General features: G+C 43.5%; 1 protein-coding gene and 1 long non-coding RNA gene across 20 annotated transcripts; one reads left to right on the forward strand and one right to left on the reverse strand.

The window, feature by feature from the left end:
- The first annotated feature begins 20,609 nt into the window (after positions 1 to 20,609).
- TFAP2B (transcription factor AP-2 beta) lies at positions 20,610 to 97,427 on the forward strand. Of its 19 annotated transcripts, none has more exons than XM_078377756.1 (11): positions 20,610 to 20,752; positions 22,063 to 22,199; positions 27,141 to 27,599; positions 36,706 to 36,766; positions 47,645 to 47,707; positions 56,839 to 57,058; positions 59,958 to 60,005; positions 61,700 to 61,818; positions 67,298 to 67,439; positions 82,238 to 82,497; positions 93,198 to 93,370. In XM_078377756.1, the coding sequence occupies exons 2-11, from the start codon at positions 22,119 to 22,121 to the stop codon at positions 93,239 to 93,241; spliced, it is 1,497 nt and encodes a 498-aa protein (XP_078233882.1). In that variant the 5' UTR covers positions 20,610 to 20,752; positions 22,063 to 22,118; the 3' UTR covers positions 93,242 to 93,370. The 19 variants fall into 19 exon arrangements, 18 of the variants coding, with proteins under 18 accessions (XP_078233882.1, XP_078233895.1, XP_078233896.1 ...); XR_013537506.1 differs by lacking the exon at positions 20,610 to 20,752 and adding an exon at positions 84,597 to 85,400 and having other exon boundaries at positions 20,948 to 22,199; XM_078377769.1 differs by lacking the exons at positions 20,610 to 20,752; positions 93,198 to 93,370 and adding exons at positions 84,597 to 84,659; positions 97,284 to 97,427 and having other exon boundaries at positions 20,948 to 22,199.
- On the reverse strand, positions 86,745 to 94,510 carry LOC140708409 (uncharacterized). The gene is made up of 2 exons (XR_012088576.2): positions 94,421 to 94,510; positions 86,745 to 93,333 (listed from the first exon to the last, which is right to left on the reverse strand). It is a non-coding gene; the product is annotated as an uncharacterized LOC140708409 (long non-coding RNA).
- Positions 97,428 to 144,179: the final 46,752 nt, after the last annotated feature.

Here is a 144,179-nt window from a genome sequence, read left to right on the forward strand (position 1 = left end):
TGGCATCCTGTGTTTTACCTGCCATCTTGAAACCCCACCACCTCATGCAGCCTTGAGTTACTTTTAAAATTATATATATATATATATGTACAGTAATTGATCAAACCATAAAACCTTTTTTGCTCTGTAGAATAACAAATCAGAAAGGGCTGCCAATTCGTCCCAATGAATTTCTTTTAACCTTCAGAGAGGGAACTTTGCTGCTCCAATAGTTTACATTAAAAGGGGCAAGAGGAGAGGGTGGTATGGAAAGTTAAGCCCACTGGAGTTGTCCTGGAAGTGTCATTTAATGCCCTTTGTCCTCTTGGTGGTGTCAACAAACTCTGTAGAAGTGCAGTCTGGGAGGATGGGAAGGGCAGGTCACACATCAGACAAAGGTCAGATGTCAGTTTCTTGAACTGAGAGTAATTTTAACCAATTATTTTTTCTTTTGTATGATGGATTCTGTTCTGTACAGCAGTTGTTGTGATTGTACTTAAAAAATGTGAGTGAGCACTTGGTCACAAGCAAGGCAAATGCCCTTGTTTCTTCCCTCTCCCTCCATTTCAATGAGACAAGTTATAATTTGGTGGTGAAGCGCATCCTTCTTGAGTCTTCTGTTTCTTAGATGACTTGTCCATTAGGCATACGTCTCTCAAGATGATGATGATGATGATGATGATGACCACATTTAAGTGAACATGTCACGGCAATAAAATCTATGTTGGTTTATGCACATGGAAATAGCTTTAGTCTCTGAGATTTCTGAACTGCAATAGCAAGCACAAAACAGAGTAGCTGCCCTTCTCTTTTCCAAAAGAAAGGACTTGCTCTCAACTACTCCCAAGAAGTCCCAAAAAGTCCCTGAACAAGGCTAGCTTTCCCCATGACTGTAGCCCCATTTCCCTGTTGAACTTCTGCCACATAGGATGGCCAGAGAGTAGAAGTTCCTAAATGGGCCATGGCGAGAAAAAAAAAGGTTGAGAATGGCTGCTTTGTATGGCTATACTTGGTGAAATTCCCTTTTCTGCCCATTTATGCCCTCTGTAGCTGGCATAGATAGGCAGAAAGGGGAATCTCACCAAGTATAGTCTTGCAAAGCAGCCATTCTCAATCTTTTTTTTTTTTTTTTTTTTTTTTGGCTATGGCCCATTTAGGAGCTCTTCTCATGTCCCAGGACCCACTATCAAACAAGGATACAACACAAATACTTATATTTCAGAAACATCTCACATGTTTTAATCTCTGCCCCACCTCAAATATGCCAGGGATGCCACCAGGGAGCCCTTTCAGAATGGCTGATATAAAGCACACCAGCTGAAACTGCTTCTTCTACGTACCTATCAAACAAGCAAGCAAGCAAGCAATAAATCACCACAAGAGATGAAAACATTGTGGCACCTTAAAGACTAAGTGTTACATCGAAATGTGAACTTCCGTGGATCATGTCCACTTCCTCAGACATTAGAGTGAAATGATATGATGATCATATTTATACACGGCCCCACAAGCAGATAAAACTAGAGATAATGGACAAAATGGCAAGCGATTCTGCTGTGCTTTTGTTTTGTTTCTTGTCTGATATGGTTGCGCAGACTGATATCGCTACTTCTTTGAATCCCACCTACCTGTTATAGATGCAACGGTCCTGACTTCCTTCATATCTGGCCACCCTACTATCACCAAAGGTTAAATGCACCAAAGGCAAACATATAAAAGCTAAAAACTACACCTGCAGAAAGCTTGCTGCCTATTGCAATGTGTGTTTAGTCAGAAGCCCCACTGAGCTCAAGGAGGCTTACTGCTAAGTAAATCATACACAGACATGTCTTACAAAATGTCCTTACAGATGAACTTTTAGGAGATGTCACTTCGACTACTTCAGCCAAAGGCACCTTCTCAACACAGGGAACCATATTTTCTACAACACCATCACAGGGCTGCTGGTATGAGGACCAAACTAGACACAACAAACTCAATCCATGATCCAATTCTCTGATTTTTATTTATTTATTTAAAAGTAAGATTTTTTTTCCAAGGGTGGTACTAGTAGGAGATTTTATGTCTGAGCTGCGTTATTAAAAATCAGTTAACTTGTACCATTTTGGTCTCCATATGCAAAGGGTGGCAATTTTGTGTGCCTTTAATAGGAGGAAGAGAAGAAGGAGGAAGGGGGAAAGGAAGAAGAGAGAGGCAGATTCCTACTTCTGGAAAACTGATGGATGGTAAGAGTTCCATTTGCCTTCCCTTCAGACAAAATGTTGTATCCAGAGGTCTCTGTCAAACACCATGAACGTTAGGCTCAGTCTAGAGTTATGCTTATTACTAATTATCTCAGGATAACATTTCTGCAGTTCATGTCAGCTGCTGAGCAATGCATTGGAAATCCTGAACTATCAGCGAACAGCAAGCTACATATCACATCGTGTTCCATAGTGCTTCCAAATGAGACTTTTATGCTCACAGATAAGCCAGGGAATAGTGTGATGGAGTTGTAGTAGTATGGGATATGTAGTCAGAGAAATGTAAGATGGAGTCAGACAGGTTCTGTATGAAGATAATTTGAGAGACATTGGAATGTGTTTTTCTAAGCGCTTTGAGAATGTTTTTCTGAAGATCGATACAGCATGGTTCGAGATAGAGCTGAAGATCGAATCAAGGGGCCCGTGGAAGACTCAACATTCTGAGCTAATTGGAGAAGTGATAAAACACCTGGACTTTCATGGGAATTAAGGGAGGACGAAGGTGTTACAACCCCTTGAGGCTAATTGGTTAACAGCCAGAATTGTCAATATGAAAGGGAGGAGTTAGAGAGTATAGAAAATGGATGATGGGTTATGTGAGAGAAAGGGAGATCCAGTTTTGTTCTGGGATTCGATTCCATAATGATGGGAGAGAAAGGAACTTGATTGAGAGAGGATGTAAGTAAAGAGAAAGAAAGAGGTGGGGCTAGCCCACCGTTAATAGTGTTTATTATTTTAATGGCAAATTTTATTTAACTGTAATGATCTCTGAATATGTTCTTTATGCTAAAGTTGTGCAGTATAAATTGATTCTATGAAACTTATATTTCTAATAAAAATTAATTACTGTATAAAAATCCTTACGAAAGGACTGGTCTCTCGAACAGCAGGGTCTGGCTGAATCCAGGAGGTGGAGAGGGCCACAAACTAGCTGTCTTTAAGAGTCCTACCTAACTGAGCTGTTGTGAGTTCTAAGGAATCACAAAGCCCATGTGCCTATACTTGCAAAGTACTGGGTAAAAGTAAGGTCAGACTTGTTCAAAGGGCTTACGCTATGCACTGCTGAGGTCTTGGGACTTGCCCCAGTGCAAAGGTGGTAGGTAAGTGGCTCTTGAACTCTCTGACCAAATGCTAAGTGCTCCTTAGGGAGACTAGAGCATCACAAATGGAACTGGCAACTTTTCAACTAATGGTAGTTATGCCTTTAACAGTAGGCTGGGTACAGACATTTGCAGGTGTTCATGGGCGTTTCCATTTGGTGGAAAGCTCTAAAGCAGGGTAGGCCATGTTTCAGATCCATGACAATCCCTCTTTTAGGAACAGAGTGATAAGTCACTTTTATATGTTACCCTCAGCGCAGATTCTGGAAAAAGAAAAAGGAGAAGGGTTACAATGTCCTCATTTTTCCTTATGCCCTGTCAACATGCAAAACATACCAGGAAAAAAGAGTTGCATAAAGAGTACTTCCATGCCCAATATATTCTAAAAGAAAGCTGTAGACACAGGAGACAAACAGGGGAACACATGCAAGAGTATCTACAAGTGATTTGGGGGAGCCGACTCATGGATACGGCATAATCCCCAGCATTCTCCTCCCCCATGTGACCCTTTTTGAGGTGAGCAGGGAGACCATCCTGAGTCCACCTCTCCAAGGGTCCCCATGACTCTGAGGGAGTGAGGCAAGCTGGACCCTACAGGAGAGTTACCCGCTTGTGCCCCTACCTTCTTGATTTCCTGCATTCTGCTGCCAGAAGAGGGGCTTGTTTCTCTTCCTCCACTAGCCATGCCCATCAGCCACAATGACATTCTGCACTCCCCCCCCCCCTTGCAGATCTATGAGGAAAATCTCTTGCCTATGCAGAGCCTGAACATGATGGTGTTAATCTGGGGACAGCTTTGCTATAGTTCATCTGGGTGTGCAAACGCTAACGCTAATTTGTTGTAACTGTTAATAATGTGTTTGGAACATGTTCATTTTGAAAAGACAACAGTTTAGGGACAACTAATTAATTTTATTGGGTTATGGCTCATCTCGGGGCCTCTGTCTCTCTTTTTCCCTGCATTGTTCAACTGGAGAATATTTGATATCAACCTGAGTCCCCTCAAAAAACTATACCCAGTGCTACAGCCATTAAAAAATTTACCTTTTCTGCTAGCCTATGGTTGATGCTTGTGCGCAAGGGATAAAGGGGGAACTTGTCCCCCAGAATCTTATATTCATTATGTTATTGTACACAGACAGGTGCACTGCATTGTAAATTTTAAGCTCTGCATAAAATTTGTAGTAACAAAGCCAGCAGGCAGCTTCACTTCCCATTGTGAAATATTCCTTCAGACGGCCTTTTTAGGATCTCTCTGAACCACTATGGTCCAAGGCCCCATACAGTTGAATATCTCCATCAGTCTACAGCAGTGAGTTGGCCCCAGTGGTCCAGCAAGAGAACAAACAAATAAACAAGTCATCTTGTGAAACTACAAGTGAAACTGTTGACCCCATTTGACTCCTCCGAGCCTCAGCTTCTTTGATCTAATGTTTTCTGACTGTTCTATTAGATATTGCCCTCCTGAATATATTTATAATGGAAGAAAGCATATAAATGCTTAAAATAAGAAAACAGAAATAATACCTCAACTAATCTGCCATTCCTGTGTTGTGTACCATACAATGTGAACGGCTCTATGGCATGTACTGACATTAATTGAATGGATTTGGAGAATTTGCAACATGCTGCTTAGCAACAGCCGAAGTAGCTCAGAGTACAGCTGTTTCTAAAATCCATTGACCATAGAAGCAAAAAGAAAAAAGAAAAGTCCTAATACCTCATTATACACTTTTCTATAACTATTGTCTCAAGTGCTTTCCTGTTTCAGTGCTAACTACCTGAAGACAACTGAGGCTGCAACTACATGGTCAAACACTGTGAAATTTGCTCCACTTATAAACATGAGTGAATCTGTAGGTGTTGTTTTTATAATGATGTAAAGGCTGATTTCAATCGGTCCAGCCCTTTTTGCTCCCAAAGTGACTTTTCTCTGCTACCGGTGGGCTTCTACTTTTTCAAGCTGGAATTATTCAAATGTGGTTAGTTGTAATGCCTCCTGTAAAGATGTCTGTAGGTGGTATTTCCAGTCAGGGCATGATGTTCAGGACAAGTATCATAGCACTTTTATGAGTACCATATGGTTTGTGAGAATATTAATACAGGGGTTTAGAAACAGTTCAGGTGTTAACACAACAGCATTTAGGGCAAAAGAAGGATCACAGTTTTAATCAACTCTATTACATGATCTCCCAATTAAAAGGGTGCATGAACTGTGACTGCCGTACTCCCAATGCAGGAAATTCCCCAACTTAGAGCACAGATGCAGCTTCCCTGTTCACTTTGCATCGTCTTCTACGTAAGTGAGCTTTGTCCTCACCAGCTCTTTCCCAGCCCTCCCTCACTGTCATCTGTGAACAAAAGCAGGGAGGGTTGTCACCTGCTTTGCAATGCCTGAGGCCACTTGTCATGCACAACAGCTTGCTTTAATGTTTCATATGCAGCAGCACCCAGGTTCTGCAATAAAGAAAGCTTCTTGGCTGTCTCAACAGAAGTATAGTGTCCAAGCAAAAAGTAAAAGTACTGCTCTATTCTGAATTGGTCACACCTTGATTAGAATACTGTGTCGAGTTCTGGGTACCTCAAATTAAGAACATGTCCAGAGGAAAGCAGCCAGCGTGACGGAGGGCTTGGAAACCAAGCCCTGCAAGGAACAGTTGGGAGAGTCAGGAATGTTTAGTCTTGTGAACAGAAGACTGAGAGGTGATATGATAGATGTCTTCAAATATTTGAAGAGCTGTCACATAGAAGATGGTGTGAGCTTGTTTTCTGCAACTCCAGCAGGTAGGTTCCAAAGTAATGGATTCTGAATTACAGGAAAGGAGATTTTGGTTTAGGATTAGGAAGAACTTTCTGCCAGTGAGAGCTGTCCAACAGCGGCTTGAGGGGCACTGAATCTCTCATATTTGAATCTTTTATACAGACACTGGATGCTATACAACCTGTAGGGATGTGATAAGTAGGGCTTGGGCAGAGGGCTGGATTCAATGCCTCTTGTGGTCCTTTTTCAGCCCTCTTTTTTCATGATTCTGTGATTCTAAGGATTTGCAAAGTCTTCCAGACCTTTAAGAAAGGCATCAACACATGATTATGGACAGTTTACATATCCTCATCATATGAAACACATATAGGCTAATATCCTCAACTGATGATCCCAGAGCTAAGTCTGCCACCTTTTTCTAACGGCCCTGCTTCTGTTTCTTTAATAGCAGACTGTCGTACAAAAATCAGATTGAGCAAATTAAGCTTTTCCTGATACAGAAAAGATTTGCTAAAAATGGCTTTGATTGCTGAATTTTTCTGTGTTTGCTAGATTTGTAGCATGCAATGATGCAGCATTCCCCCTCCATCAGGACTTTTGATGGCTGATTCCAACTTGGCTTTGGTACCTTGATGAGGGTAGCAGCTCACCAAACAGGGACACACTAGCAAGTTTCAGGGTCCTCGTTTCTTGTAGGAAAAGGAGAGGTTTTACACAGAAGTTAAGAAAGTAGGGAAAGAAGTGTAGGGGACAGTATGGGCTCTCAGATGCCATTGGGCTGCCATTCCCCTAATTCCATCAGCAGTCCTACAGTATCTGGAAGGCCACACTCTCTCCAGTCTTGGTGTAAAGTGCAGTTTTTCCATCCTGGCTGATTCTTAGCCCTTGCTCAGCCAGCTGCCTGAGATAAGCCAAGAGTTTAGACTTAAGGTGTGTGAAGCTGCAGAACCCAAATGCCCCACAACGTGCAGCAGGAGAGCTCCAAATTCTTGGTAGAAATTTGTTATCACCAGCCAATGTTTGCAGATCAGGCTGCTATTTAAAACTTGGTATTAGAAGCTTGTAGGCAAGTTGGCTGCTTGTCAGCAGGATGGAGAATATTATGAGTGGCTGTTATTTAGAGGGGAAAAACAGAATATGAAGAATTTATCTGAAGTACATGAGCAAAATAGGCCACACTGCTGTCTCTTTCTTCATGTATCCTTTTTATATTCATCACAGTTCAGTCTTGTTTGTTTTTTTTTTAATGGCTAACAGTATAACATTCAAAGACAATTAGAAAAAGTGGAAAAAACATCCCTTTTCAAATATCCTTTAAACCTAGTTCAAACAGAAGAAAGCTAGTCTTTTCCTTCATGTCTTCCTACAATGTAACCTGAAAGAAACATATTTCCTTTGTTTTCTCTTGTGCTAGATCTTCTCTCTCTCTCTCTCTCTCTCTCTCTCTCTCTCTCTGCTTTTGATTTTAATCATGCTTTTCACCTTAAGAATATCCTGAGGAAGCATTATCCTTATGCTAAGTGTAAAACATCTATAAAGCTCTAAAACTTCCTTCTTTTTTTTTCTTTTTGGGGTTTCCAGGATTGAAGGGGAGCTGAAAGCAAGGATCTTCAGCACATTGTTTATTGCTGCTAGAAGTGGGACATGCCTTTTAGAAGTGGAAAGCTTCTGACTGTGTGTGACAGGAATCATTTGGCCTTCCTTGGTCACATGCACCTTGCTAGGTAGCATTTGAGGCTCTGACCTTTCACTTCCATTTTGGCAGGGCAGGATTTTCCATTCATAGTATGATTTTCATACATCCCTTTTATAGGAAATACTATTTCCCTTCCACAGTTCTTTCCCCTCCCACAGATGTCCCTCTTTTTATCCTGAACTCTGCCAACTACTTTGTTTTGTTTTTCATTCAAACTAATTTCTCTCACACACACAACTGCTAACATGATCTCCCATCCAGTCTCTTTCCACTGCCAGCATACATTTTTGTACTTTAACCTTCACTATGGTTTTCTCTATCTATTTTCTTTTTTAAAACAATCCTGCTAAACCAACCAATTTGCACTCTGATGGAAATTTACATCAGCAGACCATTACGACTACATTTCAAACCTGTAAGATACCTGCACCAGTTCGTGTGGCCAGTTCCACCATTGAGGTCAGGCAGGTCCTCTCCCCTATGCCAAGCATATAGCAGGAGGTGGGAAGATTTCCCAGTGAGGCCCTCAGGGCTGTGGCTGCATCTGCCACCTGAGAAGTGAAGTTACAGCATCTTTAAAAAGAGTTGCTAGATGTGGCAGTTCTTCTGACTCTTGGCCTATCTGGCAATTTGTTAGATGTCTTTGGATATTTTCACTGTGGATGTGTTCCGTTTTTGAACTACAGTTCTTAGGAAAATGGCTGCGATTTTTTAAAAAACCTTTTCCTCCTCTAGTTTTTCCTTCATCCCTAATGATCCATCTTCCCAACAAATATTCTTCTAACATGGAAGTGGGGAGCCTCCTTCAATTTGTGTGTCAGAAGTGGGGAGGAAAAACCTTGGATGGTGGGATGTGTCGCTGATGGCAAACCTCTCGGGCTCCTAACATCCCCCATGTGAGAGTACTGACTTGGTCCAGTAGTGAGGATGCTGGATGAGGCCTGTGGGACAAAGGTTCCCCTGTTGTAACTTGGGTAACATTAGGGACCCTAGATGTTTATCATAAGCTACACATCCCACCATCCATATAACACACTTTCTTTGCAAATCACGTTAGAGAAAGTTTCTCACTTCGGGTTTTCCCAGATGCTGCCACATTCAAGCTGCTTTTTGCCTCATAGGCTCCTGCTATTAGTCTCAATGGAATGCCCTATGGGAACTGTAGATCCTGCAAGCCTGGGCTGTGAGGAGCAACCCTGGAGTTGGGCAAATGAATTGGTCTCCCAGAATGGACCAAGTAGAGACTACATAGTAGAGCTAAGGCTGGTTTTGACCCCATGCCAACCCTAGGATGGCTATAGAGTTCCAAAAAGCCTAGCACTAGTGTAGCTATGCCACAACCATAAGCTTAATGTAGATGAAGTCCAAGTATTTCCTAACAAATGGTGATAATTAGGCCTCTATTATAATTAGATTGTCTGTGGAAGACAAGCTCATCCTTCTCTCTATCTGTGTCCACCCTTGCCTTTGCACAGAAGGTTTCAATGTATTTTCTTTCTCTATCTTTTTTTTAGCTTTTTGTTTTGATCATGGCAAAAAAGGGGGGATGACCCAGGGACATCATCATCATCATCATCATCATCATCATCATCATCATCATCATCATCATCATCATCATCATCATCATCATCATCATCGTACTCTGTTTCCCCGAAAAATAAGGTAGGGTCTTATATTAATTTTTGTTCCAAAAATCCATTAGGGCTTATTTTCAGGGGATGTTTTGTTTTTTTCATGTACAGCAATCTTGTTATTTTTGTTTAGTTGTTAAGTGATGTCTGACTCTTCATGACCCCATGGACCAGAGCACGCCAGGCCCTCCTGTCTTCCACTGCCTCCCGGAGTTTGGTCAAATTCATGTTGGTTGCTTCGATGACACTGTTCATCCCTCTCGTCCTCTGTCATCCCCTTCTCCTCTTGCCTTCACACTTTCCCAACATCAGAGTCTTTTCCAGGGAGTCTTCTCTTCTCATGAGATGGCCAAAGTATTGGAGCCTCAGGTTCAAGATCTGTCCTTCCAGTGAGCACTCAGGGTTGATTTCCTTCAGAATGGATAGGTTTGTTTTCCTTGCAGTCCAGGGGACTTTCAAGAGTCTCCTCCAGCACCACAATTCAAAAGCATCAATACTTCAGCCATCAGCTTTCTTTATGGTCCAGCTCTCACTTCCATACTTTGCTGATGGAAAAAATCATAGCTTTGACTATGCGGACCTTTGTTGGCAAGGTGGTGTCTCTGCTTTTTAAGATGCTGTCTAGGTTTGTCATCACTTTCCTCCCAAGAAGCAGGCATCTTTTAATTTCGTGGGTTTTAATTTCGCCATCTGCAGTGATCATGGAGCCCAAGAAGGTAAAATCTGTCTCTGCTTCCATATCTTTCCCTTCTATTTACCAGGAGGTGATGGGGCCAGTGGCCATGATCTTAGTTTTGTTTTGTTTCGTTTTGTTGTTGTTGTTGTTGTTTTGATGTTGAGCTTCAGATCATTTTTTTGTGCTTTCCTCTTTCACCCTCATGAAGAGGTTATTTAATTCCTCCTCAATTTCTGCCATTAGAGTGGTATCATCTGCATATTGGAGGTTGTTGATATTTCTTCCGGCAATCTTAATTCTGGTTTGGGATTCCTCCAGTCCAGCCGTTCGCATGATGTATTCTGCATATAAGTTAAATAAGCAGGGAGACAATATACAGCCTTGTTGTACTTCTTTCCCAATTTTGAACCAATCAGTTGTTCCATATCCAGTTCTAACTGTTGCTTCCTGTCCCACATAAAGGTTTCTCAGGAGATAGATAAGGTGTTCAGGCACTCCCCTTTCTTTAAGAACTTGCCATAGTTTGCTGTGGTCCACACAGTCAAAGGCTTTTGCATAGTCAATTAAGCAGAAGTAGATATTTTTCTGGAACTTTCTAGTTTTCTCCATAATCCAGTGCATGTTAGCAATTTGGTCTCTAGTTCCTCTGCCCCTTCGAAATCCAGCTTGTACTTCTGGGAGTTCTCAGTCCACATACTGCTAAAGCCTACCTTGGAGGATTTTGAGCATAACCTTCCTCGCATAGGAAATGAGTGCAATTGTACGGTAGTTGGAGCATTCTTTGGCACTGCCCTTCTTTGGGATTGGGATGTAAACTGATCTTTTCCAGTCCTCTGCCCACTGCTGAATTTTCCAAACTTGCTGGCATCTTGAAGGTAGCACCTTAACAGCATCATCTTTTAAGATTTTAAATAGTTCAACTGGAATGCCATCACCTCCACTGGCCTTGTTGTTAGCCAGGCTTTCTAAGGCCCACTTGACTTCACTCTCCAGGATGTCTGGCTCATGGTCAGCAACCACACTATCTGGGTTGTCCGGGACATCCAGATCTTTCTGGTATAATTCTGTGTATTCTTGCCACCTCTTCTTGATATCTTCTGCTTCTGTAAGGTCCCTACCATTTTGTCCTTTATCATATCCATCTTTGTACAAAAGGTTCCTTTAATACCTTCAGTTTTTTTGAACATGTCTCTAGTTTTCCCCTTTCTGTTATTTTCCTCTATATAGTGGTGCCTCACTCAACGAGTGCACCGTTTAACGATGAATCTGCATAGCGCCACATTTTTTGTGATCGCTAATGCGATTGCATTGCAATGTTTTAGATAGGGAAAACATCGCATTGCGATGATCGGTAAGCGTTTCGCATTGCGATGTTAGGGAAACAGCTGATCGGCGGTTCCAAAATGGCCACCGGATCAAGAAAATGGCCGCTCGCAGCATTTTCACGCCCAGCTCTCGCTTACCGAGGCGGCAAAAATGTCAGCCGGATGAGGAATCTTCGCTTACCGGTGAGTTTTCCCCACATAGGAACGCATTAAACTGAGTTTAATGCGTTCCTATGGGTTTCACACACACACACACACACATAGCAACGTTTCCGGATAGCGACGTTTTTCCTGGAATGGATTAATGTTGCTATGGGGGGCACCACTGTACCTTTGCACTATTCATTTAAGAAGGCCCTCTTGTCTCTCTTGCTATTCTTTGGAAGTCTGCATTCAATTTTCTGTAATTTTCCCTATCTCCCTTGCATTTTCTGCTATTTATAAGGCCTCGCTGGGCAGTCACTTTGCTTTCTTGCATCTCTTTCTCTTTGGGATGGTTTCTGTTGCTGCCTCCTGTACAATGTTACGAGCCTCCATCCATAGTTCTTCAGGCACTCTGTCCACCAAATCTAGTTCATTAAATCTGTTCCTCACTTCCACGTATATTAATAAGGGATGTGGTTTAGATTATATCTGACTAGCCCAGTGGTTGTTCCTATTTTCTTCAGTTTAAGCTTGAGTTTTGCTATAAGGAGCTGATGATCAGAGCCACAATCAGCTCCAGGTGTTGCTTTTGCTGACTGTATAGAGCTTCTCCATCTTTGGCTGCAAAGAACATAATCAATCTGATTTTGGTGTTGCCCATCTGGTGATTTCCATGTGTAGAGTCACCTCTTGTGTTGTTGGAAAAGAGTGTTTGTGATGACCAGCTTGTTCTCTTGACAAAACTCTATTAGCCTTTGCCCTGCTTCAAGACCAAACTTTCCTGTTGTTCCTTTTATCTCTTGACTCCCTACTTGAGCATTCCAGTCCCTTATAATGAGAAGAACATCTTTCTTTGGTGTCAGTTCTGGAAGGTGTTGTAAGTCTTCATAGAATTGGTCAGTTTCAGCCTCTTCAGCATTGGTGGTTGATTCATAAACTTGGATTACTGTGATGTTGAAAGGTCTGCCTTGGATTCGTATTGAAATCATTCTATCATTTTTGAGATTGTATCCCAGTACAGCTTTTCCCACTCTTTTGTTGACCATGGGGGCTACTCCATTTCTTCTATGGGATTCTTGCTCTCAATCATAGATATGATAATTGTCTGAATTCACCCATTCTTGTCCTTTTTAGTTCACTCATGCCTAGGATGTCAATGTTTATTCTTGCCATCTCCTGTTTGACCACATTCAGCTTACCAAGGTTCATAGATCTTACATTCCAGGTTCCTATGCAGTATTTTTCTTTGCAGCACTGGACTTTCCTTTTGCTACCTTTCATTTCATTTCACAGCAACCTACATTTATTCAAATACTGTACAGTCATGTCATCTCCTGGTTGCTGCACAATGGTGGAGGGTGGAGTTTCACTTAACTGGGGCTTATTTTTGGGGTAGGGTTTATATTATGAGGACCCTGAAAAATCTTATTAGGGCTTATTTTCTGGTTAGGTCTTTTTTTCAGGAAAGCAGAGTGGTGGTGGTGGTGGTGGTGGTGGTGGTGATGATGATGATGATGATGATGATGATGATGATGATGATGATGATGATGATGATGATGATAATAATAATAATAATAATAATAATAATAATAATAATAATAATAATAATAATAATAATAATAATAATAATAATAATAATAATAATAATAATAATAATAATAATAATAATAATAATAATAATAATAATAATAATAATAATAATAATATGGACATTTTACAAACTTTGCCTCTATTTGACCAGTACAAATCCACTTTGTCCACTTTATTTGAGTTATTATATCACAAGTTATGAAACATACCCAGAAAACATGCATTGCACACATAAAAATCATGCAAAATGTATCGCAAATGCCTCCTTTTAAAACTGTAAGTTTTGAAACAAGCTGGGCAAACAAACAGAGGGAAACAATAGAATATATCTGGATGGCATTTAAAACTCAATCTTTGGAAGTTTCACTTGTCCAGGGAGAAATACTTGGGATAGCAAAACAAACAAGGCAACAGGAGAGCAGGAAAGGAGCTGGGGCCCTAGTCTGAGCATTCCATCATAAGATCAGTGTCACATTATATTTGAAATACATTGATATAAGCCTTCTTCCTTTCAAACAAAAATCTTCCGTCATATCAATGATGCTGATGACTCAATTTTTGGTTCACATATACCAAACCAACCGCTAGGCCTAAACTCATTGAGAAGTTCTACTGTTGTCTACATTTGCACTGTTGGATTTTTTTAACTTCTATACCATATATTTTCCTGGTTGCCCTTATGAATTCTGGGGACATAGGGGTGCAGGTTTAACCAAAATGCTGCAGACCTCCATTCGCACTAGAAAAAGGTCTTTGGGAGATTTCCAGTATTCCTAGTGGTAAACATGCATGATTGTACTGCTGCCAAAAAAAAAACAAAAAAACAAATGGGGTAGTAATATTAATGCTAACAGTGGCTCTGCTTTCTGTCAGTGTTATGAGATTCATAAGGCAAACAGAGTTGAATTAAGTGCTTGACTTTGTATTTGTTCTTAGGGCTGGTTTGAAGAAATGATATAAGAAATGTTGTATATCATTCTAATAATACAAGAACTGTTCTCCACTCATTAAAAAACAGCTGATGTAAGCATTTTCATTCCTGTGAACATATTTTGGAACTGTCATACAAATTTTCTTCTTGGAGAGGAAAAAAAAACCCAGTGTGAACCAGCATGATGCATTCGGTCAAGTACTCACCTCTGAGTGTTCATCATGAAGAGGGTGGTGAATCATATTTGAGTGAATTCTGAGATGCTAACTGAACCTGGGCAATTTGTGCATTTCCATGGTGATCCTGTGGTGATGTTAAGAGGCCAACGGTACTCACAAGGCAGAACACCTTCTTCTGCGGATCTCCTGCGAGAAACCCAGCAAAATGCTAAAAGAGAAAGAAAAACAAACATAATGCAGGGCAAATGAAATCAACCCCTTCCAAAGAACATGCTGAGCTAATGACAATGGAGAAGGAAGGTAATCACTCCTTCACATACGCCCCATTGAAGCCTCACCTGCACACTTTGGGGAGGGTCTCTGAATGAGGTCATCAACCAACAATTCCCCTTGCAGACACTCTTTGCAGCATTTGGTTTAACGGCATTGAGGAGTGAGCAACTTTTGTGGTAGTGTAACATATTTTCTTGCCCTGGTGTTCTTAGTTGTTTTCTTCTTCTTTTTAACTCAGTTATAACCTACTATACTACTGGGACTGAGTGTGTACATGTGGATGCATGCCTATGTTGTTTATGAATGAATTTATTTATTGCGGTCGGGTGACCAGGTCATATGTTGTTTATGGATTTTGAGTCATTAAACCAGAAGTTCACTTTAGGGTGTAAGGCTCTATGTTTGCTTCTCTTTTTCTCCTGTTCTCTGGGCTGCAGGTGGGCAAATAACTATACCAAAAAAATCATTCTGTACCCTTCCTCCCCATTTTATTGGCATTTATATTTTCCCATATGTGGCAATGTATCCCCTCCCCCTGGAAATTCTATTACACACAAATACGAGCACGAGTATGGATATGAACAGGAGAAGAACTTCCTGGAAGAACAGATGGCAAATTGGGTCTCAGTCTGTGTTCTCTTATTTGGATTTTGGACTGAAGTGGAGTGTCCAGGGCATAGCCCTAATCATGATTATTTCATGACATGAGTCAATTCAACATTATGAAGACTTAATTTCAGGCATCTACTTGTCAAGTGGTCATCTTGTTGTGATTGTAGCTTCTGATTGTTTTGAATTCTGCTGTGCTTAATGAGCTCCTGCGAGAGGAAGTATCTCAAATTAGGTTTGGTTTTCAACCTGGTTTGTGAGTAGAAATGTCAGATTTTAATCAGCAAGGACTAGACAGAGTATGTCCCTATTCGTTCTACTTTCCTCTTGCCAGGGACATGTCATGTTTTGAGATGGGGGGGACACACCACCTTGAAACCTTAAGAAAAAGCCTCCCTTGCCCTGGGCATGAGCCATCCTCACTTCCCACCATAGTATCAGTTTTAGTTCCCTTTCTGAGATAGGAATGGGTGCTCTTTGTTGTGATCCTTGCATCCAATGGCATATCAAAGCTCAAGTGATCCTATTTGGTCCAACTCCTTCTGCTATTGTGAAGTGTCTTAATAAGTGAGCCAGTTAAGGATATCAGCAAACTGAACAGTTCCCCTGCTCCTCACTTATTGAGCTACTTCATGATAGTGGAAATTCAAACTGGAAGGAGCTTTGACAGCCAGGAAGGGTCTCATTTGGCCCATTCCAAGCAACCACATATCCTGGAAATGGACCGAATTAGTGCAATTCTACCCACACCAAAAAAAAGCAGATTCCCCTGACAGGGGCTCAAAAAGGTGTGGGTAGGACTGCTCTGGGAAAAATGTTTGGTTAGAGCAGGTAACACCCCAAGGTGCTCAAAGAGAAGGGATCAGGAGGCAGCATCAGCAAAAACAAAGATGGGCGACAGTAGTGGTGGGAAGACTATGGCCACCACTGATGACTGACCATCTGAATGGGGCTAAAATTGCATCTAGGCAGGATAGAGGTGCTATTATCTAGGAAGCCCAGGGATGGGTGGTCATCCTCTTCTAGATGGGATGGCAGTACCTTCCATGGGGCCCACAGCTTGAGAATTCTCCTGGACCTGGCCTGCTACAGGCATCAGCTGTGGCTAGTGTGTCATTCCTGATATGGCCAAATCCAGCAATGTGGTGTATGCATTCAATGACACTCTGGGTGAACTATTGCAACATGCTCTACATGGGACTGCTCCTAAAAACTGCTTAGAAATTCAATAAGGCAGGAAACTGTTGTGGTAAGACTTATTGGAGCAAACTGCTGGGATCATTTGATTCCCCACATCCCCATTGCTGTATCAGTTGCAGTGGCTTCCAGTTGGCCTTCAGGTGCAATTTAAGATGCTAGATATTCTCCCCCAAAGCCTACCTAAGGGATTATCTCCTCCATCCTTCCTATCAGTGATTCCACCACTCTTGCCTGTGCCATTCCCTGCAGGGACACAGTTAGCAGTTTTCTTGGTGGCAGTGCCATGTATCTGGAACTCCTTGACTCAAGAGATGGGTTCATCCTCATCCTTTGTGCTCTGGAGCCTATTGAGAGCATGGTTAGATGCTGAGCCAGAGCATGGGTCTCTTTAGCCTAGTATAGTATAAGTGGACTGGTGGCAGCACCCTGGCAATCCAGGCAGCAGCAGGAGATTCCTTGGGTTTTGCCTATCAGAATACTAGCCAGACCTTCCTTAACTTTTCAAAGCTCAGCAATCATTAAGCTTTAGTTTTGTTCAGTTTAATATATCTATTGTTCATTTGGGCTCTATTTCCTTTTATCTTTGCTGCTGCTTTTGGTTCATTGTAAAGTGCTTTACTGGCTGATCACTGTTTTTGCATTTTTATACATTCTGGGCTGCTATTTCAAATAACTCTTTTCTGTGGTGGTGAGTAAGGAAGGTATAAATTATTTTTTAAATAATAAATATCAATTTTTAAAATGTATGACTATTGGGATTTTTCTGCTAGTTTTATATAGAATGGGGCTCTGTGTTTTTGTTTTTAAATGAGACAAGGGTGTCACCTAATGGTAAATTAAACCATGAGAACATTTGACAGTTTCACAATGAATCAAATAGCTGAGCTTTGAAAAGTTAAGGAAGGTCTGGCTAGTATTCTGATATATATATTATGTATTTTTTATATATATATATATATATATATATATATATATATATAATATCCATATTTTAAAAATACATAAAACCATCATTGTTATCATTATCATCATTATTGACTTAAACTGGTAATGGACAAATTTATTACAGATAAAACAGCATTTTACACCATCAGCCCAACAGACCATGCAGATTAGCTGAGTGAGGCTAATGGCTTGATCTTACACCTACTAAGTCTTCTTCAGATCAATCTTCTGAGCAAACATGTTTAGGATTGAGTTGTGAATATTCTTGCTTGGAAGGATAGCTTGGCCTTAGTTCAAAATGTTTTTCAAGGGCCCAAATTTACAGTTAGGGCCCCTTGTTCAGCCCTTCTGAAAATGTAATGTCCTTCTAGACTTCAGATCCTGACTTCTACTCACACAAAAATACTGGAGATGGAGGGACTTAAAGGCACTCTATGCATGTTCAGAAACCATGAACCTGTTTTCTTAGTAGTACATAGTAAGATTACATAATTCTTCCTGAGTCTTATCTGGCTTGGCTTGATAAGCGAAAAACTGTGCACATTGTTAGTATGTTTGCATGTCAAAAAATGGAAAGGATAGAGGGAAATGTCTGCGCCTGCACAGATACACAGGCACATGTGGTTAGATTTGAAATAGTGTCATTCAACCGTGATGATGATAATAATGTTACACGGTGATCAGCAGAGGGCGCTAAAACAGATTATTTCAAAACCAGAAGAAGGCGACCGAACGAAGTCCACGCACCGGAGTTATCGAGATCCACTGTGGCCCCAGGAAACCGTCACGCTTATTCATACAGCGAGCAGGCGGGAGATGGGGCTTGCGGCGCCGTTCAGAGCAAATTGATTAGGAGTGCGACACTGCGGCCAGATCTTTGCCGGAACAAAATACTCTACTGTACTGGGGGAGAAGGTAGAAATGTTTTCTGATCAAGAGAAAAAGAAACACAAAAATAGCGGGCGTGGGGGTGGCGAGGGAGGGAGGGAGGGCCTGAAAGCGCACCATCCCTGTGTCCTGACTAAAGGGATGTTGTTTTTTGTCTTGTTTTGTTTTGTTTTCAGTTCCAGTTAAACCATGTCTTACTGGCGGAGGAGTCACAGACTCAAGTTTTTCACATTGTACAGTATAGGTATTTGCAGTGGCTTCCTCTTTCTGCTCTCTTTGGAATTTCTTTTCGATGATGCAAAGGATAATTTTGCTATTTTTTCCTATCAGGTTATTCGTACAGAGCTCCGCGGCCCGATCCCACCCCACCCCATGACTTCTTTTTAATTGCACTTTTAAGTTGCATCGGGCAGGAAAGAGAGCGTTCGTCGCGCTCATTGCAGAATAATATCAGTCGCCTACAGAGGGCGCTGTTACTCCGCCGAATGCGGATTCCCACTCTCCAGCTGTTCCTTAAGGAGGACATCAGGATCTAGAGAGTCAGAGTTGGAAAGCAACTCATCCTTTTTGCAGTTCTAAAGGGCTGCTTTTTCCTGTCGTATTAAACCCGCCTGGGTCGATCTTTTCCAACAAAACCCGTTCTCGTTCCTAAGGCCTAACGCGCCCATTCCACCCCAGTTCCCGCATACATTCTCTTGCTGCGAGACTCACTTCTCGGGATGGCGTGTAGAGAAAAGACCTCTTAGGCCTCGAGACTTGGACCGAAACGCCGGCCTTCAGGGTCCCTTGGCGTCAAAGGCCGGACCCCTTCGAAAACAATGGGATGGCCCGAGGTTGAAGCAGTCGCAACCCTAGGGGGTCCCATGGGTGCATTTCGGATGGACCTGTAACGGATCGCTAAGTGAAAAGAAATCCTTTCGGTTCAAAAGCGAAACGCTGTTGTGTAATACGCCTCACGCGGGGGGAAAACAAAACAAAAAAACAACAACAAAAATTCCAGCCGGTCCAGAAGCCAAACGCCTGAATGCCAGTCGAATGATAGGTATTGGAGTCCAACGTCTATACTTTACAGGAAACGAATTATCGTTGTAAGAAAAAGAAAGAAACAGATAAAGTATTTGACGCTCTTTCTCCAGTTTTCTCACGTAGTGGGGTTTTGTTTTAATTACATTCCTTATCTCATTTGGGGTCACAGCAATACTGCCACTTTCGGCTGATGAAATGTGCTGAAGGGCCTCTGGAGGGTTGATATCTGTTCAAGATACTCCTAAATCCAAACCTAATTCTAAAGTGGCTCGGCCCACCGTAAGAACCCATTCGGGTGCAATGTGGGTGGAATCCTGCCCACCTCACCTTGGAATCGCGGTGGGCCCTGCCTGGTCGTCAAATTATAACGAGGAGCGGGCCGAGGGTTCAGATCCTTCCCAGCAGGCGCCTGCTTCGTGAAACAGACCCTACAGCCAACATGGTCTTGTCCGTGAGCAGGGCCGACAAATCTCTTGGCGAGCGCTTCTACCCACCGCCTGTGCTCCCCAGTTAAAGGGCACGCGTGCCATCCCCACCCCATCGTAGCCCCGGGAGCGAGGCTCAGGCATCGCCCGACGTCCTCCTTCGCGCCAAGGAGAAGGGAGAAACCCAAAGGAGGAATCAGCCGCCAACCCCCCCCCCCGCCGCCGACCTGTGCGATGCTACGCCTTAGGCCAGTGGGACCACTTCCGCCCATAGGCGTTGGGACCGGGTTTCAAGGCCGGAGGGGGCGGCCTCTGCCTCCCTTTCTGGGGAGGACGCCTTGCTGCCCAGCCTAGACTTTATCTCCGAAGAAGGTCAGCAGGGGAACCTGTCTAGGCTGCAGGTGAAAGCATCCTCGCCTTTTAATTTACTGCTCGGTCTTAAATGGAAAGGAGGGCGATTGTGGGGGGGGGGGGCGGGGGGGAGAGAGAGAGAATAGGTACGTAACACATACACTCCCCACACGCGCGCCAATGAATATGCACACTGGCTAGGAATTCATTAATTTCTGCTTTGATTTTCTTTCCGAGGCTGATCCTTTATTCGCGAATAATTGCGTTGCTTGCGTCGGAAGGCTGCTTCCTGATGGTGTGAAGATGTCGCTCTCCTCCTCCTCCTCCTCCTCCTCCTCTCCCTCTCCCTCTCGCTCCCCCCCTCCCTCGCTCAGCAAGGCATATAAGGCAACCTTGGCTGCCAGTCCCTCTGAGCGCCTTTAGTAACTTCCAAAGAAGCGCCAAGCGGCCTCGCTCCCTCGCCTTCCGCCTGCCTGCCTGCCTGCCTGCTCGCCGGGTGGCTTCCCCAGGAGCCAGACCCTCCCGGCCGCCCTCCTTTCCCCTTCCTGCCGGAAAGGTGCCACTCGGAGGCGGGAGAGTGCGTGCGGGGGGGGGGGGCGACGCCCGGCTTTAAGCTTCTCTTGGAGGGCCAACGAAATCCGCCGCTTTCGGCGGAGCAGCTCTCTCTCTCCCCACCCTTTCCAGAATCCCAAGGAGAGTTTGGTGAGGGTTGTCGTCCCCACACACACACACACACACACACGGCCCCGCGACACAGACTCGCACTTTTGGCCCATTGTGGTAAGACTCGCTGCGGAGGAAGCTCTCTCTTGTCCCACAAGGGGACCCGGAGGAGGGGTGGGCCGAGGCTCGGAGACCCTCGAAAGAGAGGCCGCCATGCCGCCGGAGAGCTCTCCTGCACCCGGGAGCCTCTGGGCTCGGCGGGCGAGGGGGCCGCGGAGTTCGCGGTGACTTCCCCGCTTCCAGATCAGACCTCTTTTAAAAGTCACGACGTGTAACAGTACCAGTTTACCTGGGAAGGAGGAGGAGGAGGAGGAGGAGGAGGAAGAGAGCCACGGTTGTGACTCGGAAGAGAAAACAAATGTTGAAACGACAACAGCAACAAAAGGGCCGGTTCTTGGAAATGAGCTCTCCTCAATTAAATAGGCTGACATCAGGATGCTCTCTGTTTTTGGAGCAATTTGATTTTAGAGGAGGGGGGGGATTGCCTAAAATGAGTGAAATTAAAGAGTTATCCCTGAAAAGAATCAGATTTAACCTTGCCTAAAGTCATTGCCCTCTTATGTCCCTCTAGTTATCAAGAATCTGTGAGTTTCTGGGCACACGCAGGCACAAACACACGCCCCTGTGGGTAGTTTTCTCCTTATACTAATCATTACTTCTTGCCTTTAAAATAATTTACTGTCCAGGCTTATCTATCTATCTATCTATCTATCTATCTATCTATCTATCTATCTATCTATCTATCTATCTATCTATCTATCTATCTATCTATCTATCTATCTATCTATCTATCTATCTATCTTTTTTCAACAGACCAAACAGGGTATAATAAAATGGTCCAAAGAAATATAATTTCATTGTATGTCTATGTAAAATGTGTCCGTGTACACACACATACTTCAGTTTATGTGCAAAAATATATTCATACTTATGTTCATCCATCTGCACATACAAAGCAGATATTATATAATCAAATCGATCTGTCTATAAATGTGTTGCGGCGCCTCTTTCTTGTTATCCAGAAGTCAGGATCCACGTTTAGTCTTTTTAAATACCGAGCTGCAGAGAAATAGATAAAGAATTGGTGATGTAACTGTAGCTAAAGGATGTGTACAAGTGTGTTTATCATTCGCGTGTGCCGTGCGAATATACGGTAGTGTGTGTATAGAGGGTGTGTGAATAATTATATGCATAATATATGTGTGTTCAATCTGTCTATGTGTGTTCTATCTAAACTCGGGAGATGGGAATGATTTTCCTATCCGGATGAGGTTGACTTCTCCAGCCTATTGTTTCAGGCAACAGATATAAGTTGCGATGGGAGAGGAACGCCGGATTTGGTGTCTGTCCCCCATTTCCAATTATAGATGGATCATTACAGACAGAGAAGTCCTGAGAAGCCAGACATCTGCTCTTCACATGAATGCACTCACCTCCTAGAGAACAGCCCGCCATCATGCTCTGGAAACTGGTCGAAAATGTCAAGTACGAAGATATCTACGAGGTAAGTATAGAGATTTAAGTCGCCAGTTTTCGAGGGGAAAAGAAGCGCCTCGGCTTTTGCAGAAGGGGGCAAGGGTGGATTTTCCTGCCCAAGCAGGGAGAGCGTCGGAAGCAGACGCCCGGCCATGCCAGCCGCCCTGCCCGCGCTCAGCCCGCCTGCCTGGCGAAGAAGAGTCGGGGGACAGGGAAGCGGGGTCGCCCCGAAAGAACTTTAGAAGCTGCTTTGGGCACCGAAAAGGAACTTGAAACGAGGAGACAAGAGGCGAGATTTAAAAACATCAAAGGACGGCATGGTTTGGGAGATGGCAGGAAGAGACTTAAGCGCAGCCGTCTGTTTAGATCTGGAAGTCCACGTAATTCGATTAGCAGTAGCTTAATACCGAATGCGGGGGATCCTTAATTTCCCCCTTTTTTCCCCTTAAAGGAAACATCATATGGAATAGGATAGGCTTGAATGTTCGTCTTTAATGTCCATTCTCCTTATTTTCGGTTATTCGATTGGAGACCACCGAAACGGGCCCCTTCTTTAACGAGGCACAAAACGTACAGGGGGGATCGACGGGAGGCGGGCGGGCGCCTCCGAACACAAACCATCACCCCGAGTTCTGGGGAATAACAGCGGCTCTAGTGGACTCTCGTCTTTTCTGGGTTTTTTTTGGAGGACATCCGATAGATGGGGAGGAATATATTTTCCTTCCTTCCTTCTCTTTCTAGCCCTATTTCCCAAACTATTTCCCTTAAGAAAAGAAGGTGCCATCCTGCGCTCTTAAAAATCAGTGGCAGGTTTTCTGGTGGATTTCAATGGGAGGCGAAACGCGATCACTCCGACCGAAAGACGCCTCCCTCCCAGAAAGCGGGTGAGGAAGAGTCCCCCAGGCAGGGAGGGCTCTGGGTCCCCTTTGTTGCGGAGAAACACCCGGCGTCCCGCTTTTTGCCCTGTGAACCGGGGAGCCTTCTCGTTCGCGGCGGGGAAAGGCTGACCGGGCTCTTTGGAAGGGCCACCGGTTCCCCTTTGCGGGCCCGCTCCACTCGGCTCGGACGTGAACCGGTTGCCGTCCAGGGCGGAGCGGGGCAGCCTCGGCCAGAGGCGACTTTGCTCCGGGCGGAAGAGTTGATCATTCACTTCCGAGCGATCAAACCGTTCGGCGGCGCCGAGTTGCCCGGGTCGAGTTAATCTTTAAAGGTTCAGATCTGGAGAGAGGAGAGAGGCGGAGAGATTCCCCCGTTGGGACGGGAGACCGGCTCTCACCCCCTGGACGCCCTCGCCTCGCCCGCGCTGGGAAAAGGCGAGCCGTCCCGGGGCCACCCAGGGAATCCTGGCGGGTAGCCGGCGGCGAGGCGTGCCTCAGACCCCTCCAGAACACCCGGCCGGGCAACGATCGGCCGGAACAGCCCTGGCAGAAGCCAGCCTGGCCGTGGGGTGGGGACTTCCGAGCGCCCTCGCCCTTCTCCCCCATTCCCTCCCGCCCAACCCGCGGAGCGGCTCAGCCTTGACTGCCACGCGGTTTGGGCTGGCCTTTGCCCGGCCACCTTTTCCTGACTCCCTGCGAAGCAAATCCTCCCCAGGTTTAGGGCAAGACGGGGCGGCGGGGGCTGGAACAGCCCCCTACCTCGGAACCTTCGCCGCTTTCCAGATCAGATGCCAGATGTCTGTCTTGGCACTTAGTTCGGTCTGGTGGGTGAGTTTTTTTCTCGACCGCCTCACGTTTTGCCCCTTTCTGCTTGTGTTCGGTCCCCCTTGGCAATGCTGGGCGTCTTCTGAGTGGGTGAGTGGGTGGCTGCGACCCACAGCGAAAGGACTCTTGCATGTTCCGAAGACCATTTTCCTCAGGAATGCTAGAATTACACAATGGATCTGCTCTCAGAGCATGTGTGTGTCTCTGTGTGTGTGTGTACACGCGTGCTTGTGCGCTCATATTTCCATACACTTCGACATATATATATGACGAGGGGGAAATTATGTACGTATGTATAGGTACATATCAATATGTACCTACTTAGACCTATGGCGAACATTGCTATATTTAAGTTGGCGGGCCTTCTAAATTGCCCCTGAGAACCCTTGGAAGAGGTGCGTGTGCATCCACACGCGCGCGCGCATCGGACCGGGGTCCTGCTTGAAAAATCGGAGCAATTGTTCGCCGGCGACGTTTCTTCTCAGCCACCGGCGTCCGAGAGCCCCGCTCCCTTCGGTTCTGCCTGGCGAGAATGTGTTCAGGAAGGAACGACATCGGTTGAACTTTAACTGAAATGGCAGTCACGCCAGTCGAACGGGTTCTGAGAACTTCAAAAAGGTTTTCTATCGCCCCCGGCTTCGCCTAGGAACTATAAATTTGGTATCCTTTCAAATTCGTTGCATGCATTTTGCTTTCAGGTGAAAATTGGGCGGGTTTTATTTTGGCACCTCGAAAGGAAAACAGTGTGTATATCACACACAGAGAGAGACACAGACACACAGACACACACACGCGCACACACACACACACAAAGAGAGAGAGAGAGAGAGAGAGAGAGAGAGAGAGATGCAGGGACACACGCACTCATACACCCGCACACAAAATGGCAGACTAAATAGACGCTGACGGTTCTGCATCCATTCTATATGGCTGTGCAAAAGGAGGACAATCTGTAATACTGATAGATTTTTTTTAAAGTGCTTAATTACTTCTGTAAACAAACAAATCGCCTTGGCTGCTTTCATTTTAAAAAAATGGCAGGATTAGAGAAGCCCTTTTATTATTTGTTTTAAAAATTAGAACAAAAGCACCAAGGGCAATCGATTTTCTTTCGTATTTGGAATGTATAATTAAATGTAAAAAAATGACGAGGGGAAAGAAAGAAGAAAAGGAAATATGATTTCCCCCTCCCTTTTTCGCCTCTAGCATTGCTCCAGATCACTTCCTTGCTCCAGATCAGCAGTGCCTCGTTTACACGTCTTCCTCTGCTCGAATTAATTGAAGTTGTGCCTCTTCCTTGCTCAACTTTTTTTTTTGTCCCTTCCCTTCCCTCTCCCTCTCCCCCAACTCTGCCTCTGCCAGCCCCCTCGTCTGATTACATCTAGTAATTCTCCACTGAATGAACGTCATTTACAATACTAGGGGAGCTCTCGAGCTGCCTGCAAAGCCTTCACGCTCCATTTGGTCCTGCATTCTCCCTTTAAAGTAGTCGTGTAATATTAATAGTCATGAATATCAATTATTATGAGGCGGTGTAGGGAAGGAAAAGGAGAGAGGGGCACAGGAGCAGTCTGAACCTCGCCTTGGGTTGAAGAGGATTGCATTCGGAAGCTGAAAGGGCCGGGAGGGGGAACCACAGAGAGAAGCCTTTTCCATATATATATTTATATCTACGTAGAGCTTTTCAATCCCCGTTTGGGGGCACTGGCTTTTTTTTTCCCCTTCAATTTTTTGTTTTGATGGATAGACTCGGAAATACCTCCAGCTGTTCTCCTGAGTGCACCGCGTTCTTGTGCAGATCTCCTTGATACGTCCCCTCTCGTTATTGTTGTTGTTATTTATTCTGTCGCTATTTTATTTTTAGTTGTTTCAAGACTTTTTTATTTCCAGATGTTAGTCCACACCTATTCCGCCATGGTGAGTTGGGTCCGTGTTGTGATTTAAAATTGCCCTGCTCTCTCTCTCTCTCTCTCTCTCTCTCTCTCTCAACGCCTTTGGCTTGGTAATTTAGCACAATAATTGGAGGAAGCTTGCAGCTGCTTCTCCATTTTGCATTGTGTTCTCGGTTTGAGCTATAGGGGGGTGAGGGGGGGGGAAGAGAGAGGGGAAACTTTTTTTAAAAAGACATTGCTGCTGGGGATTTGAAGTACCTTTTCTGGAATAGGAATGTGTGTTTTCTTCCCCTGTTATCATGACTTCAATGCGGACATAGCCTTCTTTATGCAGAAAAATATTTGTGGCCGTTCTTATTATTTTTCAAAACGTTTAAGACTTATTTTAATTAAATATATTTAATCTGTTCTCATACTTTGTTATCGTTTACTGTCTTCCAATGGAGGAGAATATAATTTTGCAAAAAACCAAAAATAATTTTGCAAGGAAAACAGTTTTCACTAGTTTAGTTCTGACATATATTTTTCCCCTTTCGACTTTGGTTTCATTTTTAACCCGAGATGTATTGTTTCGTGTTATTTTCTTTAGAACTGTCCTAACATTCTAGAATTGCACTTTTCCAGCTCTTGTGGCCTGCCTCTGAAAAAATTAGTAGGCGGTTTGTTTATTTAATCAAAGATAACTTCTTAAAATAATAAATAGTTAAATAATTTTCCATTTGCTTCCCCTGCTCAAATGTTATTTAGGTAGATGTCACAGAATGCGTGGAAAAAGTCACTCCTTAAAGGGTGGAATGAAAAGATTTTAAATTCATTTAAATGAAGGATATATATCGTTGTAGAGTTCAAATGTGGTTTGAATCTTAGTAAAGAAACACCGTCCTCCTTGATGTTGTAATTTTCTCAACTTAATACCAGTTTAATGCACTTAATTGAAAGAGAAATAAAGCAGAGATTAAGGAATATAAACCAATATTTGATCTAAAATATTAAAATGTTTTTTTATCCGAAACGGGAGTTTTGATACAGGATTATTATTATTATTATTATTATTATTATTATTATTATTATTATTATTATTATTATTATTATTATTATTATTATTATTATTATTATTATTATTATTATAGATCTCACTTTTTAAGCATATGAACTGGCTTTACATGCTGTTTTTTTCTTTCCTTCTCCCTCCCTCCCTCCCTCCCTCCCTCCCTCTTTCTTTCTTTCTTTCTTTCTTTCTTTCTTTCTTTCTTTCTTTCTTTCTTTCTTTCTTTCTTTCTTTCTTTCTTTCTTTCTTTCTTTCTTTCGTGCTCCCACCCCCCCGCTGCTGCTCGTGTCCGGGTGTCCGCTGCCCGGCTGGCCCGCTCGCTCCAGGACCGGCACGATGGCGTCCCCAGCCACAGCTCCCGGCTGTCCCAGCTGGGCTCGGTCTCGCAGGGGCCTTACTCCAGCGCCCCGCCGCTGTCTCACACCCCGTCCTCGGACTTCCAGCCGCCCTACTTCCCGCCCCCCTACCAGCCTCTTCCTTACCACCAGAGCCAGGACCCCTACTCGCACGTCAACGACCCCTACTCCCTGAACCCGCTGCACCAGCCCCAGCAGCACCCCTGGGGCCAGAGGCAGCGGCAGGAGGTGGGCTCCGAAGCCGGCTCGCTCCTCCCGCAGCCGCGGGCTTCGCTGCCGCAGCTCTCCGGCCTGGACCCCCGGCGGGACTACCACTCGGTCCGGCGGCCTGACGTCCTGCTCCACTCGGCGCATCACGGCCTGGATGCCGGCATGGGCGACGCGCTTTCCCTCCACGGCATCGGGCACCCCGGCATGGAGGACGTGCAGGTAAGGCCGGGCGGCTTTTTTCCCCCCTTTGTGTGTGCGGGGGCGGGGGCGCGCCGGCCCACCAGTCCCGCCAGTCCCGCCAGATTCGCCGCCGGGCCGCTCCGCTCGGGCCGCGCTTCCCTCTCCTCCCGCGGCCGCTCCTGGCTCTGGCCTGCCAACAAGGGCAGCGGGGGACTCCGGGCTCCTTCCTCCGCCCGGCGGCGGGACTGCCGGAAGGCAAGCCCCCTGCAAGCCCTCGGGGCGGCGGGGGCTGTGGGGTCCCGGCTGCAGCTCCTCCGGAGCGCGTCCCTTGCGAGGGTTGCAGCCTCGCGGTTGAAGGGGAAGCACCGCCGGGCCGAGAGAGAGTGCATTCCCCCCCCCCGATCCCCGCTCTCCTTCTCCCTGCTCACTTTGGGCCCTCAAATCACGCGAGCCGTCCCCCCCCCCCCCAAATCTGCCTCTCTGCCTCCTGAGCAGAATCTGTTTTTGAGAAAGGCGGCCGGCAGGATCCGCCCGTTGCCCCCCAATGCACCGGGCAGAGAAGGCTAGCTGGATGACAGTGGGGTGGCCCGGGCATGTCACATCGAGGACGCTCTTTCGGGCAAGTGGGCGCCCCCCTGAACTCCCGGCCTCCTTCCCCCAAGGGCTCGCCGGGAAGCCCACCTCGGAGGTCGCAGGTCTCGGCTGGCAAAGAGACCCTCGGCCCGGGCCCGGCCTGCAGCGCCTCCCGGCCCGGCCCCGCTCGCTGGGCAGCCCCTTTTGCAGCCGGAGTTCTTCTGCTTCTGCTTCTTCGCCGCCGCCCTTTCCTCCCGGCCTTTGGCCTTTAGCCTTGGAGGTGGATCGGGCTGCGGGTCTCTCTCCGGACCGCAACGCCTCCCCCCCCGCGAGAAAACCGGGCGCGCGGCGACCCTCGAAGGGAGCCGAGGGTGATGCTTCAAACCCTGAAAAGGCGGAAGGCGGGGGGGGGGGGCGCGCCAGCGGCCGCCAGCGAGTAGGCCTCGGGAGGGCTGGGGGGCCTGCGGTCCCCGGGAGTTGCGGGGGAGCAGGCAGGGCTGAGCGGTACCTCGCTCCGGGGGGGGGGGAGGCGGCGGCATGTGCGTGGACTCGCCGGTGTGAACTCCGAGCAACGGGGGCGTCGGGTGCCGGCGCCTTCAGGGCTTATGGGCGCGGGACGCAGCCCCTCGGTCGGAAGGAGAGGGACGCCCCGGCAGGCCGGGCTCTCTGTTGGTCCTCCAAGAGGCTCTCGGAGGACAGTCCCCGGGCCGCCCGGAGCCAGCCGAGGACAGTTCTCTAGGAGGCTCTGGGCCCAAGGGCTGAGAGAGGCCAGCGGGGAATGCCCGGCCGGGTCAAGGAAGTGAAGGGGGAAAGGGACGACTGTGCTTCAGCTCCTCGTCCCCTTTAGCCCTTGGAAAGGAACTTGAAAAGCCTGAGCCGAGAGGACGGCGCGGTTATATATATAATCCAGTCCTCTCCCCCCCCCCCCCCCGGCGTTACTCTGCTGAAAGTCTTCGATTTCTGGGTCTCTCGTTCCTTTTCAGTGAAACCGCCCAGTGTTGTGTTTCGGTGCAAACAGGAGCATTTTTATTTCCAGAGAAACGTGTGAAGGGATTGTCGAAACAATCTCCTCACGGGCCAGAATGTGTCCAATGAAAGCCCCTGTGAGGCGTAAACTAAATAAAGAGACGTCCTGAGTCAGATACAGGCTTTGGAGGACGGGGGGGGGGGAAGGATACCCAAGAGACAGGCGCAAGTATGGGGAAAGAAAGGTACAGTATATTGTTTGGGGAATTCCGAGGATGCTTATTAGATGCACTTGTGTAAATGCTTTCAGTGCCTTGTCTTCCTGAGCAAACTACTTGGGGTTTATGCTAGCCTAGTTTTAGGGTGATGCGATTTGCCTTGTACGCCCGTGAGAAGTTTGTTTCGTTTGTTCTAGGCGTGCAGGGAAAGTTCAGAAAGAAAAGTGTGCTCGCCTCCGGTTTCCTTAAGGGGACTGAAAAGGGAAGTTTTTGTCTGTGACAGAAAGAAATAAGGCCAACAGAGACGGGAAGAAATTAGGGATAAATATATAATTATTGAAATACAAATGGAAGCCATGTGGAGCCCATTTTCCACGGACAGAACGAAGCAGATGTAACTGGAGAGGTTTCTGCTATTGTCAACACTGCTGCATCCCTCCAGGTGTTAAATTCTGCGCTTGGCCACGTGTGGCCGGATCCTTTGCGTGTCTATTCTGAAGCAAGTCGTATGGAGTTCAAGGAACCTTCCTCCCAAGTAAATTACGATTTGGCTAAGAGGGCGCTGGAAGTGTGAGAGTAGGAGTGGTCACCGTCTACAAATCTTTCCGTTAAGTGCTCTGATGGAAAGGGAAGCAGGGTGTAAGGTGCTGTATATAATGAATGAAATAACTTGAGAGGAATTTTTCCAAGGTGTTCTTAAAAGTTTGTCCTGTTCATGGTTTGTTAAAGAGTTCTTCCATAGAAATAAAATGAGGTCACCATGACAGAGCCTTCTCCAAGCATTCCCAGCAACATTAATAAACGGGTACGATTCGGGCTGAGTTAAGCCGATAGAAGTCTCCCTGACTTCATTGGGAGAGAGGAAAACACGCGCTGGTTCTCTCCCGCTGCAACCAAAGAGACTTGTGGTTAACTGTGGCTGGGCCTTTGGTACAAATTTTCAAGGCTGAGCAATGAATCAATTTACTCTTAAGCAATCTTAAGTCTATGACTGTTCCGGAGCAAGGGACGTGTAATTTCTTAAGAACCTATTTAGAAAAAGGTTCCAAGTATTGTGGAATATGTGCGTTTGAAATAAATTTAAATAAGCTCAGGTTGAATTCGGGGAATATATTAGATAGAAATGAGTATGAAACGTTCTTAGTTTTTCTGAAGATGAATCCCTTTGCTAAATAGTATCGTTGCAAAACCCTTTCCGCAAGATTGATTTGTGCAGTATCTGTCATTATAACTGATCGTTTAAGCGTATAACATCTATAATTAATACACAGCACAATGAAACTGAAGTTCCCTTAAATGACGTAAGCTCAGTTGGACAAGAAGAAATTTGTTTCTTCTTACTTTCTTTTATAAAGTAAGATCAGACCGAGAGATCGATGAAAAAACATTTGTGCTATGCCTTTGATATTTCTGAAGTTGTGCCCTGTCTTTAATTTAAAAAATGAGATTCTTCTCATGTTAGCACGCGTGATATATTACAGTGCTTAAGATATGCACATGTGTGTTCGTGTGTGATAAACTGTGGGTTGATACTGACGTGATGTATGTTTGAGATATTTTATTGCTCTTTCATTAACCGTCCGGTGTCCATAGGGGAGGAGAATCACTGGTGACCGAAGTATGATCTTAAATATATTAAACCAAAATTAGGCAAATTTATTTGGAAGGAATAAGGTTCAGCATAACGACGCTCACTTGTATTTTATTGCAATCACAGCCTTTTCACTAGATTGCTGCGGCTTAACTGACTTGTGGCCAAGTTTGCTTCAAAGATGGGTTCGCTAACACTCTTTGACGTAAAAATCCTGAAGGCCTTTGCGCCTGGTAGGAAAACCCTATTTTTGCAGCCAGACATACGGTCCTGAACATCTGTGTTGGGCAGACAGCCCTTTGGGAATCCGTGGGCCTTACATTCCACTAAGAACGCTCCGAGTGGCATCCGAGGCATGTCTCCTCTGGAGCCAGTCCTACTCAATTCAGTGGGACTCATTCGCGGATTAAGCCAGCATGGGATTTAGCAGCCTTTCTGATTGCCCCTGGCCATGCCTGTTTTGCCCAGAGTGACTATCGCGCGGTATAATAAATAAATAAATAAATAAATAAATAAATAAATAAATAAATAAATAAATAAATAAATAAATAAATAAATACATAAATACATAAATACATAAATAAAATTAAACAAACAAACCCTTCCTTCCATCCATTCATCCATCCCATGATTTTCAGTGGGACTTCCTTCCAGGTAAGGGTACCTAGGATTGTAGCATTAAAAGTTGGAGATTCGCTTGGGAAGGACTGTCGTTGGAAGATCTGTGGGGATGACTTCCAGTTATGGTCTGAAAACAAATCACGGCAATAGACAGACGTGGAAGTCTCGCTGGGATCAGTGGGAACTCCTTCTAAGTAAATTTGTTTAGAATTTATTTACTGTGACGTTCCTCGAGAATGCAAAAGTTTAGGAAAGTTTAGGCTTATTAAAAAAAAAGAACACCTCGAGATTTGTGTAGTTTATAGCTGGGACTGGCCAATGTGAACCTTCCCCCCCCCCTTCACCAGCCACAGCCTTCTGCACGGGGGCCTTCCCTATTCTCCGCCTCTTCCTCCTCCTCCTCCTCCGCTTCTCCCCAGTCACCACTTCATCTGACAGGCGTTGATGAGGATACCAAGACGTGTTGCACCAAAGCACCCGGGTATCTTGCAAAGTAACCCCTGGTATCACTTGTAACTAAAGAAGTGTAGTAATTAAAAGTCTGCGCTGTGATACGTGTGAGTGTGTATGTGCGCGCGGACCGGAGGGCGGGCACGCGCACGCGTTTCTCTCCACGTTTCCGCATGCAGTCCTAATTAAATCTTTACGATCCTCTCTGTGACTATTAACTGCCAGCATGCTGCGCGAATATCCTGTACAAAAAACCAGCAGGCGGCCGTAATTAGATCGAAAATCAGACAAGACTCTTCTCATTAACTACAACAGCTCAGCCACGTTGCTGGTGATGGTGGGTCGGTTGGGCGGGCGGGCGGGCGTGGGGGGGGGCAGAGAGCGAGCGAGAGCGCGGCGGGTGTGAGAAAGTTGGTTGCAAAAGTAGCGCCACACACCGTGCCTACACGTAGAGACACCCGACAGAAGCCACCAGGGCAGGATTCTCATCCTTGGTAGTTCTTAATCCGGATTAAGGCCAAACGCCACCTATCCCCATTACCTGGGCTAATAACGGATTAGGATTTTCACCCGTGAAGATCTGCTTTAAGCAAGGTTAAATCGCTGGTCTTAAAAATGGGCTGAGGCAGTTGTGTGTGTGTGTGTGTGTGGGGTTTCGAGAAAGATTTGTGGGGAATATGGAACCAGGTGCCTCCTTGAAATTTGGGTGGGGGCGAAATCGATATCCCCCCCCCTTCCAGCCGCACCTGCCTGGGCCACGGCTAGGAGCAGGCCACCCTTGGGCCTCCTTCCTCTGAGGATCGGGAGGGTCGCCGCTTAAGTTACCGAAAGGTCATGGGGCGGTTGCCGAGGTGGGATAACGGATCTTGTGAAGATGCTTCACCCCTAATCCCATGGGGCGGCGGGGGGGGGGGAAGAGGCGGCTTTTCTCTGCAATCTCATCTTTTAGGCGACTGCCTTCGACAAGTTTATTCCGAATTAAATACGGCGGAATAAAATGGGATTTACGCCCAAAGCCACAGGCCTCTCAGTTCAGAGAGACAGCTTTCTCAAGGAGTAAATAGGACATCCTGGTGGCGGGAGGGGAAGCGACCCGACCCCCTATGCTAGCTTTATTCAGCACTCCTTTCCCCTTTTGATTCTGCAACTAACATCCAACCTACATGTCTTTTGACTTTTGCTCACTGAGATCCGTTGGGCCTCCTATGTCCCGTATAAACCGCTGAGAGAGGGAGAAGGAGAGCGCTAGGCTGCGGTCCTTGGATGGAGCCAGAAGCTGGGCACCATCCTAGGCAAAAAGATCCGAAAACTCGGGGTCCCCCTTAGCGGTAGAGTTGCCTCGGGTCTTATTAGTTGGAGCCTTCTCTCCCGAATTCTGGCTTCATTCGACTCCAACCTTGAGGTAAAATTGATTTCACCCGAGCTGAGATTCAGGACCATAGAAAATAAAATGGATGGAGATAAATGATTCCTTTCCACAAAATGAAAGAGGAAAAGATCTTATAATCCCATTGAATATCACAGAATCATGGCTTAAAAAAAAAAAAAGAATCATGGCTTCTTTTTTTTTTAAAAAAAGGGAAGGGAAAACGTCAAGTTCTAGGTTAAAGAATTCGTGCTAATATCCTGAACCAGGATCAGCCCGAGACAGAACAGGTGAAAGAACAGAAGAATGGCATCGATTTTGTTGTGGCCGGTTGCCAGGGCGGATTGACAAGAAAGAGGAAGAATTATTTTAAACTGGTGTAGATATTTCTATGCCCTGCGACGTTGTACGTTGGGACAGGATCTGTAACAGCTTTCAGGGAGAAATAGAGAGCAGTCCTCCCCGGGACATGTCTACTCGGAAGCAAGCCCCATTGAGTTCAATGGGATTTACTGCCAAGTAATTATATGATTGCAGCCTAAGGATACCAAGTGGTGCGCACTTGCTTCGGAACAAACCCTACGTTACTCAGGTTTCTTTCTCCAATTCAAGGTGGTGGTAAAAATTAGGTCTTGGACTATACCACTCCGGGCTGCAAAAGGGGGTCCACTGCAAAATATAAAGAAACTGCGGCAGACCACTCTGTGCAGAAAAAAGGGTTTCTCTCACGTTGCCTTCTCCCTCTATGTTAAATGCAAGGAGGAGACTTCCTTCTATTTTTTAAATAAGAGAATATTAGATTAGGCATGTGACACCCCCCACCCAGCAGTCTAATATGGTACGGTCCAGACCGCAAGATTACCCACACCCGCCGTTTTTTGGAACTGGGCTCTAGTGAGGCTTCCTTTGCCTAAGTCTTTAAGACCGGGTGATGCACCCTCATGAAAAAAATAGAGAGCTCTAATCCGACGGTTCAGCTGGCTCCTTACAGCTTCCTGAGTGGAGCGGGGAGGGGCAGGCAGACTGGAGTTGGGGTCCCGCAACAGCTGGAAGGCGGCAGGTTCCTCACCCATGTTGAACTGGATTTCATGAAGTACACCCCAGTTATTCAGCGATGGGAGATCCGCAGTCCCAGCAGATGTGGTTATTCCTTTCTGTTTTTCTGCTGTAGAAATGGACGTCATCTTAACAGGTGTGGCTCCTAGATGAAAGAGAAAAGTAGGAGCCACCCTCAGAAGGTCGCAGGGGCTACCTCTATCAGATGATCTGTTCAAATTGCCTGTAATTTCCTCCCTGGGCTATTGCCTCCATCCATCTACACTGTTTGTTTTCATTCCCCAGAGCAGAGGGCAATCCTAATACAGAGGAGAGATAAAAATGAGTTTTTCCACTCACAGATGCTTAAGCAGTCCGAACCAATATACTACTGGGGTAAAGATTCTGACAACTCAGCTTGGATTCCTTAAATATACAGTACTACATAAGTGACTCAGGCCCTGGTCAGCTGTTATTTAAAGCTGCAGCCGTAAGAGTGTTTGCTTGGAAGTAAGTCCAGCTGGGCCCCCATAGGGCTTCTTTCTAAGGGACATTTAAATTCACACTCAGTAAATTCATTGATGAGAATATTTCAAGCCATGATGACAGCAAGAGGGGGACAGAGAAGAAACATAGTGGTTTCTGAGCATAATGCATGCACATAGTGAATGGCACTGCAACACACCTGTCTGCGCATTTCACTTGCATGTGTGCACTCCTGCTTTGGGGCTCCATATGATGTTCAATTTACAGTAGTCTAAAAGCCTCTAGGGAGTGAGAGGAAAATCCTCAGAACCTACAATTTGGAAACAGTAATGTAGAACACAAGAGACACGATGAATGCCAGTAAAAACAAAGAAATCAAAAAGCTTGAAAAGGAAGAAGGCAGAAACCCTAGATGAAAAGAGACACAGTACCTAAGAATATACTGGGTCTTTAGGGGTACTCTTCCTGTTCTCACTGTGCTAAGAATTTTGCATGACTTATCAGGAAAATCATCCCCATGTTCAAGAACATACAAGATACCTTTGGTGTCTCAGTGGCCGATCTTTTGCTCCATTAAACCCTTCACAAACACACCGAGCTGGAAATGGCTAAAAGACCATTGCCAGTTTTGACATATAGGTATCCTGGGGTGCTAAATGATGGGCAGGGCGGAGTGTTGAGAAAGATGAATGGCTACTCTTGGAGATTTCCAGCAGCTGCAACTCACCTTTTTGGTTTGTTTGTTTTTTTATGGAGGGACAAAGGGAAGGTTGAGGGCAGTGAAAACCTTTTGGGGGACTGCATGTATGTCTTACTTTGCCCACCCTAATCTAAAATGATTTCATCTATCTTGGAAACACTGGTAAACATGATGTACTGTAGGCAATAGCAGCGGGATCAGCATGGAGTAGCTTAGAAAAGCGGGATAGGAGAGAGAAGTAGCTACTGGTTGTTGTGGGTTTTTTGGGCTCTTTGGCCGTGTTCTGAAGGTTGTTCTTCCTAATGTTTCGGCAGTCTCTGTGGCCGGCATCTTCAGAGGACAGCAACCTCTGAAGTAGCTACCTTTGATTAACTCTGGAAGGGTTTCAGAAGAGCTAAGTGCTCATTTCGCATTGCACATTGTCATCACGTTTTCTCCCATACCAAGTAACATACAATTTTTGCATTTCTTGAATTTTGAACTGTACAAATGTCTTTTTGGAACGCCATCTCTCTCTCTTTCTTCTTCCTGGATATACACTCTTCATGTTAAAACATATTTTATTTTATTTTTTTTTAAAAAAAACAAGTCTGTTTACATTGAAATAAATAAATAAATTCTTAGAATATGATATCCCTGTTGCCTGTTAAATAAGATGAAAACTCAGTTCGAAACCACATACTTTTCTGATAGTGAGTACTGTAAAAGTATGTTGGTCCTTATTTTCACAGTCAACATGCACAGAATGGGCCACGGATGCTGCTAATTTGTCACGTGTCTTAGAAGACCTTACAGATGTTTCTGTCTTTCTAAGACACTAAATAAATTAATACAAAGCTTGAGGAAATTAAGTCTGTGTATTATGGATGGTTTGCTTGCCATTTTTCTAAGCAACCAAGGAAATATATCCAGATGCTTTGCACTTTTCTCCAGTCCAAATCCTTTAATATGTGAAAGCATCATTTCTTTGTCAATTTAATAAGAGTCTTCCTTCCCCCACTGATATTAATATAAATGGAAATTCCAGTTCCTGTGCCGAGGTGTGTATGTATCTTCTGTGTGTCTGTAGAGAAGTATACGTTCTCATATCCAGTAAATCTTAATAGTGATTCCCTCCCCCTCCCCTTTTGTATTCCTAGTCAGTAGAAGATGCCAATAACAGCGGCATGAACTTGCTGGACCAGTCTGTCATCAAGAAAGGTATGGCAAACATTTCAATAATGTGTGTGTGTATATGCATGTTTCAACACTGAGGTCAATTTACATAGATTTTCTAGAGAATAAGTTTTACTTGTTTCAAAAGGCCTTAGTCCCAAGTTAACCTAGAACCTGAAACTGACCATTGGGCAGTCCATTTCAGAACCCAAGCATGTGGTAGAAAATAAGGTGGCAAACACAGCAAAGACTCGTAGCAGTTCAAAGAGAGAGGAAAACTCACCCACAAAAAAAGAGGGTCTGGAAAAAAATTTTCTGCTTTTGTTTGGTTCAGTTGGGTTGTGATAACCAAAACTGGCTGCCTATAGAACTTTAAGCTATGATGCTAAGAAATATGTGCTTCCTCAACCTACTGAGAGGCAGAATGTCTTTGGAGGCAATGGGGCCTATTCCCAAAATTCGTCTGTGTAGGATGGTAGCTTGGGGCTGTCCTTCTCTGCACATTAATGTGGGAACAAAGCCCATTATCATCAGAAGTTTCATTTCCAGGAAGTATCTGGCTCTTCTTTGACTATGTTCTTGAAATTTGTAGAACTCCTTTTCAAAGAAAGGTTTAGAATTGGGATGCTCAAGAGATAAGAGCTGAACTTGCTTCTAAGTAAGATATGTGGTGTGAGATGCTAATTTTCCTCAGCCTGGAGTTTAATATTGCTTCACGGAGGAGGAAAAAAATAATAATAATTCGCGGTGCAATGTCTACATAGAGTTTCTTCGTCAACAATCATTCACACCCTGAATGCTCTCCTAAGGAAACATAGCGGCCAGGATCCTGGGTGGCTGGGAATGCTGCCTTCTTGGCTGAGTAACCTTCTCTTTCAGGGGCTTTCTTCTCACGGGAAGAAGCCTCAAGGAGGGCATTTGATCCCACTATCTAAGAATGCAATTTGTGTGAGACAGCGAAGGTGCACACGCATCGCATGAGGGGGGGGGGGAGAAAGTGGTGTGTATTTTTTTTTCGCGCGTGGGGGGGGTTATGTTTTGGGATGACGCTCAGTCCGTTTGTCTGCACATGCATACATGATTTAGTGTAAGTGCAGCTTCGCCCCATACTGTTAGAGGGAATGTGATATTAACAAATGTTTGCAATCTCTTGTACAGCTGTAAGCAAAATAATTAACTAATTAAACTAATTAAATGTAATTACAATAACTCATTTTGGGCGTATTGCAGCTGCTTCGCCCCCCCTCCCTATTTGAATTTCCCTGACAGACTCTTGAAGACGTGGGATGATTACTACGTTAGGGCAATAGACATTAAACAGACCCTACTTCGCCAATACCGGGAGAAAGAGGAGCGGGGAGAGCTATTATCTTAGGAGTCGCTGTTCCTAGATCCAAATTTAAACTGAGCAAAATACTGTTTACAAAACCACAGATTCTATTATCTGGGCTTGCTTAACTCGTATTAACTCCCTAAAGACTTTCCCAAGAGGTGGACTATTTTATTTTATTCTGTTGTATTTCCCGGGGGATAAAGTGCTTTTTGCGGTTGTCCTCCTAGACACGGATGCCAAAACGGGGGTTGACCAGAGCGTCCCCTCCAGTATTACTGTGCGAGGCGTGCTCCCACCTTGCTCGCTCAGCTAGAGTCCTCCGAATTTTATTTTATGTTGTTCTTTTTAAACCTCACTGGCTTCAAAGTTTCAACCATTTTTCATAATCAAGAAGCGGCAAGCTCCTTGTGTATTTATTATGTGAAGGAAAACAGGAGGAAATCCCTTAGCAAGATGAAAGTAGAGGAGGCCTATTGATACAATGGAACTTACGGAGGGACGAGTTGACCCACCAAATCCCCAGTGGTTCAATGGGCCTACTCTAGTGGCGACTTACTACTCGATTTCACCAATAGGATTTTTGTTTCTTTTTAAACAAAAAATGACGCCCAAGGCTTCCTGGTTTCAAGTACGTTTTGGAACTGGAGAGCCTCTAGCGGTGTAGCTCCAAGACGCGCGAAATCCGGATCCAGGGGCATTTCCTCGGATCCACACTCACTTGGGAAAGAAGCTCCCACTAAAAATGAATGGAGCCAGCCTCTGGTAAACTTGCCCGGAATGGCGGCCTCGTTTGGAGACCTCCGTAGACGAAGAAAAGGAACGAAACACACTCATTTCGTTACTGCCAGTGCGCTTCCCATATCCTAATGCTTGAAGTTTTGGGCAGAACAACCTCAGGCGTCCTAATTTGGCAAAACACACGGTCGTCGCTTATGATTATTCTGGCTCTTCGAAACTCGTGTCTGCCTTGCTTTCTCTCGGGTCGTCTTCCTTAACGGAGGACCTGATTGGCGGCCAGAGACGTGGAGAGAAGAAGGGCCACCTTGCCTTTACCCCAGGAAACTCGCTCTCTCCCTCAGGCTCTGGCGCTGCCCGCTGTTGACTCCCGAGTCGGTGCCTCCTGGGGTGCTCATCCCCTGGGTTTGGGAATGGCCCAGCAAACGACACAGCCCGACCTTTCCAACCGTAAACGGGGATTCTGGAGTCAGCGTTGGCCAAGCAGCCTTCCTTGCCAGTAACGCGGTATATTCTAAAATCAAAACAGTTGATAAATGAACAGATCGAGAGTTGCGGGATCTAGAGGAACCGAACTCGGTGTAACTACAGTACTTATTGAGTAATGTGGTCTGGGAGCCTGGGGAAGGATAGTGTTATCCCGATGCCTTTTGGTGGCCCGTTCGGGCTCATAGAAGAGAGTCCTAACGAGATTTCTGAATCTCTTGGCTGAATCGTTCAGTCTACATCAGGGATGGGTGAAAGGTAGGGTTTTCCGTGTACTGTTTGACTTCAGTTCCCATGATCCCTCACCACTGGCTGTAGGACTGATGGGAGTTGCACTCTAGCAGCACGTGTGCGTCCGCGCGCCATGTTTATCAAGGAGGGTTGCTTCACATGATTGTCTAAATCATTCCGTCCTTGATAAGCATGGCACGATTGTAACTACAGTATTTTCACCGAGAATTATGCAAGTGGTACTAATAGATGACAGAAAGCAAGTCCCATAGAACTCAGGGAGATCTCTGTTTGAATCAACAAACCCAGGAAGTAGGACGTTTCTTGGATATTCCTTCCACTAAAAGTCACGGGTCTTAACTTTGTAGCAAAGTATCTATTACTGTATATTATACGCTGCCCATTAACTACTCTTAGATTTTAAAGTACTTTTTAAAGTTAAGGATATTCCTCCTCCTCATATATAAAAGACTCACTCGGAGGCATATTCCAAAGGCTATACGTATATATACAGCCTTTCGAATACTGTATGCTGTTTCCTCCGAGTGAGATTTTTATATACGAGGAGGAGGAATATCCTTTATTTAAAAGTATAAATATAGCCTTTGGAATATGCTCCTCATATATAAAAGACTCACACAGCATATTCCAAAGGTTATATATATATATGGCCCACGGTTCTTGAGCAGGTCTTGGGAAGAACCGGGGTGGAAATGGAGCCCCCCCCCCAAAAAAAAAACCTATGCAGAAAGAATCGGGAGAGAAGCTCCAGCCAGTATCTTCTGTTAGCATTAAATAAAAAAAGGAGTTACTCTTCCTTTGTACAGAGTTGTCCTCATTTTTCCAGTACAAAAAAAATCCCAGTGACAAAATGCGAAATAGAGATAAATTATTAACACAAATAGCTCATTCTTTAGCTATCATTCTTGAGATCTTTGAGGCCTACGAAAGTAAAGGCGATATCTGTCATCTTTTATTGCCACGTTAGCCCTAGAGTGTGACACCCTTCCTCCACCAGCCCGGCAGAGCTTGCCTTAACAAGCCCGCCCTTCTTTCTCTCCTTGGAATATGATCGCCCCCCTTTTCTTCTTTTTTTCTTTCTTTTCTTTCTTTTTTCTTTTTTGCCTACAATAGCTGTTAAGACACCTGAAATAAGCCACCCCACGTCTTCATCCAAGGCACTGTTAGTGCCACCATATCCGGAGTAAGATACGTGCACGATGGACCCCGGAGCGTGGCCCCCATGAAGTGGTGACATGCGTGGGTGCGTCCCTATCGCCCGCCCCTCCCCCAGTCCTGTTCCAGAAAGACCACTTCACAAACGCGCTCGCCGTTTTTCTAGTCGGGCGGAAGCAAGAGTATTTGCACGCGTGAAGACCTCAATGCGCCTCGGTGCTAAGCATTTGTGTCTGTCCTCTGGTTACGTTCGGTACGTCAAAGGCCAGAGACAAGGCAAACCGGACTCTTCCGTTGTTGGCCGAGTCTCTGCACGCTTATCTTGAGGTTTAATCGGTGGTAAGACTGAGGGCGGTGGGAGCCTAGGAGGTCCGTCCAGGGGTCTACATCCCGTCGGGTCTGCAGTCTTAACCCACTTCCTAGAGAGTAAATCCTGTTAAGCTCATCTTTCGGTTTACTTCACGGTAAACACGCACCGGAACAACCTATTAATCTAATCCTTCCCTGTTTAAAGGCTCCTCCGCCACAGTTTTTTAAATGTCTCTCTCTTGCGCCCTTCCTTCTTCCCTCTACTTATCTCTTAACTGAAGAAAACAGATGGGTTGTCTCGATATTAAACCCCCACCCCCACCCCCCCCCACTCCCCGCCCCCACCCCCTCTCTGTGGCGCTTGACTCCGTCGCAGAGACGCAATATGTTGTGGGCTGCGCACCCTCTTTCCCTTCCTCTCTCCCCGCGTCTCCCTCCCTCCCTCCCTCCCTCTCTTCTCTCGTTATGTTTGCGATCTGTGCTTCCCTGACATTTCTGAGGTAATTTAGTTAAGAGGAAATGAGTTGTTCCCAGTAGAGAGAGCAAACGAGTGGAGTGGAGGTAGCCAGCGTGATAAATGGCTGTTTCATTTGGAGATCTCCAGAGCTCGTTTAAGGCTAATTTTCTGTATTAGCCCCCTTTGAGCTATTAATGCAATAGGCAGGGACCGTGGCCCCCTCGACTCGGCGCTGCCCCATTAGAGGCAGCATTAAGGCAGCCACGCCGGATCTCCCGGGCCGGGGAAAGCAGGGAGCGGGGATTTGGGGGATGAGGACGGAGGGGCTACGGGGGGGGGCGGGGGCGGAGACCAACCAAACCAAGCCAAATCTCCTCATCGAAGGTGGCGGAGGGTGGTTAATACGACTCGAAGGGGGATGGTCAATGAGCAATCAATAAAGTAATAACGCGAAGGATGCGCTACATTAACAGGCTAAAAATCCAACGAGACATTAAAAAATCATTCGTAACTCTTATTTCCCATTAAGGCAGGCTGAGGGAGGGAGCGCAGCCACACTTGGGGCACTGGTGACAAGCCGCGGGGGCAAGGAAGGCACCAAACGCCCCCAGTTAGACGGCAGGAGACTTGAAACCAATTCCGAGGCGATCGCCTGCTCAGTTTTTCCCCAGTTTCCTTGGGCGGAGATGGTGGAGGTGATCAAGAGGAGGGGGGGGGTCTCCCAACTCTTTGCCTTTGGATGGCAAGCTTAGGACGGATCTAAAACTTGTTTGGCTAAAGCCTGAGGGGCTTTATGCAGGACTGTGCCCCGGCGCTTCCTCCTCGGAGTGAGAAATGTGGATTAGTACCTTCACGCTGCATCCACCCGAGCCTCGCCGACAGTTGAGTAGATAGATCCCTTTAGGCGCCTTTCTTCTGCTTTCCTTTAGAGCCAACATAATGGTTACCCAGAGGGCTTCCTTTGGAGCAGGTGTGTGTCAGCGTTGCAACCTTGCACGGGTCTAACTCATTCAGTGGCCTTGCATAGGCACCCCTCAGTTAACGCCTGCTCCGCTTACTACTTAAAATAAACTACTAATGAACAGAATAAAAGCATTGAACGAGTTAGCTGTTGAAGCGTTTGGCGGTAACAAATCATGCCAGCTCACGTTTGGCATGACTCTGTAAACATTATGCCCACTCTCTGTCTTTCCGCACTAACAGTGACAAAATCGGAATAACGGATTGTTTTATATTTGTCAAAGGAGTTAGAGGACTGTAATCTTTCACACACCTCCCTGGGAGCAGAACATGAAGTGTCATTTTTTTTTTTAAATTACAAAGTCTATATTCTCCTAACCGATGGGGCCATATTGGCTTGGGGAATTATGGGTGCTATAGTTTAAAAGGGAGCCTTTGCGACCTCTGCCAGGGAGGGAGGCCCACTGACCTTACTGGCACGTACCTTTGTGTAACCACGGCCAGGGAAGGACTCTCTGAAACGCCTCTGATGGGGAGCCACCAGGGTCTTTTGAGGGGCTTGGTGTTTTTCTCTTCCCACCCTTTTCTGCACGTGTCTGTCTGGGGGAAGCTAGTGAGAGTCCCGAGTCCTATCAGCGGCTCATCCTTGTGCGAGTGGCGGCTGAGACTTCCGGGGGCCTCCCCGAACAATACACTGCCGCCGGCGGCCGGCCAGAAGAACGGGGCTTCGCTGTCCTCTCTTCTTTCCCAGGCATCCTTAAAAGACTATACGGTTGCGACGATGGTATAATATAAAGAGGGGCCGGCCAATGGCTCACCCATTCTTGCTGGGCAGCTTTTCTGTGTGTTTTGAAGGTATGCGACGCTCGGCTAGTAGAGGTTTCCGCCAGAACGCAGGGCGCACAGAGAGACGCGCGGCTTCCAAGACTGACAGAAATCCCCTCGACTTTTCGGTTTGTTAATCTAGACCAGTAGTTCTTAACCTTTGTTACTCGGATGTTTTTGAACTGCAACTCCCAGAAACCCCAGCCAGCACAGTTGGTGGTGAAGGCTTCTGGGAGTTGCAGTCCAAAACTCCTGAGTAACCCAAGGTTAAGAACCAGTGATCTAGATAACGAACTGAGACGTGCTCTTGAGCAGAAAGCCTCCTGGCACCTTGCGGACTTCGTCGGTTCCAGAGGAGCCGCTCCGCCAGCCGCTGGGGTCCCTTTCTGTTTCCCTACCGAGTCCTTCCAGGAAGGTGCGGGGAGACCGAGGTGTGGGACGGGGCCCAGGGGCTACGGGCGAGGCTCCCGAAGGACCTTCTTCCCTTCTTCCTTCTTTAAAGGGCAGTTACTAAGAAGGAAACAGGGACCCTCCAGTGGCCTTATGGGAACTAAAGCTTCCTCGAGAAAACGGTGCGTGATTCGGCGTCGGGGGAGTTAAAGCGCCAAACCTTTTGTCCAAGAGCCCGCTTTGTCCCCACCTCGTCGAGTTCAACACACCCGCAAGCGCTTGGTTGCAAAATTAATGCTGTTCTCCAGTGAAAAGGGCAGGCACGCCTCTCTCCTGCCGACTAGGGAGATCGGTGGCCACTGACAGGGTAACCTTAGCCATGTCTCCTCCAAAGTAACTTCCCTTCGGTGCAGTGGAGCTTAATTCTAGGGGACGTAGAGGGTGCCGATTTCCGCCGGCCCACCTGACGGTGGGTTTCAGAGGTCCGCCGGAAACCCGCTCAGCAATGGCTCTTATTCTTTGCCTTCTAGAAAACCGGAATTTCAGCTCTCCTAATCACTGAGAGCTGAAGTCCCAATCCTCTGGAGGACTAAAGAGAAAGAACCAGTGACCAAAAAAGAGGAACTTCCGGTGCCGCAAAGAGACAAACAAGATCGAATCTGGAGTGTCTCTAGACAAGGCAAATTGAGAGGACGGGTCGGGTGGACCGATAAGGTCCAGCAAATGTTTCCTAAAATCTGTGGTCACTTCGCTAGTGGCTCCAACGGACCCGGAAGTCTGATACAGAAGGCTTTTAAACTGAGGAGCCAAGAGGGGCTTTGTTTGCTTGGTTTTGGTTTATTGGTTTATTTGTTTTGTTCGGTCTGTCCTTCCTCTGCGGCGTAGTCTTAAACTGTGATCCCGTGCGAGTCTCTTGACTCGAAATAAAGTGAAACCGAGCTGGGAGAACGCGGTTCCTCAGATAACATATTTCTTTTTAGTACAAGGGGATGCGCAGTTGTGTCAAGCAGGGGAAACTGTCTCCTTGTCTCTGGGGGTATAGTAAGTCTGTGCTTTCGCACCTTGACTTAGAAGTAAATGATTTCAATATAATTTACTCCGAAGAAAGGAGTTCAGCATTTTAAAGGAACTTCGCATCTCGGAGAAAGAAAGGCATGCTGTATCGAATTATAGGGCCAAGACGTTGCTGCACCTTTCAAGATTTAACCGGGAGTGAGTTCCACTGAAATCAGTGGGAATTCATCACCGGAGTCGGACCAGATGCCCTACTTGAAAGGAGGAAGCATGGAAACGGGTGGGTTTATTGACGATGTCGTTTTTACTGGGCACAATCTATTGTCATCAGAGGAACTTTTCAGGTAGTACAAGCCACTTCAGCAATCCATATTAACAGGGCTCCTCTTGAGAGTCAATGGGTTGTGGAGTGTCGTCCTGAAAACAGACCCATTTTACACATGTAGAATTATTTCACGGCAGGAAGCCTAATTACTTATGTATATATATTGGGGGGGGGAGGGGAAGACGAATAAACTACACGTCAATTTAAAACCGACCTCCTTTACCTCCCCCCCGGCCCCCCAGCGTCACAGAGCTGGGCATGAGGATAATCTTGACCCTCGGGGTCCCACAGATGCCTAACCGCCCACGTTATTGTTTCAAGTCGTTGGTGTGGGAGCGACCCTCTAGCAACCCTATCGCTCCTCTTCTCTCCCTCTCTTCCCACCCCCCCCACCGCCCCCACCGCACCCCGGCTTAAACCTCGCCTTAATATATGCGCCGAAAATGGCAAACAAGTGAAAGAGCCGAAAGTTTCACGCTGCGTCGCGCTATGCTCCATTTCCTTGCCGTTTCCTGCTGTCGTCGTTGGAAAGCAATCTTACTCGGCGACGAGCGAGCGTTTTGGGGAGCAGGACTGCTCATAATTACTAACAAATCAAGCGGCTACTGGAGTTCTCGCGCTTTCATTGATCGGCGCAAGAGGAATGGAAACGGAAGGGGGCGTCCCCTAACGATGGGAAGAATTACTGGCAGCCCCGGGTCAGGCGAGGCGGGGGAGCACCTCCCTCCGCCCCTTGGGGGGCGAAGAGCCCCAAATACACACACACACCCCTCCGAGGCAAGGGAATTTAAAGAGAGCGCCCAGTCCCTCCGCTCAGACGCTTGCAGTGGGAAGGAAGCGAGAAAGGGTGGTCCTGGTGAACCATTTCTGGAGACACTGGAAAAGCGACGGGGGGGGGTGCAGGGTCGGTGGGAATTGGGAAGGAAAGCGGGGCACTCCTGTAGTCGACGCGCGATGGTGCCGCCGCCCTGGGGCAGGATTGTTTCCTCGTAGGAGAATGGCGCTTCCTTTTTTATTTGGCCGGGGTAGGTGGGGGCGGGGGGAAGGACACACCGTTTGGGCCTTCCCTGTTCTGTCCACATCTGTGCATCTATGTGAGGATAAATCGGGCTGACTTGTAATAAGGTTTGCTTCCAGATAAGCAACAACTGATTAGTCTAGGGGCTCGAGTCTACACAGAAGGGTGCAGAGAGAGATTCTGAACCCTCTGGATATTTTAGTCTAAAACTCCCGATGACCCCAGCAATGGCGAGGAAGGCCAGTGCTCAGACATTTAAGGGAGTCGCAGTTCAAAACAGCTGGAGGGCAACCTTTTCCCAACTCCTCACTTCATATTTACTCCGATCCAAATCGCACTGGATTTTGTAGGGGTCAAAATATATGGCACGAGCTATAGGGCCGCCCACTGGTTGAAGGAATTGGTAAGACTTCAGGGCTGTACAAGTTCAGACTGCAAGTTGGGATCGTATTTCTGAATGCCTTCTTTAAGGGTCTGAAAAGCCCCTTTCCACAGAAGAACACTATGCAAATCCTGTCGCCGAGCTGCTAGGTTTCTAAATGCAGGGAATAGGGATCCTTGGAGACTCATTAAAAAATGCCCAAACTTCCACCTTCGAAGTGACGTAGCCCCGGCTTTTATTGCCTCTGTCAATGTAGTGCGAAGCATAGCTTTATTTAATGCTGCTTGATTTCCACGGGACTTACTGCCAGGAAAAGGTGGGTAGAATTGCACTCCTAAAGGGGCACTCTGCCCATGGTCCGAGGAAACCTGCCATAACTTCGCAAGGCGTGTGGCTGAGTCCTAGCATTAGAGAGGTTCAGTGGCCTGAATTAAACCCTGGAAGAATGCAGTCGTCACCTCACTGAGATCAAGAACCAAATACAGTAAACGCCCTTTGGTTGTAAAAGCTCTGGAAAAGAGCATTAAATTAAAATACATCTTGAACTGCCGGATGAGCTTTGCTTTAACTACACATTATTATACACACGCCCCCGCGTTTGTGTATACACCTAATGTGTGTATCCTGACTAACTGAAATCTTCAAATTCCATTACCTCTGGCAAGAACTTTAATATTAAAGTAATTATACAGATCTAGATAACGCGATCCCTCTCCTTTCTTCCGTGGGAGGCTCGCTTCTTTCCAAGTCTTTTTTTTTTATTTTCTCGCAAGGAGAATTAGGTAATTTACAAAAGATGGAAAAGAGATTAGAGCTCACATCTCCGGCGCTATGAAATTGCAATGGATATGGTTGTAGAGGCTTGCAGGAGCCCTCGACGGGTTTTTATTTCCTTTCTTTTTTTTCTTTTTCGCTTTGGAAATATTTGCCTAAGTTCTTCTGGTTGTTGACAGAAGGCCCGCGTCCTTCAAACGGGCTGTTGAAAGAGCTGGAGGCAGGCAGGCAGGCAGGCAGGACGGACCTTACCTTTGGGAGGACGCCTGCGTGGAAAATAGACCGGAAGTGTGTGCAAACTGGCCTAGAAAAAAATGTCGGGGAGGGGGGGGGGAGAGCGAGTCAAGCAAGGTCTACTACTAAAACGTACCAAACACGTTTACTTAGAGGCAAGTTCCGTTCCTCCCGAGGAGGCTTCCCACGTGGCTTTAGGATCGCAACCTGTGACCGATGAAGATTTTACATAAAGCAGAATTTCTTGTTTGTCTTTTTTTCCCTTCATGTCCAGCCCGATCCTATGTATGCTTACTCGGAAGTAAGTCCCAGTGTGTTCAACGGCGCTTACTCCCAGGTACGTATACACAGGGTTGCCGCCTCCGTGGTTTATCAGCTTCCCGGAGAATGGGCTGGCGAAAGAGACCCAGATCTGCCGGACAGTTGGACCTGACCTTGGCGTGCGGGCCGGTGAACGGATCCAACCCACCTGAAGCCCTCAGGAGGCAAACGGTGCTGGTGGGGAGGCGATGCATTCAAACCCTGCGTGGGCTCTTCCCAGGGCATCTAGAGCTTGCCATTCTAAGCAGGATGTGGTAGACTGGTCCTGGACCTGCATATATAACGGCTCTTGTCTATTCGCTCCGGCTTTACGCTTAAGCCCATTGGAGCTCCAGCCTCAATGAATGAGAGAAGTCAGCCTCATTGACTCGCAGTGGTCTGACTTCCAGGAAAGGCTGCAGTCCGGTGCAAGCTTCTCTGGCAGGAAGTCCCATCCTATAAAGCGGCTTGAAGCCCGTGCCTAGTTCTAGTCAGCCAGCGCTGACTTACAGTTCAGGAGTTGATTTAGTGGACTTGGGATTAAGTCACTGGATACAGGCAAGTGGCAATTGCTTAAGAGTAAATGCACGCCAGGTCGTGCTCAGCCCAGCGCCATCTCGATGGGGTTGAGCTACAACCCCCATCATTCCCCTACGACCACTTTGCCTGCTGAGGAGAAGGGGGAGCCCTGCTTTGGGGAAAGCGAATGGGTGGCATCGGGCTGCCGCGCAGGATTGCGTTTCCGTGAGATCTGCAAGGGCCGTTTTGGAAGCCATCAACCCTTCCCTGATACTCGTGTTTTAAGGCCTGCCGGAGAAAAGCGGGAGGTCAGCGGCGAGTAGGGCCGAAGCTCCCATTCTGGGAGTGGTGGTCCAAATTCGTAAGGTTCCCAACCTCTAATCCTTGCGCGTGATGACCCTTCCCCCTCCCCCCCCCCGTCTCAAATGGGCTGTCGGCAGATCTGTCGGAGAGTTTGGTTTAAAGCCGGATTGGGCCACCACCGTTGTTGTAATCGTTTGTCCACGGCCGTTGTTTTAAATATAACAATAAATAACTCACAATCCATAAAAGGGATGTGACGGGAGGGGGGGCGAGACTAGTAACCGAGGAATTTAGTCAGTGCCTCATTCAATTGGTGTCTAAGGGAGAGGCCTGTAATCTTCTAAGACTCATCCCGAAGGAAGGCCTTTCCTTTCCCCCACTATTGAGCGGGTGGTGGGATCCTACCCGCCAGCACAGAGTCCGAGTGGGTCTTTTCGGAGGGGTGGTGGTGGACCCTGATGGACCCTCTTGCCGGGTTTTGCACAGGGAGACCCGGACAGAGCAGCTCCCTAAGCGCGCCCTCCCCACCGCCGCTTCGGATCCATTGGCGCCATTTCCCGTGGTGTCGCCCCCGGATTTTATTTGAGTTGCTTTGTTTCAGTCTTTATAGAAATGGTCTCCTCCTCCTCGCTCTGACTCCTGTGGAATGGTGTCGAGTTTTGCCTTTTAATCACGAAAGCCCTCAGAAGGCTTGACAGTAAAAAGTGTATGAGTCACTTTTAAAATTAAGGTGAGCCGTAATTAAAAAACAACATCAAAACACTTTATTTTTAAGTCTTAGTCTCACGTCCACATTTTTCGACATACCTGGAGGTTGCCCTGACTGTAAAACTCTACTTGTAATTAAATTCTAATGACAGCCTCCTAATCATAAATTTTAAGATCGACGTGTGAGACTCGTAAACTCTGGAATTTGTTTAGAGCGATAAGAATAAAATCCGACGAATACAGATTAATAATGAAGAGTGCTTTTGCGCATGTGCCGAATTTTTCCCTGGACCAAAGGGTGCAGTTAATCCACAACCCGTTCGAGTGGGAATAGAGTGAGGATTTTATTCCTGTTCAGAAAATAGCAGCTTTTCCCAGACGAGGGGAAAAAAATTCTCTCTTCGAACATTAGGACGTTGGCTGCCAGTCACACACATCTCCAACATATTTGATTGCAAGTACGTGTTTGAGAGAAATCAGTGCCGTTCGCGTCCAAGTGAACATGTTTAGGGCAGAAATGTGCTGATGTAATTGCGCAAATGTAAAGGAAAGTAAACGCCATAGGTAGGAGAGAAGAGCAATCGGAAACGGAGCCAATTTTCGCTCCCCATCAGGGAAAACCACTCAAAGCCGTTTGTTTACATTGAAATCTCTCTCCAATCCACATCTGGCGGCACGAATCTATGAAATCTAACACGTTTTTGGGATTTCTGTAGTTGTTACAGCGCTTTATTGTGGGGACTTTGGTGCGGCAGTAGGAAACATTTTGTAATAAAACCTGAGGGAAAGCTTGTTTTGTCTATTCCTCGCCTCGAGGTTATAGAGCCGGCAATTTCCCAATAGTTAGTACTTGGTAGCCTATTGAGACACCTGATCTTATATATGGGAAGCCCAGGGGATGGTTTTTGTGTGTGTGTGTGTGTGTGTGTGTGTGTGTGTGTGTGTGTGTGTGTGTGTGTGTGTGTGTCTTCATACATGCACTGCTGTGCTCACTCTCACACCCCAGAGCTCATAATTCTCTCACAGCTAAAAATATTGAATCAGTAACTTATCCTTTGCAAAGGTAACTGAAAACCGTCCCATTGAAATCAGTGGGACTTACATCAGAGTGTAGATAGGTAGGACCAGGCTGCAACAGTGTTTAGTATAATAACACTGAAATGTACAATATTTCTAAGGATCTCTTGCAAGCTTGCTCTTTTCCTTTTTCTTCCTGATCTGGATTGTGATTTAGCTTAAGCTGCACAAGTGACCTGTGGTGCCTTTTACACAAACTAGCAAATGAGGTGGCTGTAGCTGATTGAACGGTGCCAGATTGCACGTGGGCTGCTTGCAAGCAGGAGCCCTTCCCCCAGAGCAGCTTCTTGCAGGATTGGCCATGCATTTTTGGTTCCCACTGCACATATGCCTACAATTCAGGAACCTCTTTCATTGCTTTACCAAATCTTGGAACTTCAGGATCCGTTTTGTCTATTAAGGGGACACCAGGCTGCACTGAAGCAGAAACAATAATAGTAACAGCCACGCATCTATCAGCTTTGATTAACTTCTGCATAAAGCACACCATAAGTGTGCCTTCCTTTGGCTACTGGGAACAAGTGGAAGAAAATGCAGGGAGGCTTTCTAAAGCGGTTGATTGGCCAGAGCACTTGCAATAAATCATACATTATCAGAGGGTAGATGCTGCCCAGTGTGGCCGGTGGGGGTGGAAGGCTAATGGCAGTGAAGCCGAGGATGACAACCTGCTCCAGTCCTCTCCCTTTCCTCACCCTGCTTTCTCTCCTTTGCACACATGCAGTGCGATGAGGCTGGGAGTTCAGCAGGAGGGGAATGCCTAGCAGGGCACTGGCCCCTCTGCCTCTGCCAGGAAGGGAAGCAGGAATAGGATGGTGTCAGAGCCCAAGTCGGAGTTGCACCCCTACTTTTCCTACCTGGTCACCTGCTGCTGGAAAGTTTCTCACACTGATATGAAGGATGTATTTAAGTTTACTAGTAAATAAATGCAAAGCTTGCACGACAAAGAAAGAGCTTTTATTTATATAACTATTTTGGACTCTTAAGAATAATTTCCAACAAAATCTACTTACATGAGCAAATTTCTATTGGTTCTCCTATAATGTCCAGCTTTCTTGAAAAATATTGTTTTAGTAATAAAAATTGTAATATTCTAAGTTGTCATCAAATCAATTCTGCCATATGGTGACACTTTCCAGGGTTTTCCAGTTCAAGAATACTCAGAGGTGCTTTACCATTCCCTTCTTCTGGGGGCATCCTGGCCCCATAACCACATAGGCTGACCTTTCTCCCAGGAGATACAGTAAAGAATTAAATTGCCAACCTCTGGCTCTGCAGCCAGATACCTAAACCACTGAGCCATCCAGATAGTTTAGCATTCCATTAATACAGGCATTTTGCCAGATATATTGAAACATGGGTGATCACTTATGCTTAATTTAAAATTGGAATTATTCTCTTCCTTTTCCCTACTCCATCATTAAATATGTCAAGCAGCAACGGACACTTTTATCAGGGTAAAGATGTGTAATTTAAAACCCACAAACCGGATTTTACACCAAGACAGCCTTCAGTGCAAACATGCTCCAGCTGCTAAAGTTATGAAGAGAGAAGGCTATTCACATTTAGCAACTCCTTGGATTATTTTTCTTTTTTATCTGGTAAAAGTCATACCAATAACAACCACTAAAAGAAATACACATTTTGTTTATAGTGTCACCAATGCAGATGGTGTTTTATAGCTTATAGCAATTTAGAGTAAGGATCAAGGTCCCTATCCTAGATTGGTATTCACTGTAGTACAGCATTTTTCAATATTTCTCCTTAGTATTAGCTCTGTTGTAAAATAAAACATCATAATGAAATGGGAACTTACATTCTTTTTGCTTCACCACACTCACAAAAAACCCCAAACCTGAGATGCTTTTGTTGACTGTGACATCTATTGTTTATTAATTTATTTTAATTTTATTCTATTTTTTGTGCTGCCTTTTGCCCAGTTTAGGGACCCAAAGCAGCTCACAAATAGTTAAAAATAAGCACATATAAAACATGCTATAAAAATTAAAAAGCATTTGCCTATACAGTATAAAAATATTTAAAACATAGCTCTTACAGTCACTTTGTGGAACTTAAAAATAAGCTTTAGATTCAGGTTGCAGTTCCCTCGTTCAGTGGTTCATGCTGTAGATATCTCATAACTGTCACCAAAAACTTTCTTATACATTCTGTGGGACTTTTTGCTTGGTGCAATAGAAACCAAATGATAGCTTCATTTTCTACATACTAATTACAGGCACAATTATAAACAACAGGGAAACTCACTGGAGATGGGGAGGAATCTATCTAGGGTTGATTGTAGCCCATTCCTATAGTTACTGGAATTTTATAGCACCCTCTTTGCTGGAAAAATGCTAAGAGCTTCATAGCTTGATGCTACAAATACATAATCTATGACAAGATCAAACTAATCAGACCGGAGGAAGGCATGAGAGCTGAAGAGACAACAAGATGGTTAGATATGACCTACATTAGCAGTAGCCTATTATTTCATTGTGCTGTCTAGGTGACAAAGAGCTGCTTCTAGTGAAAATGCCATTTCTGGGCAACAGTTTAAGGTAATGTGGCTTCCCAGCAATTGACAGAACTTACACTACATCAGTTATGACCATGTGCCCTGTTGCAGCTGTGGATGGATTATGGGAACTCTAGTCTAAAAACCAGAGCTTGCAATCGAAGACATGTCTGTGCAAACAAATGAGCAATGGAAGTGACAGTAGAGGCTTGGAGGGCGATCAAACCTCATGCACTTTTGTCTGATCAGGATGACAACAATTTCGGGATGAGGACAATTGTGACCCACTGCTGCCAGGATAAGCGACAGAACTTAATGGGAACAAAAATGTGGCACAGGTTAATGAAGTTATAACTCAGTTTACATTTAAAACACAGTGAGTAGGGAGCACACACTTTGTTTTCAAGACCAATTGCTCTTCCAGGAGGATTCTTGCAACGTGGTTCCACTGGAAAAATGAAATGGGTCTTGCTTGTGCTTCTTGTTTTAAAGGTGGCTGGGCCATCAACGCTGTGCCACCAACAATCAGCAGTGTGGTCACAGGGCTGTGGTGGGAGCTTTAAAAATTGGCAGGAGGGCTGTGTTCAGGGGCCACATGTTGCCTGTCAGGAATAAGTTGTTCATGGAGTGATTTGTATAGGAGAGTATTCAGTTTCTGCCCTACGCTGTGCTCTTATACACAGCAAAGCATGGGTAGGGGAAGGAAAGGTCCCTTTTCCACTCAGAGGCCATTATCCATTTAGAATGAAAATAGTGGCAGAAGTCCAGTAGTTAGTCACAAGAGTAAAAATAGACCCATTAAATTAATGGTATTTACATAGGTCTTGACTCACTTATAATGCCTTAAATTACTTGTGTCTAAGCTGTATGAAAGACGGCCTCTTCCTTTATGAGTCTGCCTGGGTTTTGAGATAATCAGGGGTAGTATTTACCTCATTCCCAGTATCCTCACAGATGCCTTTGGTGAGGACGCAGGAGAGGGCCTTCTCTGTTGCTGCTCCCAAGTTATGGGGCTCCCTCCCATGGGAGGCCAGGCTGGCTCCCTCTGTGCTGTTGCTCTACAAGCAGGCATAATTTTTTCTCTTCAGGTGAGCTTTTTTCACTAACTGGCTTCCTAAGAGGGAAGTGTTGTGTTTTGCAGTTTGCCCCCCCCCCTCTTCTCCCAGTTTTTACATTGTTTGTTTTGATATTATAAGCTGCCTTGGGTCCTCTTGAGGAGATTGGCAGGGTATAAATATTTGAAATGATCAGTCAATCAATTGTCTACTCTGATTGCAACTTATTACAAGATTTCAGCTAGTGTCTATTTATATTTATATTTAGTCCAACCAACTTCCCAGTACGCATTCAGATGAAACTTCTAGCAATGCGTGTAGTGCTGCAGATAGAGTTCAAACTGGAGTTCGCAGGTGGAAGGCTGATAGAATGTGCAGTTTGATGTGTTAAGTCTCCTTCATGGATTAATCACATGAAGGCACCTCTGTGAGAACAAGGGACAAAATCAAACAAGAACAGAAAGCACTTGAAAGCTATGAGAGGAAAGATCAGGATTATTACAGACAACAGATTTTGGAATTACAAGTCCTTTTTCAAGGACATCTGAAAACATAAGATGGAGGACCATCAAGTTAACCCAGGAAAAGTGAGCTAAGAGTACAACACATTAAAACATTGGGGGGAGGTGTATAGAACTAGCTAGCTTTTGATAACACAACCAGCTATGAATATGCCTTTAATCTATAATAGTCAATATTTTTCATATATTTTCTTTTGCCCAGCTCTGAAAAAGAAGTGAGAATATAAATATGTGTGGAGAATAATAAAGAACACAGACACTCTGAGAACTGTTTCTCTGAGGGTGGCAGTATCTTTCAGGAGTACAGTGCATCTGACCCATGACCAGGCCTACACTGTTGCTCCTGCTGTGGTTCCTGCACTGTCCCCAATTTAACTTCATTGACGTGTGGTCTTCCGGACAGTGTGTGTGATCTTGGGGCTGTGTCCAGAATCATGAACCTTTTTCCTCGGGATGACTAATCCTCACTGAGCAGACCTTCAGAGTCTTTTGCATCCAGAAAAGCTTGCAAGGTATTAAGGTCCACTAGGATATGTCATTTCTCCCCATTGCTGTTGTCCATCATATATGTGCTGTTTATGCACATACCTGACTGGGCGCACATGAGTTCCAAGTTGAGGGTGGAGTAGGAGGAGTTTGTTAGGGCCCATCACTGCAGTTACCTGGACCTGCTTCACAGAGGATGAGTTCTCATTTTTTATTCCCGCCAAATTTCCTTGCCAAACAACAGACAAAAATAAAAAGCAGCTGGAATTCCCCCCACCCCTTTGGACAGGCAGAAGTGAGAGAAACCTGTATCTACTGAACTGATGATGATGTCGTTCCTCTATCTACTGAACTGATGATGATGTCATTCCTAAAGGTGCAGGAACTATTTAAGAATCATAGAATTGTAGAGCTGGAAAAATCACTTTTTAGTAACAACAGTTCAGCATCAGAAAGTTCCCATACCCCAATGAAAGAGAAGTTGAAAAACCAACTTCCTTTATTCTTATTTAGCAGATAAGCCACCTGAGGTATGGTAGAAAGGTTGATCTTACATAATCATACTGGTGATGCTGTAATCCAGAAACAGCTCAAAACATGTAGATTCTGAACTACATGGCAAGCGTTCCGTGCAGTCAGTTCTTACATTAAACCTGATGGCCTTATGGCTATTTCCACACAGTTTCTCCCCATGCTCCTCCCTTTTCTTTCATGGAGAGTTAACATGGCATTGACCTGCTCTATATGGCATTGTAATATGTCTCATGCACGAATCACTAGATTCTAAGAAAAGAATTTGTGGTGTGGTTTCTTCATATGCAAGCATTTTCCCTCTTAAGAGCTGGGCAATAGAGTCCTTTCTGATATAACCTTTTCTAGGGGAGAGCAGAAATGTTAGATGTTTGAGGTCTTTTAAGAAAACTGCTTAGCATGTCATAGATGCTGGTTCTGGAATTGAAATAACATTAGCATACAAGCTGTACCTTTCTTTCATTTTCAGATGTTAAGGAACACCAAGGTATGAAGAACTCAGCAAAGACAAAAACAAAAAACCCAAAAACAAAAAACCAAACCAGACCAAACACCCACCTCTTAAAATTTTGGCCTTTTATTGCTTTGTGGTAACCCAGGAAAAGAGAGATGCAGCTGCACCATTCTGTTCTACTCAGTGCTGTAGGAGAGTTGGGTCTGTAGAGGCAAAGCCCTGGGACTTTCTGAGTAGCAGGAGTGACAACATTATCCTGTCCCCTATCATTTTACGTGAATGTTCCAGGAGCAGCATTTGTTGCAAGTGATCCCTATTGTAATATGAAGTATTTGAGGGCAGTTTCATCTTCACCAGGCAATTAAGAGCCATCCATTTAAAAAAATCTGTCCTTCAATTGTTCCTATGGAATAATCTGGCTGCCTCTGTTATTGATCTTTCCTTGGGGGGAGAAGGTGGCTAGGAGGGATTGTTTTGATGAGTAACCACACTTTCAGATTTCTCACTACAACACAGGTTGTACATTTCAGTGTATGTCCAAACTGACTCTTAGTTTTTCTGTCTGAGATATTGCCTATGTGAGGGCCAGTGAAGCGGTGAGAGTGCTGGACAAGCTCGAGTCTTTATTCAGCCAGGAAACATGCTGAACCAACCTTGGGCCAGTCCCTCTTTCACAGCATGACCACACCTCAGAGGGTGCAGATGACATGTGGAGCCATGTACACTACCTTGACCTCACTGGAGGAAAGGTGTGTGATAAATGTCTAATAAATTGAATGAAAGGTGCTATGGAGCATAGACCTGACCACTGTCTAAGAAAAATGCTGTTGTAGTGGCAAGCCAGTAGGTCCCCCTAGTTGTTCTAAATCCCAGTGGGACTATGCCGGCATAGGGATGTGTGTATGTGTGTGTGTGTGTGTGTGTGTAAAGGTGGCTAGGGTTGGCCTACATGGGCTCTTACAGTGTGATCTTGCTCACACCACTTTTTTCCCCTTTCCCCAGTTCCAGTTCCTCCGAAATCTGTTACTTCCTTGATGATGAACAAAGATGGTTTCCTTGGTGGCATGTCTGTGAACACAGGCGAAGTGTTTTGTTCGGTACCTGGGCGGCTGTCCTTGCTCAGTTCGACTTCTAAGTACAAAGTAACAGTTGGAGAAGTTCAAAGGCGCCTCTCACCTCCGGAATGTCTGAATGCCTCACTTCTTGGAGGAGTACTTAGAAGGTAAGGCTGTGAGATAGGCAGCTCTGGGCTTATTGATGGGATTTACTGGTGGCAAATCTGTGGTAGAAGCTTTGTTGATATTTAGTGGGTGTCCAGCATGAAAGAACATGCTGAAAGACAGATGCAACAGCCTGGCTGCCATAGTCCATGCGGTAGATAGGGCTGAATCCGAATGCTTCTTGGAAAAGACAGTTGGTTCCTAGCACAATTCAAAAGTCTGGAATGTATCTTCAGTCACAGCATCCCAACTTTGGAATTCTTTTTTTTTTCTAGATGTTTGCTTGCTAATAAATCTCTCACATCTTTGGAAGAACTAGGTGAAAGGTTTTCTATTTTCCAAAGCCTTTAAATTAGTATCCTATTTTTCTGCTGATATTTAAATTGCTTTTTAATGTAGTAAGCCATCCTGGAAATTTTATCTGAAGGGCAGAGAGTTATTACTTTAAGATATGTAATTCATAATGATTCTGAATTCAGATGTAGCCCTTAAGTGGCTCTGGGGTAATTATGAAGCGTGCGAACCAGGAAAGCTAGGGTTCAAACACAATGGGTGACCTGAAGAAGACCTCAGCACCCTGTCCCCAGCAGGAGTTTTAGCAGTGTGCTCCGGTGCTTAATGGGATGGTATACAAGAAGACAGCTGGTAACATTAAGTGGGTTGGAGTATCTGGCTGTGTAGCCAGGTCCAGGCGTTCCAGTCCCTGCACTGTACCTCTTTGGAAAGGGGCTAACCAAGCCCACTCAGAGCAGGTGCAACGGAAAGGGGTTTATGTGCTCTGGCAGCTGTGTAGCCTTGGGCAAGCTGCACAATCCCAGACCAAAGGAGGGCCTGGCAAACCACCTTTGAGTATTTTACCTTTTAGAAAAGCCTGGGAGGGTCACCATAATTTGTAATTAACTTGCTGGCACATAATTATTATTATATACTGTATTTAAAACTTAAATTGTGAAATGTATGCCCATGGTTTAAAGCTCTTGATATGTAAACTATCAAGGCAAAAGACACTGTATTGTTGTTTGTTTTTGCTCATGTGCTTAAAGAGAAGAGTTCATCTGTCAAACGAACCAGAGTTCATTTCAGCTAGGGCTGGGGTTCTTGAAGAGTGTCAACAAACATGCAGATAGGGATGATCAGGTAAATGGTACATACTTGAACTTTCAAAAAGCTCCTCACCAAAAACTCCTGAGGAAATGTGTCAGACAGGAGGTAAGTCAGGAGATAAGAGAATGAGGTTCCCATAATGATCTGTCCAAAAAACAGAAAGCAGAGAATAGGAAAGGGACACTTCCATGGTGGAAGAACATAAAGAGTGGAGAGGTCCACAAAGGAACTGGAATAACAGCATTTTTATTCACTAATAAGCAGTCTTGAGTTTGTTGTGAACAGTGAGATGACCAAGTTTTAATAGGCAACAATTAATGTGGTACAAACAATACTCAATTCCAAAGAACTCCAAAGCAACTTTCCCTATGGGTTGAATGGCAATAACACTGCAATTGCAGTTCAGTGTATAACTGATGTAAAATGGGGCACATGCAAACAAATGAACCCATCAAGAAATCCATGGATGAAGGGTGAGCTGATAACTAGCCCCAAAAAGAGTTTGGGGCTTCAAAAGTGACTCTTTCAATGAAAACATCAAAGAAGTGTCTAACAGCTGTGAGAAAGACCAATTCTGTGCTAAGAATCATTGGGGAAGTCCCAAAAATGAAAGTGGCAATATCATGATTAGGCCTGCGCACAGGTCCCCAGTTTGGTTTAGAGGCCAATTTGGGGCTTCAGAATATATCCCAATAAGGTTCAGAGCCATTTGTGCAGTCGATCCAAATTGATTTGTGAAGTACATTGGATAAGTAAAATGGCTGTAACTTTGTGGTGTTGTTTTGTTTTTCCCCACTGATGTAGGTGAAGTTTGGAAGTATGCACGTAAAGAAGGGAGCACAAATTTCAGAGAGTTAACTTTGGTTTGCCTACTAGGCATCTTTAAAATGTATGTTAAAAAATAAACCTGGTGAGCTGAAGTGACTTGTGGGCCATCCAATTCAAAATACAGTGGTGTCTCGCTAGACGATGATAATCCATTCCACTGAAATAGCTGTTTAGCGAAATCATTGTCTAGCGAAAAGCATTTCCCCATTGGAATGCACTGAAACTTGTTTAATGTGTTCCAATGGGGAAGAATCGTCATTGTCTAGTGAAGATCAGCCACAGGAAAGTCGCTTTGCCAACCACTGATCAGCTGTTTAGATTGCTGTCTTGCGAAGCTTAGGTCCCGAAAACACCTGTTTGAGAGCACGGAGGGAGCTGTCAAAATTGTCATCTAGCGAAAATTGGTTTGCAAAGCAGGGACCAAACATTGTCCAGTGAAATTTCCCCATAGGAATCACTGTTTTGCGAATTGCTATAGCGATCGCAAAAAGCCAATGTCTAGCAAAAAAACTGTCATGCGGGGTAACTGTCTAGTGAGGCACCGCTGTATATAATCTGGAGATGAATAAATTTGTAAATTCATTTTGCTTTGCACCAGAAGTGAATCTAGCCATTCCACTTTGATCCAGACTTCATACAAATCAGTCCAGACATATCCAATGTGGTCTGAATCCAGTGCACAGCCCTAATCATAATGCCCTTTTATTGACCCATGGGTGTGATTGTGTTTGGAATGCTGTGTACTGGTCATGGCACTTGAAAAAGTATATTTTACAGCCAGCACTGAAAAAAAAGAGGGGGAAACCCCAAAATGATCAGGGCTGGAGCAATTCCCCATAAAGAAAAGTTCAGGGGGAAAAGGAAGTGGGGCGGGGGTGGGGAACATAACATGATAGAGTGTATGCAACATTATGCATGATGTGGAGACAGTAGGTTGAGAAGGTTTTTCTCCCTCTTTCATAATACTAGAGCCTGGGGTCTGAATGGTGAACGGTGGGAGATCTGGGACAAACACAAGTAAGCACTTCTTCACACAGCATGTAGTTAAACTATGGAATGCACGGCCACCAGATGTAGTGGTGACCAGATGGCTTTGAAAGGAGACAGTGTACCATTTGCAGACAAGTTGATTGCTGGAGGATGGGAGGTTGTCTGAAGCTTACCTGGCCTATATGAAGTGTAAATATGTGGCCATTAGGATGCATTAATTCATGCACACAGGAGTGGGCAAAGTGCACCCCACAGTCCCCAGGTGGGCTCCAGGAGCCCATTTGAGGTCCCCCTAACCCTGACCCCAGTTAATTTAATTTAATTTAACTCAGAAAAGGTCCCTGGCCTCCCAGGGTATTGGAGTCAAGTGGCCAGGGTTTGGCTCCTGCATGGGATGTTCTAGGCAAGAGGGTGCTTTCCCCCCCTCAAAAGTCCAAAATGACTGTAGGTGCCTGCATGCTTTGATATCTGCTGCTTGTGGTGGTTGGTGGGGTTGCAGTCCCAGTTGCCTCTGGTGGTTGGGGCAAAGGGGAGATAGCCTGTTGGCATTCGCTGCTGCTCTGGGCAGAAGGGGAAAGCAAAGAGGGCCCTTCGCCCTTGCAACCTGGTAAGGGGGCAGGCGGGATTGGGGCGGGCTGGGCATCACCCGGAGGCTAAGGGCCTCTTTCGCCCCAAGGCGGCCGGGCTGCCTTTCTCGCATCATCCTGGCCTGTGCCTGATCTCTCTGCCTTGACAGGGAAGAAGAAAAATGCACCTGCTAGGGAGATGCTTTTCATTCTTACAAAGCAAAGGCTCACCTCTTCTAATGAACAAAGGGCGTAATATTTCATCAGTTACTCAGTCAGCTGAAGCTTTCGTTCAGCCGGAAATGAAGGTCTGTTTTAATCTGGGAGGCAGGATTTTTAAAAAGCGAGACTGTGCGGTTTGTTCGTGGGGTTATTTTTTTGGGGGGGGGGGGGGTAATTATCTTAGATGCGGGAGCTGTTTTTCCTAGCACCGTGGGCTTGGATTGAAATGTGTCTCAGAACGGCACTGTTATTGAGAAGTGGGTTATATGCCAATACAGTATATTTTAACTGTTTAAAAGGCAGATGATTCATTCATTCTTTAATTGGAGGATAACAATACTGTAATTAAACGCACACACACACCCTGTCAGCACTGTATTCAGCACTCTGCCAGGGAGGGTTCCCGAGGCCACACCCCCTCACTCCCAGTGTCCACGCCCACCCGGAAAGACTGGCGCAGTCGGGGCTCTCCCCTCGCGGAGGATTTCCCACCCGCTAGCCCACGTGCCACCCTGGGGGCTGTGCGTGTTTCCCAAGGCTAGCTCCTGGGCTCAGTCTCCGAAGCGATCTCCTTGGATCCCTGTTGTAATTCGGGGCGCGGGCGCGGGCGGGGGCGGGACTTGTGCCCGAGTAGAGCCGCGAAGGATCGGACTCCAAAGTTGTCCCGTGCAAATCTTTCCTTCGGGCATCCTTCGCTGGTACCTTCCGCCCCCCCCCTTCTCCGAGAGTCCAAATGGGCTCAAATCAGCGTTAGTTCGTCCCAGGCGCACCTGCTGCGGAAGCCCCTTCAAGCTCCCGTGGTCTTAAGCCTGCCTTCCAAGTCGGCCCCCCCTCCCCCTCCCTCTCCCCATTCCTCCCCCCCCCCCATAATTCTTCTCCCGGGGACGTTCCGTGAGCTTTGAATCAGCGCGTTCATGTCCTTTGCCGTTGCAGAGCCAAATCGAAAAACGGGGGCAGATCGTTGCGAGAGAGGCTAGAAAAAATCGGCTTGAATTTACCAGCCGGCAGGCGCAAAGCGGCCAATGTCACTTTACTCACCTCCCTGGTAGAAGGTAAGCAGACGCGCGATCCTTTTCCATTTCCGCCATCGCCACCCCTCCCCCTCCCCGCCGGCGGCTCTTAAGGGTGGAAAGGGTTTCGATACAGTATTAGGCAAAAGCTGCATGGCGCGGGGTGGAAACCGTGGTGGCCGGGCCGTGTTAAAGTCTGTCCCTTACGCAGAAAACCGGAGCGGTGGAAAGAGAGAAAGAGAGTCCTCGAACACGCAAGAACCGGGCCAGACAGCTATCTACGGCGTGTTTAACATGTTGCAATGCGAGTCACCTATTAAGGTAGTTGCACTCCTGAGTATCATTCGGAGTGAGCTCCGTGGCACTTACTTCTGAGTAAAGATGACTCCGATCAGCAGTGAGTGCAATATCCAGGACCGATGTGTATGCGTAGCTGAGTTAAACTGTCTTCCAACAGAAGATGTGCAAAAAAGAAAAAGAGAGAAAGAACTGAAGAACTGAGCAAAAACAAAAAAATAAAAAAAAAATAAAAAGGCAAAGAGGCTGTGGCATCTTAAAGACCAGATGCTATAGTTTAATGTGAACGTTGGTGGACAAATCTACTTTCTCAGACCATTAGATGTCTCTAAGCAAGCTTGCATTAAAGTATACATACAATGTACAATACATACAATGTTTATAAATAGAATAACTAGTAATTTGTTGCCCTTTTAGATACTCAAATATTCTGGGGAGGCTACACTCTATCTAATGACTCGGTTGGCCCTGAAAATAAAACAAGATCTGATGAAGGCAGTTAAACTCTGAAGCCATTGGAAAACTCTGCATGCCTTAATCCATTAATAAGGAGTGTGACGATCTTGGCACCAAATCCTGTAGCTACTTAATTGCGAAAACTGCACTTTTAGCAGAATGTGTTTGGGTCTTTAGAATTTCATACAGTTCAGGTTCCTTAATGATTTTTATTGGTTGTGGTCAATTTCAGGACACTCTGTTAATGGAGAGTGAAGATACTGGCTAAAATCCAGCTATTTAGGGCAGTGAGTCAGACCAGAGTAGGCCTACTGAAGCACTGTGGATTTGGTGAATTGGCTCCTCCACAAGTCCCGTTTATTCAAGCAGTCCGAGTCTAGTTGCAACTTAGCAACCAGAGTTACTTCCACAGCTAGAGGAAGCTCATTCAAAACCGTGGAATTTATGGAGGAATTGACACACCACATCCCTACTGATTTATCAGGCCTACTCTGGTGTGACTCAGTACTCTAAATCAGTGGTCCCCAACCTTGGGCCTCCAGATGTTCTTTGACTTCAACTCCCAGAAATCCTGGCCAGCAGAGGTGGTAGTGAAGGCTTCTGGGAGTGGTAGTCCAAGAACATCTGAAGGCCCAAGGTTGGGGACCACTGCTCTAAATAGCTGGATTTCAGCCATTGTGTAGCATGTGAGGGAAAAGAATGTATTAAGATACAGAGCAGAGGATTCATTATACTGTAGGTGGAAAGTTTACTGAAAGAAGACCGAGCCGAAATCATTTAAAAAATTAAATTAGGATAAGCACAATTGTCTGTATTGGGGTCTAAGACCACAGTTCCTAAATGCATCACTGACAAATGTTGTCTCTTTTGATCAGTATGATTTATTTCCAGCTATGCATGTTAGATCAATATTTACCTCTAAATTTAAAAGAACTGCACAACATCAAACATGACTGTAGTGGTGAGACTAGTGTATACTTTATTGTGTGTACAAATGTCATATCTCTAAATTATAATAATAATCTGATTGTAAATGTCTAAAAGTAAGGCTGTCTTCTTGGAATTAGCACCTATTTCTGGATGCTCTCATTCTTCTACTATACCCAGTCCCTCTGCCACAAGCATTTAATTGCTTCTAGGAAAAAAAATCCTGTTATTCACTATCCAGGAAGGGCTGCAAGTCTGTTGCTGTACATTTCATAGAAAGAAGTCACCCTCCATGGTGAAAGCCACCTTTCACTTTTCTACCCAAAATAATGCATCATTCATTGAATGTTATTAACAGAATTATTAAAAGTCAGTGGGGAGACATTTTCCTTTTGTTCTTCTTTTGGGGTTAAACTACAGTGTTATATCAGCACTTTGATAGGAGACAAAAGTGTCTGAAAAGGAGAATACATTTAAATTGAGCACAATGTCAATATTTTCATTCATTCATCATTATTATTTTCTGAGTGCAGTATGAAATTTCTCAATCTGTTGTAAAGTCCTGGTGGTGATATATAAAATCCCCCAGTGCTAAACCTGATGGAATGCCTCCTGCCACTCGTTCCCAAGGCAGCTAACTGAGGCTGCCCTGCAATTAGCCCTTCATTAAGAAGCCTGGACTATTGGCTATTAGAGTGACAGGGCCTTCTTGGTGGTGGTCTCTGACTGTGGTGTGTTCTCTCTGGGGAAACTCTCCTGGTGTCAATGGTGGCCAGTATCCTGTTCCTGCAGTGCTCTGGCAGGAGTGCATCAGAGGTAACACTTCTGCTTCAGTGCTACCATACACAGAATCTCAAGTTGTGTGCAATAAGATTTTGGCCATTGTTTCCCTTCTATCACCAATTCAAGAGGTTTTTGTTCTGCCACACCTTTTAACATTTAATCTGGATTACTGATTGGTTGTTTTGACACATGCTCCATCTTTTAGCTGGCTTTTGCTCTTCTTTTCTTTTTCTCTAATATATTTTAATTGTGTTTTTAGACATTCACTATGTATTGTACTACCCTCTTGTAAAATAGTGCAATGTATAGAGCATTGATTTTAAAAGTCTCATATAAATATAATAAATGAATTGTTAGTACACACTCCCATTCCCTAAGTCCTTAGTAAAAGGAATCCCCACTGACTGCAGCAGGGCTTAACTTGTCTGAGCATCAGATTGTAGTCTTTAGGCTCCCTTTCTGTAGGGAAAGGCATTTTGGAGTAAGTTACGTATTGCTATTCTCCAGTGAGAAAGGGGGCCCAAAGGAACTGGATATGGTTTATGCAGTGAAACAGTGGTTTAAGTCCAATTTAAGCAAAAGAGGACCAGTTTGTTCCTCATTGCAATCTAGGATTTCATCATGATGCAAGGAAATAGCTGAAGGAAGAAAGAAACAAGGTAACAGGCAGCACAGAGCAGGGGTGGATAGCAGAGGCAAAAAGAACAAGAAGCACCAGTCAGCATTTGCAGATACACTTAATAAAGCACTCGCTGGGGCTCATTTTCATGTAAGAAGCCTGCATGCAGGGTTACAAACCAGATGTGTCCTAGCACTTTCACTGGGGTACAAATCATGTCCTCTATACAGTATTTAGAAAAAGATTCAGCCTGAGTAACAAACATGCCAGCTCACAATGATACCTTGTTTCTTTATGGACAAATTGTGTGTACACACAGATGTATATGTTTTCCTGATATGTGTTTTATGATTGCCTATTTTAAAGGGTTGAGTTGGTGGAGACACAAGCTTGCTTAGAAAGCAGAGGCCTCTGACTCCTTAAGAGGGACTTAGGGGTGATAGTTCAGGATGCCTTTGGTTTTGTACAGAATGCCAAATGCCACTTGCACCTCATGTGCTTAGTGGAACTCCTTTGTGTGCCTTTTCATGTCCTTCAGAAGGGATACTTGTGTTTTGCAACCAAAGCCTAGCTCAAACTGGAGTTCTGATGTGTTCACAACACTCCTAAAATCTGGCTATTTGGTTACTCAGTTCTTTTAAGCTGTTCTCAGCATTGCAGTGTGTAGTCTCACATAAGGTGCTGTATATTTTTTGAGAAACTGGATATCTTGCTTGATCAATTATCTCCAAGTTGCTCATATTTGTAGGTGTCCATGGATGGGATCAGGAGGAGAAACTCCTCTCATGGAATCCTAAATTTATTATTTTAAGTGCACAACTGCAATATGTTGTTGTGCGTGCTGTGCATATGAATGATGTTAGCATACCATTGTGTAGATTTGTCTTCTATCATGGAAAAAAAATAAAAGCCTTGTTCATACTAAGTGAGACTGAAAAGAATAAGCATTAAACATTTTTCCAGGTTGTGGGTGGAGAAGAAAGTTGATCTGAATTTCCTGGTGAATTTCCAGGTAACTTGTAAGAGATGGGCAGGAATTTTTAACTCTCATTTGTTTATCAAAATGAGCAGGAAAAAAGGCTAAATCATACTGATGTGATGAAAAATGTTGGGAGTAATGATAAGGAGGTCTTTATGTGGGAGGATTATGTTGTTCTGGTATGTTCTTGGCTTCAGAATTCTCTCATTTGAAGTGTATGTCTTTCATATCAAAGCCCAATAGCTGAATCTCAGAGATCTAAGAAAAATAAACAGAGAAAAACCAAGTAGATCGTGGAGTCTGACCATCCTCATTCTAAGTCTTCTACCACAATGAAAGAACATGTCTGCTTTTTTGGTCAAATTGCTTTTGGTCTTCAACTCTTTACAGACTTTGTGTTATTAGAAGACTGTTACAGGAATAATGATTTCTTAGACTCAAAATCTGGACCACTGGTTTGTTGAAAAGAGATATTGTGACCCTTGTGCACTCTTATTTTCTTCAAAGTGTTAGTCTATGAATTTTATGATGGAGTGGCTAATGGTCCCCACTATAATTTGTAACAGAGCTTGTGCTCTTTTAAGTAATCATGGAGGAACAGCTCCCGTCTTCTTTGTCTATAGGCCATGTTGGCTAGGGATTATGGGAAATGAAATTCAGTAAAATCAGGTGGGGGGAGTTGTCTGCCATGATAACTGTGGTAATTTCCTAGAATTTTATTGCACAGATATAAAACCACAAGTCTTTCAGTCCTACTGAATTGAATGGATAAGTTCAATATGTGAGCAAATCATTCACACTGAAATCAAAGGCTTAAAAGGGCTTCATGTTAATGTGGGTTCAACCACAGGATGTACAAGTCCTACACAATTTGTATAGCCTTCCCTAGACAACTTCGAAAAACTGCATTAGTCAGGGTTGTACCATGTAATCTGTCATGGCTTCTCTGGGATTTGATGAGAGTTCTAAGAATTCTTTTCAGGATTTCTAGCCCCTTTATAAGACACCATTTCTCAAATGTCTGGGCTGTTCAAAGTGAGTTAAAGTCACTGACATAGGCCTACACAAAGAGCTTCATTTTCTGTTATTGAACCTGCTTCCTCACTTACACGTATACATTGATACAGCTGCCCTGGTTGCCCTTTCTCCCAGAGCCAATGTACATTTGATGTTCCAAAACTGTATTGACTTCTGTGTGACACCCCCCCCCCCCCAGTCTCACATGAATTGCTTGGGCTGAGAATAAAGGATGTCTGCAAACAGTGGAATAACATCATGAGATGTTAATGAGATTTTCTAGGCACAGCAGTTGGCCTCCCACATCCTGAGAAGGTAGTTGTTAGGCTGACAAATCTATGGATCAGACTATAAATCCATCTCAATGAATGCACTAAATGGACTGCTGATAGTGCAGTCCAGTTGACCTACAATGATCAAAAGCTGCTTGTCTTTTCCCTCAGGAGAAGCTGTACATTTAGCCCGGGATTTTGGATACATTTGTGAAACTGAGTTCCCAGCCAAAGCTGTTTCTGAGTACCTGAACAGACAGCACACGGACCCCACTGATCTCCACTCCAGGAAGAACATGCTGCTTGCCACAAAGTGAGTAACAATAAACCTAGAGTGTGGCTCTGAATTTCAATGCCCCTCAAAATGTTAAGCCTTGCAGTGTTCACTCGTGATGGTCCAGTTGAGATTTGTGCTAGTGTGCTTATTGGTTACAGTTATGTTATTGTGTTCCCTCCAAAGAGCTTAGAGTGTCTTGCTTCTGGCTCCATGGAAATATGCAGGTCTGATTGTCTCTCGAAATAGGACGGTGTCATATAATGCTCTGGGCATACCCACAATGCTCCTTTGATACTGAATCAAAATGGTCGTGACTTTTACATTTTCCTTGTAATAAGATTATGAGTGTGGTATTTTGAAATTGCAGTCTTTGGAAGTGACAACTTTTTAAAACTCATTCTTCCGTTACTCTGGATCTTTTTTCTGATAACCAAACGTAATGTCTCTCCATGTAAGTGTGTGTGTATGTCTCCCTGTGTGTGACAAAGAGAGAGAGAGAGAGAAGAAGGAGAGGTAATATGTCAATTCACCAAAATTTTCTGTAACAACCCATAAGTACTGTAAGTTTGTTTTTGTTTTGTAATTAATCTTAGGCATTGTTTTCTGAAAAGGGGTGTGGTGGTGCTGCGGGCTAAACCACAGAAGCCTGTGCTGCAGGGTCAGAAGACCAGCAGCCGTAAGATCGAATCCGCGTGATGGAGTGAGCTCCCGTCGCCTGTCCCAGCTCCCGCCAACCTAGCGGTTTGAAAGCATGTAAAAGCGAGTAGATAAATAGGGACCACGTTGGTGGGAAGGTAACAGCGTTCCGTGTCTAAGTTGCACTGGCCATGTGACCATGGAAGATTGTCTTCAGACAAAACGCTGGCTCTGTGGCTTGGAAACAGGGATGAGCACTGCCCCCTAGAGTCGAATATGACTGGACAAAAATTGTCAAGGGGAATCTTTACCTTTTACCTATTGTTTTCTGACTCTCCGTTATACCCAAATTCTTTGGTTAAAATGCCATAACATGAGGAGGGAAGGGTGATAAGATAGAGTTAGTTAAAAGAGTCTGCAGAAATGGATACCTGTATTGCTCAATTTCTGTTTAGATGCAGGGTAAGCAGAAAGGTGTACAACACAGGCTTTAAGACCTAGGAGTGTGAGAAGGGAAAAAGGGATTGGAAATAGAGGGCAAGAACTCAAGTGAAGGGAAAAGTCCCTGGAAAAGAGAAGCTGCCTATGTCTCGGAACCCAATGTTAATTTGCAATAATCAGCAAAATCTTTGGCTTTGGGCTTAGTGTAAACTCACATATGAGCTACTAAAGGCATACAAAATAATAGACCACAATGACTTCACAATGCATGAGGCAACTGCATCTACAGATGCTTAGAGGAGGCTCTTATGTGTTCATAATGAACAAGTAGCATGAAGAAAATGATATGTCCTTTACCTCTCTGTGTAAGTAATTCTTGCATGAAGGAAGCTATTGTGACTTTAAAAGAGGCCTGCCCTTCAGTAACCATGGAACTAGGCTGTTAGAAGTGACATTAAGACTCGGCACAGTATTCTTTTCTCTCTTTTGGTTTGGTTTTTTTTGCAATCTTCTATCCAAAACATTTCGTTGGAGGCAAGCCACTTTTGATTTTAAGGGTGATTTGGGGTACATGTAACAATAACTGTAAAATAGACCATAAGAATGTAAATAACCCTGAACCCTCCAAAGTGCTATGTAAATGTTTATCATCCAAGACAGATGTTCAAGAGCCAAACTGACACTGTAAATTAGCAGTGTTGGAAGAACACGGTTAACTTCAGATTTCTCCTAAAGGAACCTTTGTGCAGGTGAGATCATTTCCTATTCAGCACAAACACAATTACAAAGATGATCAGTTCCAATAGGCATCTCCCAAAAGCACTCATGTGATCATTTCCAAATATTACAACATTTGTGTTAAAACTGTGCAACTGAGTTTTTACACAAGCTTAAATATAATAATTTGTATTATAATCAGGCATATCTGTCACAGTCCACCTGTCTTAGTCTTTTGTTCACAATCTACGGCCAAAATCCCATTGGGATGGTGGTGGAAATCTGCACACTACAGTAATGGAGCAAGTGGTCCTCCCCCGTCTTTGCGGGAACGTCTGATGCATGAACAGTGTGCAATCAAATTTGCAACCAGTGTGTGATCAACCATGCAATCAACACCACAACAAAGGGGGGGGGGGAAGGTCAATGTGTGATAACTGTTGCACAAGTATTTTTTCCCAATACATTTCTGTTCTAGATCTCTACAAGTAGGTATATCAATCCTGTGGCTATGTAGCAAGTCATCTCTTTCTATGTTTTACCTGGATGCAATCCAATAATTTCAAGAAGATAAAAATTACATAATTCCACTACTGTATGTCCAGAACCCTATTTATAATTGATGCACAAAGTAGCATAAGTTGCGGGGGCAAATTGTTCCTAATTAATGACATACAGGATGTATTCCTGGTCATGGGCCCAGTCATACAATCAAGAACATGACTGCACCTTGTTGATCTGCAGCAGTTTCATTGCTGCAAGTTCACAAAAATTCTTTTATGCATGCAGAAATTACCAATAGGACTCTGAGCAGTATTCGGCAACTATCTTAAGTGTGGCCTTAATATTACTAGATCATGATTTCTGAACATGTTTGAAGATATGCTGCACCTGAATAAGGCATAGTTAATTCTTTATGCACATCCTTTCTGGCTTTATCTTTTTACATCTGGTTGTGCTGATAAATCCAATTTGAGTTGTGGGTTGCTGACTTCTTGTGGTGGTGTTCTGTCAACACAAACACACTGAAACTGTGAATTTTAGGTGGTTCTGGGTTGCTGTGTTGGTCATGATACACAAAGTAATTGTTCCAGGCTTGGCTTTAGTCTTTTAATTACCTGAGGCTATGAACTGACTAATAATTTTGGAGCAGGTGCAATGGGCTGCCTGCTTTCCAGCAGTGTCTTTCACTGTAACATTTATGGGCAGGGCCAATGGTAGCTGAATGTTGTTTTTCTATATTACTGTCATGCTGGGAGCAAACACATATGTTGAAAGCGAATACATAAATAGACACACTCATAGTTCCTACACCCAGCTATTATGAGATTCATATGGATATGGAAAGTATGTTCAAGATTGCATCACACAGTGCATTATGTGTAGGAGGATTCCTACTATAATAATCACAACAAGTCTTCTTCGTGTTCCTGCAAGCAATTTTTCATAGAGGGTCCCACAATTTACAGAGAATTTCTCTAGGCAGCACTGTGGCTTCTTCCTTTCTGAGGCAAAGCATATGCAAGAATGCCTGCACCCACTCAAAGGAAGCAAAGAAGACTGATGGATCAAAAGAGGCACACAGCTCATCCAATGGCTATAACTTCTGCAGAGCAACATCCATCCTAGTTTTATGGATTTCTGCATTTTGCACAAAGAAACCATTCTTGCAGATATGAGAACAATCACTGTGCTTCCAGATGCACATAAAGATTTTTTTTTGTTCAGTCGTTTAGTCGTGTCCGACTCTTCGTGACCCCATGGACCAGAGCACGCCAGGCCCTCCTATCTTCCACTGCCTCCCGGAGTTGTGTCAAATTCATGTTGGTTGCTTCGATGACACTGTCCAACCATCTCATCCTCGGTCGTCCCCTTCTCCTCTTGCCTTCACACTTTCCCAACATCAAAGTCTTTTCCAAGGAGTCTTCTCTTCTCATGAGATGGCCAAAGTACTGGAGCCTCAGCTTCAGGATCTGTCCTTCCAATGAGCACTCGGGGTTGATTTCCTTTAGAATTGATAGGTTTGTTCTCTTTGCAGTCCAGGGAACTCTCAAGAGTCTCCTCCAGCACCACAATTCAAAGGCATCAATTCTTCGGCGGTCAGCTTTCTTTATGGTCCAGCTCTCACTTCCATACAACACTACAGGAAAAATCATAGCTTTGACTATGCTGACTTTTGTTGGCAAGGTGATGTCTCTGCTTTTTAAGATGCTGTCAAGGTTTGTCATTGCTTTCCTCCCAAGAAGCAGGCGTCTTTTAATTTCGGGGCTGCTGTCTCCATCTGCAGTGATCATGGAGCCCAAGAAAGTAAAATCTGTCACTGCCTCCATATCTTCCCCTTCTATTTGCCAGGAGGTGATGGGACCAGTGGCCATGATCTTAGTTTTTTTGATGTTGAGTTTCAGACCGTTTTTTGCACTCTCGTCTTTCACCCTCATTACAAGGTTCTTTAGTTCCTCCTCACTTTCCGCCATCAGAGTGGTATCATCTGCATATCGGAGGTTGTTGATATTTCTCCCTGCAGTCTTAATTCCGGTTTGGGGTTCCTCCAACCCGGCCTTTCGCATGATGTATTCTGCATATAAGTTAAATAAGCAGGGTGACAATATACAGCCTTGTCGTACTCCTTTCCCAATTTTGAACCAATCCGTTGTTCCATATCCAGTTCTAACTGTTGCTTCCTGTCCCACATATAGGTTTCTCAGGAGATGGATAAGGTGGTCAGGCACGCCCATTTCTTGTTATTCCTGCATGCAAGAATGAGACACGTGAAGACGTACATTCAGATATCTTATGGTGGTTGCTTCTTGGACACGATAGCATACCTAGAGTCACTGCTTATGGAACTTATTGTGCATGTGTAATGCCATCAAGTAATCATTTCTTGGCATGACAGAAGGGTAAGCAAGCATACAAAGAGTCTAGATGGAGTATGTTTCTGGAAAAATTGTTCCCCAAATGTGCCCTAGCCACCTGAGGTTGGAGGGCAGGGACTACTGGAAAAGTAGCTAGTCCTGAGCACAGTGTGCAACATGATGCGAGTTTATTGCATGGCTGCATTGCCAGCTGGTGGGATAGTAAACATGACTGTGCTGTATAGGCAGCTCAGTGAGTGGAGAACCTTGCTGGTGAACTAGGAGCCAGGAGCTAAGTTCCCTCCTGTGCCTCCTGGAGGAAGAGCCAAGCCGTGTAGTCATGGACAAGCTGGAAGCTGGGAAGAGATAAACCACTTCCTTTTTCTTAGGAAACCCTGGCAAGTGTTGCCGTCAGTTGGAATTGACCTGATGGCACCATTTTTAAAGGGTATAGATGCAAGTTGTGCATTGTAAGGAAGCAATCATAAAAGCATTTTATTTTATTTTATTTTATTTTACAGCTGAGATTTACTCAAATGCATTAACATTTACTTCTATGCTGCCTTTCTCCTGTAAAGGTATTTGGGGCAGTTCAACCAAATAAAATAGAAGTAAAGTTTAAAAGACCATAAGTATACAATTACAAAACAATTACATATGGGCTGAAATCCTGTTGCTTAGTGTAGTAAGCATACTAGAGTAGCTCACTGAATCACTGGGTATTAGGTGAATGACCTTCATTGATTCAAATGGTCCTACTCTAGTTGCAACTTACTACACTAAAGTAAGTCATAATGAAAGTAGGCCTGTTTGAATCAATGGAACTTACGAAGAAGTTCGCACACCAGATCCCCACTTAATGTATTCAATGGGTGTACTCTAGCATCATTTGCTATACTAACCAACAGGATTTTGGCCATGGTAATATACAAAAATTGATTATAACAAACACTAAAGGAACCTTTAAATGCACACTTTAAAAGGGATAACCATGACCTCAAGGAGAGTCTAGCTTTGATGCCCAATGTGGTTGTTAAAAATCTGTTTCAAAAGGAAAATCTTTACTTGATGCTAGAAGATAAAAAGGAGAGGGGCCAACCTCGCTTTCCAAGGGAGAGTGTTCTACAACCTAGGAAGAATCTGGGTTTTTGTGTGTCCCCACCAAATGAGCCTCTAAGGGCAGTGGGACTAAGAAGTTTTTAAAAGCCATGGTAGCTCATTGGGTGAGATACAGTTATTCAGCCAGTCTGGACCCAAGCTATATGGGACTTTTTAGGTCCTAACCAGTACTTTGAATTAAGCCTGGAAATGGAATGGTAGCCAATGAAGCCATTGAGACAAAGCAAAAAATAAAATAAAAAAGATGTGCTGCTTATATACTGCCCCATAATGCTTAAAGCACTCTCTTTGCAGTTTACAATTTCAATTATGCCCCTCTCCTGCAAGCTGGGTACTCAGTTTACCAACCTCAGAAAGAAGGAAGGCTGAGTCAACCGTGAGCTGGCTATTAGAGCCTGTCGGGACTGAACTCAGGTTTTGAACAGAGTACTGCAGTTTAACGACAGCACCACAACGTTCCTGAGCTATATGCTCCCTGTTGTGCTCCCAAACCCATTCAGCAGTCTGGCTGCAGTGTTTTCAACCATCTGAAATTTCTGAAATTTCTTCAAAAGCAGCCCCATGTAGAGCATGTTACAGTCGTCCACGTGGAAAGTAACTAAAGCATGTGTTACCATAGGCAAACCAGACATTTTCAGAAACAGGTGCAACTGGTACACCAGCTTTAAAACACATTGGTTGAATGAATGGATAAGATGATTCTAGTCCATGAGCATTCCTTGGGAGAAGTGGCCAAACTCCCAGTCATGGAAAGTCCAGGTTGATTTCAGTGAGATTCTTGACTATCCATCTGAGATGACAAAAAATAAAATTTCCGTCATGTCTCCCTGTGTTTACTGTTAATCGTCCTTAGAGCTGACATTTTTACAGCAACAGCTGGGGGGCAGCGGGGGGGATATTAAATCTGCTGCTATATTTAGATGTCTCTTTCTAGCTCATTGAAAATTTTACAATAGCTTTTCTCTTTGATTTATGCCTCCCTTTGGCTCCTACGCCACACTGTTTGGTGTTTCATGGCAGGTGTAGGCCTTTGGTAGTGCAGGCTGCCTGTTTCCCCTATACGTTCTATCTTGCAGGCAAAGCCCCAAACAGACCTCATTTATTTCATGCCCTAGGATGTGGCTTGCTCCATTGACAGCGTAATTTAAAGAAATATATGGATGGCTGAAAAATCATTTGCTCAAATTTGTCCAGATGTTTTTTAGACGTGATTGGAATTTGATTGCCCTTTTCCGCAAGGTCAAAATATATTAATGTCCCAGAACTTTAATTGCTCACAGATCCCGCCTTTGCTCTTTGAAGATGAAAAACAGTTGACTCATTATCGTTTGGCCTGCAAATCCAAAGCTTCCACTCCCCCCCCAATCAGTTTTTTAATGAGTAAGACACACAATAAGACGTTTTAAACTCCCTCCATTTGAAACATTTATCCTGCCTTCAATTTCAGGACACCACAGCTAAATCATTTTAATATCATATGGCTTTGTGCCTACCATTACTTCACAGCTAGGTCCTGCTGCTGTTTACGTATATTCGGTGGTTCTTGTGAACTCATGTGATCCTGAGTAGAAGACAGACAATGTAATCAACAGTCTTTCGCTGTGTTTCCAAGCATTCAGAATTCATAAGCTTTATGGGATCTTACTTCCCACAACTCATGGGATAGATCTGTGACCTTTCATCTCAGTTTATGGATTGTATCCATCTTTACACCTTAGTCAATTCACTTGTAGTGTATCAGTTAGAGAGCTGTATCACAGTTCAGGAAATGTGAACAGTACTCTATTTTCTAACCGTCTCCCCTTGGCCACTAATCTATTCAGCAGACTGCCTGAGCAGTAAGGAAACAAGTGGAGCTTCTTCAATCCATTGTTAATCAGCCAAACACAAAACTAAACAATTAATTGATGGAACATCTGTGCACTTATTAGCCACCAGAACCTAAAATACTAGATTTGGTGACAATTTTGTTGGGTTGCTACAGAGGTCGCAATAGAATTCAGATTAGTTCTCCTGTATGACAACTGCAGTTGCATAGCATAGAATAGAAATGCACTTACATTATAAGGTCATGAAAATACAGAATTAAACCATGCAGTTACTTGGATATTCTTCAGTGTTATTAATGTTGAAAAGGCAGCAACATTTAGAAAATGTGCCACCATTACAAATGTGGTAAACAGTGTGATTTTGTCAGGGCCTCGTATTTTCTCTCTCCTCCTTACCCCAAGTACACTGTATCAGGGACAGGTCTGTTCTCTGTTACATTCTACAAGACAGTTAATTGCTGCATGTGATTATTCAGAATCAGTGGTGCTTAAATGATTTTCAATAGCTTTGCCAACAGCTCAAAGATGCATCAGGTATCCATGTGGCTTTAAACTCTGTGCTTTATCAGATGCTAAGACAAGCCTTATGAGTTTGGCTTAGGGTTGTATTTTAACATGGATAGCATTGATGTTTGACCACATCATGGGAGGTGAACTCCCTTAAGATATCAACCTCATCAGAGTTAGCCCCCTCATTTTAGTTGTTCATGTTCTTTCCATTCCTCAGAAAAAGGAGTAAAGTAGTGGGTGTTGTGGAGGAGCAAGTGAAAGGAAGGAAACACGAATACATACCATAATACATTAAAAACAAGTATCCAAGGAGCTCACAGCTATGTAAGTGCACTCTCAGCAACCTTTTGTGGTAGATTATCAGGCTGAACAAAAATTGGCATGTGGCTTTCCATATAGAAGGCCAATGCAGTAGTTGTAAGACACTCTAGAGCACATCTCTTACATCACAAATCTTCTAAAATAATACTGAAATTTCCACACCACCAATATGCTCATGTAATAACAACCCAGCTTTGAAATTTAAAGTGGTATTAGGGATCTAGCTGAAGATCCAGAGGTTCAGAGTTGGATTCCTCGCTGTGCTGCCCAGAAGCAAAGCCGTCCTTTGTAGACCTGGACAAATAGCACAGAAGGGAATGGCAAATCACTTCTGAATACTTTATACCTAGAAAAAACCTGGAAAGGGTTGCTATAAATTAGAATTGATTTGATGGCTTGCAGTTATCTTCATCCTTTACGTACATGTGACTCCTTTTTAATATATCCATATACGTAGGGGCTTTCCTTAAACTATCAAATCTGGTTACAATGATACATGCTTTAGTTACATGGGGCTGCCTTTGGAGAGTGTTCAGAAACCTCAAATGGTTTGAAATGCTGCAGCCTGACTGCTGATTGGCACTGGTTATAGAGAGTACTGTATGTAACTCTATTATTGCAACATTTTCACTGGCTGCCAGTCTGTTTCTGGACTCAATTAATAATGCTGATTTTTACTGATAAAGCTCTATATGGCTTGGGTCCATGCTATTTAATGGATTGTATTGCCCCCTATGAGCCATTTTGGCTTTTAAGATCTTCTGGGGAGGCCCTTCTCTTGGCTCCACCACCTTCCCAAGATCATTTGGAGAGGACATGGGAGAGGGCTTTCTTAGTAGGTGCTCCCAGGCTTTGGAATTCACTGCCTCAAGAAATGAGGTTGGGTCCCTCCTTTTTGTCATTCCATTGCCAGCCAAAAAAATCTTCCTCTTCATGCTGGCTTTTAGGCATAAGATATCTCAGGAATGCTGGTGTTTAATTTAGAGCTTTTTTTAAAAAAAATATTTTAAGCTTGTTTTTAATTTTGGTTTTTAATTTTAATATAGATTTAATTGTTTTTAATATATTTATATTGTATTTTAAAATTGTGTTTTATAGTGACTGTTGTGAGCTGCCTTGGGTCTGCTATGGGGAGAAAGACAGCATATAAATAATACCAATAAATAAATATGCATAGTGCATCAATATTTATGACATCCAGATCTGCCTGTAAAGCTAGTGACTTAAGTACTTGGTAAGGCCATGTAGTATATTCAACCAAACGCTGAAACACTATCATGATTGGGATGATTTGTCTATTTCTCTGGTAACCATGGGGCAAAACAGTACCACCTATGGTTCCTTTATGTTAAACCCAGCATTCATTCAGTTTAAAATGATTGAAAAGTTGCCATGTAAATAAAAGTGGCCAACGGGAAATCAGAAAGATCAATACCTTATAAATGAGCTGGTGCCAATGCAGAAAGTGACTAACAGCTTTGCTTCCCAGTGAAGCCCATGATCTTTTCGGTATACTCTGCCCACTGAAGTGATGGAGAGTGGCTCTGAATGAAGTCAACAGGCTGTAAATATTCCTTTGCTCTCTATAGCATTTGGCTTAGTGCCAGTGCAGAGATTTGCATTGGTGTAAATGTATTGTCTGGGCACTCAAAATCGCTTTATTTTTTATTATTCTTGTTAACTTAGTCATCAACTTAGCTATTTGTAACTTCTTACAGTACTAGGATTGAGTGTGCAAGGGTGTGCAGACGAATGCCTGCATTCTTGTATGAGTTTTGCATAATTAGCTGAGCAATGAAACTTCACATTAGAATGTTACGGTTTTTGTTTTCCCCTGCACTCTATTTAGTTTTCTTTTCTAGGTGCCATTGGGCCACAGCTAATGGCCATAATAACCATCTCCTCTTTCTCTTTTTGTTCTCTGAGCTGGGAGTGGACTATTAACTGTGCTGGAAATAATTCAGTTGGAATTACACACCCCACGTTACAGTTGTTTTTGTTTCCTCATTCATGGGAATGACATTTTCTCCTGAAGATCTATAAAACAAAAATTATGGACACAGACATGGATCAGTTAGGAGGACTATCCTCCAAATTGCCACAAGACAAATCACGTCCTAATGTATGTCACCCTTATTGGGAAACGGACTGATGGGGAGCAGGCAATGCACAGGCCCAGTTCTTACATATGTTTGTCAGGATAAGAGGGAGTGAGGTCTAAGCTTTGGGCGTCACATTACAGTATTTTCTTTTAAATGTGCTTATAAGAACATATAAGAGGCACTTTGTACTTGGCAGCTGATGCTGCAATGCTAGGGACTGTAAGAGAGACCTAAATGTGTGCATGCATGTTTGATGCTTGCCCCTTTCTTCTTGTCAGTGCAGCAAATAGCTCATAAAGGAGAACCCAGCAAACAAAGCCATGTATAAAAAAAGTCTGGTGAAGAAATGTGGTAGCCCTCCCAGTATTCACTTCCTGCAAACTCTCTTCTGCATGAGTTCCCCTTCAAAGGAAATACCTGGAGGGATGTTGGTTGCAACCATTGCCATTTCCCCCCTGAAATCCTGACAATGCCTAGGGCTAGGCACTATTTACAATGAGGGAGACAGTAGAAGAGTCTTATTTTTAGTTATGAATTTCCACTAATGGCAACTACCACTTTCCCTCATACGTAGTATAATGAAGTAAACAAATCAAGCTTTCTCCACACAAATGACAATGAGTCCAAAGAGGAGAGTTAGGCGTAGTTCCTACAGGTGAGCAAAGAGCCGGCCTTTCCAGGGTTTGTTGCTCCAGTGTAGAGTCTACATAGGAGCAGGACCTCTCTGCTCTTCAGGCTTATAGCTGCTTGTTTAGAGAAAGAGACAATGGAGGGCGGTGAGGCTAAATTCTCCCATCCAACTGCACTGGATCTGATAATGGCTGGAGAGGGCTTATGTCTCAACTGTACCAGTATAGACTGCAGCTGGGGTTTTCAGGAGGAAAATGTTCTCTTTTCTAAATATTCCTAAGTGCCCAGAAATTTCCTTGCTGGAAATAAGATTAGAAATTGTGCTCTTGGGGATAAAACAGTAAAATAATGATTTCTTCAAATAATAGGCTTCATGGTATTGTGTTTGCTATTATGGCAATAGAAGATGGTAACAAGAATAGAGGGGTGTGCAGAAAAAAGTCCATACATTTTTTTTAAAAGGGGCTGAGCCCCTAAATATTCCTACATTGGCAAAGCCTTTCAACAGAAAAAAAATTAGAAAAGTTTATAACCAAAACAAACTGCAACAGCATTTTTTTTTCTTCTGGATTAGATGAATTGTGGTATGGATCCTGGCAATTAAAGCACCTTGACCTACTTGAGAATTCTCCAGTGGCATAGCACTTGCACTTTAGTTGATGGATATGATATATTGTATCATGAGAAACAAAGGAAACATTATGGGATGATGCTTCCTATTTTTGAAGTCTGGCAGGAGACCCTGTAATCATGCTCGTAGACAGAGAGAGAGACTCTGTTCTAAAGGAACTAGACATAAAGGAACTAATGTCACTCCATCAGAAACAAACTGATAGATAGATAGATAGATAGATAGATAGATAGATAGATAGATAGATAGATAGATAGCTAGATAGATAGATAGATAGATAGATAGATAGATAGATAGATAGATAGATAGATAGATAGATAGATAGATAGATAGGTAGGTAGGTAGGTAGGTAGGTAGGTAGGTAGGTAGGTAGGTAGGTAGGTAGGTAGGTAGGTAGGTAGGTAGGTAGGTAGATAGAGAGGTAGAGAGGTAGATAGAGAGGTAGAGAGATAGAGAGATAGAGAGATAGAGAGATAGATAGATAGATAGAGAGAGAGAGAGAGAGAGAGAGAGAGAGAGAGAGAGAGAGAGAGAGAGAGAGAGAGATAAATAGATAGAGAGATAGAGAGATAGATAGATAGATAGACAGATAGACAGATAGATACTTTATTATGGTCAGTGACCAATATCCCAGATTTTGTTGTTGTTTAGTCGTTAAGTCGTGTCCGACTCTTCGTGACCTCATGGACCAGGGCACGCCAGGCCCTCCTGTCTTCAATATCCCAAATACATATACATAAAATACACAATATCCCAAAAGCATAAACATATATACATGTGCGTAAAATCTTACTAGTACTGTAATGAAAGCATATGTTAAAAATCTCAGAGATCATTGGGAGGAGGACTGTAATCTTTTGCAGAGCTGCAAATGAGGTTCAGCTAGATAGCTGGGTATCTGGGTACACAGCCAGCCTATGTAGCTTTGGGCAGGCTGCACAATCCTAGGAAGACACCTTCAGAAAATGAGAATTGTAAACTATTTCTGAGTATTTTCTACCTGGAAAACCCTGGAAAAGGGTTACTGTAAGCCAGAATTGACTTGATAGCATATGATTATTATTATTTGCCCCACTGGGGTGAAAAGAACCACTTTTTCAATAACTATCTGGGAGTGAACTCTATTCAATGCAGTGCAGTGCAGTTTTTGAATTCGAAGGTTCAAATTGTAGAATATATATTTTAAATAAATGATCATCAAATGGTACTCAGCCTTCAGCTTCAAATGAGAAAAATCAATCATTGTGTGGTGTTAACAACTGGAAATTGGAAAACTGTGTTATCACTGTACTGGCAGCAGATTATTCCATTGCTCCTGCTCTGAAAAAGTGCTGAAACGGTGCACTGCAAGGTCTCCTACCACTACACCCTTTTATGAGCCTGGTTACTTACATCTTTGGTTACTTACAGATTTGAGATTCCTCCTCAAAATGTGGCAGTTTGGCTGGCCTTTGTTCTGAATACCCTGAAATTTCACTCACATTTTTGCTTGTCTTTCCCCACCCCCAATAAATGATAAATAAATAGTAAAGGAATTCTAACCCACTTTTTTGGGGTGGGGGGGGGCTAACAGATACTGTTTGGTGTAAGTTTTTGTGGTTTTCAGCCTGCAAAGTCGGCTGCATGCCGCGAACTCTTCTGCCAGACATGATACACTTTGCTGTTTTGCTGCAATAGACTACAGACAAACATGGTTACCCCTCTAGAATTTCTCTTTCTTGCATTAGGGAGGCTCACAGTCCTTTCTCCAGATAAAACTATGAGGGACATGGATTTGAATTGCTGAGTCGAGGATTTCTTGGGTAACCTTGAACAAATCCTATGTTTCTGATCTGTAAAATGCAAATGAGAGAAACATCCTTCCCTAAGGGCATGTCACAGTTTTGATCAATCACCATGAAAAAAAAAAGTGCTTTACTTTGGGAAACTCTTTCAAAGGATGGGTTAAATTAAATCCATTGGAACTTGCTACCTTAATTATTGCTGGCCATATAATAGATTCAAGCAGAAGAAATCTTATTGGTTTCTTCCTAATTTCAATTTGTGTGTGTGCTTGGCTTATTTTTTCAATAGGTTTGGGGAGCTTGCAAATATTCACACAGGTAATTCCACTTCAAGATGTATACTGCTTTCTGAATACTGCCTCTCTCTCTCTCTCTCTCTCTCTCTCTCTCTCTCTCTCTCTCTCTCTGTGTGTGTGTGTGTGTGTGTGTGTGTGTGTGTGTGTCCTTTTATTGGAGTTTCCTTTCTATGGTGCACTGCTGTTCTGCTAGTTCAAACTGAATGGGGCCAAATCACTCCTGGAATTGCCTGGGGAATTCTGGGAATTGTAGTCCAAAAAATGCAAATCTGCACACCCCTACAACCAAATCAGGATACACTACAAAGCCTTGAATAGGTCTCTGTATTAGATAAATGGACCTTATGTATCTATAGATATAAACATGCAATGTCTTAAATTTTCATGATCTATCAAGCCATACCCTGACCACATAGTACTCTTCTAACATTTGTAGGTAAAAGAGAAGAAAGATATGATAGCTTTTTTCCTGTACAACAACATCATTAAGAAAATGCAGAATGGTGTAGGGGATTGGAAAAGCCAGGTTTAGATCCTTGTTCTGCCATGAAAGTCTCTAGATGAGTTTGTCACAATTTAGTGATCTGGACCACTGGTTCTTAACCTTTGTTACTCAGATATTTTTGGACTGCGACTCCCAGAAGCCTTCACCATCAGCTCTGCTGGCTGAAGTTTCTGGGAGTTGCAGTTCAAAAACATGTGAATAACAAAGGTTAAGAACCACCGATCTGGACTGTTGTAAAGATAAATCGGGATTGATTTCCATAGTCTGAGATCTGTGAAGGAAAAGCAGAAGACAAATGTGACTGAAAATAATAGAATTTACCGGGCAAACAAATTCCGTTATTTTTCTCAATGATAGAGCATGTTAAATGCATAAGTAGCAAAATTGTCCAATCCCAACTTTTTTTTTTTTTTTTTTTTGGGCTCTTGTCAACTGTTTTGTATCTTTCTCCCCTGCAGGCAACTTTGTAAAGAGTTTACGGATCTCTTGGCCCAGGACAGGACGCCCATTGGCAACAGCCGGCCCAGTCCCATATTGGAACCAGGGATCCAGAGCTGCTTGACTCACTTCAGCCTCATCACCCACGGCTTTGGGTCCCCAGCCATATGTGCTGCCCTGACTGCTCTCCAGAACTACCTAACTGAAGCTCTCAAAGGCATGGACAAGATGTTCTTGAACAACAACTCTGCTAACAGGCACACGTCTGGGGAAGGACCAGGTAGTAAAACTGGAGACAAGGAAGAGAAGCACAGAAAATGAAACAGATGACGCTAATGAAATTAGGGGGAAAAATAAAATAAAAAAGGAAAGGAAAAGCAGAGAGAGAGAGAGAAGGAGAAAGAGAGAGAGAGGGAGAAAATCTTTTTAAAAAGAACATTTTAATTTTAGCTTTAAAATACTGGATTGGGCTTTGGAAGAATTATGCTAGGTAGGTCACACCCACAATTAATTTGTTTTAAAAAAAGGAAATAAAGGTCAGAGGCGCAGAATGGAGCAGGAACAGTGGCTCAATGGCTTTTACAAAGGAACTTTTGAAGACAACTTCCAGGAATTTCCACTTCTGCCCTCCCACAATCTTATTTTTTTCCTTGTTTTTTTTTTGAGGAGGGATGGGGGGGAAGACCATAATAATAATATTAATAGGTGTTAAAGCAATCAGTAACTTATTGGAAGAATCATTTTGTTAATGTTGATATGTTGGCCAGATACATAGTCTGTTTCTGTATTATTGTTGGGTTTTTAAAAATGTCTTTATCTAAAGTAGAAAAAGCAACAACAAAAAACCTTCAAAGGATTGGATTTATTTTATATTGGACTGTCCCATTCAGAGCAAAGGGCCCTGCTTTCAACTCTGTCCCAGCTGTAGGCCTTCAATTTGTGTGAGACCCTCCCATTGCCAGTGAGATCTCCTCAGTGTTGCCAGAAGAGCAAGGCCTGACGTTTATCAGTAATCTCTGTCCTATAGGTGTCTTAAGAGAGGGTGGGTGGGTGGGAACGGAAGGCGCAAAAATCCTACTCTATGGGTCTGTAAAGACTAAGAGCTATTAGGGACAAATACAAATCACTGCATATACAGTTAACAAGTGGATGCTGTGGAAGAGTTAGACTACTGCTACAGAAAAGATTAAATAGTGGCTAACTGGAAAATTAACTCAGGGCCCCTTGACAATGTAGGCTCTTTCCTTAAATTTCCAGTTCGCTATAGAGGGTGCAGTATTGTGGACGGAGTGAGGGACTAGGACTCAGGAGTCCTGGGTTCAAATTCCTGCTCAGCCATGAAAACTCACTGCATGGAACTGGTAAAACCATTCCTGAAATATCTTACTGACCTTGGAAGGCCTATTAGAGTTACTGCAAGTCAGTTCTGACTTGACAGCACATAACATAAACGAGATACTTAGCATATTTCATCTTTAAATTCTGAGGCTCTAATCTGCAGTTGCCACTGGCTGTAATAATGTGTTGTTTGCATATAAAATCCAGTGAACGTCTGAGTTGGATCTGAAGATAGTCATAAAATAGACCAGCTTGAATCAATGTGACTTAAGTTACATGGGACTAACTTAAATCCTGTTGTTAAAACTGGATCTGAACCACTGAGAGAAAGGCTCTGATCTAGTTTAGAATCAGCTGTCACTTTCCAAAACAATATCTGTTTTTCATGAAGTCATGTGAAAAATGTTGCACAGGTATAGAAAAGATGTGAACTTTTGCATCAGTCAGGGAGGGTCTGTGTTTTGCTGCTTGCAGGCGGTCCTTTTAAAATGCATTTTGCATTCAGATGTAGTATTTTTGCATAGGTATCTTCTCCAAGGAAGAAGAATGTTACATCAGAAACATCCCTATGTTTGAAATTACTACAATTTCTTTCCATGTCAGTTTTGACATTTGGACTGTCCTGTGTAGGTGCAGGACTTCTCAGGTGCACATGGAGCTCTCCCACTTCCAAACGTTTCTGATAGTTTGCAGTAAGATTTTATTCCTTGTTGGAAGGAAGAGCTCAAAGTTCACCCAGAGACACGCACAAGGATCTGTGCCACTGAAGCAAATAGGAGAACTCACATGTTCAGGAGTTTCATGTGTGCTTTGGAGTGTGCACGCAGACTAGGGACAATGTGTTTAGAATGAGATAGGTCTGCTCATTCTTGCTCTGACTAGAGATTGTTTAACTCTCAGCAATGGCAATCTCTTTCTTTAAAATGTGTCAGATCACCTGCACACTTTTTTTTAAAAAAAAAGTAACAAGAATGTCTTGATGAGTATGTAATTTCCTTCTCAGGAGTATGTACCCTTTTCATTTTCTTCTGTTTCCCAAAGCTTTGCCCGCTTGGCTTATGAGCTTCTTCAAAGAGGACTAGAACTCCCTACACATTTCCTCAGGTACAGAGATGAAAATCCACAATTCTGACACTTTTCCTTTTCAAATCAAAGGCAGTTGTTTTGGAATTCTGCAGGTGTACTTCTTTAAAGAAGCTCAAAGGGAATAGATTAAGCAAGGCAATGGTAACTGAGCAGTGATGTCATATTGAGAGGCAAATGTTATTTTCTCTGGCATATAGAAAATTTTGGGGGAAGGGGCATAGTATGGGTTGCACAGAGTAAAGCAGGTTTGCCAAATCTCTCCCTCTTCATAGGACAAGGGTGGGTCTGCAAGTAAAGAGGACTGTTGTGGGTTTTTAAGTTAGTGTCTCATTTTAAGGAATCTGTTTTTCCCCAGGTTATTAAAGCAGTTTTGCAAAATTTGATGTAGAAGACAGGCAGCATGTTTTGGGTGGGGAAAATCAACTGACTTCCAGTCATGTGCAAAAATTAAGTGTGATGCAATATGTCTTACAAATGACATTTTAAAATGTTTTGTTTCCTTGTTTGGAATACCCAGTAAAAAAAAGAGTCATGTTTAAGTGCAAGAAGATGATTTTCACCCTGCATGTTATCAGCTTGGGAAGATTTTGTTGACTTGACAATGGCTATAGAGTTTCATGCATCCTGAAAGATCATTTCCATTTTGTCACAACAGCTTATGCCTATGCATCATTTTGGCCTCATATACTGAATTCATTCTAGAAGATGAGAATAAGATAAAGATGTGTTATGCCTGCCACCCTGATTCTAAACATGGATGTAAGTTCCATTAATTTGGGCAGAACTTAGTTCGGCTTAAGTGCTGGGGTCCACCGCTAATCATCCTTCCATTTTACCAGAGTAAACTTTTTATTTGAAATTCTGTCTTCAGATGCAGTTTGGGTCTTTACAGTTTTCAGTTAAAATGTAGATAAATTCACACAATGTAGACTGAAAGTACATGTAGTGATTAGTGTTACATTTGAAGCAGATGCACCCGTCTCTCTTACCATGTGTATAAATATTTAACACACACCAAACAGTTGAAGTCAAATACAGATCCCTGCTGTATTTGCATACAGTAAAATATGCCTGGGCTGGTGCTTCAGCTATGAGGGCAAACCTTGTTACTTTGTACTGTGACCCACACTATTACGTCTCATACAATATATTGTACATGCTATGTCTTGTGTATCTAAAACTGGCCCCTAAAATTCCTAGTTTTTAACCTACCGTTAAGTTAAGATATATTTGTAATTCAGCTAGAATTTTCACACTAACAGTTTCTATCATAAACTGAGCAATGTTTCTGTTTGTTTTTTAACAAAATGCATTGACCCGGTGGCTAATCTGGAGTGTACTGGATGTAATCAAATTAACTGCAAATCTTGAGTGTATTACCAAGGAAGAAAATGTTGTCAGTCTGTTGGACTGCCATGTGCCATGTTTTAAGACTCAACCTGACTTTACTGGGACTTGGTCTAAATTTATTTATCACATTCAACTCTGGATAAAGCTTTAAGCTCTTATCCTGAATGTACACATGAATGCATGTGAATTCTATTGCTTAGCTATGGTGCAAGTCCTTAGGCCACTGATTTTAGAATGTCACTGCAGCAAGTCATGCAGGAAAGACTTCAGTCTGCTAGACATACAGCAGTGCTGGAACCAATGTCACCAATATTCAAGAAATCTTAACTGGTTAATCACATGGGTTCTGGCTAATTAAATCAGCATATGAAGAAAATCAAGTGTTATGAAGCAAGAAGCATATCTTCTTTGTTTTTCTAAATGATAGGTTCCACCTTCACAGAAGCATTTTCATCTTGTTTGAAAGAAAAGGAAGAATGTTTCATAAAACAGTACTCGCTATCTAGTGCTTGTATTTTTAACTACTCTATTTACCAGGGCAGTTCATTGGGGAAAGGCTAAATTGGATGGTTAAGACTGGCTGGAGGAGACCTACTGAAGTCATGGAAATCACACAAATATTGACTTACCAAATTTCCAGTGATTCAACAGGTCTACTCTAGCAGGAACTAACAATTGGATTTTTCTCTAAATGATTAATCAAAAATTGATCAGTCAATTCAATATTGTAGTGCTAGAGTAGCCATTCTAAACTTTTTCTTTATTGGGGCCGCCATGAACACAATATGAAAGTAATATAGGCTGAATCAGGATTGTAGTCTATGGCCCGGGGGGGATATGTCCCCCCCCCATTGACAATGGGATACTCTGAACTCAGTCCTGTTAATATCAATAAGAAACACGCTCAATCTTTACTAGATCACATTTTTAATGTGTTACCGACACTTCTGAAACCTATACCCTATTTGTGTTTCATGTTCCTTCTTGCATTTGAAAGGAAGGCAGGATGGGAAACAAGGAAATGTGTGTGTTATTTTCTCTATTCCCTTACAGAACACTTTGCAGAGCTGAGCAACAGCTGATTGGTCCTTCCCCCACCAATATCTGTTAGCTCTAAATTTAGAAAAGTATTTGAAGAATTTTATAAATTTAGGGGGAAAATCATTTTTATGCATCAGAAGAATGACTTATTACTATTTTCAACTCATTGGTCTGAGTAACGTTCTCACAAAAGAACCCAACATGGTCTAATCTTTCCATTTAAAAGTCCTCTGAAGAAATATCCTAAAATGCAAATGTTTATGGCTGTCACTGATGGAAGATGCTGAAGTACAAAAAGAGCTCAACGTATGCACAGCTAATGCAGTGATTGATTCCTTCCTTCCTATTAAACATTAAAGTCTGATCTGAACATCTAGAAGATCAAAAGTTCTCTCTTATTAAGGTGGAGGCATATCCATCCTCCAAAGATACATTTTATTTAAGCTTGTGGGCAACAACCCATAGAAAGCTGTAAGAAATGTCTAATAGACATCTTGGCTTTTCCAATTAACTGTGGTGACACAACTTCAGATTCTGGGATGAGGGTTCAATTCAAATTAAACTAGAGCTAAAACATAGATATTGAGCTTAGGTAGCCCCTAGAAACAACATTTGATTAAAAACAAAAACTTCTCCTACTAAATTTCAGGTAATTCATTGCAAAACAAGGTGACCCTGCAGCCATGTGCAGAAGCATGATTGAAAACCACAGGAATGTGGGAAGCTGCCTTCTACCAACTTCAGCTTATAAAATCATTACCCCACTTAGTGCAGTGATATCTACACAAGGAGAGGCTTCAACAGGTTTTCAGTGAGTGGTCTATGTAAGCCACCCCGAGTAGACATGGTCTAGAGGGGCAGGGTAAAAATCCAATAAATAAATAAATAAATAAATAAATAAATAAATAAATAAATAAATAAATAAATAAATAAATAAATAAATAAATAAATAAATAGAATAATGGTCTCTCCAATCCTTACCCACCACCTGGGACTGTGCTTAGAACCTTCTCTAAGAAAGCTTGTGTTCTACCACTGAGCTTTATGGCTTTATATTTTATGGCTTCCATTAATTTTCTAGTAATTTTATTCCTTATTTTCTCAGAGAGGCTCCTGCAGTTTCTGTCCTCAGAAGCTAATAATCTGATGTCATAATTTCTTAAAATTATGTCCATTATTTTGCTTCAAAGGAATCAGTTTCATAGATCCTTTGTGACTATGGAGAAAGTGTGCACAGTATGAGGAGTTTAAGAGATCACACTGTTACGCTCCCAGGTGTAGGCCATGGCACAACCTATTAAAATGGTCCCCAACATATCCTAAGGACTACTAAGTTCTCTCAGAGAACTTAAATACATAAAATCTCAGAAGTCTTTCATTAAGGTCTTCATGGTATATAGTTTGAAAGCCATGTCATAGACATATTATTTATCAATGTAAAAAAACATATTCCACACTCCTTTTTTTTAATTTTTCTGAAAAAAAACGTAGATTTGGAAAAAACCTTTTCCCCTCAATTTTTCTCTTTTTCCCCCCAGGCCTTCTCATCTCTAAGGAGCAGTGACTGCTATCTTCAGCTCACCCATGAGTAATTTCCATTAGTCTAGTTGAGTCTGATACATGGGTGAGCAGTACTTTGGTAAAGTCTGAGAAACAAGAACAGTGTGCCCAATTTAATTTAATCATTCCAGTTGCAGCAAAACCATGTGCAACACTTGTAGGCACTCAGTGTGGTCTCTGCCACCTTTGCTATTAGAAGAAATATTTGGCCATCCAGCTAAAACTGTCTTTGGGCACTCTAGTAATGGTGGCTGTAGGATATAAAAAGTTACTCTGTGGTTCAGGAAAATATTTTTTCCTCATCACCCAGGCACAAGAACTAATGTTTTAATTTTAGAGTCGAAGACCACAGTATTGATCACAGTAATCAATCAAAATTCACCAAACCCAGGGGAACAACGTCTGGCTTCCCTGTGTGTTACAGTAGCTTGATATGCCAATATACACAGAAAGAGTTGTGCAGAAATGAATAGACCATCCAGTTCTTGCCTTTGAAGCTGTTGTTACAGGCAAGGATGCACAGCTGGGCCAAAAGCTGACAACCCTAGACGTAACATAAGATTTCCAGTCAAAGCGAACAGCCAGTGTCCTGTTCAGTATTTACATGCATGTTACTGCAGTTGGGGAAGCTTCCACAGTGATCTGATGAGATGCCAGTTGTGTGCCTGCTCATGTGCAATTAGCAACTTGTGCAATTGTGGAGGAACTGTCCAGCGTTGGAGCTTCACACATGTATAAATATTGAACAGAGTACTACCTGATGGAATTCAAAGCCCCTGGATTACCTATATGCCTTTTTTGGATGCTTGAATCAGGTATCCACTGCTAACCTTCTTAAACTTGTATCCTTCCTGCCAACTTCTTGAGGCAAAACTCTTCTTTCAAGCAGTTCCAGAACAGGCAGGTTTCCCCTTGGTTGCAGCAGCTACCTGCTGTGAAATGCTTCGGCTGCTGCCAATTCAACTTGTCCTCCTTCTTAAGGGGCCATTCCAGGCCAAAGAAGTCCTGCCAGGAAGAGAGAGCGCCTCTAAACCAGTGGTTTGTGTTGCTGGGTCCCCAAATGTTCTTGGACTTAAACTCCCAGCAGCCTTTACCACTAGCTGTGCTGGCCAGTATTGCTAAGAGTTGTAGTTCCAGAATATCTGGGGACCCAGAGTTGGGAATCACTGCTCTAGACAAAGTATTCATCCTACAATTGCCCTGCATCATCCTGGACTTGGAGGAAAAGCGGGAATAGGTTCTCATTGGAAGCACTGATCAAGCCCATTGGAGGCTGAACAGAACAAGTTATAATCCATCTGAAACAGGAGTGAGCAAAATGTAGCCTTCCAAATGGTGCTGGACTAAACTCCCAGCATTCCTTACCATTGGTTATATTGCCTAGGGCTAGTGAGAGTGGCAGTCTGACAACATCTAGAGGGCTGACTTTGCCTGCTCCTGCTCTAAAGAAAGCTACACCCAGGTCGTGTTCCCGCTACATTCTAAGGTGTACACTAAGATGTACAAAGTAAACCCTTTCTAATGCAAGGTCCAAATGCAGCAAGTAGGTTTTTGAAAACATCAAGAGGGTCTGGATTGGCTATAGTTCTTCCCAGACACTCCATGGCAAACCACGCTTTGTTGCTGCTGCAAAACAGACAAAATGGCCTTAGGGGTGTGAACTTGAAAGTGCTAAATGCTCAGCGTTTTCTGCAATCTCTTTGCACTTTTCCTCACCACCCCGAATGTTGGTGGCCTAGCACTTTTTCTAGTATTATTAAGAGATTCTGTTACTTCTGGGTAAATAACATGCAGGCGGAGCAGCAGAACAATGTTAATACTCAAGTGCAAAGAAACTGTATGTGAGTGCTCTCTCATTTGTCTTTAGATCAGATAGGCCTGCTTTACTGCTCTTATGGAACAGTTTGGAATATCTCCGTACATTTCTTATCAAGCAACTCAGTCTCTTTGCAGCCAACTACTTTTCCTCCTCATAGATCCACATTCTCTTCTTTTTACATCACTAGTGGCAGAAGAGCAGATCAAAAGATAATGACAACTGAGCACCTGACCTCTTTAGGGCTTTCAGCAGCTTTACAACAGTTACAATTCAACAGGTGAAGCTTTTGCGTCACTAGCAGATAACACTGAGTTTCCCTGTTTACTTTGGGACTGTTGTGTAAGCAGCAAAATTATACAATCATCTCAAAGTAAAGGAGATATTGGCCATTCATATGGTACCAAGCCTCCCCGTAAAGGTTCTGGACGCAGTCCTGTTAATGAGCTTGAAAGCAAATTCATTCATTCTACCAGCTAAAAATCTAAAATAAGCTGGCTTTATTAAACTGGGATTCATAGTCTCGATTATTTTTACCTCGGATTTTAAGGCACTTTTGTTTGAAAGGGAGTCGCTTTGATTCGGTTCCAATGGCACGCCCTTTTAAAATGATTTTTAAGGATCGTAGCGGGTTCATGGTAGATTGCTATAATTACAATCTAATAGAGGCACACGTGGCATCTTCTATCCCACCCCCTCTCATGTTTTAAAAGGAAAGCAACCACAGAGGAGGCAGGCAGGAGTGAGAGAAGGGAATATTTAACCGTTTCCCCTCAGGACGTTTTCTATTTCCAGTCGCCTCCATCAGCTGCCCCCCCCCCCGGGGTCCCCGGCAGAAAAAAAATGCGCGGTCTCTTACCTAGGTCCGTTTCTCAAATAAGAAGGAAATCGGAGAAATTGGGACAACACCAAGGCGAGACACTGAGTCCGGGCTGGGCTTGGCGTTTGCATCTGATCCCTCCTTCCCTTTCAGATTCTTCGTCTAGTTATTCATGCAAGTCTCGCTATAATTCTTTAAATTAAAAAGGGCCCTACAAATAATTACTGGAGAAAAGAAAGGACCACTGATATATCGGGGGAGGGGGAAGAAACACTCGGCTATACCATTTAACTTTTTAGGAATAGGAACAACCACTAATCAAATATCCGTTCTTTGATTTTATTGTCATTATTATTGGTCGAATTATCTGATTTAACTAAAAGGATATTGATTCCGTGCCGTGCATTCCGACGCTCCACAGCACCGTTTTCAGGTAGTCCAGGTGTTCCTGGACAGTAATTAATTCCCAGAAACTATGGCCAGCGCAACTGGTGGTGAAGGCTTCTGGGAATTGCAGTCCAAGAACACCTGGCTGGGAACCAATGCTCTGCAGGATTACTCAGAAGTAAGCCCCTGTGTTTCCTGGAGTTTGCTCTTACCTGTGCCTAGTCTAGCTCACTGGTTCTTAACCTTGGGTTACTCAGGAGTTTTGGACTGCAACTCCCAGAAGCCTTCACCACCAACTGTGCTGGCTGGGGTTTCTGGGAGTTGCAGTTCAAAAACATCCGAGTAACAAAGGTTAAGAACCACTTCCGAGTAAATCTGTAAACATCAGTCGATCAGCTGCTTTGCTCTAATAGATCCTCTTATTATTTGACCAATCCGAACTTCTACAGCCCCAAATATAACCTTCATAAGGGCCCTTCTATGTATGTATAGTTAAAGACTATTGCATCATAATGAAATTGCGTCATAAAGATCAGATCATTACTTCATAATTGCACCGTAATGAAATTATTTTGGGGAGAAAAAGTTTCCTAAAACTTCGCTGAGCCCATAGGTGTACATATAGTTCTCTCGCTTTTCCTCCACCCCCGAAAATAAGGCCATCAGTAGTGAACACCCTGAGGGACAGCTCCAATTAAAATTCATCTAGCCATTTCCCCCTTTCAGTATCTGCAATTAATAAACGAATGCTTTAATTGCACTGATGAATGCTCTCGGCCCTGTTTATTAAATATTTTTTTCCTGGTTATATGGGTGGGTGGCATTCATTTATTCCAATATTATACCATAATAACGTGCATAAGGTTTCAAACCAGCAGCCATGTGACCTGGGCAGAGAACGTGGATGGTTAAAGAAAGCGCAACCTCTTCTATGCCGGTGTGTATCTAAAACACTCTGAGAAAGGAAAGCCCAGCGATATCCGAAGGAATCTACGTTCCTTTTAAGGGACGAGGGGCCAAGGAAAAATGAAACTACAAGGCAAATAGATATACCGGGAATAGCGTGAAGTCAATAGTATTTCCTGTCTGTGCCAAAATCAAGTCTTTATTTAAAACGAAGCCAGGCCGATGCCTTCTCTTCTTGAACAGTCTTTCCATAACAGTGAGGAAATATCCTTTTAAGCGACTCTTCCAGAAAAGAAAGAGGGTGGGGGGTGGGGAACACGCGCGGAGAGGCATTCAGTGATGAGTTTGTACATATTTATTTATGCTTAATTTAACGGGATTGTGTAAATATGGCGAGCAAGTAGTTTTGGGGTTATTTATCTGTGACTATACCTCTGTGAACGGGTGGGGAATTTAAACCAATGGAAAAAAAAAGATTTTTTAAAAAAAGACAAAAAAAATTACAAACGCTTGACTCTAGATAGTACCCAATCTGAATTTTTTTTCGTTCTTTATAGACAAGCTGTTATGGTAATGGATAGAAATTGGTTTCTTGTCCAGTGATGACCTGATTTACATAAATAATAAGAAGAATAAAAAAAAAGATTGTTGTGTTTTGTTGTATTTTTCTCTTCAGATTTTTTCCCCTCGTTTTTAAAAAGTACACACACAAATATATGATGGTACTGCTTCAATTCTGAAGATGGATTTACGTCGGCACCCAAATGCTTTTCTTTCCCATTCTGGGTTTTTGGAAATTCAGGACCTGGTATCTGCAGTAGAAAGAAATAAACGTTGACTCTCTCAGAAGTCCTGGCCACTGGATTGTGTCTGATTGACTCTTACAGCACCCCCCCTCCCGCCTCTCGCCCCCCATCATAATAAAACCGCACCTCCTGCAAAACCGATCCCTTTGTTTATTTATTTATTTATTTATTTCATTTATACCCCGCCTATCTAGTCAATTGTGACCACTCTAGGCGGCTTACAACATACACTTAAAAAATAAACATATAACAAACCTTCCAAGTCTACCTGCGTGGGCGCCGCTGTTGCTTTGCTTTTAACTCCGCCCCGCTTTTCGCCCCCCAGGCAATCGAGACTGGGGGCGACCCAGCGCACTTTCGCAGCGCGGTCCTGAGCCCCCCCCTCCCCACATTCTCAGCCCAAAGCGAAGTGGCGCTGGTTCTGCGGGCGAAGGCCCCCCCCCCCCGCAGGGGAGGGTTCGCTCTCTCGCCCACAGGGCGTGCTTTCTCGTCCAGCCCATGGAAAGGACAACCACAACGCCATCTCCTGCGGAAGGGCCACTTTTAAAAGGGACACCCGGCCAAACCCTGTGCATGCCAGGCCCGCCGCGTGAGTATGCTCGGGATTGCGTCCCTGGTGGGATCCATCTCCCTGGAAAGAAACTCGGGAGAAACTAAAGTAAATAGCTGGGGTGTGTCCCTCCTCACAAGGTGCTTAAAAGCGAAAGGCGATCCCTCTCTTCACTACAACTCTGAGAAGGAAGTTTGCTATACTGTTCGATGGCGTTTAAGGAACAGGCCCTACCAGCCTTGATCCATCTCGGCCTGGGATAAGAAATGAGTGTCTCTCCAGATGTTGCTGGACAGCAGCGCCCATCATCCTTTACCACTGGACATGAGGCGAGGCTGGGACTGATGGTAGTTGAAGTCCAGCAACATCTCCGGGGCTACACCTTCCGCACCCCTGATATAAACCGAATCTTGGTTGGAACATGAGGAGGGTTTCGGCCCCTCTCCCTTAGGGACCTCGTTCCTACTCCACGCAGCTTGAGGGGACCTGCTTTGTAATCGACGTTTCTCCTCTTACACCGCTTTCAACGCAACCACAACTTACCTCTCGTTTAGTTTGACCTGGAATCGAAACACTATTAACCCCAGGCCTCTTTGCTGAGACGGAAAGTCGAACACCTGCCGCTTAGGCAGGAAGAAGTCCTACTGAAGGCAACAGGCTTCTTCCTGAGTAGAGCTGTGTAGAATAGCACAGGGTCCTGCTAGCCCAGTTCGGCTCAGCGGGACCTAATTGTCAAGTGGGTGTGTTTCCTTTTCTGACCCACTGCCGTCGATGGGATTTGGGCTTGAAAACCCAACTCCATAAAGTGAACGCTACACACTCTTGTCTAAAATGACGCGTTCAGTGTGGGCATCAGCCAAACAGCAATTCTGCCACTGAAATAAGTTGCCCTTAAAAGTGCGAGGTGGAAGGTGCTGCTTCTCAGTACCGTGCTCTTTTCTGTGGAAGTAAAGTCACTTCAGTCTAAGTCTAAATCCGATTTGGACAAGGCTGATTTGGACAGCCGGATCGGAGTGAAGCTCCAAGGAAGGAAGTCTGCCAGCCCCTTCCTACTGGGTTGGATGACGAGAGAGGTGTTAAAGGCAAACTAGAGAACTGACAGAAAGTTGAAGTTGTAATTTCAGAAACTTTTCAGCTTCACCTTAATAAATAAATGCCCTTCTCCTATAGAATGAATTCAAAAATTCCCCCAGGTTTCCCGTGGGAGGGGGCCGTTTTGTTTTTATCCAGAATCATAGCAACCTCTTTTTTTTTGTTAGTCCATGAGAAAAACCTTGTACCCGACTCCGACTCTTTACTCCCCCCCCCACTCTCTGGAAACGGTCACCTCGGGATTCGACCACGCTGAGAGTCAGTCCCTTCACCAAGACAGCCAGTGTAGCGCAGCGGAGTGTTGGCCTAGGACGCGGGAGACGTGGGTTCAAATTACTGCTCTACCATGGCAAAGGCGGAGGGTGGATATCTTGATACCTCTTTATACACTCTCTTATCGTCGCGCTAAGTCAGAGGCGCCTTGACGGCACCTAAAAGGTAACATCAGAAGATACAAGGAGGAGCTGCGTCTACTGCAAAAGGGACTTGGGAGAACAAGCGGGTGGGATTAAACCGGTTCACGCCTCCCATAGCTGTACGGGAAATGCTATTCCTCCCAGTGCAAACGCTGACGCTTATACACTTAAAATCTGCTTTCCGGTAGTCCTTATTTCAAAATCGATTTATACTTGTCCCCTTAGAAGGCATTTGTATGTTCCCTCCTTGGCAGATGGGAACCTAACGACAGCTCTCCTTCCTGGGCTTGGGTGTCCTTCAACGCAATACGATTTGCTTCCCAGAGGACGCCCCATCACTGCGGGTGCAGTGCTGTTCCGCCTTGCTCCAAGATACCTGGAGGAGACCCATTTATAGGCAGGCTGGTGATCTAGCTCACAGCCACCGAGCTGGGCGCCTGCCGCATCTATCTCTCTCTGTGGTTTCCATCACCTCTTCTCTCCCCCCCTCTCCCCACTTCCTTCGGGGATCAGTGCGAAGAACGATTCTGGACGGAAGAGTCCGGAAGGAGCGCACCTTCAGGCGACCCAACGAGTCTCTTTCTAGGGATTATATCAGTGCTTTTTTTTTTTTTTTTGAAGGGGGCGGGAGTTATGTGTTATTAGAAAACGAATCGGTAAGGACAACATGTAGGTCTCAGGCTGTAAAAACAATAACCCTCAGATTCCTCAATTCCTCCGCCCGCCCGCCTGCCCCAAGTTTCTGGAAAAGAGAAAAAGCGAAAGACACAAGGAAAGGCGCTTTGAAAGAGGACGAGGTTTTCTGGAGAAGTCAAACGCCAATCTCTGATTGCGAGCAGAGATAAGCAGTACTTACACTTTGTCTGAAACGGCAACTTTTCAAAGAATACACTCTTTGGGGCTCTGACAAACCAGAGTCATTTAGACTGCCTCACAGTTAGATCTTAAGAAGAATTGGTGTGGAGAATAAAATACACCGCCACACTCTTATGTTGTCCCATTTTTCGCCGAGGACAGAGCTGTACTGTACTTCGGATGCTAGCGAACAGAATCCAGCACTGAGAACATTGAGGGCCTGCCAGAAGTTTGATCCTTGGCACTATTATCATAACCACATTTACTCTGAAGTCAGCCCCCCTGATAATAATCCATGTGATTATTAGTCTAGTCGTCTAGACGGTTTAGGAGCCGAATGGGCGGTTCAAAAGTGTGAAAAAAGTGAATTAATAAAAGGGAGTCATGACTAATTTTGACGGATTTAGGTCAACAGAGTTTAGAATCTAGGAAGACTGCTATCCTTGGCATTTTGAAAAGCGCTCAAAAGTATCTTGCCCGGAAGAGCTTTCCGTAAAACAAAAGGCCGGGATGCATCCACTATCCACCAGGACTTGACTCCTTTTGCAACTAGTGGAGTGCAAGACATGAGCCCCGATTTCAGAGGGACAACGGAGGGAAGCCCAGTGTTTAGGATCGAGATATGTGATCAGCACGGGAATAAAACGTACAGCAGCTACTCCCCCCCTTTCCCTGCTTCTTCTACGTTGTAACTTACATTTTTTCATTATACAGAGACTTTATTCCCAACACTTCTCGTGGGTGTTTTAATTTCGTAGTCTGTGTTTTTTTTTGGGCGCTGTCTTCCTACATGACCTCTTCTTTCTCTTTTTCTACTAGCAGTTCTTTCATTTTCATGAGACAATTTCATTTTGATTAAAAAAAAAGACATTTTGTGTCTTTAAAACCTTTTTTTTGGGGGGGGAGGGGAACTCTGTTCTTTAGTCCCAAATGGCACTCAAACATGTAGAGGCTCCTTGTAAGTAACAGTTCCGTGTGATAAAAGCAGTCATCATTTGAAATAATCTGCAGCTGTTCTTTAATTTTTTCCCCTTTCTTTCTAGACCTCTGCGTCTGTTTAACAGCTCACTCCTTCACTGAACAAGCCGTCCTCGCTTGCAGAGGGCTGAGAGGAATTGAAATCGATGGGATGTATTGCCCTCTCAACGAGTTCGGAGCGGAGGAGGGAAATTAAAAGCCTGCCTTCATATTGTTTGTATCATTTATTTTGCCACTAACGGCGGGGACGCCAGGCTTTTTCCAGGGTCCACCTATCTGGACCCCTGTTCAAGGCAAGAACAAAACACAAAACATGGTTTACTCTGGAGGAGACCCCCTCAGGTTTCCCCAAGGACTCCTCAACTGATGCTTGTGATACATTTATTTATTTATTTAAACTCTTGTACCCCGCCTTTCTCCTAAAAAATGGGATCCAAGGTGGCTTATATCAAAAAGAGCACAGTATTAAATGTTAAAAAAGTAAATTCTTCAAATATAGCTAATATTCTTTTTGACATTTTGGCTGAATCATATGGCGTTGAACTCAGAAGCCCCGGGACGAGACTGTCCCCAGCCCCACTCAGTATGTAGGACTGGCATCCCCTAGGTTACAGATTTTGATGAGCCCCGGCGCCTCTGGGTCGTATTTCCTGAGCACCATTTCCACCTTCCCGACAGCGATGGGCAGACCCTTCTTTACTCTTCCATTTCTTTCGGAAGGGTGAGGTGCGAGGGTTAGGGGCCGGGAGCCTTCGCTCTTCTAGACTTTCGGACTACAACTTCCATCAGATCTTGGCCGGGGACCACGCTGTGCGCGGCAGACGGGAGTCGTAGGCCAAAGATTTCCCTACCCCGGCTCTAGAGCTGTCACCCGAGGTAACCTTTGTACCTTTCACACGGGACTCCTCCTCCCTCACCCCGAGAGAACTGAGGCAGAGCTGGTAGGACGGTTTCTTAAAGATTCGACGCGGGGCCTAAAACGGGACGGGAAGCCTCGTCTTTCCCCGTCGGGGAGGCGTGGCTGTGCGTTTCCTTGAGGCCAGCTGAGTCTCGCCCTTGTCTCTTAAAACAACAACAACAACAACAACAACAACAACAAGAAGCATTCGGCAAGACCAATAACTCCTGGTGGTTGGACGTTCAACGCGCAGATCGCATCTCAGTTTCTGGGAGGCAAACTTAGGGATACGCAGCTGGACTGGGAGGTTTAGGAGCCGTGTCGCCAGAGTTTTCAAAACATCCGCGTCCTGAACCACGGTTGGAGCAGAAAGAAGGCAGAACTCAGGGCACATTCAATAGTTCCGCAGAAGAGAGACTTTCAGCCCTGGACGCGCCAACTGCTGAAACTTCCACGTCCCTCCTTTCTCCAGCTACTTAAAGGTGCTGGAGACCCTCTCCCCGACCACTGAGCTAAAATTGCCAGAGAGACATACAGTACAAAGAGCTGAAGAATTGAGGTGGATTTCACTGCAGTTTTCAACCGGATCGGGTTTGGCATCTTTGCCCGAACACCATATTATGCTGAAGGACAAATCATCCCGGTGTAACTGAAGAGCCACACTTCTGAAGGTGAGCAGTGGCCAACGACGGAAGAATAAACATTACTGTACATTTAAGTATTTTATTCCTGCCGGCCCAGTAGAGGCCTGGGGACCAGTGCGATCACAGTGATACTGAATTTGTTCCGGACACACCACCGGCCCGCCACATAAAAGACACGGGACTGCAGCAGAATTCATCACCTCGGAATTGCAGTGGGCCCATCATTTCCACATGGTGGAAATCAAAGAGAAGACTGTGGCGCTGAAGAGAATAGGAAATACGAAACAGACCTCAGGGTTTTTTGCTGTTTCAGATTGCAAGCTCCTCCCACAGTCCCCACAGACACCCCGGGGCTTGTGGGGGACCAAAAAGCGACCTTCCCAAATTCTAAACATTAACATAGCCAGGATGGATCAGGACCGCTGCTCCCCACTGGGGAAGTTCGGGTGTCCTGGTTATCTTCACGGGCCCAAACGCTGGAAGAACCGAGAGGGAAAAACAAGAAGAAGAAAAACAAGCCGGAAGCCACTCTTGCCATAACTGCTAACCCAAACTGTGAAAACCAGGGCACGGGATGCTCCCATTTGTAGGTCTCGCCTCTCCATATCTCTCCTCACTCCGCGTAGGGCAGCCCAGGGGATGAGACTCTGCAGGGAAAATTTACTGATCCCCCCCCCCAGCAGAAACTATTTTCATTCATGTTGGCAGCCGCCTTGGGTCTTGTATCGAGAGAAAGGCGGCTGCATATAAAATAAAATAAAATGTCAGCTGGGCAAGCCTGGGTGGCAACCTGACAAGTGGCAGTAGATGGCAAGGCTGGAGCGCCCTGTTTCCCGCGCCTCCCTAGGCTGTGTGGGCACGAAGCTATCCAAAACCTGGCGGGGAGTGTGCCTGTGCGTAGACGCTCTACTGTAAGTGCTTTTTGTCTCCCTTTCCGCCTAAATGGATTGGGAGGGACACCTCCGTCCCTGCCACCAGCCTAAGGAGATTTGCGCGAGCGTGATGACCGGGAGGCGCTTCCCCTGCTGCCGCCATCGGAGGTCAGCAAGAGTTGCCTCTCCTTCATTCACCCTCCGGGAACCAGCGGGCCGGAGCTTACAACCAACCGAGCAACGCACCCACGATCCAGCGGGCCTGAACAGTGTAACAGGTTGGAGTGGCACCAAAGTCGCCCTTCTGCAAGGCTTCCGAATGTCGCCTTTGTTTTCCTATTAAAGTCCTTCCCTCTGAGCCGGATTTCCCAACCTGTTCTTCCTGAGACCTGCGCTGTGAGCAGCCGGTGGAAAGGTCTAAGAAGACAAACTGGCGCTCCCTGGTTTAGTCCGTTTCCTTCCATGCCTGGAACGACGCCCAGAACCCGGATTATCCAACTTCACCGAGGAGGGAGGGAGGGAGGGAAGGACGGACTCCTTGGGAGGGTCGCACTCGAAGGTGATAAATTAAATCGACTCCCTCAGGACTGGTGAGCAGGTGAGGCAACAGCGCTGCCACCGCCTACAAAATGCTCCCTCCTGTCCTCAGACTGGTGCAACTGGCGAAGTCCACTTCCTTTCCTAACATGACTTAAGTGCCAAAGTAAGTACTGTACAGTACTTCACTAGTGAAGTCAGCACGTTTTTTTGAGTAAAGGTGGGTGGGTGACGGTGGGAAAAACGTCTCGTGCTTACCTCTCGCGTGGGTGTGCGAGGGCAGGAAACTATAAGAAAGCTTGCAGGTAAAATAACACACCGGTGGCAAACGACACTTCCGCTTTGTTTTTCTTGAGAATCCCGATTATAAAATAAACTTTATTCGGTGCGCCTTTTCAGCGCGGTCTCGCTGAGGCAGGCATTCAACAGCCACACACGGCTCCGTTTTTATCGAGCCCAGTCGGGACCAAGCACCAAAACTGCGTTCCGGACCAAATACTACGAGAGTTGGATCAACCTGCCCCCCCGCCCCTGCCATTACTCTTAGGTCGAGCCTGGACGCCGACGGTTACTGCTTTGGACCGCCCTTAGGGTAGCAGAGAAAGGGAAGCATAACTGTGGGCGGGCCGTAGTCACAATGGAGCGGGGTGGTTTCGAATCACACACCCCTCCCTCCCCCGCCCCCCGGATTTAAACCCTCCTTGATTTGGAGTTAGCCAAGCGGGCGCTCTTCAGTGGGAAGGAACAAGACTTCAGCTGGAGCCGATCAGGTCTTTAACTCGGAACAAATTCAGACTTCAGAATTAGGAGTTTGGAGGATACCGGATCAAGCCTTGGTCGCCTGCTCTTCACTGTGTCTTTTCCTCTAAATAGGGGTGAGGGTTAAAACGGATTTAGACGTCTCCAACAAACTCCCTTTCCTTGACTTTCTCGCCCCCCTCCCATCTATTTCTTTTTCAACAGCTGTGTGCGTGTGTGTGTGTGGGCTCCCTTCTTCTGCCGAGCCGATCAAGTGATAACGAGACGACCGTCCCGCCGGCCTCCCCCTCCCCCTCCCGCCTTTCTGCGGGCTGCCATTCCCCTCTGCCCCCCCCTTTCCCACCCTCTCCCAACCCCCCCCCCCACACACACCGCTCCAGTCTATTCTGTCAGGCAATAGGCTGTAAAATAGTTATCCAGCCTAGCAGACAGGCAAGCACCGTTTGAGAGTAATTTTTGCCCCCAGCGTTCCGCCTGGGGCAAAGCAAGCGTGCTCTCTAACTGATCAACCTGGATATTTCATTATTCATTAATTTACTGTTTAACCAAATCCCACTCATTATCAGAGGCCACGCTTGGCAGAGCCCGGCGAACAGTAGCAGTTGGTGTCAGGCGTGGAGAATTGGCCCATTTGATCCTGGGCTGTTTTATTATTCAACACCACCGACGGAGAAAAAGCCCCATGAATAATAAAGAGCCTGAGCGTGTTTGAACTGAGAAGCATGACACAGCCTTACAAAACAGCACTTAGGAAATTAAAGGCGAGGTGGCCCAGGCAGGCTGGGCCAACAGCCAGGAGCCGGGGGTGGCCACATGGCCTTGGCGACCGCGCAGAGTGACTGGGAAGGCCAGAGTGAACACAGGGGGCAAGATGGAGCCCCGCGCATTTCGCAGCAGTGATGAGAGGAGTCTTATCTACATAGTCTTAGATTTCCTCCTCCTCCACCAATTACGCTGAATCAATTTTAAGATTGCTGTTTTAAAATTCTCCTTCCCTCCTTCTGGTTGCTATTATGGAATAAAACCTACCACCGCACATTACCATATCATTGCCCCTGTTTGTAGCTCATCCTCCTTTATAACATGCTACCAAGATGACACCCAGTCCCACAGCGCGTAAATGGAATGAATCTGGCTGAATCCTGAAGCAGCCTCCTGACGCAGTGGTTAAACCGCTGTACTGCAGCCAAAACTGTGCTCACGACCTGGGGTTCAATCCCAGGGAACCAACTCAAGGTTAACTCAGCCTTCTATCATTCCAAGGCAGGTAAAAGTATCCACCTCGGGAGGGGGGGAGAGGAGAGGGCAATGTGTAGCCTGCATAATTAATTTGTAAACCACCCAGAGAGTGCTTTAAGTGCTATTGGGCGGTATATAAGCAGCACACTTTGCTTTTTGCTTTGCTCCTCTTAGGACACAAAATCTGTTATTAATCAGCCTAATGATATAGGAACTATCATGCAGCTACTACCCTTGCAACATCCTACATTTTATGCTACAGTAGTGAGGGATATAATGAATCAATGACAACCTTTAGAACTATTTATTAGAGATGTGCAGAACAAAAAAAATTCATATTATTTTCATTTTGTGTCTTTCTGCAGGTGCCTCTTTTGTTTCTTTTTTGTATTTTTCACACTGGCCCTTTCATTTAATAAGAAATGAAAGGTTCTTTCATTTTAGGTTTCCAAATTTGTGTTTCCTGGCGCTAGTTCAAATTAAACCCTAAAGAACACCAAAAATGACTCCAAAAAAGCAGAAAGGCAAGGCAACAGAGAATCAGTCAGCTCCAAAAGTGGGCAATAGTACAAGAGAAATCATAATAATAGTCAGACCTATGCAAAAAAAGAAGAAAAAAAGAAAAAAAAGAAAAAGAAAAAGAAAGAAAGAAAGAAAGAAAGAAAGAAAGAAAGAAAGAAAGAAAGAAAGAAAGAAAGGCTTTACTCACCCTCCAACTATTAAAAAAACAGTAAAACACCCAAAAATTAAACAGGAGAAAACCACATTATGACTTCAGCATCCCCCACTCAGAGCAACAATGGCCCTCAAAGGCCTGGGTAACAGAGTGGTCCTCACCCGACCAGATAGGCGGGATATAAAATAAATAAATAAATAAACAAACAAACAAACAAACAAACAAACAAACAACAGAAATAAAGTTAGGCACTGGCTGGCTGGCTGGTTGTTAGGCATCCTTCAGTCTCGAGAGAGTGACAATCCTTTCCACACTGAAGACAAATCCAATCTGTCCCCTGTCCAGCTCCCTGATTTCGCTGCTTTCGTAACTGCCTCTTTGCCTCGGCCTGCTGGACAAGGGTCTCTTCAAATAACTTTGCAGCAGGAAAGGCTGGCTGGTATGGAGGAAAGCAAGCAACAAAAGCAACACAAAACATTCCTAACCTTCCCAACCCCAATTTGCACCTTTAGCAGAATAAATGCACATCACATTAACCAGGTAATAATTTTAAATCAAACAAGAAAAACAATAGCAGCACAGAGATGAAAAGATGGAGGGCACCAGGATGGAGCTCAGCAGCATACAATAATCCTATCCACAAAGAGCGACCGAAGCAAAGAGCACTCCTTCTTCAATAGGTTCCAATGAATCCGAGCCATTTTCAAGATTCAAAATTCCTGTTCCTTTCTCTCGGAGATTCTGAGTGGCTGCTGATGGCAGGCCTCATGACGCTATTGGATGCTAAATTTCCCAGGCAATTAAAAAGATAAAGAGGGAAAGAAAGGTTAAACGAAAGAGGGAAACATAATTTTTTTTGCTGTATTACTCTTTCATTAATGTTTCACGGGCTCCATATCAAGAATTAATGAAAGAACATAAAAATTAAAGAAAGAGCCTGTTCCTATTTTTGTAAAAAAATCTTCCATGTCAACACAAAAGACCTTTCGCTTGTGTTTATAATTGTCAGTGTGCTTATTGTTTCTCTCCTGCTGGCGGTTGGACATCATCATTGCAATTACGCATGTGCATTGTCTTTGGATTCACCACGGGGTGGGGTGGGGTGGGGAGGAGCAAAGTGCCTAGAGGCATTAACAGGATAGAGTGTCAGAACCCCATGGATCCTTCACATTAAATGTGGCATTTGACATCTCAGTCACAAATGGTGGGGCGGGTGGGGGGGGGAGAAAAACTCATGAAAACAAAGGAGAGTATGGACTTTACCTAGAAATTGAACTTTCCTGCTGCAAAGTTATTAAAACCTTGGAGGGGCAAAGTGAGAAAAAAGTATAGAACCTTAAGTTCTCTGTATTGCTTATTTTAAGAAAAATCAGGAAAAGGTGGTGTGATCCCAAAACAATACAAATACGGGAACAGGTGATACCTCCTCCTTTTTTTAAAAGAAAGACTGAAAGAGGAACAGGCTCATTGCCTGTTCAAGTCCTTCCCTCACTCCCTTCTCGGCTACTGCCTTAGTTAAGAGACTGGGGGTTTTAGCTGGAAAAAAAGGAAAGGGAAATAGGGCAATAAAAACAAAGTCCGATCACCTAGCTCTGCAGTTTCTGCTGCCCTGATCAGAAGCGTTCCTGTCTTGCTTGCACCATTCAGTCAGTCATCTGGTCTTGCTGTTTGCATTTCCCCAGTTGCAGAAAAGGGGTCTTCATAGACAATAGGAAATGCACAAGGCTCATCCAAGAGGCAGACAAGGGCGGGTCGGAGGCAGACAATCTCCAAGAGTGCACATAGTGAAGTGGCGCTGACCCCTCTGCCTTTTAATTAAGCAACAGAGAGCATGTTGGAGGGCCTGCTTTGAAGCATTCCATTGCACTGGTGCTCAGGTTCGTAATTTCTATATAAATGATGCCAAAGCTGAAGGTGCTTGATCCCCATATTATGCAACTAGTGCTATCCAATTTGTACAATATGCAAACTGGTGGTTTTGTAGAACTTGAATGTGGCAACCCTATCTATTCCATTCACAGTAATGAAAATGACAAGTGCATGGCTGTTCTTCATTTTGGATCTGACAGCTGTAAACACTGATGCAGTGTTGCATCTAACCCAGTTCCCAGTGTTCCTTGGCCAGTAACAACTACTCCTTCCTTTAATTCTTTCCCCATATATTTCACTTCATTATGTGACTGGCATACTCTACCTTTCTGAATGTTATGGTCAGTATCCTGTTGGGGATTCCTGTACTCATAAGGAACACTATGCAGGACGTTGCATTAGTTGGCAAGCTGTCTATTGTGTGACAGGTTGTGCAGTCATTTAAGCAATCTGTTTACATAACCAATCATACAACAAACACATCATAAAACAGCATAGCCATTTGTGCAAAGTTAGCAGCCTATGGAGAAATTCCAAATAAGGTACTGGCCTTTGTGTATGATTTATTGGTTTGCATTAATTTGCTTCAGTACTCTTGTATTGGTTATCCTCTCGATCCAAGAGGTTCTTTATGCTACCTTTTGTAGATAATAAAAAGAGCCACAATCCTTAGGAAGACTTGAAGTTCAACGGAGACATCATTTCATTATCATTATCAAAATACTGATAAAATTTCCCAAAAAATTGCTTTATATGTATCTATGTTGTGCTTCTTTCAATACCGCTTTAAGGAAAGGAGAGCACTGAAATGTTACTTTTTTGGACTGCAACTCCCATTAGTCCCACCCGGAATGATAAGAAGCTGGTAGATGATAGCCCTTTATTTTTCTAGTTGTCGACTGAACCCCCTTGATATGTAGCATTCCTGGTACAGTATACTGGTGGCTATATGATCTCAAAATGGTGCAATTTGCTAACAGCCACCCATAATGCAGCATGAAAAAAGAACAAGAAGAAAAGAATACAGCAACAGTCCTGCTTTGTCACCTCAAACATTCATGATAACAAAAAGAAGAAATATCAGGCTGTGGGATAATACATTGAAACAAATACACATCAGACTCATCACAATCACCATCCAGTAAGTCTATGGCTAAACTTGAATAAGAATTGGAGGAGTTTGCCAGGCATCATTGGTAACTTTTTGGTTATGACTCGTGAGGGGTGGCCATTATTCTGTATGTTTTCCGCTATAGAAGAAACTGAATCTCTCCCAGTTCTAGTCATAAGCACAAAAGCAGCAGTCAAACTCTACCCATCCTTTTATCCAGGAATGTGACAAGGACCCAAACACATGCCAACTGCGCATCAATATACAGCATGAAGGGCAGGCAGTTCTGTAGGAGTAGAAAGCCTGTATTAAATTGGATGTGAATCAGTGAGAGTGATTGTAATTGAGTGTGGGTGCAGCACCCACAGGACTGTGGCAATGCAATTGTAATTAAAGGTGGGTGTAGCACTGTGAGCATAACCAGATGTGAGTGCTGTGGAGAGTGTATATAACTGAATGTGAAATTGTCTGACTGAGTATATGTTAGTCGTGGGGAGAGGGGTGATGGTAAATGAACATGAGTGCAAGACTTAGAATGTGGTTGACTTGCTTATGCCTCCCAATGGATTAGTGGTGACATAATGGCACTGTATGGGTGTACAGAAGAGTAGCTATGACAGAGCATCTGGAAATTCTTGTTTCCATGGCTGATCATGGGTGCAATACATGGGTTTATGTAACATCATTTAGTGCGGATGAACATTAGTGTACTGAGATGCCACAATGCCACAATGAGATTTCAGAAATCAGTCTCTTCTCTTCTCTTCTCTTCTCTTCTCTTCTCTTCTCTTCTCTTCTCTTCTCTTCTCTTCTCTTCTCTTCTCTTCTCTTCTCTTCTCTTCTCACCTACCTACCTACCTACCTACCTACCTACCTACCTACCTACCTACCTACCTACCTACCTACCTACCTACCTACCTACCTACCTACCTACCTACCTAGGGAATTCTGGGACTTGCAGTAAAAAAAAGGTTTGCAAGGTCTGGTGACTACTAAGCTGATTGTGTGATCTAGTCAGTGAAAGTTTTTGTTGTAAATTAAAACCCATTCCTCCCTATCTTTTTTTTATATTACTCAAAGAGCTTTTGCATGGAAGTGCAATGTATAAATTCCCAGAGGATGAAAAAATAAACAAGAGCGAGGAAAAGTAAATGATATGGCTGGTAAGAAGTCAATGCAACAGCAACAACACCCAACACCTTTTTAAAAAGTCCTTCTCCATGCAGGCAATACAGATAATATTTCCTCTTTCCTCTCTTTATCAAATCAACAGAGTAACAATTCTGCCCACTGAAGGCTGGTGACTCTAATTTTAGGGATGTTGTGAATCCACCCCAAGTTTTAGTCTTAGAAGATATGCAAGGTGCTGAATCATATCCCCCCAAACAGCTCAGTAGTTAGATAACTTCAGTTAAGTGCTGACTAAAACCTCAAATGGGCTTAAAGCGATTGACATCACTAGCCTCCATTACTACTGTTCCCATCAAGTTTGCTTCCAGATCACAACAAATCTAGCTGATCATTGTCATGGCAATTTCCCACTCATCTTCGCCTCTGATTTACAAAGCACTGAAAATGCCCCCCTTCTCTCATGTGTCTCTGTGTTTGTGCACTTAAAGCAGTGCAAGGGGGTTACAATCACAAACACTCAAATGTAACAGTATTTCCTTAAAATTATTCTTTTAAACCCAGTTCTTTAAAAAAAAAGTCTATCTGAAATTGTATTCGCGAAGGGTTTCACGGCCGGGATCTAATGGTTGTTGTGGGTTTTTCGGGCTTCTTGGCCGTGTTCTGAAGGTTGTTCTTCCTAATGTTTCGCCAGTCTCTGTGGCTGGCATCTTCAGAGGACAGCAAACAGAGCACAGTTTGCTGTCCTCTGAAGATGCCAGCCACAGAGACTGGCGAAACGTTAGGAAGAACCACTTTCAGAACATGGCCAAGAAGCCCGAAAAACCCACAACAACCATCTATCTGAAATTGTTTTGATTCTTTTTTAAATAAGACTGCACATATACATACAGTAGCAAAGAAAATGTACAAACATGCCTGTCCTGTAATTTTAGATGTGTGTGTGTGTGTTCTGTGCTGTCAAGTCAGAACCAACTTACAGTGATCCTAACAGGGTTTCTAAGGTAAGTGAGATATTTAAGGAGTGGTTTTTATCAGTTCCACTCTCCCACTGAGTTTCTGTGGTCAAGCAGGGATTCAAACCATGTTCTCCAGAGTCCTAGTCCATCACTTTATCTACTATATATACCATACTGGCATCATAAGTGTCCTGAAATAGTACATTATGCTTGCCCTTAAACTGCACTCTGGAATTTCATTCACTGTGATTTGATTTGTATTAACTGCTTTTTAAAAAGGCTGACTTTTTTTTCATTTTCTTCTAATAACATAAGGCCACTGAATTCCATGTACCAAAAAGATACAGTCAGTGTTGGGCCTGTGCACCTTGATTGAAGTGGACAATAAAATATTTTGAGCCAGTCTTGTCCTGATTCTGTGGCATTGCTAAAACTTCAGCAGCTGTGCACCTTCACAGTAGACTAGCCTTCTGCACAGCAAGTTACAACAAGTACAGATTAATCTTTTTTTAAAAAAATCATTAAAAGGTTCTATGCACACATTCCTTTTCTCTGACAAATGGAGATAACCTGTCTTAATAATGTTGCTATAGTTGTCACTATTATGAAGTTAAAAGGTAAAGAGAAGTGCTACAAGCTGGCACACACATTTTAGCAGTGATTTTGAAGACCCTTGGATAGTCTGTGCAGCATGGTTTTGGCTATACACATATTTTTTTTCAATCAATCAATCAATCAATCAATCAACATTTGAATATTTGAAGTGTCCCCCCCCCCTTCTTGGCCAGTCAACAGACTTAATGACTGCTCTTTGAACAACATCAGTCTGTGTCTCCTAGGGAGAATTTCAATTACTTTTCTTTTAGGTGGCAAGGGTTGTCAAAAGGAGACAGTAGGTAAAATGAAGCATCTTGAATCTCAGCTTTGGGGGATATATATTTAAAAGACTCATCTGCATCTGGCAAAGAGAAGTGAAAAGGATAGACCAAACATTTGGGGGATTTGGTTTTGGATCAGCTCCAGTAACAGAACTGGACTGCCGTCAGAAGCATGCTTTCCTGAGCATAAATTTCATTCACTTCACTGGGACATTCATCGTATTGGATATACGAACAGGATCTGGCTGTCAATCTCATGAACTGTGGTTTTGGTCAGTGGCAGTCTTGGCTGTGGGTTTGCTTGAGGTCTGCACAAAGTACCTTTGGAAAAATATATTGCTGTATGAACTTGTAATCCTAATTGTGGCCACTATGATGAGAGGTTTATATTTCCTAACCACCAAGGGCTTTCTGTAAAGTGAAAAGGATATCTCAAAGTTTTGCCAGCTGGTTGGTTCCAAATGTTTATTTAAAAGCTTTAAATAGCCCTAAGGAGCTTTTCATTCCTTCTTAGTGGTAACATAAAATAATATGTAATAGTACAACTTTCCCTTGAAAGTTTTAAATTTTTGATAAACCAGGAGCAAAGGGTGTGCTTTTGTTTCTTCTTGTTTTGTTTGCATTTTGGTGAGGTGCTTTTTAAAAACCCTATTATTTATTTAAACTGCTTTTATCCCCCCACCCCACCCCCAAAGTGCTTGAGGCAGCTTTCAAAACAATTTAAAAATATTAACAATTAAACATAACTCGGACTCAGACTGTACCTCCCCCTATATTCATGGAACCCAACATTGAGTCTCAAGTTTCTTGGGGACATGATTGAGACGTATAAAAGTATGCATGGGATGGATAAAGTGGATAGAGGGAAGCTCTTTTCCCTCTCACGCAATACCAGAACCAGGGGACATCCAGTCAAATTGAGTGCTGAGAGAGTGAGAATAGACCAAATAAAATATTTCTTTACCCAACATATTGTTAGTTTGTGGAACCCCTTGCCACATAATGTGGTGATGGCATCTGACCTAGATGCCTTTAAAAGGGGCATTGGACAGATTCCTGGAGGAAAAGTCCATCACAGGTTGCAAGCCATGATGGGGATGTATAATCTCCAGGCTTAAAAGGAAAGCACCACAAAATGCCAGATGCAGGGGAGGGGTATCACGAGACAGGTATCTAGTTGTCTTGTTTGCTCCCAGAAGCATCTAGTGGGGTCACTGTGAGATACAGGAAGCTGGACTAGATGGGCTCTTCACATGATGCAGCAGGGCTCTTCTTAGGTTCTTATGCTTCCCTCCTTAAAACTCATCAATAAATAATGTTGCAAGAATCCTTGATGTCAAGGAGGTGATTCCAAACCTGCAGGGCTGTTTCTGGGAAAGCCCTAATTTTTCCTGCCATATTCAACTGGCTCATGGGCAATCCCATGCCTGAGACACCTTAATCAAGGAGGGCTAGAAAAACCTTACTACAAAAAAGCAACTTCACCTATTTTGTTGACTGCAATGCACCTGAGGGACTCTGACTAGTGGCTAAAGCAGAAGGTGGCAGTGGTGCAGCTACACATCATTTTCCATCATGGGCACATATTTTATCTAGGACTTCCCATTGTGCTGTTTGTGGTGTGATTAGAGATAGGGGTATTCGTATACGAATATGAATATTCCCCACACAGGTGGAAGCCACGAGGGTCCTGCTCATTGGGTCCAAACTGTCCATGTATGATTTTGGTGTGGCCACCGGCTCTGTGGAGGCTTCCTATAGCACCATTCTCCACAATGGATTAGCCGCTCTCCGACCTAGCGGAGAGGCATGTCTTCCCGCCTCCTGCCAGAATTGGGTAATCGATTGCCGACAATGACACAATAGGAAGGCCCGGCAAGCTCACATCAGCAGCGAAATTATGAATGGACAGTCTGGCCCCATGGGGCTGGACCCTCATTATTTCCACCTATGCGGGGATATTTGTATTTTTATACGAATACCCCCATCTCTAGGTGTGATGCCTGAACAGTGTGGGTTTGCTTCAGGACTTGATGTACTAATTTGCCCATATTTTAAGGATCCTGGGCTGTATCCAGGTGACAAAGGTGACACATGCACCACAGTTCTCCTGCTCTCCCTTGTTTGATCAAAAAGACACCTAAAGACACAACTGTGGTGTCCTTTTAAACTAGCTAGATTATTTTTCACTGCATGCAATGACAGGATGCTATGTGGCACCATGATTCCAGATATTTATACTGACATTTGCTTGAACTACTCTTTCTGCATTGCTGGGCTTCCTTCATAGTCTGTGACATTGTGCTGGTGCAGCAAGATCAGCACCCTCTACGAGTTACGGATAGAAGACAATAGGGCAACATTCACTCAGGAGTCAGTTTCTGTTGATTTTTACCTGCACCAATCTGTAGTCTGTGAAAATCATGCATCACCTGGTTAAACATTTCTGGATAATCCAAATTCAGACTGCAAGGTTTCTAGAAGCTCCCCCCCCCTTGCCCTGGCATACTAATGTTCTGTGTTTTGTGTGCGTAAGCACTGGAATGCCAGTCTCTTCCATTTGCAGTCTGAAAAGCTGTGACAGGGACACTTTCACCATGTGATAAGCTGCTGGTGTTATCCAGGCTTCAGGCAAACAAACTAAACTTCATTTAATGCCTTCTAGGAAAGGTCTAAAATAGACGGTAGCAGAAACTAAAATACTCACCACGTAACAAAATACTGGTGGCAGTGATGATAAACCGTATTACAGGTCTAGGATCCACTAAAGCAAACTTTAATGGATCCTAGAAGTGCAGTAAGGATTGTCAGAAGTGAACATGGCCTATGGAAAGCATCCTACAATGGTGACAGCAGGATGATCCTTCTGCTCCCCTGCCTTTGTATGTACAGGTCAGTCACTCACTAAAATTGGCTTGATGTTTCCAATGAGTGTGAGGTCATAAGACTCACCACAGTTTAATGGCACTTCTTTTTATGAAATGTGATAAGCAATTAAGTTCTGGACTGGGAACCCCCCCCCCCCCCCAATCACTCCTGATCACACTGTCAAACTAGTCCTCTTCTGGAGATATCAAATTCTAAAATGTTCTCTTCTGAGCCTCATGTTGTCAACTAGATATTATTAGTTAATCACAAGACATCCAAAGTGATAGAAACTCAGAGCTTGGAAAAACCAGTTTTTTAAAATCATAACTCCCCACATCTCCTCAGCAGCGGAGGTAAATTTTCTGACCTGTGCAGAAACTAAATACACATATTTTAAAATGTTGATTAAGAACTCCAGAGGACCCAAACTTGTGTGGTCTGTTTTATGATGAAAATATCTGCAGGTAGAGGGCAGGGAAAGGCAGTGTGTGTGAGAGAGAGACTGAAGCCAATTTTACCATTAGCAAATGTGTCAGAATTGAATCTCAGTTCTGTCGGTACTGCCATGCTGACATCCATTTCCTTTTTCTTTATGTGTCAACCTGGCTGCATCTGTTTATTTGAATCATAAATGAAAGGGAAAGGATGTTGTTAAAATAATAAACCTTTAAATATGCCTGTTAACCAGAAGCACACAGTTAGCTGTTAAAATAACCCAAGCTGTTACAGCATCTGACCCTGTTGCTGTTTCTGTAGGAAAACTTACATTATTTCAGCGGGACTTAGAGCATTCCATAAATTCATTTGGTGCCATGTGCCATCAAAGAGTGACTCTTTACTTGTTATCCTGAAGAACTGCAGTCCAGTAGATTCCTGTTATCGTTCCTATAGTCCAACATTCCACAGATGTAAGATAGCTGAGGCCTAGTTGTTCTTTCTGAATCAAAATGGAAGGCACACATCACTGTTACACCCCAAAGGGTGCCATATCATGCTTCTCATAATCCCATGGGCAGCTGCCTGGTCAGTATTAGAAAGTGGCTTCTAGAACAGATGGTAACATGGCCTCATCCAAAGCAGCTGTTCTTATGTCCTTAGGTGAAGTCCACACACACTTATATGCCGTCCAAGAAGCTCATCCTTGTGTTTCCGGATCAGTCACTGTCCCAAGGACAACTTGTAAATGGAAGAAGGAAAAACACGAGCAGTAATTCTGATAGATAAATAACCCCTGCAGAAACTGACTCGGTCAGAGCTTGGTACATTATTTAGGTTTACTCTTAAATGTCAGAAACTAGAAAGTTAATCTGTGATTATTAAAGTTTAAAACTGAAAATGTTTAATTATGGAACTAGCTCCATTAACTCTTTATTAAATAGTCCTGGGTTTCTAGGTTCGCTTCACCATTACACATTTGGCCTTCTTATTGTTTCAGAATTACTTTCCGTTATCTTGTCCTTTTAAGAATTAGACAACATATCCCATACCACAGTTGTTAGCTAGGGATAATGGGATCTAAGGGGTTTGTGAGGTTAGAGAAAACTGATTGACCTAAAACAGAGGGGTCTCTCAGGAAAGAAAAAGACATACATCCAGAGCTGCTAATTTCTTACCCCATTTCCAATTACACTTTAGCATAAGAGTATAAAAAGCTTTGACTGAAAGTACCAACTAGATTAAAGCTTTCTCTTTCCCTCCAATTTTCCTCTCCCATATGGCTATTAAGATGAGAACAACCAGTTCCATTTGCACCCACTAACAGTTTGACATGGCATTTACACAATTAGAGCAAAAAAGCTTGTACCAGTATTTCATGGATAATATTTGAAAAATGCTGTAGGGAAATTGCATGTTAAGATGAGGCTGGGATTATTTGTATGGTCCTCCCCAAGTGTCTCTAAAGATGCTTGCAAAGTGGTAGCTGTTCTGTTGTGGCAAGAACAAAGTCTTTTGGCTCTTTTAAGGGCTAGTGAAACAAGCTTATTAAATTGCAAATTTAAATGTTCGTTTCAATGTATCTTGATGTTATGAAGGGACCTCTAGTTGATTAGGAAGTCACTGCATTGAATATTAGGCCACTAAGACCTACTTTACTACTTCAGGGCCTGACTGGATGCTCTGTATTGGAACAGCTTCAAACAAAATGAGTCAATACAAGGAAAGAAATGGAAGCAAACCTTATGTCTGGTGGGAGATAACAAAAATAAAGCAAAACCACATGCTTAACTGCCCTTAGAGCAGAAGAAAAAGGAAAGACAACTTATCTGTAAAAGGATTCAATTCTTGAAAAAAAACCAAAACCCTATATTTTATGAATGTGGGATATTGCACTTCTGTATCCATGATTCGACTGCAGTGGTGCCTCACTTAGCGATGTTAATCCGTGCAGGAAAAAACATCGCTAAGTGATTTAATCGCTAAGCGGTTTTTAAAAGCCCATAGGAATGTATTAAAATGTGTTCAATAACTTCCTATGGGCTAAAAACTTACCTTAAAGCGAAATTCCTCCATAGCGGTGGCCATTTTGGGTGCCTCTACAGTGAGGCAAGACAGCGGTGGCCATTTTGTTTTTGCGACGGCCATTTTGGAACCACCGATCAGCTGTTTAAAACGTTTGCTTTGCCATGATCGCTCCCCCACGATCATCGCAAAGCGAATTTTAGCCATAGAGGACATCGCTAAGCGATCGCTCCAGCGATGCCCAAAAGTCCATCACAAAGCAATTTCATCACTCAGCGGAGCGATCGCTAAGCGAGGCACCACTGTACTAGGAAAAGGCCTGATATTGCTGCACAATATCATACCTGTGTTGCCAGCAGGAAAAAAGACACCAAGCTTTATATAGCAAAGAGCAGCTTGAATGTTGTCAGCACAATCACAGCAGTCACGATGGTCTACGAGGTATCTTCTTGTGCTCACTACCAGTCACAAAATCCCAGAAGCTGACTCCTTTTTTAACCAGTTAACCACTTACCCCAATGCAAAGCAATTGTCAGGGTTGTTTTTTGACAAATGTGAATGGTACTTGGAAAAATGTCCCTTTCTGGAGGTTTGCCACTGTGTCACCTTCTTTAAAGTATGCCTGATTTCTGACTCTTCAAAGAAAATCTGTCTTCTGACTGTTTCTGTGACCTTTTACTGAGCTCCAAACATCTCCCTTCCTGGGCCATAAAGCTGCAACAAAGTATCTTCACCAAATTTGGTGTTGGTTCAAAGTTTCAAAGTTACAATATTGTTTTGGCTGCTCCCATTTTTAGAATTGTCTTGTAGAATGTTGATTTGCTCTGCCAGTACAATGTGACTGCATTTTCGTGCAGCGATAATATTCAGATTTCAAGCATTGGTGTGAATTAATTTAGAAATATCTACTTAACTTTTATAGCTCATATTATGATAATCTAGACCAGTAGTTCTTAACCTTTGTTACTCGGATGCTTTTGAACTGCAACTCCCAGAAACCCCAGTCAGCACAGCTGCTGGTGAAGGCTTCTGGGAGTTGCAGTCCAAAACTCCTGAGTAACTCAAGGTTAAGAACCAGTGATCTAGACCAAGACTTCTGTCCCTCCAGCGCTGCCTGGGGACTGTACTGCAATGGATGCAGGAAAATGGGCTGAGGCCGAACCCAGACAACACGGAGATTCTGAGGGTGGGTGCCCCCACTGTTGCCGGCTTGGGTGACTCTCTCTCATTTGGGGGGGTAACCCTTGCTGCAAAGAGTGGGGTTTACAGCCTGGGGATCCATCTGGACCCGCCACTCACCATGGAAATGCAGGAGGCGTCGGTGGTCCGCACCGCCTTTTTCCATCTTTGGTGGATAGCCTGGCTGCGACCCTATCTCGATATGGGGGCGCTCACTACCTTGGTGCATGTGCTTGGAATCTCAAGATTAGACCACTGTAATGTGCTCTACGTGGGGCTGCCTTTGAGGTTGATGAGGAAACTCCAAGTGGTGCAGAATGCGGCGGCCAGACTCCTTAGTGGAGCAAGTAAACACCATCACATTTCTCCTATTCTGGCCGCATTGCACTGGCTGCCCATTCGGTTCTGCATTGACTTCAAAGTTTTAATGCTCACTTATAAGGCCCTAAATGGTTTAGGGCCTCGATATTTGGTGGAACGTCTACTCCCACCAAGGTCTACCCATATCACCCGAGCAAGTCAGGAGGTGAGGTTGAGCAGCTTGATGCCAAGGGAGGCCTGGAAGGAAAAAACAAGAAATCAGGCCTTCTCGGCGGTAGCTCCTCGCCTCTGGAACAATCTTCCTCCAGAGATTCGTGTGGCCCCTACGCTGGGTATCTTTAAAAACCAATTAAAAACATGGATGTTTATGCAGGCCTTCCCTCCAGTCAATACTTGATCTTTTCCCTTTATTTATTTATTTATTTATTTATTTATTTATTTATTTATTTATTTATTTATTTATTTATTTATTTATTTATTTATTTATTTATTTATTTGTTTGTTTGTTTGTTTGTTTGTTTGTTTGTTTGTTTCTATTTACTTTTATTTTTTCCCATCTTGTAGAATTTGCCATTTAATGTAATAATTTTTTCTGTTATATTTATTTGTTGTTTTTATGTATGTATTTGGAAGCCACCTAGAGTAGTTGCATGACCAGATAGGCGGGGTATTAAATAAATAAATAAATAAATAAATAAATAAATAAATAAATAAATAAATAAATAAATAAATAAATAAATAAATAAATAAATAAATAAAGTAAACAAGACTAAAAGTGGAATTATATATAATGGCAATTAAAGATTTGCGTCCCAGGAGGTCAAATCTGTGGTGTCTTCTTTTTTTCTATAGCAAGTAATGAAATTTATGGAACAGGCACTCAATTCAGGATTTCTGGTCCAACCATCAGCTCAGTGGTTTTTCTGAGCTGTATTTATAATTTTTAAAAAAACATTTAGTTCTGTCCAGTTTGGTTTATTTCATGCATTGTACTATCCTAATTTGGAAAGTACATATTTGGATAGTAATTCCTATCCTAATTTGTAACTGAGTACATATACATTCAATCCCTAAAATGCAGTTAATTTCTTTTCTAAAGGCATTTAAATAATAAATATTTTTTTCACATTAACGCTACACATTTGCAGTGATACAACTGAAACAACTGGAGTGGGGGATTTCTTATTCCCCAAATATTGTTGGACTACATTTTCCATTAAACTTAGACAGCCTACTATAACTTATGGTCAAGGATGTTGGCAGTGTAGTCCAGCTACATGTGGAAGAGCACAGGTTATCCCTTCTTGATGTAAAACAATGCAACAAGACCTCCAGAATAAAAAATGATTCTAACTACAAGCTAATGGCCAAAACTATTTTCCCCTCTAAAGCAGTAAATGTTAGTTGGATGGATCTGTCTCACATTTGGTAATATATCTAATTCCCTATCATGAGGCTAAAATTCAGAAATGAGATGGAAAACTATTATGACATTGGTGATTTGAACACTTCATTTTTGGGAGCATCGTCCTTGGCCAAACAGTTTGGCATCACTCAATCAATTCTCTAGGCACTGCTGGGGTGGACCTAGAGAAAACTCTGTGAAGGAATGATTGTCAGGTCAGGCAGCCAACCATGAAGTTTCAAGTTTGCTCTCTAGAGTAGATGGTTATAGGAGCTATGCCTTAGGCTCAGCTGGTGGTTTCACTTTGCAGCAGCCAGTGTGAGAAGAAGATGCTTAGCTAGCTAGTCCTCTTGCCACATCTGCTCTCTTTCTGTTCCCTCCCCAGTCCACCTCATGATAAACAACATCTCAAGTTCCCTTGCATGAACCACTCATTATTATTTTTTTCTAAGCTAAAGAGTACTTTCCTGGTGGGACCTGGTTTTTTTTTTTTTTGTGGGGGGGGGGCTATAAGTTGGACGTCCAAAATCCAGTCTTCACCAAAATTGGACAGGATGTGGAAGAGAGCCATCTGAAGACTCCTTGTGAGCCTGACATATCGAACCTACATGGCGGCCATTCTACCACTCGTCAAAATCCTGAACTGCACAAACCACAAAATGGTTCTTTTCGTCGGGATGTGTGTGGAAGTTTGTTTTTTGTGGTTTGTGAATAGTGATGAACTATGAACCATCATGAACTGCCATTTTCCCATTTCATGACCCTCTCTACGCAGCATGAATCTAGTTTTTAAAAGCCCCTTTTCCTTTGCTGTGGTGGAGAGTGGATTGACATGTATCTTTTACAGAGAGCCTGCCAAAACCTAACATTTTAATGAGTAACATTCTTGTTAATTTTACTTCCGAGGTATTATTTTTTTAAATGCTCAGATATTAAGAATCTTTTCATGGTATCAGCATCCAAAAGTAATGAGTGTGGTGTTAATATTTTAATTCCAAGCTCCAGGTGTTACTATTGCAGGCTGCAAAGTCTAGATAAGCTTTCAAGGACTAGCAGGTCTCACCACAAAACTGAAAGAAACCACTCACCTAAGTAAATAGTGGTTGTTCCTCATGAGGCAGCTCCAGAAGACATATTCCAGCATTTGTGCATATAAATATACACGTTTCTAGCTCTTGTAACCTCAACCATCCCCAGACATTTCCGTGTCAGATTATACCACAGTAATTTGCACATCTCTTAACATTCTGATTAACAGCAGCACTGTACTTACCAGGCAAAATATTCTGAGAAAAATGCCTCAACCTCAGTTTAAAATACATTCTTTCCTCCTTTTGCCCAAAGGATATGTTAAATGGTTAAAGAGATACCCCCAAGTTAGAAGACTCTGGTCTTATCCACTTCTCAAAGCACTTTATGACCAGGAAGGAAGGTTAGAGCAGCTTTTCATTTCCTATCAGAATGTCTGAGCAGAGAAAAATAATATAGACTGGGACTGCACTTCATAAAAGAAATGCTGAAATTATCAGCAAGGGGAAAACAGCAAGCAAGATCAGATATATATATATATATTAAAAAAATAATTTTCTTATTACAAAATAGTTTCCTTTCCTTTAATAGCAGGAAGGGCTAATCCAGTGAATAGCCAACCAAGGCACTTCCCTGGGAATCCATTTCTTGTGAATTATTGCTACATCTATTATTGTTGCCATGCACTTGGATAGGGTGGGGTTCTCCCCCCCCCCCCCACAATACACTTGGTTTCAAATGCTAAGGGAAACTGTTTGTTCTATGTCTGTGTTGTGGTTTGACATCTAGTCAAAGCCCATGGACTAAAGGTAGGGATTTTGAACCATCAAGCATTCCTGAAGTTAATTTGAACTGTGAAATTTTGGCACTTTCTTCTAGAAGAGGTAACAGGACAAATGAAAGGGCAAATGTGATTTCTAGCATCCCGGGACAAGTCACCACCAGTGCCCAAAAGGATTTGCTCCTGAAATAAGAATAATTTGGTAGTTGTTAAAGCATCACTAGGTGCCTAGGGTTCATGGTTAATGCACTTTTTTAAAAAAAGCAATACATTTTGCTTACAATTCAGTCAGAACAACACTTTGGAAGTCTGACAAAACCTTTCTACAAGGGAAAATATATTTTATCAGAAACATGTTTCATGGGGGGGGGGAAGAGAGCAGGAGGGAGAAAGAGGAGATCACATATAGCGAGAGTGGAGAGTTCAATCTACAGAGAAGGCTAATACAAACAATATGAAGCTGCCGTGTTCAGTCAGACTATGGTCTCCCCCACCCAGTATTATTAACTTGCACAAACAGTGGCTCTCCAGTAAAGGTTTGCAAGCCTTTTCTACCTGGATATAAATATGGGGCCTTGGGTATGCTTTTCTCCAGGCCATAATTCATTGCTCCTGGACTAAATCTGATAGCAGGGAACTGAGAAGCATTAACAGAAAAAGGTTTTTTTTCCCCTTGAGGATGACTAGATCGTCTGTGGAATCTTCTCCATGGATGTTTACAGAGTGGATCAGGTTCTGCACATTCAGGAACTGTGAGAAATCATGTAAGTTCACATGCATGCATGCATGCAGACAGACAGACAGACAGACTGACTGACTGACTGACTGACTGACTGACTGAGAGAGACATTCCTGGTCCCCAGTAATCACTGTTTACCTGCTGCTACTGAGACTGTATGCCATCTCACAAGACAGAAAAATATACCTCTCCGCTCTCCTCCCCCTTGCTAATGACATGGGCTGTGCGAGAAAATGGCTGAGATCCCCCCCCCCCAGTTTACACACTCAAGGCTACAGGTTGTACACTCCTGAATTGCAGCACCTTTTGCTTCATGTCTACATGGGGACCAATTATTTCCCTGCCTCACTATGTGCTTCTGAGAATGAGAAATACTTTACAGATCATAGCGTGTTCAGATGACCCCTTCAGTGCATCTTAAATACATCCCCCCTAATAGCTATTTGTTTAATGGGATAGACTTTCCAGTAGGAAGCAGCTATAAAATTAAATCAAACTGCAAATTTGTGGGTAATCCTAATCAATACTTCTTTTCTGCATGCCACAATACAACTGCAGAAACAACTTGGTTAAAATGCATGTCCTGGGATGGTGAAACATCTGGAACTTCTTATATATTCATGAAGACTGTGGTTTAGATTTAAAATGCTGTTCAAACAAGCGTGCTGAGACACAGAAGACCTACTGTATGTCTATCTTTCTATCTATTAAAAAGCATCATTGTTAACATGGGTTTTTGAATGGCTGCCAATATTTTGCCAACTGGGGACACATTCTGCATTGTTGGCACGCAATACGAAAACTCTCTTCCTCCTGTTAGTCCAAAGGTTAGATTTTGGTCTGATTCCTTTATTAATAAATAATTTGAGAAACATCGAACACATGGACTTTCTTTGATTCCTAAAAATATTTGTGCATGAGCTATTTTTGCAGGAGATATCTTATAAATCTTAACAGGTGGTCAATGTGGGCTTGATCCATGTCAGACAATACTTCCCAATAGTTCCACTTCACATTACTTTACAGATAGCAGAATCTCCAAGAAATACGTATACAACTAGTGTGAGTCCCTACCTGTGGCAAGAAAATCGGACATATATCATCAAATAAATCTAAAAAGATGTTACAAACTTGCATAACATTTGCATGTGATGCCAATTATTGTAATAAATACTCTAATTTAAATACATATATAGTAGAATTGATCATTGTGGGGAATGCTGTGGCCAGTTGACCTGTGTACCTGCTCAGTCTGCTCTCCTGATATTAACTGTTGGATGATCTGGGGACTTTAGTTACTCTCTCTTATCCTGACGATGGATTGTTGGAGGGCCCTAGTGTAGGCAAGTCTAACTTGAAGTGATCATTCCACATATTCAGCTGTTCTCATTAAATGAAATTTGTACTGATCATGAAAACTCAGGACAGTCAGATATTGCATCCAGACCATTCTAAAGGCACAGTAGGTCTTTCCAGTTGTCCCATTGTACTGCTACTATCTGTGTCTTGAAAAGCAATGAGAGAAACAAATGCAAAGGGTGGTCATGGAGTCTTCTATAGTGGCTTTATTTCTGTAATGGGGGCAGAGGGCATAGGTAAAGGTAAAGGTTCCCCTTGACATATAGTCCAGTCATGCCTGACTCGGGGTGTGTGTGTGCTCATCCCCGTTTGCAAGCCAAAGAGCCAGTGTTTGTCCATAGACTGTTTCTGTGGTCACGTGGCCAGCGTGACTAGATATGGAACACTGCTACCTTACCACCGTGGTGGTACCTATTTATCTACTCACATTTGCATGCTTTCAAACTGCTAGGTTGGCAGGAGCTGGGACAAGCGACGGGAGCTCACTCCATCGTGTGGATTCGATCTTACGACTGCTGGTCTTCTGACCTTGCAGCACAGAGGCTTCTGCAGTTTAACCCACAGTGCCACCATGTCCCCACGAGGGCAGAGTCACATTGAAAAATAACAGGAACATATGGCATCTCAGAGGCTAGCAAATTTTGTTTGGTATGAGCATTCATGGACTGCAGCCCACTTCGTCAGAGGAATCATTTGCATTTAATGAAATGTGCAGCAGACTGTGAATCCTCATACCAAACAAAACATGTTAGTCTCTGAGGTGCTAGAAGTCTCTGTGGTTATAGATGATGTTGTACAACGACCTGACAATAGATAGAAATTGGAAGGTAAACAGTTAACATTTTAAACATTGCAAATGTAACAAGTAAAATTAACTGGGTGGGTCTTGAAACTTTCTTGTAAAAACTAAGAAAGTTTTGTCCTAAGAAAAAGGACAAGAAAGACAGACAGATGTTCATAGAAGCATGCTGTTTTGCTGCACAAGGTGAAAGACAACTGTATTTCCCCCCCAGTTAGTTTGTTATAGAGTTTTTTGTTTTGTTCTTACATCTGATAAAAAGACTCATTTTAATATCATCTCTGGTAAACAGGTTTTTTTTGTACTTCAAAAACCAACACAACATGTTCAACCAAAGGTATAGTGGGTCAAAAGGTATGTATGCAGATACAGTAGATGTCATGTGCAACAATGCCTATAGAGTGATGATCTGAACATTCAGTATCTATTGTCCTTATCCTTTGTGAGCTTTTCAAGTGACTTCACCCCTGGTTACTTCTGGCCAACCCTCCCACCTTTAAAAACTGTACAAATGTTTGCACAGCAGAGAACATCTCATCCTCCAAAGGATTTTGAAACATTATAAGATGACATTCACAAATCATGGAGCATTGCTGGAGAGGGCAGGCTTATTGCTGTCTTACTAATGAGCAGAGGAGACCACAATGTAAACATACTGGAATCATACAGCAGGAGAATCTCCCAACATTGACAGATCAAACTAAACCAAACCACACATAAAATCTTATCAAAACAGGGCAGATATACAGAGAATATTTGGAGGAAGAGGGAATATCAGCAGCAATTGTACAGCCATGTTCCATATGACATATCATAATGGAGAAGCTGTTTGGGGGAGCTGTTTAAGTGCTGCAGAAATGCAACAATTCCAGAACAGAAATGATAATTTCCAAGTTTCCCTGGGACAAACTACAGCAGTTTAAATAGCATAGGACAGATATACGTTGACTACATAAATCAGGCTACCATTTCATGCAGCCAGGCATTTTCACAAGTGACACTTTGCATAAGGAAAATGCCATATCCAAACATTGTCATTTTGGTACAGAAAGCATGAAAGAGCAGGAGAGATAACCGAGTCTACCTTCTGACAGAGTCATCATTTGGAAAATAGGTCTGTTTCTCTCCTGGCAGCTTCTGTTCACTGAAGGGGGACGGAGAGAGGACCAATCCCATTTCAATGTCAATTTCCTGCAGTCTATAAACATATTGCTCTACACATGTTTGTCCCAAAGTTTTGAAAATCTGGGATAGTTTTGTAGAATTTCAGGGTTACCCTCTTTAGAATTCATTTCCTAAGTAATTCCTGTTTGCTTGAATGGATCTTCTTAATACAAGGGGAATATCTTGAAGACGGAGTCTAAGTCCATAAGTCTATGTGGGAAGGATGTCTTATGAGAAAAGCCTCTCCTTTGAGATTTTTTTTCAAAACCACATCTGCTTCCTATCCAACCATGAGAACTGTAGGCTTTTTGCTAACTTTGGCATTTCCGTTTCCCTTCCTGGTTTTCCATCAGAAGGAAAAGAACATTACAGAATCACAACACAGATCTGGTTTGAGTTTATGTGTGCAAGATGGACAAACGTTCATTTGTTTTGTATCTGAACTTCTAGCCTTCCCTATGGTTTTCAATAGATCATGGATGAAGCCTTTGTGAACATCTTGATAAAGTAAATACATAATAGGAGAACAAGACTGGCAACACAATCTAGCAGCCAATTCCCTCTGAAATCTTAGGTCAGATGGACAAATCTTAATGGAAAATTGGTAAATGGTATTAATTTAGCTTTAATTTTGTAAAATTACTTTGATCATTTAAAATCATTTACATCATATCCCATTTTAATCAAAATGATTTAGGCATTGAACAATACAATCACAAGCAATCATATCACAAACTAAAAAAAATACAAATAGTAAAATATTTTTTTTTGTTTTAAGAGATCTAATTAGCCACTCAAAATAGCAGGAGTTGGATAGAATGTTAAGAAGCTGCATCCAAAAAAGCCCGATAAACAGCTCATAGTTTAGATGCCTGTTGACCAGGGAACAGAGACAAAGCCAAGCAATGCTTCAGCAAAAGAGCCTCTGCTCTTGTCCACAGTTTACTTCACTTCTCACATGTGTGGAGGTAAAGAATGTGTCATTCTCATTGCACCTTAAAGAATCCGTCTTCTGTTCTAATTCTGTGTCGAGGACTAAGATGGTCCTTCCATTCCCTCATTAAAATTAATCTGTGCATATTTCCTCCAAACTGTGCTCATTTTTGTGTGTGCATTTTTTAATATATGCATTTTTGTATGCATTTTTCCATTGACTAAAGCCTGTTTGTAACCATTTTTCAAAGGTATGCATTTTTGACAGTGCAGGGACATCCCCATATTTGCATTTTTCATATGTTCTACAGATAAAACTTTAGAGTAAAGAAACTGTAATGTGGGAGAATGTGAAACTGAGAGTTTCGCACAACTTTCATACACAAGGAGGTTATAATTGGCTCATGCTACCATCAGAGTAAAGGGATGTGGTGGCGCTGCGGGCTAAACTGCAGAAGCCTGTGCTGCAGGGTCAGAAGACCAAGCAATCATAAGATCGAATCCACGTGACGGAGTGAGTGCCCGTCACTTGTCCCAGCTCCCGCCAACCTAGCGGTTCGAAAGCATGTAAATGCGAGTAGATAAATAGGGACCACTTTGGTGGGAAGGTAACAGCGTTCCGTGTCTAAGTCACACTGGCCATGTGACCATGGAAGATTGTCTTCGGACAAAACGCTAGCTCTATGGCTTGGAAACGGGGATGAGCACCGCACCCTAGAGTCGAACACGACTGGACAAAAATAGTCAAGGGGAACCTTTACCTTTACCACCACCAGAGTCAGTTTTGACCACTATAAATTCATGGTGGTGGATTTCTCTACTTTAAATTGGGCCTTAACGCATATGCAAAGAATGTCCAAGGGGACTTTTGAGCATTTGAAAAAAATAATAATAATTCAGCTTGTATGTGATGAGCCAGGGTAAACCAAGGGCGACAAGTGGTGGCATCCATGGGGTTTGCATGCAGGCTGTGGGCCCCACTTTGCCCACTTCTTGTCTGAGGCAGGAGCTCCACACATTTCCACAGTAAACTTTATCAGCCTTTCTAGAGAGTCAGTGCCAACCCATAACTGAAAATTAGTCATTTTACTCTCTGATGGGCATCATTATAAGTTAATACTAGTTTCGTCCTTGTGACAAGTGAGATGTAAATATCTATGCTGATAGACAGTGCAGTAACGGATTGCTTTTTCCTCACTGAAAAGAAAATTCTGTTCATCGATGCTATCTGTGGAGAATGTGGAATAGCTATTATCTCAAAAAGCTTCCTCATGCTCTGTATTTCCAAATCTGCAGCCAATAAGGCAAAAGATATAATGGCAGGCATCCCCATGACAAGGCGCCAATTGGTATTAGCTGACTTCAGTTGAAATTCTCATGCAAACGGATTTTTATAGTCTGTTCACATCTTGATGTTGGTTAGTTTCTGTTGTGTTCTTTGTTTCTGCCCTAGCTAGGTAGGCTGTTCTGGATCTGAACTTAATGCGGTAGGTCATTTGGAGGGTTATGTAATATAAGCTCCCCACCCCCCCACCCCCATACTTTACACAGCATTCAAGCAGCAGAGCATTTCTAGTACAGTGGAGGAATATAAAAGTGAAACCACCACCACAATCATTTGACAGAATTGTGCACTGGTGGAGAATATGAGAGAATAATTGAAGCACAGGGGGCTTGTCTTAAATTTTCTTCCGCTGCAAATAAATGAATGCATCTTGAAACGACTGAATACACATGCTGCCCCTTCCTTTGAATGTTCTCCTTGTATTCATGAAGCTGGTCTAAAAGAGAAAGAGGGTGCCATTGCACCAGTGTTAAGATGCTACTGTTGCCATTTCAGAAACAAACTATTTAGACTTTGGTACAGAAGCTTCAGATGAGGTTCTGTTTCTCCCTGCTGGGTTCATTTAGGATAAAGCCCAGGCTGTCCTGCATTTTTAGTTGGAGCCTCACGCAGTGGGGGTGATTGGACTTTCTCTGCCCTAGGCACAACATATGCTACTTCCCATCACTTTAATAGGCATTAGTTCCACAGACAGCACTGGTCAAATGTACATTATTCACAATCACTTTAATGCAAATATGCAGGGCAGAGAGAAAAAATATGTCACAAAGAGACAATCGACCATTTTTCTTCTTTTCTGGTGAATGGGATGGGGGAAGAGAGAGAAAAGATTTCTTCACTGCTTCCCGACTCTCTTGCTCATTACAGATTTATTTTTAGTAGCCGTCTGTGTTAGTTTTCTGCAACACTTGAAGTACTGAGGATTAGCCCTATCGTCTTTGCAATTTTCACTACCACCTTGTAGAGAAATCGCACTTCTTAATTCTCATTGACGTCAGTGAGACACAGCCTTATTCTGTCCATTTACTCAGATGTAAATCCCATTTGCTCTTACTCTTGAGCAAATGTGAATAGGATGGGATGCACAGGTTTGTGCCCTGAAGCTTTCAGATACAATTCTCAGCAGCCTAACACATTCACTCGCTACTTCTGAGTGGTGAGGATGTTCAGGGGCTCCCGCACTCGCCTCCAGTTTACATTTGCATGAAATCAATTGAGCTTGCAGCTAGACAAACCTGTGTAGGGTCAGAGCATTGCTAATCAGCTGAAGTCTATCCACGATTACATCTCCCCCTCCCCACTCCATCCCCACCATTATTGACCTATATTGTCAGCATGACTATCTCTTTTATAACAATCCCAGCAAAACGTCTGATGGCACCTTGAAGACTAACAGGACTTCCTTGGCATAAGCTTTCACTAACTGTAGTCCACTTTTTCACATGCCTACTGAGCCTATGCTTCGTAAGAAGAGAGCTACAGTCTACAAGAGCTTATGCCCAAGAAAACTTGTTAGTCTTTAAAGTGGCTTAGCTGCAACAGACCACAGACTAGCAAAGTTACCCCTATGGAAAGGTCGCTCTTGTTTGTTCTTTTCCTCTAGGTTTCCCTCTGTTCATTTCTAAACTGCCATGTGAGTCTCCACCTCCACTTCTTGTGCTTGCCCATTGTAGAACAATATTAGAGTAAAGCAGTACAAAATCTTTCGTCGTCGTCTAGTCATTAAGTTGTGTCTGACTCTTCGTGACCCCATGGACCAGAGCATGCCAGGCCCTCCTATCTTCCACTGCCTCCCATAGTTGTGTCAATTTCATGTTGGTTGCTTCGCAGACACTGTCCAGCCATCTCATCCTCTGTCGTCCCCTTCTCCTCCTGCCGTCACACTTTCCCAGCATCAAGGTCTTTTCCAAGGAGTCTTCTCTTCTCATGAGGTGGCCAAAGTATTGGAGCCTCAGTTTCAGGATCTGTCCTTCCAGAGAGCACTCAGGGTTGATTTCCTTCAGAATGGATAGGTTTGTTCTCCTTGCAGTCCAGGGGACTCTCAAGAGCCTCTTCCAGCACCACAATTCAAAGGCATCAATTCTTCGGCGGTCTGCTTTCTTTATGGTCCAGCTCTCACTTCCACTTTTAGCAACAGTCTGGGTGCCACAAAATCTTTAGCAGGTCCAAATGTGGCAGCCAGACTGTTGCTAAAAGTGGCCCCACCAAGGGAAGCCAAAAAGGTGACAATAAGGAATCTGGCTATATGTCCTACAGTAGAAGCTTGCAGGTTCTGGAACCTTTCTCACAGAGATGTTTTATTTTTAGGGGTTGTAATTTTAAAATTTCTTCTTATACAAAGAGTTCTTCAAGCATGGAAACATAATTCTCTTAATTATGCCTCCACTAGGTTCTAAACTTCTCAGCATTCAGTTACCTAAGTTTTTTGCTAGACAGAATTATGATATGCAACGTTATTATAATTACAATAAAAGAAGTAGTGCCTTGTATTTAATTAAGATTCCCAAATTATTTTTTCTCAATAAATTATAATTAGGTTGATAAACAAAGAAATATTAGAAAATCATCTGACTCTTGCGGAATTGTTTATGTTCTTAATTAGACCCCAAAGTTTTCTCATCAATCTACTGAATCTATGAGCTGAAAATATGTCAAAGTACTTTTTGAATCAGGAACTCTGATTACTTGTGAAATCATCATCAACAATAATAAACATATGCTGGCGAGTCAACTCTGACTTATGGCGACCCTTCTCAGAGGGTTTCTAGATAGAGGGAACTCAGGTGGTTTACCATTTCTTTCTTTTGTGAGTGTCCTGGGACTTTTGCAGCTTGCTCAGGGCTGGCTTTTCTGCCAGGAGGCACAGTGGGGAATCAAACTTCCAACCTGTGGCTCCGCAGGAAGATACCCGAACTACTGAGCAATCCAGCCAGATTCTGAAATCAACAGAGATCTGGAAATGGCATGAAAGTTCTTCCTCTCTCTGAAAACAAGATTTCAGTTGTATTATTCAGTTATGTATTATGCTCCCGTCAATCACTTCTGACTTAAGGTGACCCTAATACAATTTTAAAGGTATGTGAGTTTCCATGGCAGAACTGGGATTTGAACCTGAGTTTCCTAACTCTTAGTACAACACTCTATCCACCATATCATGCTGGCCATCATTTCTGTATTAGATTGAATCATGCTATCTTTTATACAGGCACTCCCACACTTTTTTTGGGGGGGAGGCGGTGTCAGTGGACACACATTGAAACTTGACAGAGTGTCACAGTACCCTCTCAAACTGGTTGTCATGGTTGTTGTGACTACTCACAAAATACATTTATTAGAAGGCTAGCTAATAAAGTTAAAAGTGAAGCACAACAACTTGGCAAAAAACCTGAATAGAAGGGTACATCCAAATGAGCATATAGCTCACTATCTGGATCAGTTTTGGTGTTGTTTGTTTCAAATCAAATTATGGCATCCACATGTGTTTTGACTTAGAGCGATCCATCGTATACCCCTTTTTGGAGCAATTACATTCCTTTTGGGCACAGCCCTAGGATTACAGGTGTGTGTGTGTGTGTGTGTGTGTGTGTGTGTGTGTGTGTGTGTGTGTGTGTGTGTGTGTGTGTGTGTGTGTGTGTGTGTGTGTGTGTGTGTGTTTGTGTGTGTGTGTGTGTGTTTTGCATGATTCAAGATGCTCCTAATGATCCCATTCCGTAGCCCATGCAGATGGTTAGTTCACATCCAAATAGAGTTGTGAGTGATGTTATCTGAGGTGAAAACCATGTGACATATCTAGTAGGCAGTAACATTGAAAGGGACGATGGAGAACACCACCCATCTCTATCTTCCTCTACTCTAGTTTAATTTTTAAATTATTTTGCTATTGATGCAACACTATTCTATAAATGAGATACATTGGTGGTATTTTGTGTACCATGCTAGGTAAATGCATTGCTGTTTTGCTATGTCACTTATTTTGTTTAACAACAAAAACAACAAAGAAATTGGCATGATTCACTGGATGATGGCCATGGGACAAGATGGGGAAGGGAGTGGGAAAGGAAGTATCATTAATCAAAGAAGGGACAAATTGGAGTGATCGAAAGACCTGTCTGGACTCTTCTAACAGGAGAAAAAACATTGATCAGTGTGGACAAAAGGATTACTCAAGTGAAAGATTAAAATAGAATGCACTAAAGATAAGAATCTTTTAAGCATGAACCATCCTGCTCTAATTCCCTGATCCGGACATGCCCCAAGATAGTCCAGAGATAAGTAACTTCCTCAAGAAACTGTGTACAAGCCCATGTGTGGAATCCTGTCTTTCTCGAATCTGGGGCAGCAGGGTGTGAGGTCCAAATTTCCGGAACTGGCTTCACTGATGGCCTTTTTGAAAGCTCAAAGGTTGAGTTCTTCCTTTCTGGGGCTTCTAGCTGGGAGTTTCAAAGCAAAAGAAGGGGAAAGATTGACAGAGAAAAGGACAAAGAAGATGAAAGATGTAGTAGGGGAAACTTGAAGAAGTGAAAGTGAGAAACAGCATTACTTATGTCTGGAATACTCTAATTAGAGGTCTTCTTCATAAAAGAAAGTTTTGACCAGTACAAAATTAAAGCCAATGTTATCTCAAATCGAAGTAATGATCAAATTAAAAGATAGGACACAAAATATAATTGAATACTTGGATCTGTACATGTGATACACATAAATTAAAGAATCGTATTGTAAGGTCCCCTACCAGAACGAATCTACCCAACTGGTTCAAAAAATTCACAGTGCAGAGTAAAAGTAATGTGTGGACATAAAGACATAGGCAGGGCCACATGAATGGATTCATATGAGAAAGCTTCTCCATTGAAAAATCAGTGTAGTGTTTTAGATAGACTGAGACTACAGAGATTTTGGTTTAAATTGCCTGGGGAGGAAAATCTGGCCAGAGCCTCTTCCACATAACATCAGACTGGTCACTACAGTTTGGCCCAATCTACCTCAAAGGGTTGCTGGAGAGAGCAGAGGGAATGAACATAGAATTATTTAACTATAATTCCGTAGTATGTGGATAGCATCCTCCAGCTGGAGGTAAATAGTAGTTAGCTAAGGACCTATGGAAAACCATTGGGGTCCACTAAGGGGTGATGTTCCTCTTCCACCATCATAGTAGTCAGGGAAAGATGGATGATTTGGTGACCAAGAATGAATCTGGTTGGGATTACAACCTGCCATGCAGCCTGATCACTGGAATAGGCTACAGCAAGGAAGGAGAGAGCCAGGGCTAACGGGTGGGAAGATGTGGGACTGGCCCTAATTCGCCTAGAGACAAAAGCAGGCTTCCCACCTCCTCAAGAGTCACACTGATATTCCCAAATTGCAATTCACCCGTGGACTGAGGCATTGGCAGCACAGATGCGGATGATGCCTTGGTGGTCACACATGACGACTTAGAATTTGGAGAGTGGAAAGGCCGAAGGGGTGTACTGGGCAGACACTGTCAACTGGGAGGTGTTCATGACCCAGAAGGTGTTGGTGTTGTCAGATCATTCTATAGCCATCTGGGGGGCCATCTGATGCAGAGATCCAGATATGTCTCCTCACTTTGCTCCCTGCTACTCTGGCGAGCCCTGCCATGTGTGCATTGACTTTGGCCGTGCCTCCAAGAAACAGTATCGCAGCTGTGGAGCAATTGCTGCTCGTGGGACTATTGAGGTGTAGCTGGGGAAGGCACCCAGGCGACACTATGCCAGGGACAGCTGAGCGCCTGCATCCGGCATCCTTGTTGTGGCATGCTGTGCCTTCAAAGGGTTCTGGAACTGGTAGAGGAGGCAGGGCTTTGCTCCTCCCAGTAAGGGACTGTTGTGAACTTGTTCTGTTGACTTGTTTGGGAGGGCAGTCAACTCCCCGGTGTCATAAAAGTTCTTAAGTTTATTGTTGAGCCACGTTGGATCATTTTGAGTTTTGTTGCTTGAATAAATGAGATTGGTTCTGCAAACACTTGCTGCATCATGGCGGATGTGTGTAGAGGGTGCTCACAGATGAAGATGATTAAATGGTCCCGCAGCTGGACACGCATATAAGTGCACACACGCACGTATGCACACACACACCCTTTTCTGCCTGGCCACAGATTTCAGTGCATATTCGTATACTGCTTTAGAATGCAGCCATTAAGCACAGTCTGCTCTGAAGGCTGCTCTTTGCACTTGAACAGACATCTCCCTTGTATTGTTGGTACTTTTAAGAAAATAAACATGAACAATTCTTTTTTCCTTAGTAAATAAGATATAATTACATGAGATATAAATGATTATGTGCTGATTTGGGATTTCAAGACTATCAAAAATGCCAGCTAAAATTTGAGCGAGGAATGCCTTGATTGTCTCTTTGGCTCAGTCTCCAAAAAGCAAAGTAATGATCTTGGGGCGATTTCTCAAGAGTGTCCACTTGACTCTAATCTTGAAGCATTAGGCACACACTTTTTCAGGTTGGTCAGTTTTTCCCTTGTGAGCCACCATACACCAACCTCAGGAGATGGCCGAGACGCTTGACCACCACACATCTCTACAATGCAGCTTACAATTGTCCATACAACTGGAACTCCTTGGATAATATTTTTTCTATCCTTCTCTCTGTCCCTCTCCTCCCTCCTCATCTTTTCCTAGCTGGGCACATCCCATTCCCCAAACAAGACAGCTTCTCCCGGATCTCACTCTGAAGGTTGTCCAAGTGAGTGGTCTGTACTAATCTCTGTCTGAGATCACCGGTACTCTTATTCAAGTAAAAGAGTCTTGAATGTTTGTTTGTTTGTTTGTTCCATTTTTACCCCACCCATCTCGATTTTGGAATCTACTCTGGGTGACTTACAGAATATGAAGATAAAAACAGCATTAAAATAACTTTGATCATAAGAGCAGAAAGATTAATAAAGAAAACAGGATCCAAGATAGGATAAAGAAGCTATGTAATGGGAGGGGGAAAAGGCCTGCCAGAAGAACCAAGTCTTCAACTTGTTTTAAAAAATTCCCAGCAAGGGTGCCAGTTGAATCTCCAAGGTGTAAGGTGTTCCAAAGGTGAGGGGCCACCGCCAAGAAGGCCCAGTTTCTTGTTCTCTCCTTCTGGGCCTCTCTTGGGATTAAGCCCCTCAACCGTCTAGTCTGGCTTGATCGAGTGACACAAGCAGAGCTAAGTGGGGACAGGTGCTCTGCCAGGCATCGAGGCCCTAAACTATTTAGGGCTTTATATGTAAGCATTAGTACCTTGAAATCAATGCAGAAATGAATGGGTAACCAGTGTAAGGCTGCCAGAGTGGGGAAAATACGTTGATGTCTTTTCACCCCGGTTAATAATCTGGCAGCTGTGTTCTGGACCATTTGTAGCTTCTGCATCAGTCTCAAAGGCAGCCCCATGTAGAGCACATTGCAGTAGTCTAATCTTGAGACTACGAGCACATGGACCAGAGTGGTGAGTGACCCAACATCAAGATAGGAGCGCAGCTGGGCAATCCACCGAAGATGTAAGTGGGTGGAGCGGACCAGAGATGCCACCTGGACTCCATGGTAAGTGCTGGGTCAAGATGCAGACCACATTCTTTGTGGTGAGAGTTGCCCCCCCCAAAAGAGAGTGAGCTTCCCAAACCACTGATAGAAGGGGTGCCCACACTCAGGACCTCTGTCTTGTCCACATTCAACTTCAGTCCATTCTCCTGCATCCATTGCTGTATGACTCCCAGGCAGTGCTCAAAGGACACAATGGCATCCACTGTTGTCAGAAAAAAGATGTAGAGCTGTGTGTCATCAGCATACTGGTGACACAAAGTGCCGCATTCCCTGATGACCCCACGCAGCAGCCCCATGTAGATATTAAACAGCATTGGAGAGATTGATCCCTGCGGCACCCCACAATTGAGGAGCCATGGGGCCGATACATTCTCTCCAAGCTGGACTCCCTGGGAACAGTCCTTTAAGAAGGATTGGAGCCAAGCAAGAGCTAGGCCACCAATCCCCAATTCGGAGAGCCTTCCTAGGAGGATACTGTGGTCGATGTTATCAAAGGCAGCTGAGATATCAAGGAGAACCAACAAGGCCATTTTGCCCCTGTTGGCCTCCCTCAAAAGGTCATCAAGCAAGGTGACCTATGCCATTTCCGTGCCGTGGCGTGGCCTGAAGCCCAACTGGAATGGATCCAGGGCATTAGTTTCATCCAGAAGAGCCTGCAGCTGATTGGCCCCCACCCTCTCGACTACCTTGCTAAGGAAAGAAACATTGGCGATGGGCCTATAATTGCCAATGTCGTCTGCCGCCAAACTTGGTTTCTTCCTAATGGACATAATGGAAAACCCTGCCCTCTTGGAGAGACCCATTTATTATAGCAGTGGCCCATTCAGTTATTACAGGCCTGACTGTGTTGATTAGCCAGGCCGGGCAAGGGTCAAGGGAGGAGGTGGTGGCATGGCAGTGGTCAAGCACCTTTCAACATCAAGTGATGTCACTGGCTTAAAGTGAGTGATCTTCATTCGGACAGAACAGAGTGCTGGATGTCTCTGCTCGATCTACTGGCTTCAAATAGGGGGAGGCCAGTCACTGTGACCAATTCCGGATAGGTTGTGTACTATATGGAATAACTCCACCTGTTGGTTTGAAGCTTCGCTTATCCGGACAGCAAAGTAAGCTCTCTTTGCAGCCTTGATCTTAGAATAGCCCTTCTATTTCATCTATAGATCTTCAGGCCTCCACCTTCTCAACCAAAAAAACAAAAAACAGCACAAAATAGTTTTAGTCACATAAAGGTCAAAGTGGAATGGAGCAGGATTTTGATGTTATCATCCAACCCCACAAAAAATACAGAACTTTTTTTCTAACTGGTTTCTACTTCTTGTCTAATAAAACTTGATTTTTCCTTCAAAGCTTGGATTTTTTTTTTCCTGCTAGAGCAATGGGGGACCTTTTTTTTTTGGTAATGCTGTCACTTCTCCCTTTTCCTTACCCATGAAAGTTCTTTGGATCATAATGTGATTGTAGATAGAGACAGATAGATCTTGTTCTCATGCACATTACAAATCCATGCTCAATAATGTTGCCCAGAGGGGATGGCACTGCCTAAGATCTGTTCTGTGTCTTGCCTGCGGCATTTGGATTGAGGCAAAATGTGCCATCAGAAATATTAAGGGCTCCTCCCCCACCCCCAGGGCGACTTTTAAAATAGCCCCAGGGACAGCCAGCCATTATTTGCTTTATTATCCCCATGAAGTGCTCTAATATACTTAAGTCCTTAAGGACTTAAGCATGGGGGAACCTCGGAAAGGAAAACCTTTGTCTATGGAAGTCTTTGTCCCTGTACTGGCTCAGAATGTAATGAGTATGCACTAAATTTTCTATGGGAATAAATACACCAGTTCATATTTATTTATGCAGATCAGTAGCAACACACAAGACAATTTAAAGTCCCTTGCCAAGAGACATCAGGGAGCCCGTGGAAATAATGATGGTTGTATTTAAAAGTGGGCAAACTGGATGTGTAGGATTATTTTGCAAAAGAGGATGATTATTAATTTATTATCATAAAAGTGATGATGGAGATGGTGGTGATAGTAGTAACAGTAGTACTGCTGCTTATAATTTATATAGATGCTCAGAAACTGTGAAGTGTTCCACGCAAATGATCTCAATGTTCCTTTCAAGAGCTCAGCAAAACAGGGACAAAGGCATGCATTACTGTCCCCATATTAGAAATGGGGAAGTGGTGGTGGTGGGGGGGATGTGTTTTGATGTGGCTCGTCTAAAACCTCTTAATAAGCTCAAAGCTGAGGCAAGATTTTGAACCCATGACTGACCTATATCTTGTATTGTTTATGCACCTTTAACAACATTTCTTTGTTGGCATGTCCAGTGAATAGTTATTTCTTAGATTTTTATACCCTGCTCAAGGCAGTGCCAGTTCTTGAGCAAGGAGTACCCTTCTCAAAGGGGTGCTTTATTTTATTTAAGAAATGAATTTCGGAATGGTGCAATTTGCCTCACATGATCTACACAGGAAGATGTTCTTAAAACCACCTCCTTCTTTTCCTGCACTTTTCCTGTAGAAATATGATTTCTAAAATTTCTTTCCTCCCATGGGAGAAACTCTGGGTGTGTTCCCAGCGAAAATGACACCTTGGGGAAAGGTTCCTTTTATTTTTAATTAAAATATCAAGAACAGGGCTAAACAGCACCTTTCTGCTTGTGCAGGACAATGTCTAGAGGCCTTCTCTGTGTATCCCACCAGTTCTAACACACCTGGAGCTGGAGCGATATTGACTGAGGTTTTATTTCAGACAGAAGCTCTTTCTACAGAAGATAGACTTGGTCAGACAGCCCTGAAAGTTTCTAACAGACCATTACCTCTTGAATACTAAACTTCTAAAATAAGGGGGGGGGGAAATTGCTTATACCACTTCTTTGCATCTGAAGAAGCTTGCCAACAACCCTTCTGAGTAGAAATATGTAGATTTATGAATTTGGACTACATAGCTGCCTGGAGAATTCTGGGAGTTGTAGTCCAAAAGAGCAAATCTCAAAACCACAAATCTGCACATCCTGAGTTACCAGAGATTTGGCCTGAGAACATTTCTGTGCAAAGCAGAAGCCCCACTCACTGAATTAAGATGTGGCCTCCATTCTATTTCTGAGCTCTCTATAGCTTGAGCCAATTCTCCTTATTCTCCTGCTTTTGTGCTAAAGAGGTCGGCTGTCCATTCCACTGTGTTTGAAAATATAACCCCAAACAATACACTCTAAATCAAAGAAAGATCTCGTTGCTGTTCTCCTTTGGCTGTATCTTATAAAGAGCCCTGGCATCTACATAGCTGGAAATACATTTAAGTGCTCTTTGTGATTACTTTCACAACCTCTACTGCAGGCACTATTAAAAATGCCTACATTAATTTACTTAAAACACTAAAAAGTCATAGGTCTTAAAAATTTAACAGGAGACTGGGCTTACTCCATTAAAAGAAAAATAATGTGCTAGGATGTCTTTAATCAGTGGAGCAGTGAGGCGGGTCTTACACATCTACGGAGTAACTTTAGGATTCCTTTCACTTGGAGTGCTTTTATAAGCCTGGAAGGCAGGCAGGGAGAATAAAAAGCAGTAAAACTTATATGATTTCTATCAGTTGCCCCCTTTTTCATAAAATGTTGTGAAACCAATCTCAGTACAGGGGAACAACATACTGAGCAATAAGCTTCCATCGCAGGAAGTTCATTTCCCTCCCACCCTTTTCTTGGCACATAGCCCAGTGCCATCAGAACTAATTAAAAACAGAACCATGCTGGTAGGATCTCAGCATTTGGATTTTACAATAACAGAGTAGCTAACCAGAGGGATGTCTAATGAGAATAGTTCCAGAGTTTGTTTTCTAGCATTGGGCAACTATGTCAATTACTCAAAACTGCAGCTTAGGGCCAGCGTCCCTGCTGAGCTGGGAAAGTCTGTTATTGCAGTACAGATTGAGCTGCTGCTTTGATGCATGGGATATGTGTGTCACTTGGAGACAGCTCAGCTCCTTGGCTCTTGACTGAAACAGAAAGAAGCGTTTTGGAAGATCTAGATTGAATGCTAATGGACAGTAGCTTTCCTTCTGGATCAATGTGGATCAATGGCAGGAAGTTCACGTATACACATCCCCTGCAATGAGCTTACAGAAGCTGACTTACAGGCTTATCCAAAAGAGAATTAATTCCCTTGTGCTTAAAGTGAGCAATATCAGTGAGATTCATGAAGCACAGCAGATACACCTCAAGGCCTTGGCATCACTAACTGGACAATAGTGCTTCCAGGGAAATTCTATTCCAAATGCTGCTGGCCCTATACATATTCCCTCAGTGACAGTGGAGCCACGTAGAAAGGGTGAGGATACCTATACATTTTAGACTGCATCTACTCACAAGAGTTGACAGGTTTTGGGATGCAAGCTGAAATTTCATAGGTTTGCTATGTTTCTCTGCATCTCCAGGCATGAAAGGTGAGGGTGAGTAGCACTAGAACAGGATATAGGTTGATTTTTGCTCATAAAGTGGTTTTAAGGCCTGAGGACCTACTGTATCTCCACCAACCTCTGGCTGGCTCCAGGGTTCATTGGCTCAACCAAAAGGTGCCTGTATCTGTATCTGTGCTTGCATGGAGCAAGAGCGCTGGGGAAAGAGATGATGGGCATGTGCCCTCGGGGGTTATCATGTCATTTGGAGGAAAGTCAGGGGGTGGATTGTGCTGTGCTCTTTCCCAAGATCAGCAGATCCAGAAGTAACTGTGCTCCGTACTTTTGCCTGCCCAGCCTTGTGACAATATTGAAGATCTCAAGTCCCAGGTTTTGGCCTTGAAATCTTAAGGAACGGGATGCTGCTTATTTGTTATATGTGGAGTATAAAGTAAGTGCCAGCAAAATGCTCTTGGCAGAACACATCATATCTTTTACCCCAAATGGAAGGAACTCTACTGAGTGCAAAATAATTGGAAGCTAACAACTCTGAAGACGCTGTGTATTTATGAAGCTACATCTCACAAACCATGTAGATTGCAGCCTCTTCCGTTTATGTTGTCTTTGGAAAATCAACAATGCCTTCTTTAATCACCTTGAGAGAATCAGCAAACGGACCGAGCAAGGCCTGCCATGAAACAAGTGTCCCAGCCTCAGCCTCTAGGAATAAAGAGATGCGAGCTATAGCAGGCCTTCAGACAAATGGCTCCTAGCCCTGCTGCTCAAGAGATGTTGTGAAGTTATTCCACATTTTCATGGTCAAGAGATTTTCTGTGGTACAAAAAAAGATGAAAGCAGTAGTAGGAAATACAGGTAGAGAACAGTGATGTCTGGGCTGTTGGACATAGACCACTAATGCATGTAGCAACAGAGAGAAATGCAGCAAGATAGACCTCAGCTTCTTTCCTTCTTGTCCCTTTTATGAAACCCTTTGATGAGATGGAGAGTCCTACTCCCTTTTCTCCCTGGAAGTTATAGTAGTAGTTGTTCTTCTTTTTTAAAGAGGCATAACACATGGAGGTCTCTTCTGTAATGGCTGTGAGCTTACCTGTAGGCATGGAAGGCAACATTAGGGGCCTGGGTGATCAAATTATAGGTTATTTTTTCCATGAAGGATTTCTGGAAATAATAAAGCTGAGTTATTCTCTTTTCTTCACCCTAACTATTTTTACAGCAATTACTCCTATTTACTAGATATAATTTTAGTACTAGACAGCTGTACTCCACTGACATAAACAGCAAATATTCTTACATGGACACCTGTAAAACTAAAATGATTCCATGATAAAAGCATACTGCCTGGGCAACCTGTATATACCTATGTATATCTCATGTGCGCACAATATTGCACACATATGTACAATATTTATCTAACTTAACCCCAATATTAAGCAGTTTATCTGAGCAGGAGGCCCCATGTTGTTCATTGGGACTGTCCTGCTACTAAATGTTTCTGGAATTACAGCAATTATCTCTCCCCAGTTCCTCATATAACAGCTTTTATTCTTGCTTTGTCTCATAAAAAAATAAAACAAAATCTCTGGCCAAACTGTTTTTTTGTAGACAGTCTCAAATTGGTCCCTTGCCTATCTGTTAAATGACATTTTATGTCAACAACGTATTAGGGGTAATGCTCTATTAAAAGCAATAGGATGCTGTTCTGCGAAGGTCATGAGCAAATAGCAGATGAGTGTTTAGGGGACTATAATGTTGTCAAATAAAGGCAATGGCCATATCTTTCTGAAGGCTATTAAAAGTACAGTGTCACAGGGCATCCATTTTCAGAAATGGCTGGCTTCATTTCAGTGGCTTATGAAAAATGAGGGGTTGGGGGAAAAAAGAACATGTTGAACATGAAACAGTTGCATCAGCAATGAATGGATGGGCAAGTTAAGAGGCTGGTGGGAAGTCAGCTTACCTACTGCCTTCTGACTTACTGCAAGCAAAATAATCCTTAATACCAAATATTTCCTGTTTTCTTGTCATATTAAGTAAGACCTGTGGTGCAGAGGAAGAGTATCAAGAGCACTCTGCTAGTGCACAAATCACCTGGACTCTTCTCCGTTAGGGACAGGACCCGGTGTCATGCCATCTCAGGCTTTTTATATTTGGATTTCACTGAGCTGCTTGAGAGTCCCCTGGACTGCAAGGAGAACTAACCTATCAATTCTAAAGGGAATCAACCCTGAGCGCTCACTGGAAGGACAGATCCTGAAGCTGAGGCTCCAGTACTTTGGCCATCTCATGAGAAGAGAAGACTCCTTGGAAAAGACCTTGATGTTAGGAAAGTGTGACGGCAAGAGGAGAAGGGGACGACCGAGGATGAGATGGCTGGACAATGTCATCGAAGCTACCAAGATGAATTTGACACAACTACAGGAAGCAGTGGAAGATAGGAGAGCCTGGTGTGCTCTGGTCCATGGGCTCACGAAGAGTCGGACATGAATAAACAACTAAACAACAACGATGACGAGCTGCTTGTGAATTGGGAGCCTCGTGGCTCAGTGGTTACTTGCCTGAGTCACTGCACCTTAGGGACTTTGTGTGAGGGCCTGGCTAGGCCAAGTCTGCACTGCTGCAAAGATGTCTTTGCCAGCAATAATATTACCTTTCAATCCTTTGTACCAAGTCTAGACATTCCTTACGGATCTCCTGTAAGAGAGGGAACCAGAGGCCCCAGTTCTCCTCAAGTCCACACCAGCCTGCGAGCCAGAGTCTAGGAAAGAGCTAGGGCTGATGGCTGGATTTGTTTTCCCTGCAGAGACAGCAGATGAAATTTCCAGTCAGCTCAGTACATGCCTGGTCCTTGTCTGGCACAGAGGAGAGTGGTCTGTTGACCCCCTCCAGTGAACACAAAGCTACACATGCAGGAGAGAGTGCATTATGCTTATGCATTCTAAGAATCTCCAAGTTCTAATCTGAATGATCACATTTAGCTTTGGGTAGTGTGGGCAGCATATAAGTTAAATAAAATAAAACAAACAAACAAATAAAGAGTTTAAGCAGAAATGAAAAATGTTGGCCAAAATCCCGTTGCGTGTGTGGAACAACAATGATATTATATGTGTGGAAAAACAATAATATCACTAAAAAGAAATTTCCGGTAATTACCATATTGTTCCATGTATAAGATGCTACTTTTTCCTAAAATCATTGCCCTAAAAATTGAGGGGCGTCTTTTACACGGAAGTAAGCTGAGATAGCTCAGAAGAGAACAAAACAGCACATACGTCGCCTCTGTAAACAGACTCCCTTCAGCCAGGAGTTTCCCACAGTCAGGAGACTTATGGAACTGACATCAGCTGACCCTGAACAAACCAACTGGAACACACCTCCTTGGAGGTGGACCCTGTAGGGCAGGCTTAAGATTCAACAGAGACAAAATGTCCAATATTCTGAGCTCAGAGGCTGAATCCTCAAAAGCTAAGTTTTCTTAATTTTGGAGTTAGAAAATTGGGGGGGTGTCTTATAAATGGGGGCATGTTATATATAAATGGAAAAATTTGGTAAAGACCTACTCCTCCTGTCTTGTGACTCTCATGGCTTTCACACAGTGAATCAGATTACCTATGAGTTGAAGAAGCTGCAGAATGGAAGGAAGAAGTATTCAACTAATAAAGATCAATCCCTGCTAGTGACATCCTACCCTTCTGTAGGCATGATCTATGCAACAGGAGTTTGGGCAATTACTCAAAAGACCAACAACATAAATAGCAATATTAATGGAAATTACTGAAAAGTCTTATTTTAAAAAAATCCTATGTGGTGTTTAGAAAATATAGACTGGAAATATTAGGGAAGAACAAAACTGGCCCTTCTGTTTCTTTTTTGTAAGTTTTAGGGATGTTTTGTAGCCGGAAGCATTGTCGGCCACTGTATATCTGATTTTTATTGAACCTATTCATGCTGTCTGCAACAAAAAGCTGGCTTGCTTCAGCTTGTGACTTTATTCATTTGCCCGAGGTACAAATCACTGTGCTATTGCTTGCACACTCTACACAACTTTTACAGAGGAAATCCATGTAATAATCCAAAGAGTCTTAGATTAGTGCGACAGGCACTTTCTTACTTCTCAGCCCTACTAATCCTACCATTTAATTCTAAACCATTATGATCTGCAACAAGATATGGGTTCGCAGGGCCCGAGATGTACTTTAAGTACTGGTATTACTGAGTTAATCTGAGGGTCCTTCCAGAGAGAGGGCTTTTAAAGTGTCAGGTACATAGATTCTGCATGCCTGGCATTCATAGAATATGCAGGAATGGTGCCTCTCCCTCAGCTGAGCAGTGGAACTTCTAGATTAACAACCCCTTGCTAGCTGGCACTGTGCTTTCTAATTTGTAGAGCAATCACAGAAGTTGGAAATGTTAGTATTTTTGAACTTCACTCCTCAGATTTCCTGACTGGAGAATTCTTGATATTGTCATCCCAAATAATAAAACTTTCAAGGTCTTGGTGAAAACTGTTTCATCTGATTGACTGTTGGCATCCTCAGTCTAGGGTAAGATTTTCCCAGCTCCGAGATGAGTTTTTATATGCTGAACTTGTCACCCCCAATGTGCATAGCTAAAATCCTTGCCCTCCTTGGGACAACCTGATGCCTTCAGTGTTGGTATGACAGCAGTCATCAACTGTCTTTGAGCAAATGAACCACATGGATGGTATGGTAACTCTTCCCCTGAAAGTGAGGAATACAGTGATGCACAACTTTAAAAAAGGAACAGTTGTTCTGAATTAGCAATTGCTTGTGGTAGGAATCAGATGTCACAGGAATGGCATCCGTAAACAACTATTCAAATGGAAGCCTCTTCAACATGCACCACAGTAATGACCTTGGGTAAGGCATCACAAGTCAGATGTTGGGATCTACTAATCATTGTGTGTGTGATCTCTCTGGACATTCCTATAAATGTTGGCTCTTTGCTTTTGGCCAGCTGGTCACGCAGCCTCCATATACAGGATTAAGCCTTTGAATGCTGTTCTAGCTTGTCTGACTGAGCAGGATGATCTTGTGACATGACCCTGGACCAATAGCACAAATAGAAATAAGTATCCAGATCTGTCAAGCTCAAGAAAAATGCCAGCAAAAGGAAAGACAATTTGCTGACAGACATCAGAAGCAAAAAAAAAAGTCCAATTATTATTCTGGATGCTATTAAGAATGAGAATCCACATAGTTGCATAAGAGAAGAAGATGCTATTATTTCAGCTCTGAAGGGCCCAGCCCACTATGTTGTAGCACCAAAATCAGAGCACATGTAATGCTTTGGAAATGTGCTGCTTATGGAACCTTTCTAATTGCATGGCCAAATCCCTTTGTGCAGCTGTCTCATTGAAAATGTGTTTTTTTGATACAGACTAGACACTGGCAGGATTCCATATGTCACGCTAAACCTGCTGATAGTTAAATGTACGCTATCTCTCTTGCATCAAGCACCACTATCATGCTAATTTAAGACTGATTCACATGAACCAGTTGCATGGCAACCAGTGTGCCTCCAGTGAAGTCTTTTTTCAGGATATTTTTTTCTCAGGGTGTGATGACACTAGAAACCTGGATCACAATTATTTGGCTTTGCTGCAATTTGATTCACAGCCTGTATCATCACAATCAGTGCTCACACATGGGCTGTGGCTTGATTCGGGAGTTCACCATTCATAGTATATATGAGCATCCCAGCCCACAGCCCCCCTTTCTTTCTTTCTTTCCTCTGCTGATCCTTTTATGGTTGCCGTGAAGCTGTTTTTTCATTTAAAGCTTCAGACTACATTTTTTATTGAAATATAACATGGAAAGGTATTTAACAGTCTAGAGTACAGAACATCAATAGTTTGAACAGTAAATTTGAAAAATACATTGTAATTCATACATAAGAAGGACTCCATAACAGGAATCACCACCTTACTCTTCCCATCCATTACTCTTTTACTTTACTTTTGAGCAACACATACGGGAATTAACTCATGTCTGGTCACATATGACTTTAAACTATTGGCTTCATAAATGAGTCTACTCTCAGAGCTTTCAATTAAGTAACTAACAGCATTAAGCTTTTGCTTCACAACAAAAGGAACTTCCCACATTATCTGATGTTCACTGTGTTTGACAGAATTGAAGACCAGCACCCAATCCCTCACATTAAAATTATGGTGCTGTGCTTTTGCGTGTCCCTCTGGGCCTCAACATCAGGCCTTAACAGACTACATCACTGAAACACCACCTACAGACACATATAGACCCATTTTGACAAAAGTGTATCACAAGTAACTGCATAGGACAAAAATTTGTGTGAATTGTTTCAGTATGAAATAGTAGAATTTCCTAAGTGGCAGAGGAAAAAAGACACTCTTGGGAGCAAAAAGGGCTGGACCAATTCAAACCAGCCTTTGTGTCATGTGGTCATTAAAAATACTTCAAATTCATATATTTGACAAGTGGAGCAAATCCTACTGTATCTGACCATGTAGTCACACTCTCAGTCACATTGCACTTGTCCAGCTACTGCAGGAAATGGCTACAGGTGGGTGCTTGTTTTGAAGGGGACCAGGGCTTGCTGATATTGAAATCCAGACTTCATTACAAAAGCCAAGTCCTTGAAAATCACTTCTTAAGCCTCCCAGGAAAAAGCATCCATATAAATTCTTTCCTCATTGCAGCTTTGCCTCTGAAGATTTTTTGCCCCATGTTTAAAGCTAACAAATATATAAATAAAGGCTTCCAGACTGGGAGGCTCTAACACAGAAATGAACACTGCATAGGTAACACTGTCCTTATCCTGAACAGGAAATACTGTCATTATCCTCTAGGCATATTGTTTTGCTATATTTTTCCACTATATCTTGAATGTGATGATTGTTTGTTGTGATGAACCAGGTTTCCAGGTGAGGAACAGCTGTCCCCTCTGATACCAGGATCCTAACGTGAAGACCAAAGGGTGAGACTTTGTGTGAAGTCACAAGATGTGGGCCCATATGACATAGCAGGAAGTGAAGCCCTCAGGAACAATGAC

The sequence above is a fragment of the Pogona vitticeps genome, chromosome 1 (genome assembly GCF_051106095.1).
Source record: "Pogona vitticeps strain Pit_001003342236 chromosome 1, PviZW2.1, whole genome shotgun sequence".
NCBI lineage: Eukaryota > Metazoa > Chordata > Lepidosauria > Squamata > Agamidae > Pogona > Pogona vitticeps.

Coding starts and splice junctions, on each gene's coding strand:
- TFAP2B (XM_078377756.1), top strand. CDS start 22,119: ATGCACTCACCTCCTAGAGAACAGCCCGCCATCATGCTCTGGAAACTG. Junction 36,767..47,644: donor CCAGTCTGTCATCAAGAAAG/GTATGGCAAACA, acceptor CTTCATGTCCAG/CCCGATCCTATGTATGCTTA. Junction 57,059..59,957: donor CTTGGAGGAGTACTTAGAAG/GTAAGGCTGTGA, acceptor TCATAATACTAG/AGCCTGGGGTCTGAATGGTG.